This window comes from Lissotriton helveticus, chromosome 1_1 (assembly GCF_964261635.1).
Source record: "Lissotriton helveticus chromosome 1_1, aLisHel1.1, whole genome shotgun sequence".
Taxonomy (NCBI): Eukaryota; Metazoa; Chordata; class Amphibia; order Caudata; family Salamandridae; genus Lissotriton; species Lissotriton helveticus.
In genome coordinates this window covers 1631761299-1631905477 of record NC_136057.1, presented here as the reverse complement: position 1 = coordinate 1631905477, position 144179 = coordinate 1631761299, and positions in this window count along the sequence as shown.

Below are 144179 nucleotides of genomic sequence, written 5' to 3'. Positions count from 1 at the left end.
CTTAGGCTCCATACGAACAATAGCCTGAAATGGATGCACACATTGAATCAGAATAGTCTCATAGGTATTTAAATCCTTCAGTTCAGATGGAATACTCACCAACTCAAGATTATTATGTACAGCTCTAGCAGGCATTCTATTATCACTTAATTTATTATAACAATATTTACAAAGACGTTGATCAAAACCCAAATCAAAACAATTTTCTACCAACAAATAAGTTGCAAAATGTTTCCACTCACTATTATTTTCCTCTTCACTTTTTAAATATAAATCAACTAACCTCGTTTGATTTTTGTAATGAGTGCGTCGACAACACACACAAGGAAAATTTGGTTTTTCGCCTGCAATAACCTTAAACTTTGTTATTTCCTGTTCAAAATTTTCAGTATTAAAATTCCGGACATTTTCCACCACATTTCCATCTATTACTGTATCAGTTTCTGCACTGTCTTCTTCTGGACCAAAGTAACTAACCTCAATTTCTTCACAGATCTTCTTAACATCTAATTTAGATCCATGCAAAAGAGCACTATTTAACTGTTTGAGCTTAAGTGCTGGACTTTTTGTATAATACAACCGTCTCACTAATTTCCTCACTTCGGTATGATGCACTGCTAACATCCTGAAATGGTGAAAAACACTCTGGCATACTTTTTTAGAAAGACAAGCCAGAGAATGCTCTTGCAGACCTGTTTTTTCTCTCACTCTGCAAGGGTCTAATTCTTGCAACATTTTGACCTTTTGTTTAAGACTTTTCTTAGCATACTTACGTAAGAAATTGCGAAAGAAATCAATTGAATCCTGTCGTACACTGCAAATACTACTACAATTCCAAGTGTACACAGGAGCCTTAGGACGTCTCCCTAAACCTTCATCAGCTAACACCTCTTCTGTATTTCTAGGCACAATTTTCTCTTTTTCAATAGGACAACCGTCCTTCACCTCATATGCTCGACCACTGGTGTCCCTGCATGCAACAAATCATTACTTTGAAAGTAACTCTCTTCATTAAAAAATGGCTCACAACTTGAACTATGCATCCAATTTCCAGAAAAAAAATTACAAAACTTACTTCTATTTATTTGTCTTTTCCATTTACTCATAGCTTTTAAAACTTTGATTGCCTTATTCAGTGTATTTATTCTATTAATTACTAAAACAAATAACTGTTTTTTTGTCTCAAACGCGCGTTCAACAATATTCTCAATGTACTTTTTTTTCTTATAAAAAGCTGATTTCCTTTTAGAAATGTTTACATTTTTTAATAAATTCGAAACTACTCTATTATAAAACATACGCTTCCTGATTTCTGCAAACTGATTAGTATGTCTATTAATTTCTTCACTGCAGAGTTGGGAAACATTTTTCTTTTTTCTCGGATTTCTCCTTGTAGATACTGCCAAGTGTTTTTCCTTTCCCACATTATCCAAAAAATGTTTCCTTTGACATAATTTCTTTATAAAATCCTTGGTTGTCTTACCAGGAGCACTCTTCTTTTTGTTCGTCCTTTGTTGATTACGTAATTCTTCTAATTGTTTTCTCTTGGAATAGTATGTCTGTTTTTGTTTTTTCCTTTTTTCATTTTTGTTCGGCATGTTGATTTTTCTTTCTGTTCAAAATTATAATCTGTTGTGAATAAAGAAAAAAAATACTATAGACCTCTACTAACATATAACATACAAATTATAACCACTAAATAATGTAAACACTGGTTCACTTTATAAGTAAATATAAGGCATAGCAACAGTCTCTGAACAGAGTAGGAAATCATGTAGTGAGTGCTGTTTCTGACTTTATAGCAGTGCATTGGTGTGTCAACATTATAGACATATTTGCTGAGAATAATGTTTCAGGGTTAAGAACAGTACAGTGGTTTTCAGACGGTGTAGGGGGTCATAGTGGAAATAATGTTTCTGACCCTAATCTCTAACAAAAAGAAGGAGAGTTTCCCTTGAAGCAGTGCTAAGCAGAGGTTGTAATACCAAGCCTTACAATGTCACAAGTACATAAAACAGAAACACGTAGATAGTTAAAAATTCATTTATTTTGAATAAACTTAAAAACACAATAATAAATGTGACTAATCTAGATACCTAGTCTTAAAACACAATTAAAACAATACACCCAATTGCGACCTGCACAATTGAAAAGAAGGGACAGAACAAGTACAACATAAATTTGTTGAGTACAGTTTGTATATTCTGGCTCCGTTGTAGTAACACCGGTATTGTATTGCTATGGCATCAGCATATCAACTTTGGTGTTGGAGGCTTGAATTATACCAATCTATGCGTCAACGCGTTTCGGTGGGTTCTCCTTATAGTTACCACCTTTATCAAGACCAATAATTAGCTGTCACAACCAGGTGGTATATGCAATTGCCCTGTAATGAATTATATACAAACAATTAACTTCAGACTAATGCAAATACATTTATTACTTATCAATACATCCTAACATGTGTACTATTCAATGGTAACTGAGGACTCATATATAAACATCTAGACATATTAAGCATAAATCCTGTAATATACAAAACATGTCTAACTTATCTTTTGTTTTGTCCTTGTTATCAATTCTAAGAACTGTAATTGGGAAGACATCCATGTCAGTTACTTCTTTCGCCACAGTTACTAATCCTTAAGGTCTGAATCTAGTTACTCCCACACGGCATAAATCTATCACATAAAGTTTTTTATTTCAATTTGCACATGGGACTTCTACATCAATTATACAGTGAAACCTATAGACACAATGATGATGGTTATTCAATTGTAAAAGCACCCCATATTCGTAAATATCAATTGGGCAGATTGTCATCTATGGGACTGGGGAAGAGAGGGCTAACAAGCCTATCTCACTTACTGATTAAAGTGGAACACCCAGATTTCATAGTGGTATGCTGATTTAAAGGGATTAAGGAATTACTAGCTTACCCTAGGTTTTTGATGAGGATCACTTCTCTTGGTCAAGAATCTGTTTCTGATCCAAACAATGGTTTCTAGTCGAGGTTTAGATAATATGTTGTTGCCATTTGTCTAGCCTGCAGTGTCAGGATGATTGGGTTAATACACTTATAGAATGCGCCTTATCAATTACGTTCTATGGAGAGAAGGTCAGTACCTACCTGTTTAACTTTGTACGACTTATTATTTTATCCCACTTCAAATCAGTGATCCAATTAAATTGGTAAAAACTCTTTTATTGATCAGTATCTAGGCCACACATGTCTAGAAAGAAGGGAAGAAGAATACAAGAAACTGGTAAATGTGGTCTTATTTTTTGTAAGTTAGCCATGTTTCAGAAGATACTTGATATTCTTTAAGAAAGGATATACCATAAGCGATTTCCTTGCAGTCCCTGCTTCTTGCGATAATCAAGGGAGTGTGTTGGTTTATAAGCAGTGCCTCTTCCTTGGCCTTTTCTTTATTAAAACTGAAGGAAAGATATCCTAGAGTGAATGAAACCGAGAATCATTACGATAGTCGCTGCATTCCCGTACATTCACTCTTTTACTCTATTGGATTTAGGGCAGAACCGAGTTACTCGCTCACCTGGATGGTAGTGCGTAGTTCCACTTTCCAACAGTATTTCTTTAATGGCCTGTTGCGAAGACTACCTTAATTAAACAAACACAGGCGTCATTATAAAGATGTGGAGAGTTCTATGGGTTTTTGTTGAAAAAAGAAGAGTGAGGAGAAGTACTCCAATAAAATAAGGACAGGGCCATGTAGTTCACTCACCTGGTGAATATTGTATCGATCCGCTGTCTGTGGGGTTCCGCGTCGTATGTCGGGACACTCCATATTCCTCTTGGTTAAAAACTGCTAAGTCGCTGGTGATTGGTCAATGCAAGGTGCTTTGCACCAATCACGTAAGAGCCTACGTAGTCTGAATATGCTATATAGCGCCTTAAAAGCCTGGATGCTCATTGGGTCGGATTATCCAATCACATACAATTGCCTCAAAGTTATGCTATCCTGAGCAATTGTGTACATAATCCCTAATAACGAAAGTGTGTAACTTTCCTGATTATCGTACTATATAAAGCCACGACTCCTCTCTATGTTGCGCGCCTGAGTGGCTGCAGAGCCCTGCCCTTCGGCTGCGAGCTTGGCACCGCCACACCTTTGCTCCGCTTGTCCCTAGTTTAACTTAGACCTAGTCTATTAGAAGTTCATAGCAAGTCTCATAATCAGGAATTAGATCAGGCCCTCATTGATCTACATCTAGTTTCGGGACCAAGGTAGCAGTATATGTTCCAGGTCATAGATGTTAGGCAGAATCAGACGGGGCATGGCCTATCGCGGGTTATTGTTCTTTCTGAGATACTGCGCCCTAGGAGCTCGCAGCCGAAGGGCAGGGCTCTGCAGCCACTCAGGTGTGCAACATAGAGAGGAGTCGTGGCTTTATATAGTACGATAATCAGGAAAGTTACACACTTTCGTTATTAGGGATTATGTACACAATTGCTCAGGATAGCATACATCACGGGGGCGTGTTCAGCAAAAACGGACACCCGCGTGTATCCAATCTGAACTTAGCATCTAGCCGGTTGTTTACTATGCTGGAGACGGCAATCTTGCGGCGGACCAGATAGGAAACCGGCTTCCATAGACTTTGAGGCAATTGTATCTGATTGGATAATCCGACCCAATGAGCATCCAGGCTTTTAAGACGCTATATAGCATATTCAGACTACATAGGCTCTTGCGTGATTGGTACAAAGCACCTTGCATTGACCAATCACCAGCGACTTAGCAGGTTTTAACCAAGAGGAATATGGAGTGTCCCGACATACGACGCGGAACCCCACAGACAGCGGATCGATACAATATTCACCAGGTGAGTGAACTACATGGCCCTATCCTTATTTTATTGGAGTACTTCTCCTCTCTCTTCTTTTTTCAACAAAAACCCATAGAACTCTCCTCATCTTTATAATGACGCCTGTGTTTGTTTAATTAAGGTAGTCTTCGCAACAGGCCATTAAAGAAATACTGTTGAACAGTGGAACTACGCACTACCATCCAGGTGAGCGAGTAACTCGGTTCTGCCCTAACTCCAATAGAGTAAAAGAGTGAATGTACGGGAATGCAGCGACTATCGTAATGATTCTCGGTTTCATTCACTCTAGGATATCTTTCCTTCAGTTTTTATAAAGAAAAGGCCAAGGAAGAGGCACTGTTTATAAACCAACACACTCCCTTGATTATCGCAAGAAGCAGGGACTGCAAGGAAATCGCTTATGGTAAATCCATTCTTAAAGAATATCAAGTATCTTCTGAAACATAGCTAACTTACAAAAAATAAGGCCACATTTACCAGTTTCTTGTATTCTTCTTCCCTTCTTTCTAGACATGTGTGGCCTAGATACTGATCAATAAAAGAGTTTTTACCAATTTAATTGGATCACTGATTTGAAGTGGGATAAAATAATAAGTCGTACAAAGTTAAACAGGTTGGTACTGACCTTCTCTCCATAGAACGTAATTGATAAGGCACATTCTATAAGTGTATTAACCCAATCATCCTGACACTGCAGGCTAGACAACTGGCAACAACATATTATCTAAATCTCGACTAGAAACCATTGTTTGGATCAGAAACAGATTCTTGACCAAGAGAAGTGAACCTCATCAAAAGCCTAGGGTAAGCTAGTAATTCCTTAATCCCTTTAAATCAGCATACCACTATGAAATCTGGGTGTTCCACTTTAATCAGTAACTGAGATAGGCTTGTTTGTCATCTATGGGACTGGGGAAGAGAGGGCTATCTGCCCAATTGATATTCATGAATATGGGGTGCTTTTACAAGTGAATAACCGTCATCATTGTGTCTATAGGTTTCGCTGTATAATTGATGTAGAAGTCCCATGTGCAAATTGAAATAAAAAACTTTATGTGATAGATTTATGCCATGTGGGAGTAACTAGACTCAGACCTTAAAGATTAGTAACTGTGGCGAAAGAAGTAACAGACATGGATGTCTTCCCAATTACAGTTCTTAGAATTGATAACAAGGACAAAAGAAAAGATAAGTTAGACATGTTCTGTATATTACAGGATTTACGCTTAATATGTCTAGATGTTTATATATGAGTCCTCAGTTACCATTGAATAGTACACATGTTAGGATGTATTGATAAGTAATAAATGTATTTGCATTAGTCTGAAGTTAATTGTTTGTATATAATTCATTACAGGGCAATTGCATATACCCCCTGGTTGTGACAGCTAAATATTGGTCTTGATAAAGGTGTTAACTATAAGGAGAACCCACAGAAACGGGTTGACGCATAGATTGGTATAATTCAAGCCTCCAACACCAAAGTTGATATGCTGATGCCATAGCAATACAATACCGGTGTTACTACAACGGAGCCAGAATATACAAACTGCACTCAACAAATTTATGTTGTACTTGTTCTGTCCCTTCTTTTCAATTGTGCAGGTCGCAATTGGGTGTATTGTTTTAACTGTGTTTTAAGACTAGGGATCTAGATTAGTCAAATTTATTATTGTGTTTTTAAGTTTATTCAAAATAAATGAATTTTTAACTATCTACATGTTTTTATTTTATGTACTTGTGACATTGTAAGGCTTGGTATTACAACCTCTGCTTGGCACTGCTTCAAGGGAAACTCTCCTTCTTTTGGTTGCATAACCCTATTTCCCTTGGTCTCCTCAAGGGGTACCTCTCGACTTCTACCTAATCTCTAACACACTTCATCAAAACATTTATTCTCATTTTGATTAAACACATGAATGATCAATACTACAAGAAGACTGACTCGAAAAATGTTTTATTATAAATTATACATTTATTCGTCAAACATTTCATATTCCAATAAAACTTCCAACATGACTTCATTCGGTATTTCATTTTCATCATAAACAAAATTTTCATTTTCCAATTCAAAATCTTCTACCACTTCAACAAAAGCACTGTCCAAACTCTCATCAAAAAAATCTTCATTTCCAGTATCATTTTCCTCTGGAAAAAGTCCATCTTTCACTTCCTCTAATAAATCACTTGAGATGTCAAAATTCAAAGCAACGTTTTCTTGATGCTCTTCCATTGTACCAATAATATTATCTTGCTGGTCCTTCCAAAAAAACATAAAGACTTAATTATATCTTTTTCACAAATAGATAATTATAAACTACCTTTACCAATTTTATAAGTACATACATTACCATACTTTTAAACACATTAACTACACAAATTAATCTGCCACCTTCCTCTTTTTTTAAAACAGACTCACGTTGTGATCCTAGACACATAACACTATCCCTTGCAATTTATTTAACTAATTACTGCAGTCAAAGGGGGTCTTACTGTGAGTTTTGTTTAAGGGTTTTCTGGACTGTAGAACTGTTGAAAGACTTTATAATTTATTTCTAGGGATGGATTTTCTGAGTTTAGCACAATAAACTGGTGTTTAAACTGTGTACAGACTGAAGGTGGAACTTACAATGTACAAATGAAAATTCACTAAAAAGATGACTACTTGCCACAGAGACAGTTGCTTTTGCCTTTCAACAGCACACTCAGCATCTAAATTGCACAGCATGTACAAAATGTCATGCTAACCATGAGCAACCATATCATAATAAACCTCTGCAAATGCATATAAAAGGGTGCAGAGAGATGGTACAGGCACAGATATAGAGAGATGGTGCCGATGAAAAATGAAATAACGCAGGTAGACAGTAAACTGTTACATTCAGAGAATAGATGGTGCACTGCGGCAAGTAAAAGAACAGATGGAGCAGTTACAAAAAAAGAAGGTGCAGAGACACAGTGAGATGGTATGAGCAGAGAGACACATAGTGCAGGCAGAGACAGACATGGTAGATTGCATGTAACATGCTGGTCATGTGTCTAAGATCACACAGTGAGTCAAATTTGATTTTAAATTAATCTGGGTGTATAATTTACTTAGTTGATGTGTTTTAAAATCATATTTGGAAGACAATTAGGCTTCAGGATATGTACTGTTAGAGAATCTTAGGCAGCATGTTTGGCCTCTTAGTTGCCAAAAAGGCTCTATGTTGTGCAATTAAGATCCAGGGTGTGATGTTGAAATGAAAAAGGAATGTTATTTCTTGCTTACATGTATATGGTCTGTTTTTTGCCAGTAGAGACGGTGAGATGGTATGAAAACAGACACAGATAGTGCAAGCAGACTCAGACATGGTAGACACAGATGATAAAATGGTACAATAGAGAAAAAATGCTAGAAACAGACACTGAAATGTTACATTCAGAGGCTACATGAAGCACACTGAGGCGCAGATAGAGAAAACAGAGAGAAAACAGTAAAACCAGAGAGTGCGAAACTACAGATAGAGAGGGAAAATATTTATCATGGTAGGACTGCATAACACACACCAACAGCCATATCATAATAGGCCTCTGCAAATACACAAGAACGGGTGCAGACAGAAGGTACAGCCAGAGTTAGAGAGCTAATGCAGATTTAGCAAGAAATAATGCACGCAGACACTAAACTGTTACAGGCAGAGGATAGATGAAGCAGGACTGCAAAGAAAAGAACACATGGAGCAGTCCCATAAAAAAGATGGTGCCAAGAGACAGTAAAATAGTATGACAACATACATAAATAGTGCAAGCAGATACAGACATGGTACACATAAAAGATAAAATGGTACAACACAGAACAAATGGTGGAAACATTGAGAGACATTTTTCATATTATTTTAAGCTGCACAAAAATAGATCCCCTTTACAAATTAGCAGCTCACCTTTATAAATGGTTTTGAAGGTTCAAAACACTCTCAATTACACTCCAGATTCTTGGATTTGATCAGCAAACACTAAAAAAAACAAAAAAACTAATTTTATTACCATGTTACACACATCTTTAATACACAGCATAGAGCCTTTTTGGCAAGTAAGAGGCCTAACAGACATGCTGGCTAAGATTCTCTAGCAGTACATATCCTAAAGCCTAAATGACTTCAAGAAATGATTTTTTAACACATCAAGTAAGCAAATTATTTACCCAGATTCATTTAAAATCAAGCTTGACTCATAGTGTGATCTTAGACACATGACCAGGATGTTACATGTAATCTTTATGATATGTACTGCTAGAGAATCTTAGGGAGCATGTCTGTTAGGCCTCTTACTTGCCAAAAGGAATCACCATGGATATTTTGGCAACTGAGAGGCCTAACAGACATGCTGGCTAAGATTGTCTAGCAGTACATATCATAAAGCCTAACTGACTTCAAGAAATGATTTTTTAAAGACATCAAGTAAGCAAATTATTCACCCAGATTCATTTAAAATCAAGCTTGACTCACAGTGTGATGTTAGACACATGACCAGGATGTCACATGCAATCTTTATGATATGTACTGCTAGAGAATCTTAGGCCACTATAGGTGTGGCAGGGTATACTCAGACATGAGTCCCTTGCTCACTGCTCCATCAGGATTCAAGCAAGCCGGGCCGACGAGGCTGAAATGCCAGAAACCGGTCCCCGGTAGCTTGTCTCCTTTCTGGTGAAGAATTGGCTTGGTAGTTTGGTCTGCCCTGTTCCCATGATGCACTGGGCCAGGGACAGACTAATTTGCATATAGCCAGGTTCTGAGCTGGGATGGGGCAGTGAGCTAAATAACGGTGATGGATCAAGCCCTGATCTTTGGACTGGGTAAGAGTGGTCTGCTTAATTCAGACACTCTGTTCATCACCACCCCCTTTTCTGAATCGTTTTTGGCCACTATAGGTGTGGCAGGGTATACTCAGACATGAGTCCCTTGCTCACTGCTCCATCAGGATTCAAGCAAGCCGGGCCGACGAGGCTGAAATGCCAGAAACCGGTCCCCGGTAGCTTGTCTCCTTTCTGGTGAAGAATTGGCTTGGTAGTTTGGTCTGCCCTGTTCCCATGATGCACTGGGCCAGGGACAGACTAATTTGCATATAGCCAGGTTCTGAGCTGGGATGGGGCAGTGAGCTAAATAACGGTGATGGATCAAGCCCTGATCTTTGGACTGGGTAAGAGTGGTCTGCTTAATTCAGACACTCTGTTCATCACCACCCCCTTTTCTGAATCGTTTTTGGCCACTATAGGTGTGGCAGGGTATACTCAGACATGAGTCCCTTGCTCACTGCTCCATCAGGATTCAAGCAAGCCGGGCCGACGAGGCTGAAATGCCAGAAACCGGTCCCCGGTAGCTTGTCTCCTTTCTGGTGAAGAATTGGCTTGGTAGTTTGGTCTGCCCTGTTCCCATGATGCACTGGGCCAGGGACAGACTAATTTGCATATAGCCAGGTTCTGAGCTGGGATGGGGCAGTGAGCTAAATAACGGTGATGGATCAAGCCCTGATCTTTGGACTGGGTAAGAGTGGTCTGCTTAATTCAGACACTCTGTTCATCAATACCACCTTTTCTGAAGAGAATCTTAGGCAGCATGTCTGTTAGGCCTCTTACTTGCAAAAAGGAATCATCATGAATCTTTAGGCAACTAAGAGGCCTAACAGACATGCTGCCTAAGATTCTCTAGCAGTACATATCATAAAGCCTAACTGACTTCAAGAAATGTTTTTTTAACACATCAAGTAAGCAAGTTATTCACCCAGTTTCATTTAAAATCAAGCTTGACTCACAGTGTGATCTTAGGCAGATGACCAGAATGTTACATGTAATCTACCATGTCTTTAAAAAACATGTACTTTCATATTTTTAAAGACATCAACTAAGCATATTATTCACCCAGATCCATTTAAAATCAAGCTTGACTCACAGTGTGATCTTAGGCACATGACCAGGATGTTACATGTAATCTCCCATGTCTGTCTCTGCAAGCAGTATGTGTGTCTCTGATCATATTATTTCACTGTCTCTACAGGCCAAAAAGAGGCCACCTATATATAAGCGACACATAACATTTATTTCTCATTACATGTAACATCCTGCTCATGTGCCTAAGATCACACTGTGAGTGAAGCTTGATTCACCCATCAGTGTGATCTTAGGCAGATGACCAGGATGGTTTTTTTTATCCTGATTTTGCGCATGAATGTATAAGGAGTACAGAGGGGAATTTTAAGACCTCCACTTTTATTCCTTCACTCTCTTTTTCTTTACTTTGCCGGCCACATGGAGTATTCCTTTGGTGGATCTGTCGTGTTTAGTCCTCCTCTATCCTTTATCGTATTCAATAATTCTTAGCGAAAAGGAGCGAGCTGGCCAGCCTGGCCACTCGGCGGGAATTATTCCTGTCTGAATTATTGCCAACGCATTAATCATCGGACATATTGGTGTATTGTCAAATTTACCTTACATGTTGCTTGTGCAGTGGCTTTCCCATATTTCCCAAAAGTTAAATTTTTTGGAGGGTTTTCCCTTCCTATCTTGTTTATGAGTTGTTATTATGGAGTTTAGCCAATTCTCATGTAAAGGTGGTATTGGTTTAACCCAATTCAGACATATCTCTCTTCTTGCAAGAAGTATCAGTACAATTAATAGATGTTCTTGTTTTTTGGTTAGCCTCTCATCACTTACATTTAACTCAGTACATATCCCAAAAATAATTAATGTTGTACTTACTTTTAGATGAGTTCCCAATATCCGACATAGCATGTTACCTACTTCTTGCCTGAAGAGTTCCAAACGGGGGCAGCTTTGAAACATGTGTAGGTCATCTGCTTTTTCAAGCCCACACTTAGGGCAGGATTTTATACTTGCTCCTTTGAATTTTGACAGTTTTTTGGGTGTCCAGTATGCCCTGTGCAATGTAAATAAATGATTCCTCTTTAGGTGTGCTGGTTTAATAATGGACCAACATTCTCCACACGATTTCTGTCATAAGCTTTGAAGTTCAGGCTCTATAATGTCTTTCCTCCAAACTGATTTCGATATCGGAGCTTTATCATACCCTGCAGTAATTAAAGCCCAGTACCATTTTGAAATGTCTTTCTTCATTGGGGAGATTTTGATAATCTCTTTCTCTATTTCTGTGTTTCCTGTTTTTTCCTCCGTCAGAGAACCTGCCCAGCTTGTAAGTTGATAATATTTAAATTTTGACAGAGTTCCATTGGTAGTTTCTGTAAGATACTCCCAGGATTCTACTGAGTTCTCTATCATCAGTTGTCCCCGTTTGTCGATTCCTGCCGTTCTTAGTGGGGTTGCTAGGGCATCTTTTAAGCACTCAGGGGTGCCTGGAGAATCCCAGATAGGCGCCAAAGAACTGTAATAAGGGATATTTAGGATGGTTCTCATTTGATACCAGAGTTTCGCAGCATTTTTTAGTACCTTTAGTTTTATCTTTTTAAAGAATTTGGGGTGTCCGAATTTAAATAGGAAGTGTTCAGTTTTGTTTGTTAGTATTTGGAGAAATTGGGGATAGTGCTCATACTTTTTCACAAGCGATCTTGCATTCTTGAATTGGAAGGCTGTACAATATTCCACGATGTCTGGGCTGGCTATTTCCCGTTGTTCTTTTTTCCTTCTAATTTTATTCCAGGCAATCCTTGTTCCTTTTGAAGCCCAAATAAAGTTCGCAATTTCTCCCTGGATTTTCTTCAAGTAGTCTCTTTTGAACTCCAGTGGTATAACATTAAGGAGGTAGGTAAATTTGGGAAGGATCGACATTTTTACCAAGTTTGATCTTCCTATCATGTTTATAGGTAGCTTGTCCCATACCTTGAGCAATTTTTTGGTCTCAGTTGAAATCCTGTTGAGATTTAATTGGGGGATTTTTTCAAGATCTTTCACAATAGTTATACCTAAATATTGTATTTTATTCTTTGTGTATGGAGTATTCTGTTGTGAATTCCAACTCATTGACTCTGTTTTCGCTTCATTTGTCAAGTACCCCGATACTTTCCCTAACTCTCTGATTGCCTTGTTTATTGCTGAGGAGGAACTTTGATAGTTTTCTGTAAAGATCATTAGGTCATCCGCGTAAAGCGCCACCTTTTTGACCCAATCCTGATGTTTAAAGGGGGTTAATAACTCGTTGTTTCTAATTGTGTCTGCCAGAGGTTCAATGTACAGATTAAAAAGCAGGGGAGACAGCGGGCACCCTTGTCTCATTCCCCTTTGTATCGCAAAGTTATTGGTAAGACTTCCGTTGACCAGAATCTTCGCTCTTGGTTTTCTGTAAGTCTCGATTATCAAATAACTAAAATTTTGACCAAGATTGTATTTGCCAATAACTCTGTTTAAAAAAGACCAGTTGACCCGGTCAAATGCTTTGGCAGCATCAAAGGTTACTATTGTTAGTTTTTTTTTTCACTAGTTGCTATATCAATTGCAGCAAAGAATTCGTGTGTAATTTCGGATATTTGCCTCCCTTTTATGAATCCCTTTTGATCCAGGTGTATCAACTTTGGCATTACACGGACCAATCTCCCTGCTATTATTTGTGTAAAGATTTTATAATCACAGTTTAGCAGGGATATGGGCCTATATGACTCACAAACTGAGGGGTTTTTCCCTGGTTTTAAAATTATGCTGATAATAGCATCATTCCAGGAGTCCGGGGTTTTATAATTTTCCCTGTAGATTTTGTTTATTAATTTCGTTAATACGGGGGCTACAATTTCCCTTAAAGCTGAATAAAATTCATTTGGTAGGGCGTCAGGTCCGGCTGCTTTCCCTTTTTTCAAGTTTTTCAAGGCCGTTTTTACTTCTTCAGTTGTTATTTCTGCATTTAGTTCTTCGTTTTCTGACTCCGACAGCTTCGGTAGGTTTAGAGAATCAAAATACTTTCCTATTTCGTCCGAGGAGGAGGAGGAATCTTCCCTATACAGTTTAGAGAAGAAGTTTTCAAATTACTGCTTGATTTCAGATTCATCAGAGGTTACATCTGTTTCATTGCTCAGTTGTATACTGGCTATTTTGTTTCTGGTTTGGTCCGTTTTAGTTTTCCAAGCCAGTAGTTTTCCGCAACCCTCGCCATACTCATGATTGGCTAGTTTACTGGCCTCCCATTTCGCTTTCACTCTATCTTCTAGATAATCTGCCAGATTTCCTTTTAGTTCTTTTCTCTCCATCTCCAAAGTAGTTCTTGTTTCCAAATTTTGTTCTGCGTTAATCTGCACATCCAGTTGACTTATACTTTCTTCCTTTTCTCTAATCTCTTGTTTGATGTATTTTGATTTATGAGCCCCATGGCTTATAAGTTTACCTCTGATGACTGCTTTGTATGTGTCCCAGGGTATTTGATCTGAGGTGCCTACTCTATTATCTTCAAAGAAGTTGGTTGAGGTTATGCCCAGTTCTTCCCTTATTTTTGGGTCCAGAAAGAGAGTGCAGTCCACTGTCCATCTATATTGAGGTTTATTTATTTCTGATTGTACAGTTAGTTGCACTGCCGAATGATCGGACACACGTTCTGGCAAATGGTCTAGGTCTTTGATGTTGTTGTGCAGATTTTTGCTAATCAAGAAGTAGTCTATTCTGGACTTATGGCCTAGTTTTTTGTTATGTAGTGTAAAGGGGTGTTCCTTGTTTCCTTTCTCTTTCCACATGTCGATCAATTCCAGGTCTCTTTTATATATGCTTAGCCATTCTCTCATTTTTGGTAAGTTGAAATGTTTTCCTGGTGGGGATCTATCTAATTTAGGACCCATTATAATATTGAAATCGCCTCCCAAAATTATTGGATCAGATGATGTTGAAAATTCTGTATATAGATTTTGTAGGGGATTTGGATCATCAGTGTTTGGTCCATAGTATCCAGCTATAGTAAAGTTGTTGTCATGAATTTTTACTCTTGCTACGGCCCATCTGCCCTTGTTGTCTACTGCTTTATGAATGACTTTTACATTGAGCGATTTTTTAAAGAGTATTACGATACCTTTAACATTGCAATTTTGGTTGGTACAAACGTAAGTATCCACCCAGTTCAAAGATTTTATTATTTGTTCCCATTCAGCTTTCAGTAGATGAGTCTCTTGAAGAATGATCACTTCGTTATCTACTGATTTTAAATATTCAAAGATTCTCCTACATCTGCTTGGAGTTCTGAGTCCATTTACGTTCCATGATAAAATTTTAAATTCTTTCGTTATTTTAGTCATGGTTAATTAGTTCCGGTTCCATTATCTCTTGTCGTCCTCGTGTATTCCTTCTTACTTCATTATTGAGGATTATTTTTTCTATTTTTTCCCTAGTTTGCTCCCTACCCAGGGTGACTTTTTTGTTTGGTTTTGTATTTTTTCTGTGTTTATTTTTGCCCCCCCCACCCCCGAGGAAGCCTCCTTTCTCTCTTTTGGGCGGTATTGTTGGCCCTTTCGAGCTCCATTATTCATCTAATTGTTACGTTCCTATCTTAAATTTATGTTTTAGACCGTAGCTGTTCCTTTATCTGTTGTATGAAGTTTTCTAATTCGCTTGGTTCTCTTATGTTGTGCATTTTGTTCTGCCACATGATTCTCAGAGCGGCGGGGAATCTCATCTGGACCGTGGCTCCTAGGGCTTTTAGTTCTGCCATGTATTGTCCTAGTTCCCACTGCCTATCCTGAGTAGCTTTAGACATATCTGAGCGAATCCTGAAGGTCCAATTATCTTTCTTTAGTGAGCTGCTCTTTAAGCCTTCACTTAGGAGTTTTTCTTTTAGTGTGTATGTTTTGAAATGTATTAAAATTTTTCTTGGAGTCTTTCTGTCTCTGCTCTTTCTGAATGGGTCTTGGTGTACCCTTTTGTATGTCATCGCTCAGATTTATATCTTTAGACCAGGGGAAATATTCTTCAAGCAAGGAGATGATAAATTTCTTTATGTCTTGCCCTTCCAAGTTTTCTGGCACATTTAGAATCCTAAGGTTGTTTTTTTGTGCCTGATTTTCAAGTGACTCTAGTTTTTCCTTAATGGCTCTATCTGAATCTCTCAATTTCCTGATTTCGGATTGGTTAGAGTCTACTTTTTTGTTGAGGGACACCACCTCAGATTCCACCGCGGATACTCTGTCCCCTAAAGCATTCAACTTTTGGTCTAAGGTCTCGCAGTCTTCTTGAATCTTGGCCTGGTTGGACTCAGATACCATGAATTTCTCTCTCATCTCTCCCAAGACCTTCTCCATGAGGCTTTCCATGAGTTTCCCTGTCTGCTCGAGGAAGGTTTGTGGGGGGGGGCAGTTAGAGGCGCTTGTACCCGGTTCATTTGTGGTTAGCTGAGGAGGATTCTCTGGAACCTCTGATCTTTCACTCTGCGGGCATGCACTATTAGTCGTTTCTGTGCTCATTTTCGGAGGTTTGCTGCTCTGACTTTCAGGTTGTTCCTTAGTGTGGGGCGGTACGGTAGGAGAGCTTCTTTCTTCTAATCGCGGGGGTTGTTGCACTTTAAAGAAAGATCTCAGCGAGGGTGTGATTTTAAGTTTATGATCCTTGAAGTCAGTTAGGCTTTATGATATGTACTGCTAGAGAATCTTAGGCAGCATGTCTGTTAGGCCTCTTACTTGCCAAAAGGAATCACCATGAATCTTTAGGCAACTAAGAGGCCTAACAGACATGCTGCCTAAGATTCTCTAGCAGTACATATCATAAAGCCTAACTGACTTCAAGAAATGTTTTTTTAACACATCAAGTAAGCAAATTATTCACCCAGATTCATTTAAAATCAAGCTTGACTCACAGTGTGATCTTAGGCAGATGACCAGGATGTTACATGTAATCTACCATGTCTTTAAAAAACATGTACTTCCATATTTATAAAGACATCAACTAAGCAAATTATTCACCCAGATCCATTTAAAATCAAGCTTGACTCACAGTGTGATCTTAGGCACATGACCAGGATGTTACATGTAATCTACCATGTCTGTCTCTGCAAGCAGTATGTGTGTCTCTGATCATATTATTTCACTGTCTCTACAAGCCAAAAAGAGGCCACCTATATATAAGCAACACATAACATTTATCTCTCATTAAATGTAACATCCTGCTCATGTGCCTAAGATCACACTGTGAGTGAAGCTTGATTCACCCATCTGTGTGATCTTAAGCAGATGACCAGGATGTTACATGTAATCTACCATGTCTTTAAAAAACATGTAGTTACATATTTTTAAAGACATCAACTAAGCATATTATTCACCCAGATCTATTTTAAATAAAGCTTGACTCACAGTGTGATCTTAGGCACATGACCAGGATGTTACATGTAATCTACCATGTCTGTCTCTGCAAGCAGTATGTGTGCCTCTCATTATATTATTTCACTGTCTCTACAGGCCAAAAAGAGGCCACCTATATATAAGCAACACATAACATGTATTTCTCATTACATGTAACATCCTGCTCATGTGCCTAAGATCACACTGTGACTGAAGCTTGATTCACCCATCAGTGTGATCTTAGGTAGATGACCAGGATGTTACATGTAATCTACCATGTCTTTAAAAAACATGTACTTCCATATTTTTAAAGACATCAACTAAGCAAATTATTCACCCAGATTCATTTAAAATCAAGCTTGACTCACAGTGTGATCTTAGGCACATGACCAGGATGTTACATGTAATCTACCATGTCTTTAAAAAACATGTACTTCCATATTTTTAAAGACATCAACTAAGCATATTATTCACCCAGATCCATTTAAAATCAAGCTTGACTCACAGTGTGATCTTAGGCACATGACCAGGATGTTACATATAATCTACCATGTCTGTCTCTGCAAGCAGTATGTGTGTCCCTGATGATATTATTTCACTGTCTCTACAGGCCAAAAAGAGGCCACCTATATATAAGCAACACATAACATTTATTTCTCATTACATGTAACATCCTGCTTATGTGCCTAAGATCACACTGTGACTGAAGCTTGATTCACCCATCAGCGGGATCTTAGGCAGATGACCAGGATATTACATGTAATCTACCATGTCTTTAAAAAACATGTACTTCCATATTTTTAAAGACATCAACTAAGCATTTTATTCACCCAGATCCATTTAAAATCAAGCTTGACTCACAGTGTGATCTTAGGCACATGAACAGGATGTTACATGTAATCTACCATGTCTTTAAAAAACATGTACTTCCATATTTTTAAAGACATCAACTAAGCATATTATTCACCCAGATCCATTTAAAGTCAAGCTTGACTCACAGTGTGATCTTAGGCACATGACCAGGATGTTACATGTAATCTACCATGTCTTCAAAAAACATGTACTTCCATATTTTTAAAGACATCAACTAAGCATATTATTCACCCAGATCCATTTAAAATCAAGCTTGACTCACAGTGTGATCTTAGGCACATGACCAGGATGTGACGTGTAATTCACCATGTCTGTCTCTGCAAGCAGTATGTGTGTCTCTGATGATATTATTTCACTGTCTCTACAGGTCAAAAAGAGGCCACCTATATATAAGCAACACATAACATTTATTTCTCATTACATGTAACATCCTGCTCATGTGCCTAAGATCACACTGTGACTGAAGCTTGATTCACCCATCAGTGTGATCTTAGGCAGATGACCAGGATGTTACATGTAATCTACCATGTCTTTAAAAAACATGTACTTCCATATTTTTAAAGACATCAACTAAGCATTTTATTCACCCAGATCCATTTAAAATCAAGCTTGACTCACAGTGTGATCTTAGGCACATGACCAGGATGTTACATGTAATCTACCATGTCTTTAAAAAACATGTACTTCCATATATTTAAAGACATCAACTAAGCATATTATTCACCCAGATCCATTTAAAATCAAGCTTGACTCACAGTGTGATCTTAGGCACATGACCAGGATGTTACATGTAATCTACCATGTCTTCAAAAAACATGTACTTCCATATTTTTAAAGACATCAACTAAGCATATTATTCACCCAGATCCATTTAAAATCAAGCTTGACTCACAGTGTGATCTTAGGCACATGACCAGGATGCGACATGTAATTTACCATGTCTGTCTCTGCAAGCAGTATGTGTGTCTCTGATGATATTATTTCACTGTCTCTACAGGCCAAAAAGAGGCCACCTATATATAGGAAACACATAACATGTATTTCTCATTACATGTAACATCCTGCTCATGTGCCTAAGATCACACTGTGACTGAAGCTTGATTCACCCATCAGTGTGATCTTAGGCAGATGACCAGGATGTTACATGTAATCTACCATGTCTTTAAAAAATATATACTTCCATATTTTTAAAGACATCAACTAAGCATATTATTCACCCAGATCCATTTAAAATCAAGATTGACTCACAGTGTGATCTTAGGCACATGACCATGATGTTACATGTAATCTACCATGTCTTTAAAAAACATGTACTTCCATATTTTTAAAGACATCAACTAAGCATATTATTCACCCAGATCCATTTAAAATCAAGCTTGACTCACAGTGTGATTTTAGGCACATGACCAGGACGTTACATGTAATCTACCATGTCTGTCTCTGCAAGCAGTATGTGTGTCTCTGATGATAATATTTCACTGTCTCTACAGGCCAAAAAGAGGCCACCTATATATAAGCAACACATAACGTTTATTTCTCATTACATGTAACATCCTGCTCATTTGCCTAAGATCACACTGTGACTGAAGCTTGATTCACCCATCAGTGTGATCTTAGGCAGATGACCAGGATGTTACATGTAATCTACCATGTCTTCAAAAAACATGTACTTCCATATTTTTAAAGACATCAACTAAGCATATTATTCACCCAGATCCATTTAAAATCAAGCTTGACTCACAGTGTGATCTTAGGCACATGACCAGGACGTTACATGTAATCTACCATGTCTGTCTCTGCAAGCAGTATGTGTGTCTCTGATGATAATATTTCACTGTCTCTACAGGCCAAAAAGAGGCCACCTATATATAAGCAACACATAACGTTTATTTCTCATTACATGTAACATCCTGCTCATTTGCCTAAGATCACACTGTGACTGAAGCTTGATTCACCCATCAGTGTGATCTTAGGCAGATGACCAGGATGTTACATGTAATCTACCATGTCTTTAAAAAACATGTACTTCCATATTTTTAAAGACATCAACTATGCATATTATTCACCCAGATCCATTTAAAATCAAGCTTGACTCACAGTGTGATCTTAGGCACATGACCAGGATGTTACATGTAATCTACCATGTCTTTAAAAAACATGTACTTCCATATTTTTAAAGACATCAACTAAGCATATTATTCACCCAGATTCATTTAAAATCAAGCTTGAGTCACAATATGATCTTAGACACATGACCAGGATGTTACATGCAATCTTTATGATATGTACTGCTACAGAATCTTAGGCAGCATGTCAAAACAGGCCACCTATATATAAGCAAGACATAACATTAATTTCTCATTACATGTAACATTCTGGTCATGTGCCTAAGATCACACTGATGGGTGAATCAAGCTTGACTCACAGTGTGATCTTAGGCACATGACCAGGATGTTACATATAATCTACCATGTCTGTCTCTACAAGCAGTATGTGTGTCTCTGCTCATATTATTTCACTGTCTCTACTGGCCAAAAACAGCCCAGCTATATATAAGCATATATATATATATATACCAGACTATTTACCAGAAAACATTTTACATAGTAAATCGTTTTTGACACAAAGCACAGCCCATTTCAATGACAAAGCAAAGCAGAAACCTAACTCATTTTCAAAATACATTTCCAATATGCACCATTCTATTTTTAAACAGCATTACAAAAAAACATGACACACAATGCAAAAATATAAAAGCACAATATGCTTCTTAATCTTCCCCATACTGCATACAGCAGTGTATCTTCATTAAATGAATCCTACTTCAGATAACACACAGGCACAGACTAAGATGAGGCACAGGTACAGAATACCCTTTAAGCTAAAAGAGGCAAACTGTTAGAAGGCACAAGTGACATTATTAAAAATTATAAAAATATAATTTCTTATTTCAAACAGACACTCAGTGTAATCCTTGACCAAAATTTTAAAACCAGACTTTTTACCAGAAACCATTTTCCATAGTAAATCGTTTTTGACACAAAGCACAGCCCATTTCAATGACCACTACAAAGCAAAGCAGAAACCTAACTCATTTTCAAAATACATTTCCAATATGCACCATTCTATTTTTAAACAGCATTACAAAAAAACATGACACAAAATGCAAGAATAAAGAAGCACAATATGCTTCTTAATCTTCCCCATAGTGCATACAGCAGTCTATGTTTATAAAATAGTAATTACTCACTTTTAAAAATGCTTTGGGAGATGTAGAACAGTGTCAGTCACACTCAACAGATTTTCTTAAGCAGAATCTCTGAATAATGCTTCTTTCACTAGAGCCTCAGAATAATGGCACAGATTCTTTCTCATTTCAGAATCATATTCTTGTACATAACCAATCAAAATTCTTCCCACACAAATTCAAAACCAAACTGAACATTTTAATTGGTTGTACATTTGAACACTTTGAAACTCACATAGTATTCACCCATCCCCCAGTGCTCATTCACTCTGTTACCATGGTAACTCCCTCCTAACCCAGCACACAGTTCAGAAGTTCATCATACTATGTTGCAAAAGAATACAGCAAGGGTGTTTGACCTCTCAATGTACTAGCTAATCAAGTGCAATCTTTCTTTAAATGACTTTTTCTCAACCATTGAAATGACTTCTTTCAACAACAAAAAAGCATGCACCCTAATTTTCAGTGGAGATTTTTAAGAAAGCACCAATCATTTCTGGGTTTTCAAGTGCACTGAATCTCAACCACTTTTTTTTAATAATTCCTACTTTCAAACTGCCATTTCATTTCCACAACTCATCTGAATAGAAGCACATCTACCTTCAAGATGCCAAAAGTCTGGTTTGTGGGTCATAGTTATGTCTTCTGGAGTGAAAAATGTTCAAGCAACAGAGGGATTTACAACCTTGATTTACCAAATGTGGACATTGTATGGATTGGACAGAGAGGATTAAGAAGTCACCAATTGATACCATTGATAAAATCCTTTATGCATCTTCCACACCCTGACCTTATAATTGTGCACTGTGGTGGCAATGACTTGGGCACTTTGACTGGGGTAGGTCTGGAAATGCTTTTAAAGGACATCTTTGGGCAATTGATATCACTTTTTCCAAAAACTGCCTTGGTATTTTATAATATATGCCAAAGGCAAAAATGGAACTGGTCCAACCAATTTTGTCCACAGATTGAGAAAGCAAGGAAACATGTAAATAAATCTGTTTCTGCTTTCCTCAGAGACTATGGCATGGGTTCTATATACCACAACAACTTGCGTTTCAACATGCAAGGCATCACCGATGAGGGGAATAGAGTCTTCCTCTGTAACATAAGACTCTGCATCGGTACTTACTTGTAGGTACAAAAAACAACCAATTAACACAACAGCTCTTTTTAGAGCCAACTAACATCTAAACATTCAAACTTGTAATTTAACTCCATTTTTTAAATCTTTTTTTCTCACCGTGCACGCACCGTGCGCGCACCTCAAAACTTTTTTGCGAGGAGAAAACAAAAAAAAATTTCTTTTTGGCCTTGGGGATCCTTAATGGACCCCATGAGATAACCTAGGGGGTCAGGGAGTCTCCACCCTGCCCCCTTTCCACGATCTCCGCTATAGTTTTTAAAAAGTCTTGCAAATCGAGGTGCACGACCGGGTGCGCGTAACTCACAACGTTTTAGAAAAAATAAAATGTTTTTTGGGGGGCTTGGGGGTCCTTAATGGACCCCCTGAGAATACCCAGAGGGTCAGGTAGTGTCTACCAAGCATCCTTCTGACGTTTTGAAACTTTTATGTTAATCGAATTAGACGCCATTTTGAGACGGGGTGCGCGATCAGGTGCGCGCACCCCGCAACTTTTTAGAAAAAAAATTAAGTTTCGGCGCTTAGCCTTTGTCAATTGACAAAGGCTAAGCGCCGAAACGCGTCTTGTCTGTGCTGGGTTGCCAATAAAGAACTGTTGGCAGAACCCCCCCCCCCCGAGAGTGCTGTTTTCTTGTTCGTAATAGAACGCTGAGAAAATTTGGGAGCAGTGATTTTATCGGCGGGTACACCCCCGCTAAAAGAGCACCCGCTCGAGTGTGCAGAAGGCTGGTGGACTTTGGAGCAAATATATATATATATATATATATATATATATATATATATATATATATATATATATATATATATATATATATATATATATTCACTGAAAAAACCATAGGTTTCACAAATGTTATAGTTAGCTTGACATTTCACTCATACAAACCCATTGAAATTCCCCCGTTATAGTTAGTTCAGCTAACTATAATACGCGCACCCGCAATGCACTGCTGGTGACATCACAAATTACATCACACATGACATGGTCAGTGACATCACTCATGACATCACTGATGACATCTCCTATTTAGAAATATTGAAATTGTAATATTTGTTTTTTTTATTTTATATATTTTTTAATTAATATATATTTTATACTAGCTTACCCGTCGCGCTTTGCTGCGATCTCAGAAGAAAGGACATTTAAGGAAACTTGTTATGATAACATTCAATTTACATTGTGTCATTTTTATTGAAACTTATTCATTTTAATATGGAAATCATTTTAAAGTGTTGTTTTAATTCTGTTTATTTATTCGAGTGCTTGTGGATACACTGTATTTTTAGTTTTTCCGTCTGGTGCGTACACAAATAAATCAGAAGGTTTTCCGATGCGTGAGTTGGCCACATACAGTTGTCCATGTGAGAAGCACGGATTCTCCAAATGTAGTCCACACACTTGCAGCGATTGTCCTTGTGCTTTGTTGATGGTCATTGCAAAAGCGAGTCGCACTGGAAACTGTAAACGTTCAGTATTGGAAAGATTATGAGGGCCCTGGGTGGCCGGGGGGGCCGATATTTAAAAAAAAAAATTTTTTTTTTGCCAGAAACCTTTGCGGGAGTGTACTCAACAACTTCCCAAAGTTTCATGCCTATCGGATAAATGGTGTAGTAATGCATAAAGGACAAACGGACATACTTTGGTTTTTATATAAATATAGATAGCAGGCAATGATATCCTATGGAAGGAAATTTAAGTGATTGTAAGTAAGGTTAAAATTACTTTTAAGGATCAGTAGTGGGCTGAAAGATGCAGTACTGAGGTCTCTCCTGATAACAGGTGAGTAAATCGGAATTCATAGTTCAGCTAATTTTAGAGGGATTTTTTAAAGTTCCCAAACTCCACACTTTGAAGAATTTCCAAGTGAAACCAGTCAATGTTAGCCTATGGAAGGAAATTCAAGTTACTGTAAGTATGGTTAGAATTACTTTTCAGGATCAGTAGTGGGCTGAAACATGCAGCACTGAGGTCTCTCCTGATAACAAGTGAGTAAATCAGAATTCGTAGTTCGGCTGATTTTAGTGGGATTTTTTAAAGGTCCAAAACTCCACCCTTAGAAAAATGTCCAAGTGAAACCAGTCAATGTTAGCCTATGGAAGGAAATTCAAGTTACTGTAAGTATGGTTAGAATTACTTTTCAGGATCAGTAGTGGGCTGAAAGATGCAGCACTGAGGTCTCTCCTGATAACAGGTGAGTAAATCGGAATTCGTAATTCGGCTGAGTTTAGAGGAATTTCTTAAAGTTCCAAAACTCCACACTAAGAATTTCCTAGTAAAACCATTCAATGTTACCCTATGGAAGGAAATTCACTTAGCAGGTGAGTAGTTTTATCATTACTTTTTCTTACTCAATGGTGGATCCTAGATCCTGCACTGGTGCATCTCTTGTAAACAGTTGAAAGAATGCGTCCAAGTCATACAGGCGATTTTTAAGGAATATTTTAAGTTTGTGAAAATAGACACTTTTCAGGATCATTAGTAGTGGGCTGAAAGATGCAGCACTGGGTTTTCTCTCCTGATAACAGGTGAGTAAATTGGAATTCGTTGTTCGGATGATTTAATGGGGAATATTTTAAAGTTCCAAAACTCCACACACAGAAGGATTTCCAAGTTTAACCAGTCAATGTTAGCCTATGGAAGGAAATTCAAGTTACTGATAAGTATGGTTAGAATTAGTTTTGAGGATCAGTACTGGGCTCAAAGATGAAGCACTGAGATCTCTCCTGATAACAGGTGAGTAAATCGGAATTCGTATTTCGGCTGATTTTAGAGGGATTTTTTTAAATTCCAAAACTCAACACTTTGAAGAATTTCCAAGTGAAACCAGTCAATGTTAGCATATGGAAAGAAATTCAAGTTACTGTAAGTATGGTTAGAATTACTTTTCAGGATCAGTAGTGGGCTAATAAATGCAGCACTGGGTTCTCTCCTGATAACAGGCAATTACATCGGAATTCGTTGTTCAGATGATTTTAGGTGAATATTTTAAAGTTCCAAAACTCCACTCTTGGAAGAATTTCCAAGTGAAACCAGTCAATGTGAGCCTATGGAAGGAAATTCAAGTTACTGGTAAGTATGGTTAGAATTACTTTTGAGGATCAGTACTGGGCTCAAAGATGCAGCACTGAGGTCTCTGATAACAGGTGAGTAAATCGGATTTCGCACTACATCCAGTAAGTGCCACAGAGCTGCGTAGCAGAGAAATGTAAAAAGGGGCACAGCATGCACCACCTCTCTGCAACGCAGTGCAGTGGCTTTTCCTGGAAGCACCTGGTGGACTACTTGGCCCCCATGGTCCCTCAAGTTTGAAGTGGAATTGTTTCCCCTGCTTAAAACGCGCCACAGGGCGTGTTTGCACACATCACGTCAGGCTCCGTCCCCTCCCTTCACCACTGTCTAAACGCGCCCTTTCACTGTTCTCAGTTGAGCGATTAAGTCCCCTTCAATCCTAAGGATCCCTCGAGTCAAATTAGCCCACTAGGTACCTCCAGTAAGCACCACAGAGCTGCGTTGCAGAGAGGTGTAAAAAGGGGCGTGGCCGCTGAACACCTGTCTGCAACGCAGCTCGCTGGCGCATACTGGCGATACCTGTTGGGCTATTTGGCCCTCAGAGACCCTCAGTATTTAAAGAGAATTAATTCCCCAACTTAAAACGCACCACGGGGCGCGTTTGCACATTGATGAAGGAGGAGGGCGTGGCCTGAGGTGACATGTCTGCAAACACGCCCTGTGGCGCTTTTTAAGTTAGATAATTAATTCCTCTTTATTCCTGAGGTTCCCTGTGGACCAACTAGCCCATCAGGTACCTCCAGTATGCGCCAGGCAGCTGCGTTGCAGAGAGGTGTTAAGAGGCCACGCCCCTTTTTACAACACTCTGCAACGCAGCTCCGTGGTGCTTACTGAAGGTACCTGGTGGGCTAGTTGGCCCTAGGGGACCTCTGGATTGAAGAGGAATTAATTCCCCAATTTAAAACGAGCCACAGGGCGTGTTTGCACACACATCACCTCAAGACCCACCCCCTACATTCACCGCTGTGCAAACGCATCCTGTGGCGCGTTCTAAGTTGGGGTATTAAGTTCCCTTGAATACTGGGGGGTCCCTGGGGGCCAACTAGCCCACCAGGAACCTCAAGTATGCACCAGGGGGCTGCGTTGCAGAGAGGTGCAAAAAGGGGCGTGGCCTCTCTTTTTTTTTTTTTGAAGACCTTTATTGTTATTTCAGAGGTAAACCACAGCTTTGTGCCTACAACCCAATGTGTCAGGCCGGCAGCGACAGTACATAGATCAAGCATATACCCCGACTTTGGGCACAGTGTCAATTACGTACACAGCAAGTCGCCTACAACCCACTTGGGCCGGCCGCGTTAACTGTTATATAAAGCTGTAGAATGAAGCGTATTACCGCAAGCAAACTATCCGTTAGGTGCAGTTCGTACATTATTGAGGTCTAATTTTTACTTTTTGTCGCACTATAAACATTAACAACAACTCGGTACAGAACGAAGGAGGTCATTCCTATTCCTCTGTGAGTTCCCCGGTGGGGGTGTGTGACGGTCAGGGTCTCCGGATTCCAAGTTCGGCGTGGTGTGACTCTGAGCGGTAGAATGTGTGTGTGTGTGGTTGCACACCTTAGTGTATGGTCAGGCATGTGCTTCCCACTGGGGGAGGGGTGGGGGAGGGGCTATGTGTACAGTCTATGCCAGTCTCCTGGTATGGGGGCGATGCTCCTCCCTGAAATGCCCAAACATGTGCAATGCGCGAGGGTAGGAAGGAGGGGGGGAGGGGGGAGGGGGGAGGGGGAGAGGGAGGAGGGCGAGGGGGGGGTGGGGGGGAGGGAGGGAGGAGATTAGCTGGGCCAAACAACGCAGGTAATGGGTCACAGTTCCGTCTCTCGTGCGTACCAGGAACGATCTGGGGGCTACCCCATACGTCCCCCACGGTGGCTCTAGGAATCGCGCGTAGAGGAGCATTGCAGGCAACAAATCCCAGCCAGGTGCTTTCCAGTAGTCGAGTGGCTGGCGTGCCGTGTCCCGTCCTCACGACTGGGAGGAGGTGCCTTGCAGTCCATGGGGTTGCTCATCCTGCCCCGCTTCCTCCTGGTCTTCATTACCAGCTTCTGCTGCTGATTGGGCGCGGAGCAGATAGGCGGAGAGCGGGCCCCATAGATCCTTGGGACGCGATTTATGTGGCAGTAAGTCGGCATAATTGTGCAGCTGGTCTTGCCAGGTTGACATTGTTGCCAGCCATAATTTGAATTTGGGGGCGCGGCCCCGGCCCCATCTGCACACCACATGGCGTTTTACAAGTAGGAAGCCCATTGCAGTGAACTTCCGAAATCTGTTATTCGGTGCGGTGGGGAGCCCCAATAATGCAACCTTGGGACAGGCTTCTAATTCTATCCCTACCATTGTGGCCATGGCCTCCGTCACCTGCGCCCAGTACAACGCGACTGCCGGGCATGACCACGCTAAGTGCATAAAGTCCGCTCCTGCCTGTCCGCATCTGGCGCAACGATCATCTTCTCGAAGACCAAATCGGCACAGCTTGGCAGGAGTATAATAGAGGCGGTGTAGGAATTTATAGTGGATCAGTCTAAGGCGAGCATTTCCCGTTAACGAAACTGTATGGGAGCAGCTGTCCTCCCATTGTTCGTCTGAAAGGGGAGGATCCAGGTACCCGGCCCAGTCACGTCTTGCACGCAGTTCTGGGGGAGCGGAGGACGCATATGTGTAGTTGTAGAGCATGGAAACAACGTGTTTCGGGGTGTCCTGTTGTAGCAGTGCATGCAGGGGCGCAAAGGTCTCCGGCTCATCAGGGAACTCCAGTGTTACAGATTTTATATTCTGTCGGAGCCGCGTGTATAGGAATGTGTCCATAACAGAAGGCGTTTGCTCCCCGAAAAATTGAGCCTTTGTACGAAACTGGCCATTCACGTATAAGTCTCCCCATTCGTAAAGGGCCAGTTTGGAGAGCAGTTTAGGGCCTATTTCCTCTCGGGCAATGCTCACTCTAGGGTCAAATGCCAGAATCATTCCGGGGGAATACATGAGGGCCACCCCCATACGTTCCGCGATTCTACGCCAGGCGCGTACTGTACAATCTACCGTGGATGGGTCTCGATCCGTTACACTAACCTCCTTGTAAAGGTACCCCGACGGGTTTTTCTGGTATCATATATCCGTCCTCCACAGCAAGGTGCGCCATGAATGGCGGGGGGTGAAGCCAGTAGGAAGCAAAGTGGCCCTGTGCGCAGTCATAGTACAATCGGAAGTTCGGCACCTCAAATCCACCTTGATGGTAAGGTAACATGAGCGTCGTCAGTTTTAGCCGAGCTTGTTTTCCCCCCCATATAAGTCGGGAGAGCTGGGACTCCAGCGCCTTAAAGAAATGTGGGCCTGGACTATAGGGAATATTGGTGAAAAGGTACAGCAGCTTAGGGAGTATGACCATTTTGATCATGGAGACGCGCCCCGCCATGGACAGCGGAAGATGAATCCATTTCGTTATGCTGTCCGTTAATCTGTCAAGGACCGTACCGTAGTTCGCCCTGATCAGAGCTTCACGGTTTCTGGTCACGATGACTCCTAAGTACTTTATCTCGTCTTGTGCCCATACTAGCGGGTAGTCAAGGGGGAACTGGGGAGTGTTGTCGGTGAGGGGGAACAAGGCTGATTTGGACCAGTTGATTTGTACCCCCGCTATCGCTCCAAATTTGGTAACCTCGCGCAGTAGGGGATTGAGATTATCTCGCGGTTTATGAACGTATAAAGTCATGTCATCCGCGTATAAGGAGATGAGCAGTTGACGTTCCGGGTATATCAGGGACCTATGGTTATGGTGTTGGCGGAGTTTGGCAGCCAGGGGTTCGATTGCTATCGCAAATAATACTGGAGATAATGGGCAACCCTGCCGGGTTCCTCTATGTATCTCGAAGGGTGCGGAGCGGGACCCGTTTAGGAGTACCGAAGCCCGTGGTTTGGTGTACAAAAGTTTGATCCAATCCAAAAAGCTGAATAGAGTACCCATCCGTTCCAGTAACTCCAAGAGGTAGTCCCATTCCAGGGAATCGAATGCTTTGGTAGCATCTAAGAATATTGCAGCTGCTTCACAATTGGGATCTATATCTTGCATGACCGCCTGTAGGGTACGAAGATTGTGCGAAGTCGCACGATTCGGGACAAACCCCGCCTGATCCGGGAGGACCAGCCTCTCCATAAGAAGATTCAGGCGCGTCGCGAGTACTTTAGCTAGTATTTTAACGTCAGTATTTAAAAGTGACAGGGGTCGGTAGGAGTCACAAAGCTCCGGAGGTTTACCTGGCTTAAGCAGTGACGCTATCAGTGCCTCTCTCATACTGTCGGGCAGTGTTCCTTCCTCAAGAGCCGAGTAATACACCTGCTTCAGGATGGGGGCAAGTATATGGATGTAGGTTTTATAGAAATCTATCGGCAACCCATCCGATCCCGGAGATTTGCCAGATTTCATGGACATTATGGCATCCTTTATTTCATCTAGCTCAAGTTCGAGGTGTAAGAATTTCTGTTGCGTCGGGCCCAACCAAGCAATAGCCGTGTCATCAAGGTATGTATTAAGCTCCAGCGGCATTCGCCTCTGTGAGGAGTACAGTGCCTTGTAGTGGTTCGTGAGTACACGGAGCTGTCCCGGTAGGTCCCTCTGAGGCACCTGTTGGTCATCGCACAGAGAAGTAACGTAATTGCAATGTCTAGGGGGTTTTACAGCCGCGGCCAGGGCCCTTCCCGGCCTGTCTCCCTCGCCATATATGCGCGCCATGTAGGGTTTACCCCGGAATTGACTTTCTTTATCCGCCGCTTCCGAATATTCATTGATCTTCTCCCTGAGCTGAGCTCGTTTTTCATTTCCCATCGTGCCGCGAGTGACTTCCCTCTCAAGTGTGCGCAACTCGGACTCTAACTTGCGCAGCTCTCCCCGCAGGGATTTGAGTACTCCTCCTCCCTTGGAAATACACCAGCCTCTAACGGTGACTTTGAAAGCCTCCCAAACAGTAGTAAGGCTGCCAACGGAGTTAATATTACGGTCGAAGAAGTCCTGTATGTCCACTTCCAGTTCCGACTTAAAGGCTGAATCTGCGAGATGCGCGGGGTTTAGGCGCCAGCTTAAATAGGGGGAGACTTCATGGGGGACGCGCAGAGTTAGGAGGACCGGTGAGTGGTCCGAAAAAGTACGAGCCAGGTGAATGGTGTTAACTACCCAGGGTGTGAGGCCTACCGTAAGGAAGATGTAGTCTATGCGAGCCCAGGTAGAGTGAACTGCTGAATAGTGAGTACCTTGGCGCATGGTGGGTTGTGAGTGTCTCCAGGCGTCAACTAAGTGATGATCTTCCAGAATGCCCAGTAGGGAGCGTTGAGTGTTAGTGTAATGCGTCGATTGCGGGTGCGATCTGTCAAGAACAGGCTGTACGGCTGTATTGAAGTCCCCCCCAAGTATTACATGAGTTATGCCCAGTGTTTGAATTTTGCCCCACAACGTGAGTAGTGTAGACGGATCATCCATGTTCGGGCCATAATAGCATGCAATGAGCACTGTGTGAGAGTACAATTTCCCCCAGACCATGCAGTATCTCCCCCCACTGTCCATGTCTGTGCCCGCTGGGGTAAACCCCACCCCTCTACGAACGAGGATCGTGACCCCTCTAGCATAACTGGAGTAAGACGAAAAGACCCTGCATGAGGCCCATTTGGATGCGAAAAGAGGGGACCCATTTGGCAGTAGATGAGTCTCTTGTAGAAGAGCTATGGCCACTCCATGTCTGTCCAGGTACCCCAAAATCTGTCTTTTCTTTCTAGGGTTATTGAGCCCTCGCACATTCCATGACAACACCTGGAGCCGGAGCCCAGGTGGCGAATCAGTTACGTCCCCCATCCCCGCAATGATAAGTAAATGGAACCAGTAGGTGTAGCAACATGCATCGAACAAGTATCAGCAGAATGACAAATTAGGACAATACCCAGCCTTCCACCCTGGGGCCTCCCCCACTCGGGATACAACTCCAATTGACCAAAAACAGTGTAAGGAACTAGCCGACCTCTCGTTCCCCTCCACCCTCCGGCAACCCCAACAGGCCGGATCAACTTCCACCCCGCAACACTGAAATGTCCGCCTCCTACTAGAGTAGCAAGTGTACTGATAATCGTTGAGGCAGTGCATGCGTTCCACCCTCCCACTCCGGCTTCCCCAACTTGCCGGGCATTCAGAACCCACCCCCCCTCCCCCATCCCAAACAGAACCAAAATCAACATCAGAACTACAGCGACCCTGACCCCAGAAGGGGGAAAGGAGTTATGGGGATCGCCCATTGGAGGCGTAGTCTAAGGGCGCCAGACCTGCCCTCCACCTCCTTACTTGCACCCACCGGCATCTGGGACAAGTCCCAGGCTTCGGCAGTGGGACGGGGGTGGGTGACCCGGCACTTGTCAATGTTGTAGATCGGTGAGAGAAAAAATTGGAAGTGTTACCTCACCAGTAAGTGTTGCATCTAGTCCAGAGGAGGTCTGTTACCGGCGGCAGTACCTCGATGATTACAGGACCGTCTTGATTAGTCTTGTTGGGATAACGGAGATTGTGACCTTGACCGTCGCTCCTCCCTCTCTTCCCGGAGTCGCTCCTCCCTTTGCAGCTTTAGAAAATCCTCCACCTGTTGCGGGTTGGTGAAGAAGTGGTGAGTGCTACGGTGCGTGATCTTTAACTTTGCAGGATAAAGCATGGCATATGGGATTTCGTGGGTTTGCAGTTTCTTTTTGACGGCGGCAAATTTGCGTCTTGCATCTTGTACTGAGGGGGTAAAATCAGGAAAGAAGGACAGCGTTGTGTTGCCATAGGGTACTTTGCCCAGCTCTCTTGCGCGACGAAGAACTGCATCTCTGTCCCTGTAGTTCAGGAAGCGGGCGATGATAGGGCGCGGGGGCATCCCAAGAGGGGGAGGGGCAGCAAGTGATCTGTGTGCCCGTTCCACTATCAGATGCGGGGAGAAGGAATCTTTCCCGAACAGTTCCACCACCAGTTTTTCCATGAAGATCTCCATTTTTCCAGTGTTTGTTGTTTCCGCAAGGCCCAGGACGCGGATGTTATTGCGCCTGGACCTCGCTTCTAAATCTTCATTTTTATCCGCGATTATTTTGAGCAGTTTGTCCATTTGCGTAACCTGCCTGGTGGTCGCCGTCGCTCTATCCTCCAGCACAGAGATCCTGTCTTTGGTTTCTTTGATACGGGTGTCATGTTGTTCCAGTCTCGTCACCACACTATCCATTCGCGTGTTGATGGTGTCAATCTTGGCATCGATGGTCGACAAGCTCTGCCGCATTCCAAGCTGTTGTGTTTGCAATTACCGCTCTAAGTGTACTGGGGATGCTCAGACGTGAGTCCCAGGCACTCCACACCACTGGAATCAAGCTAGCCGGGCTGATGAGAGGTGTTACCTCGAAACCGGGCCGGTCCTCGGATGCTTGTTTCCGTTCTGGGAAGGACATGGCTATTGTAGTTCGGACTGGACTGTTCCCATGGGGCACAGGGTCAGCGCTGATTTGCATATCGCCATTGTCTAACCCAGGGTGGTGTGGAGTGGAAAAACGATGGATTTGGGCCCAGATCTTTGGACTGGGGTGAATGTGTGACATTGATCCACATTCTGTCCATCATTGTTGTGTTTGCAATTACCGCTCTAAGTGTACTGGGGATGCTCAGACGTGAGTCCCAGGCACTCCACACCACTGGAATCAAGCTAGCCGGGCTGATGAGAGGTGTTACCTCGAAACCGGGCCGGTCCTCGGATGCTTGTTTCTGTTCTGGGAAGGACATGGCTATTGTAGTTCGGACTGGACTGTTCCCATGGGACACAGGGTCAGCGCTGATTTGCATATCGCCATTGTCTAACCCAGGGTGGTGTGGAGTGGTAAAACGATGGATTTGGGCCCAGATCTTTGGACTGGGGTGAATGTGTGACATTGATCCACATTCTGTCCATCATTGTTGTGTTTGCAATTACCGCTCTAAGTGTACTGGGGATGCTCAGACGTGAGTCCCAGGCACTCCACACCACTGGAATCAAGCTAGCCGGGCTGATGAGAGGTGTTACCTCGAAACCGGGCCGGTCCTCGGATGCATGTTTCCGTTCTGGGAAGGACATGGCTATTGTAGTTCGGACTGGACTGTTCCCATGGGGCACAGGGTCAGCGCTGATTTGCATATCGCCATTGTCTAACCCAGGGTGGTGTGGAGTGGAAAAACGATGGATTTGGGCCCAGATCTTTGGACTGGGGTGAATGTGTGACATTGATCCACATTCTGTCCATCATTGTTGTGTTTGCAATTACCGCATTCCAAGCAGGAGCGTTTTCCAATCTTCGTCCGGGGGGGGCTGTGCGGGGGGGCTCCCCTCCACTTCCGACGACCTCCCGGCAGGTTTCTTGGACTCAAACGGTATCTTGGACTGTCTGGCATCGTTGCGACCCATTTCGCGCCTCGGGGTCCGGGTCGCCGCCAGCGAAGAAGCCGCCAGAGTTACAACTGAAGGAGATCCGACAGTGGTGGGCACAGACAGACACGCCGCGCAGTGTGCGGTCTTCTATTTAACCTTGTCGCCTGAGCTGGGTGTAGGGGCGCCGGTCACGCTTTGGCTTCCCGCGGTCCACTCATCCAGTCCTGTAGCGGGAGTAGCCGACCACAGGGGAAGTTGGATCGACAGATTATTCCCCCGGGAAAGGGGGTGCGTACACAGTGTCTGGGATCTTTCTGGAGCCAGGGATCCTCGCCCCCCACACAGGGAGCCCACTCCGCGAGCCAAGCAGGTCCACGTTGTTTAAGAGGCCCAGTGACTGCTCCCAGGGGACGGCCCTTCAATGTCTCATTTCTGCGCGCCTAGGCCAGACTTCCAGTATCCTCGTGGCCTCGCAGATCAGCCCCCTGTTCTGCCCACTCAGGCTGCAGTCATAGGCCCACACGCTGTCTCACCGCCAGGGCTCCTATACTATGAGGTGGAACAGAGAAGGAGCGAGTAGAGCAGTAGGCGAGGCTCCCTCGCAGCGCAGGCCCGCAGTGCAGACCAGGCCGATCTATGCCGCTCCTCCTCGCTGTCACGTCGCGCGTCGCCCCGATAGGCGCGCTGTGGTGTGCAAGCAGAGGGCCGCTTCGGATCTCCCCAGCCCAGACAGACCCAACGGAGCAAAATAGGCGCGAAATATAGGCGCTCAGTCCACCTCACCTCCGATATGTTCCGTTATGCCGTCCGAACCTTCCCGGCTGAGCGCAATGTACAGCGCTGACCTTGGCGGGAGCGGCGTTAGTTTCAAAGCAATGTTCACCTCACAGCACAGCGCCAGGGGTCTCGCCGCAGTAACTTCTCGGGCCGGCCTCAGGGGGAGGGGGGGGGGGGAAGGGACTCAGCCCCCGCGCCGTTTTCCGCCAGTCGCGTTGAGTGGGCCGCTGATCCCCGGACTTTCCCAGTGTGTGGGTCCGGCAGTGTGCAGTCCCTGCTCCGTCAGTCTCGCCCGCTCCAGAAGCGCCGGCTTCTCCCAAGGCAGCCGGGCACGCAAATTCAGCAATTGCCACACCGTTGTGTGCGGGATACTGCCGCGGAGCCGATGGTGAGGGTTCCAAGTCAATTTAATCGATCAGGATATTGTAGGATCGTGAAGAGTGCCAGGTCGGGCGGGAGCCTCACTCCAGTGCGGCCATCTTGGTTTGGCGCCACCTAGCGCCCCCAGGGGCGTGGCCTCTTTACACGTCTCTGCAACGCAGCCCCCTGGCGCATACTGGAGGTTCCTGGTGGGTTAGTTGGCCCCCAGGGACCCCCAGTATTCAAGGGGAATTAGTTCTCCCTCTGCAAACGCGCCAGGGGGCGCGTTTGCAGAGTGGTGCAGGGAGGGGGCGTGGCCTCCCCCCGATCCCGTTTTTTGTATTTCTTTTTTTTAAGAAGGGGGGCCACGTGGCCCCCCTCCTGTGGCTAATTCCAGGCCCCGGGGACCCATACCCCGGGGCATAGCCAATTGGCTGCTTTTTTTTAATGGAGGGGGCTGCATAGCCCCCCTCCTCAGGGCCCTTCAAGGGCCCGGGGATCCGATCCCCCAGGGCCGGCCATTTTTTTTGTGCATTTTTTTTACATTTTAACTGGAAGGAGGGACCGCATGGCCCCCCTCCCGGGCCACTGGTAGCCCCAGGGACCCCATCCACCGTCCCCAATCCCCCCATGGTCCCGCGGGCTTCCCGCCTCCCGTGGGAGCCAGCATTGCTTTTCCATATGGGGAGCAGCTAACATGCTGCTCCCCATATGGAAAAGCAATCTGCTTTGCTTCATTAAAGCGAGTGCAGGTTTCCCTGCTCTCGCTTCAATAAAGCAAAGCAGTTTACAATGGAAGGGTTGGCGCTGCGAGGCTCCAGTCCTGCCATTGCAAACAGCAGTGTCCCGGGCGTGGGCACCCTGGGACATTGCAGGAGCCGCCCCTGGGGTGTGGCGGTCTCCAGGGCCTCTACAAGGCTCCAGGAGGGGGTCGCGCGGCCCCCCTCCCACATGTGTTTCAAGCTCCGGGGGGTGGCAGTCCCCGGGGCTAGGGGAGCCTGAGAGCCCCCACCCAATTCTAAGAAGCCCCGGGGGTGGCGATCCCCAGGGCTGGGGGGGCCTGGGAGCTCCCCTATGTAATTTAAATAAGCCCCAGGGGGTGGCGGTCCCCGGGGCAGTGTGGGGGGATTGAAACCCCCATACTATTTTTTTACAAATGCCCCCGGGATTTTTTTTTTCATCAGCAGGATAAAACATTTTGGGCCTTGGGGGTCCTTGTGGGACCCGCTAAGCAGGTCTAGGGGGTCAGGGTGTTTCTACCCTGCCCCCTTTTCTTGTTTTTCATGTTTCTTTTTCTGTTTTCTTGTGCCTCGGTTCTACCAAGGCACAAGATGGCTGCCAACACTTCCTGGTTTGGAGTGTTAACAGCCAGTTGACAGCCAATTAACAAGCAGCTCGTGCTCGTAAGGGTACGCGTATAATCCTCGGACGGTACTTCGTCTCTAGATATATCTATGATTTTACTTTTGATTTTCTCAGGAACTACAGCACGGATTTACACCATTTAACAAAAAGAGACATCTGCGAACCAAACTCTACCTTTTTGCCAAATGTGATGTAATTCCATTCAGCAGTTCGGGCTGTAGTCCGTCTTAAAGGTCCCTATGGAAAACTGCATGGGGAAAACATGTTTTGGGACCCCCCTTTTATCTCTGTCCCGCTTCACGAATCACCCCCAAACTTTCAGGGAAGGACCGGAGCGGAGCAGGCCATCTTGGAGAATTTTGTGAAGCTTCGTCAACCGGCGCCAAGGTTATTCCAAATAGAATGTTGCGGATTTCCTATGGAAACTAGGTCCTAACTATAACTACCTACTGGCGACTGCCAGTAGGTACAAAAAAAAAAAAAAAATATATATATATATATATGAGGTTCTATGCAGTGCACTATGGGGGCATCGGTTATATTTAGCTCAGCTATCTATAAGTGCTGAATTTCACTGGTTTTGAATACGTGAAATCTGAGCCTAACTATATTGTTCCTGTAACCTTGTTTTTGTCAGTGAATTGCTAATGCTTTTTCAATTCTATTTCCTAATTATAATGTGCCTGTAACCTTTGGTTTTTAAGTGTATTTCTAGGGTTGTTTTTAAAGTCTATTTAATAACTATATCACCTCTGTAACGTTTTTTTTTCAGGTTAAAAAATAATATTTTTTAAATTACAATTGTGTGTTTTTAATCTATATCCTAACTATAACATTCCTGTAACATATGATTTTTTCTGTGAGTTTCTAAGGTTTTTTAAGGGTGGTTCTGAGGTCTTTTTAATACTTTTTAAATTTGGGAGTCATGAACCTGTTGTGATCTGTCACGAGGGGTGCAACTCCGCACAGATTTGGCAGTTCTGAAACAGATGTATAAACACTTCAAAAGTTTTGTGTAAGGTAAGTGGTTTAGTAATAAAAGTTAAAAAAGCAGTGTGATTATATAGGAAAAATATTTTAAAGGTCATTATGCATTTTCCAGAGTCGCTGTGCTGTCTCAACCAATGCGGGCAAGTGTTTCTGGAGTCGCACAAGAGTCACGACTCCAGCATTTTTTTAAAGCACTTAAATACAGCTATAGACAGTTTAAAGTTGTTCTATAAAATAAGTGGTTTACTAATAATACTGTTGACATAGATTAAAAATATTTAGATTCGTGTTTGAATATACTTTACAGGTCCACAATCACATCACAACATAATCGCGATGTCATCCAAAATCCTATGTGATCCATGAACAAATATATACGTTAGGTTGAAATACGTTTCAATCATTGCAAGACCAAGCTCACACTGATTTTGAGCAACCTTTAGGAGTGGTTGTTATTTTTGACACCTCTGTATCTTCTGTATTAATTTTGGTTTCGTTTGGTGTTTTAGTTTGGTTTTCGTTGAAAAAACAATGGCATCTGCTGCTTGAAATGACCCTCAAGAGAACCATAGTAGTTCATCTGAGGAAGATGTTAGGCTTAAGAAAGAAAGCAATTGCCTGGCAATTTTTCAGCATTCTTGAGGGGCAGAAAAAAAGTTTATGCAAAGAAGTTAACTTGCAAAATTTGCAACAAAGTCCTGTTGAGAGGTACAGACAGAAAGTACTCCTGTGGTCCTTCCAGCATGCTAAATCACGTGTAAACCATCCACTCTTAGTATTTAATTTGTGAGAACGAGAGACATGAGTGAGCAAGGAACATCACCTTCAGATTATACGCAACCAGGGAAGTCTTCAGCTTCTAAGATAACATCATACTTGCCTACTAGTATCCAAGAATTTGCAAGAGTTAGACAGTTTTACCTCAAATGCACACACATTCTAAGAATGGGGAAGCAGTCTGTTACTGCTCTGAAGGACATCATTAACACTCACAAGTGCCATACTTCTTCCAGATTTGTGCTTTTTCTTTATATGCACAGTGCTTTTGACTGTTATATGAAGAAACAAAACAAACACCAGAAAAGACCCCAAATTCTTAGAAAATATATAAAACTGGAAAAAACGTTTATTAAACTGTTCCTGTTAGATCCACCCATTCTGACAGGAGAAAGAAACATTCTATGTTATATTATGTTTGTAACAGTGTGTTTTGTCTGTAGGTGTGACAGTGAGTATATATTTCAGTTAGTGGGTATGTGAGTGAATGGATAAGAGAATGGTTGTGTCAGAAGCTGTATGGGTGAGTCATTGTATATGTGAGTGCCTGTATGAGTGAGTGACTGCATCTGTAAGTGGCTGTGTAGGTGAGTCAGTCAGTGTGTCAGTGGTGTGTGGGTGAGTGAGTATATGTTTGAGTGACTCTATGAGTGAGTTAATGGTGTATGAGTACCTGTATGGGTTAATGAGTGGATGTGTGACTTGCTGTATGAGTGGGTGTGTCACTGTCCATATGGTTGTATGCCTCGGTGTAAGAGTGTCTATATTGATGTGTGAGTGGGTGTGTCAGTGGATGCATAGGTGGCTGAATGGGTGTGCAAGAGACTGTATGGGTAACGTAGTTGGTGTGTGAGTATCTGTATGGGTGAATGACTGACTGTATGAGTGAGTGAGTGACTGTGTGACTCTGTATAGTTGAGTAAAGGGTGTGCAAGAAGATATATGGGGGAATGAGTGGGTGGATGAGTAACTGTATGGGTGAGTGAATGTGTATATGTGCACCTGTATCAGTGAGTGAGTGGCTGTGTCAGTGACTGTACAGATGAGTGACTGGGTGTGTTAGTGGCTGCATTAGTATGTGTGTGAGTGTGTCAGTGGCTATATAGGTGAGTGACTGGGTGTGTTAGTGGCTGCATTAGTATGTGTGTGAGTGTGTCAGTGGCTATATAGGTGAGTGACTGAGTGTGTGAGTGGCTGTATGTATTTGTGACTGGGTGTGTGATTGGCTATATAGGTGAGTGAGTGGGTGCATGATTTGGCCCAACACCTAGGGCAATCAACCTCTAATCTGAGGAACTGGGTTCGAGTCTCGGCAATGACGCTGAACATCCTGTGATTCTGGGCAAATCACCTAATCTCCCTGTGCCTACCAAAAAAATGAATGTGTCCTCATGTAATGCAACTAGTGCTATGTAAAGCGCTCTAATACCAGATTTGGGTCAAGTTTGCGCTATGTAAAAGTCTGCAAAAAAATAAAATGAGTAGCTATATGGGTTAGTGAATGTGTATGTGTGTACTCATGTGAGTGAGTGGCTATTTCAATGACTATATCAGTGAGTGGCTGGGTATGTGAGTGGCTTTATCATTGTGTACAGAGGGGTGTCAGCGGCTGTATAGGTGAGTGAGTGGGTATGTGAGCGACTGTATGAGTGGGTATATGAGTGGATACCTAGGTGAGTGAGTAGTTGTGTGAGTGTCTATATGAGTGAGTGCAAGGGTATGTGAAAAGGGTGGGTGTAGTTGGCGGAGTACTACTACGCGGAATTCCACGAAGCTGAACAAAAACTCTGTGAATTCCGCAACTTCGCTCCATCAGATTCCCAATTAGTAAAATAGAACTATCATATACTTTTGGTAAAATAACAAGTATCTCTGTCTTTACATGCTGAAATGCATATAGTCATTTTACAAAAGTAAAAATGTAAATTTAGCAAGCAGTGAGAGAGGTGATGATTTTAGGATCCTCCCTAACCGAGGGAGAGAACCAAGCAGATGCCTTGAAAACAAAGAGCACATCTTGCTGAACGATTCGGTGGTGGTCCCATCCTCTTAGGACCACCCCAAGCACAGTTATGGGTAAAAATACAATCCCAACCAAAGGCCCTGCAAAGCATTATGAGACAAGATTAGCAGTGGGTAGTGAATGTTATAGTATCCAATATCAAAAAAATTCTACAAATAGCTGCAGTTCAACTAGTCGTTACTAGGTGTCCCTCACAAGTCAAATGTAAAAGCATTGACATTATTACATCAAGCTGCAGTTCCACTAGTCGTTACTAGGTGTCCCTCACGAGTCAAATGCGAAAACATTGAAACCCTTTCATGAAGCTGCAGTTGCACTAGTGATTACTAGGTGTCCCTCACAAGTCAAATGCTTTTGCATTTGACTTTGAGGGACACTTTACCAACAGATAAATTACGCTGAAAAATGTCTCTACAGTTTTTGCAAACACGTAAAAAAAATTCTAATCCTGCAGTCCTAGATGCAGCTTTCTCCAATTAACCAAATTTTGCTTGTAGCTTCCCACTTACCAGTACAGTTACTCCCTGGTGTTCCATTTTGTCGGTAGCTGTAATTTCCAAAATGTCTTCTTTTTCGAGATTTAGTAATTGTTCATTAAAATTGGAGAAGTCTTGGAGTGTAGACAGTAAACAGACTATACATTTGCCTTCTTAAATAAAACTGAACATTAACTATGCTGTAGTGTTCTTAGAGGAGAAATGTTTGTTGATAAGTTGAAAGTACTTTTCCCCTCCTTTGTTAGAACTCCTACCCTAATGACCTTTAGAATATTTCTGTATTCAATGTCAGATGCTTAACACATATTCAGTTCCTTGTATACGATTTTTAGCCAAATGTTTACATTGGCAATACTTCCCAAAGAATTCCAGGCTTTATAATGTAGAGGTATTTGAGAAAACTACAACCCTTCCTTCGAAGCTGAGGACCTAAAAACAGCAGTTCATGTATTAGTTATCTCCAGAATTGTATGTATGTATTGCGATTTATATAGCGCACGTATCACCCGAAGGCATCAAGGCGCTTGCTTTGGGAACCCGTCCTGGCTTTTCCCTGTGAGATAACCCCTACTGGGTATCCCCAGGGTGAAAGCCAGGCATCCCGCCGCGGGAGGGCCGCCGTAGTGGAGATTAAGCAACTATTGCCCAGAGTTGCAGCGTAGGACCCCATGATTAGAATAGGCACCGAGGTGAGAATTATCGAGTCCGTGGACATTTTTGGGCTCAGGACCCTGCCGCGTCAGGAATTGAACCCTGGTCCCGGGCCAGACCTCTGCATCAGAGTCTGCTGCTCTAATCAGTGAGCCACACTCCTCCACTAGAATTAAACACAGCTGCTCAACCCTATTTGGCCTACCAAAGACCTCGACTGCCTCCCTAAAAGCTTGCCTCAACGCAGCAGCTAGACTCTTATGGAGAGGTGTGGCTCACTGGTTAGAGGCGGCAGACCTGTAAGCAGAGAACGGCCTGGGACCAGGGTTCAATTCCCGACGCGGCAGGGTCTTGGACCAGGGTCAACGGACTCGATAATTCTCGCCTCAGTGCCTACTCTAACCAGGGAACACACTCGGTAACTCTGGGTATTATGCTTGCCTCATCTCTACAACTGCCCCCCACAGACGCCGGGGATGCCTGGCTCCACCTTGGAGATACCCAGAAAGGGACCATCTCACAGGGAAAACCAGGACGGGTTCCCCAGCGGTCTACAGCGCCAGGACACTCGGGTAGAGTAACAGTGCGCTTTACAAGTATCCCACATTTACATTTACATTTATCAGACTCAAAAAAATATGACCACATCACACCACATCTGAAGGCCCTGAACTGGCTTCCTTTTGAAGCCAGAATCCAGCTCAAACTGGCCTGTATCCCGCACAAAGCACTATACACAATCTCCCCGGCATATCTTTCCCAGAAAATAATGGTAACTGGGGGAAACAGAAACCCTCAGTCCGCCAGAGACCATGTGCTCTAGCCACCCGCTTCTGTAAGGAAAAAACTTGTATCCGTGCCTTCTCTGGGGCTACACCAAGAATCTGGAACTTGCTACTGTCCTCCATCAGAAGAATACCTTCTCTGTCAATCTTTAAAAAGTAAGCTAAAACCTTCCTAATGAGCAAATTCCTCCCTTAACTCTCTTTTGCCGCACATACCGTCTTGTGTCATTGCATTTGTTCCTATGGAAAATTTCCTGTTCTGCTTGGTTGCCCTTTCCTTGTACCAATTTCTTACTCCTTCAAATGTATTGCTGGTTCTCTCTGCCATTTGCTGTCATATCCCCCCTCATATATATGTGCAGGTTTTCTCTATATATTGATGGCATGTCGCTCTGCTGATTATTGTATTATATTGATTATTGTATATAACCCTGTTTTTGTTTCCTAATGTAGTCAATTCCCTCTATCCCTATCCATGTGGGTGGCCCTTGCCAAACCAGTATACCACGTGTTATCCCTGTAAAGCACTCTGATACCCTAATGGGTCACGTTCTTTCTCAATAAAACCTCAAATAAATAAATAAAAATAGAAGTTTCTTGAAAACAAGCTGTCCTTTGATGAGGGGGGGAGTTTCAGTATTTCACCGAACACAATTAAATGCTTTTCTCAAAAACAGCACATCATACTCCATTTTAAAACCTGGTGCATTCTCAAGTGTACGAAGGCCAGCATTAAGTTTGAGACCATGTTCACCTCATCAATGATCAAAAGCTTCAGTTTCTTCAGCACTCTTGACAACTCATGACAAGCTTCACCATATAACGTTTGGTATTGCAATTTACTGTATGTTCAACTGGTAGTAGACGATGTAGAATAATCCCCTTAATGTTGTGTGCAGTCAATCCAGTGGGTACTGTTACTACATACAATACATTTGATTCTGTTGCCCTTTGTAGTAAGTGGTGGGAACTTTAATTAAAACTTTTACTGGTGCTAGCTTGACCACTGATGTATAACAGTATTGGCTCAAATGATGAGCATTTGCATTTTTTCTACTCGTTGAGGAATCCATACTCTCTTTTCTGTTTTACCTCTATAAAAAGTTCTTTTTGTTTGTCATTCAGTTGTTCAATTAAGTGTTCCAAATCAATACTTTCCTTTTTTGCTAATTCCATTGCCATTTCCACCTCATCCATGGTTCACGAGGATCTTGAATCATAAACTTAAGAGGGACCCTGAAATCTCAATAAGGAGGAAGAGAGCAGGGGGAAACACAGGTTAAAGAACAGAGTCTTCTTCCATAGAATTAAACTCTAGTGGGTAACTACTCCACACACAATAATTAGTTGTCCCGCAGATTATGAAACATTATAACATGATATCAATTCACATTTTATTAGTATCAAAAAATTAAATAAGGTAGACACTTAAAAACACATTAAAAATAGTTTGCTTTTTCAAGTGACAATGTAAACTGTACATAAACAGCGGCCCATGGTGGAAACACAAGGCAACATACACAACATTACATCTCTGACATTAACATGAAAAGAATTTTTAACAATAATAAACACCTAACAAAGACACCATATGCGATTATATAATAAACAACAATACAGAAACAAAGACTAGACTATAAAAACGCCTACGCGCATTTCAGAACAAAAAACAAACATATACGCAGTTCCTTCTTCAGGGCTAGAAAATAGTAGCAGGTTTTTCGAGGGCCATCTGCATACAATTGGAGCAACCACCGGATATGTGGTATCGCAAGCTCACAAGCATTTAATCACAATGTGAACCAATCGTGCATAGACACTAGGGGGTCCATTATGATGACGGGCGGTTCCGATCAGGGCATTAGGATGCGCCCGCCACACAGACACTAAGTCCTAGAGGCTAACTGTCTATAGTTGGACTAAAGGTAACCATCCCCGTCCGGGATTTTGAGGGGAACAGACAACCTGATGATCAAAGTGGCTGGGGCGCAGACTACAACTTTATAGGGCCCAAGTCCAAGCAGATAGATATAGTTAGGAGGGCGCAGGTCACAACCTCAATATACAGCTAGAGGTGCGAGGTCCTAGTCACCATATGCGAGCGGCCTCTCTGGTCCTGCCTTTCCGGTCCTGCCGTGGTGGAGGCCGCTACGGATCCCTACCATCTGTTTCTAGAGTGTCACACAGTAGTTTTACCTACCACATCCTACGAGATATCCCCCTTCCTGATCATCATCTTACTCATGGTTCATCTATGGCGATTAGGACCTCGCACCTCTAGCTGTATATTGTGGTTGTGACCGGCGCCCTCCTAACTCTATCTATCTGCTTGGACTTGGGCCCTATAAAGTTGTATCCTGCACCCAGCCACCTTGGTCATCAGGTTGTCTGTTCCCCTCAAAATCCCGGACGGGGAAGGTTACCTTTAGTCCAACTATCGACAGTAATACTCTAGGTCCTAGGGGTCCATTACGATGTCGGGCGGATTTCCTCCGCCAGGCTGGCGGTGGCCACCGCCAGCCTGGCGGAGGAAATCCGCCCGACACCTATTGCCCAATTCCCCCCTGCCGACATCTGTTGCCCAATTCCCCCCTGCCATATTAGCATGGCGGAGGGGACCGTGGCGGTGTGAAACACCGGCCGTCTTTTTTCCGCCCCGGTCGCTTTGCGGCCGGGCGGAAACTGATTAATATGGAGGCGGTGTCTGTTAGACATCGCTCGCCATATTACAATGGGCTTTTGCTGATGCTTTTCCGTGGCGGCATGCGGAGACTCCCTGCGGGGGCTCCTTGCGGGCCCCCTGGGAGTCCATGGCTTGGGGGGTGCACATGGGGGTACCTTAGGTACCCCCGCATTTCTAAGTGCAACATGGCAGGCACCGCACGGTGCCTGTCATGTCGCGCTTAGAAAAGCACCACTTGCACTTTTACCATTGCCGCGGGCGGAGATTTCTGCTCCGCCCGCCGCAATGGTACATATACAGGATGCGCCCGCCTGTGTGGCGGGCGCATCCTAATGCCCTGATCGGAACCCCCGCCCTTATGGCGGGCGGTCCCGGGTCCCAGTATGATGGCGGGCGGACTAAGTCCTCCCGTCATCATAATGGACCCCCTAGTGTCTACGCACGATTCGTTCACATTGTGATTAACGGCTTGTGAGCTTGCGATACCACATATCCGGTGGTTGCTCCAATTGTATGCAGATGGCCCTCTAAATACCTGCTACTATTTTCTCGCCCTGAAGAAGGAACTGAATATATGTTTGTTTTTTGTTCCGAAACGCGTGTAGGCGTTTTCATAGTTTAGCCTTTGTTTCTGTATTGTTGTTCATTATATTATCGCATATGGTGTCTTTGTTAGGTGTTTATTATTGTTAAAAATTATTTTCATGTTAATGTCAGAGAAGTAATGTTGTGTATGTTGCCTTGTGTTTCCACCATAGGCCGCTGTTTATGTACAGTTTACATTGTCACATGAAAAAGCAAACTATTTTTAATGTGTTTTAAGTGTTTACCTTATTTAATTTTTTGATACTAATAAAATGTGAATTGATATCATGTTATAATGTTTCATAATCTGCGGGACAACTAATTATTGTGTGTGGATTAGTTACCCACTAAAGTTTAATTCTATGGAGGAAGACTCTGTTCTTTAATCACGAGGAACTTGATTCATTGGTGCAGAACTTTGACTTCTTTAGGAACTTTCTTTGGCAATCTCAGCAGTAATAGTTTCTTCCTATTCAATCTCATCATTTAACATTTGCAAATAGTTTGTGAAGACTGAACACTAAATGCTGTCTTTCACAGAGATGAAGAATCTTCATAGCAGTCATACTCTCCAAGTAATTCCGAATTAGCATGCCAATGCTTGAAGAGTTGTAAAAGGTCCAAATCGAAAAACCCTCTTTTGTATGGAATTTGGCAACTACGTTTTCTGTGGTTATTTAAATTCCAACTACTGCATAGTTTGCTTCTTCTATGTTTTCTGTTACATTGTATCTATACCTGTAGTTTGAAGTACTTCATAAAGGAACATGTCTTCTAGATGTAGACTCCTTCTTGGATAGTACATGTCCAACATATTTTTCTTCACAATGTCTGTCAAGCACTGCTAGGTAGTGGATTTCTGGGAATGACTTTCAGACTTTATTTTGTGTACTTGCTAGGCCTAGACTTACCCAAAGTACTCCGCATTGACTTTGAGAACAAACTGGCCCAGCTCAACTGGCCACAGCACTCATAGGAGCCCATCTATTTATGGGAAATCATTTTCAAGCTGAAGCTGTAAAATTATTTTTTAGAATCTTTTCTACAGAAATCTCCTCCCACATCTCGTTCATCTCTGCCTTTTCAGATTTTGTAATGTATGACGTGACATACCGAGCAACTGCGATAGAGTTTTCTGCAAAAAAATTGTACATCAATATTTGCATTCCAAATCTTGAGAATCACAGGGTCATAGTCATTAATGTACCTGGACTCCTCTGTTCTCAGGTTGTATGTGTTTTTAGGAAATTTCCTTGTCAGTGTATGCCTGGCCGCAGACAAAAGCTGTTTACTCTTCCTTGAGAAATCACAGGTTGTGGGAATCCAAATTGACATCTTGTTTAAACTTTTCCTTTGTATTTGTGTTTTCATCGACAGTGCTTCCCACATCTATGAGTTTGAAAGCGTAGAACATTTTGTCTAAAGCTCTTTTCATCACCATATTTTGGGATAGTGAATGTCACATAATGCTCTATGAAATACAAGAAAGACTCATTGCTGTCCGTTCCAAATGTTGGTGCATCTTGTATCCATAACTGCATGTGAATATGAGAAGCACCTCTTGCTTGGTACTCTTTTTTGCCAAAAGAAATCAGTTACTAAGCCAAGAGGAGGATTTCTTTTGTTGCAGGTAAAATACATCACAGCTTGAAATCTGCTGTTAAAATATCTGCAAACATTAGCGGGAACAAAGGAGGAAAGTTCTCCAGCTATCTTCATTTTGATGTCTTTAATGTTAGAGTTTGCTTCTCTAAAAAATTCAAGCAGGTAACACCAGGCGTACTCAGCGCAACTGAGTGTCAGAAACCAAGTAGGCACACCTAGATTTCTCAACATATATTTCAGTTCTCCATGACGACAATCCCAATACTCATTGTTGCCACATTGGCACGCCATCAAGTTAATCAAGTTGTATTCTAACTTTTCATCCTTGCCATCAACTTTCTCAACAAAGTCCTTTGCAGAGAGATTTTGAAGGTTAAATCCTGTCTTTAGTGCATGGTTCACAGCATATGAAAGTCCAGACCAGTCACTCTCAAACAGAAGATGGAATATGTAGGAAATGCAGTGCCGAAATCTTGGATCATCTGAGTTTAATCTGGTTGATTGGTATTCAGCTGCTGGTATCTATATGCAGTGGTCATCATAGCGGCCACCTGCTCCAATGGGAAACAGTTGTAGAAAACCAATATCCCCTAAACTTTTCTCCCACTCACTAATGGGAGCTCCTTTTGTTTGTTTCATCGGAAAGATATCTATACCATCACAGATTACTTCTCAAGAATGCAGGGGATGGATGATTTAGTGTTCATAAATCTCTCCGTATCTGGATTGATAGACTTTTTCAATCTGTCTACTTGGTGGTAAGGTTTCGTCCTCCATATATGTTACATTTCGAACAACATCAACATTTTTATAATAAATAATATTTTGGACCAGGTATACTGTGGCTTTTTTAACTTTACTAACAACCATTAACTATTGCCAGATCTTTTTATTCTTGGTAAGCACACCATTTACCAGAACGATTATTGGTTCATCAATATCTCTCTCCAGCCCTACAGTTTCAACATTTTAAAAACAAAAGTTAAGTAGACAACTCAGTTGGTGGCAGCTTCTATACAAATTGTAGCCTGAAATGGTGTACACATTGCATAAGAATTGGTTCATACACATTTAAATCTTGTTATTCTTGTGGAATAGATACTAATTCTAGCTTATTATGTATTGCTTTAGCTGGCATTTCGTTATCCTCAAACTTATTATAGCAGTACTTTCATATAATTTGCCGTCTGAACAACTCAAAGCATTCTTCATAAAATAAATAAACAGAAAATTATTGCCACTTATCTCTGTTCTCCTGTTCAGTTTTGGAGACTACAACTACATTGTAAATTTGGCTTTTGTAGTGAGTAACTCAACAACAAATACAAGCACAGTTTGGTTTTTCAGAAGAAACTGTGTTAAACTTACTAATTTCATTAGAAAATTTATGAACACTAATACCTGTGTACTGTTTCTCTACACCTACACATATCAACTCCTCAATTTCCCTACACTCCTGTTAAGGAACAAAGAAACAAAACTAAACATCTTCACAAACTCTTTCATCCTCTGCTACTGTACCATGCAAAGGAGAGTTATTCATTTCTTTTAAATATAGGGCAGGAGTAGCACAGAAATGGGGAGCTTCAGAACCGCCCACGGCATCCATGTGGAGTAGGAACATTGATTTGTTAATGTTCACGGAGAGGGCGGTATATGTGCTTAGGACCTGTCCCCGTAAATGGAACAAGGTATGGTCCGCTTGGAATGTGTACAGAGTTGAATTGTGTGATCCCTTACCAGAGGATGACGATGTAAGCTCGGACGAAGATGAGGAAGATGTCTAGGAGATATGGGTGGGTAAAACAGCTCAGTAGTAACGTTAAGTGCAACACCATGAATGTGATTTGGCACGTGATTTAATCACAGTATGCGAAGATATTAATCAGTGAACAGAAACAGATAACAGCTAAGTGTGGGTATCTATCTTGAACACAGTTTTGAGTTATGGTTGATGACACAGACAAAATAAAGTTAAAAAAGCTAAGACCTGACAGTAGCTACAATCATATTGGAAGAGGGTGTAGGAGGAATGGTGGAACATGCGCCGCCGGACCCCAGGGTTGTCGGCCACACGGCTGTGTACTACTGAACAGTGTTCGCCATGAATGTGTTTGTAGAGGCCGGCCCAAGGGGGTTGTAGGCCCTGATATGCATCTATCACTTATGCGCATACATTCCATAAAGGTCTTTTAAAAAAAAAAATATATATATAGGGCAGGAGTTTCGACATAGTAAGGCTTCCTTACTAAATGTCGTATTTTGAAGTAGTGAACAGCTAACGTTCTGAAGTGATGAAAGCTGCTAGGCACTCTTTCTTTAATATTCATGCCAGTGAATGTGCCTGTACATTTGCACACTTCCTTACTTTGCATAGATCTAATACTTGCAAAAAACCTTTTTTTTTTTTTTAGACTTCTGCATGGAAACATACGTAGAAAAGGTCTCAATCAATATATCAATTGATTCCTGCTGAACACTGCAAATACTGCTACAGATCAATTTGTACACAGACCTGTCTTCGCCTTTTTGTACCTCTTCAGCATTCCTTGAAACCCAAAATGGGAGTACCATCCTTCCCCTCATAATATCGACCAGTTGTTTCAACGGCATGCACTAATGTGTTCTCTTGGAAGTGGCTTTTTTCATTAAAGAAAGGCTCAGTACTCGAAGTATGCTTCCATTCACCACTGAAACCTTTACAACAATTACTTCTATTCCCAAGTCTTTTCCTTTGGCTTCTTCTCATAGACAACACTGTTTTATCCAGTGTTCTCATTCTGCTCAGAATCAAAATAAATGGCTCCCTCTACAGGGCAAATGCCTTATCAACTGTAGCCTTAACATGTTCCTTTTGTTTACCTCCTTCTTTTCTACTTTTACACTGCTTCATATTTTTTTGGGAGATTGTGAATTACCCTACTATGAAACATTCTGTCTCTAATTTCCTAAAACTATCTCCTCCTCCTGAAACTATATGTCTTCCTATACAAGTTTCTTTCTCTGAATTTCGTGCCATTTTTTTCCTTTCTTAGCTGATTTGAAAGTTTGCATTTTATTTACATGCTTTTGCTCAGTTTGCAGTTTTCTACATACTATTTTAAGAAACTTTTTTGATTCCTAACTAGCTTTTCTCTTTCTACATTCTCTCCATTTACCCTTTTTGTTTCTCAGTTTTGAGGAGATAGTATCCTTTGCTTTTTTTCGTTTTTTATGGCATTGTAATTATATTTGTTGTTAGTGGAAGTACATGTCTGCAAAGAGAAAAAAACAAATTAGCAAATTTATTTTTCTTTACATACTATTATATTGCATTTTTAAAGCATTTAACTGATAGCGTAAACAGTTATATTGAAATAGTATAGCCACTCTAACTCTATTATTTTTTCTGTTTACATCTTGGTGTCTCTGCCTGAGTCAGCGTATCCATCAGTGTATGTGTGTTATACTACCGTATGCATCAGTGTGATCCTGGCTGTCTAACCATTAGTGTGTATAAGAGAGTTTCACTGAATGCATAAATTATGGGTGTGATAGTGTATAGAGAAGTGTGTGACTGAATTTGTCAGTGTATGCATGCGTATGTCTCAGAGTATAACTGTCTATCCTTGAGTCACTAACTGTGTGTGTTAGTGTGTGCAGAAGTGTGTCCCTGTATGCGTTCACGATGTGCTAGTATTTGAGGACATATCTGAGTCAGTGTATCAGTCTGTCTGTTGGTGTGTAATTGGATGTCTAAGTAACCATATCACTATTTCACTGGCTGTTTTAGTAGCTCTATAGGTCTCTAAAATCGTATGAAAGTGACTGTATGCCTAGCTTACTGGCTATGTTAGTGACTGTTTGGGTATGTACCTGTCTGTACAATTGACTTTTACTGATGGATACATTAGTGGTATGTCAGTATGTGATTGAATGTCTAAGTGCCTCAGCTGCTTTCTAAGTAGGTGTGTAAGTGCCTCTATACTTTGGTAAATATGTGTGTGACTTGCAGTATGGGTGGGAGAGTGCATGCATAACTGAGCATATGTCTCTGTTAGTACGCATCAAACTCACAACAACTTCAAAGTGCATGTCTTATGTTATAAGTACATCATGCATTTTCCCTACCTAACGCCTACTCTACAGGTGACTTATATGTAGTAGGAAGTGAGTTTTAGGTTTGCCAAGGAATTTTAAATGGCAAGTTGACTTAGCAGTAAAACTGCACACACAGGCTCTGGATTATGAGCAGCCGCGGTCCGTGCAGGTAACAGCGGTGTATCAGTGGGGCCGGGTAAGGGGGATTTTGCATAGTCCCTCAAAATCCCCCCTTACCCGGCCTCACCACCCCACCACTGTTACCTGCATGGACTGCGGCTGATTACGAGGACCAACACATGTTAAAAGAGAATTGGAGTACTTATGTGAGTCAGTGCATCAGTCTAAGTCGGTGTGTCACTGGTTTTCTAAGTAAATGTATTGCTATTTCACAGACTTTCTTAGTAACTCTATCGATTTGTAAAATTGAATTCAAGTGGGTGTATGGAAAGCTTACTGGCATTGTTAGTAAGTATTAGGGAAGGTCAGTGTTTATAGAACTGGCTCTGTTGCGGCTTGATAAAAAAGTTGTGTGTCAATGTGTGAGTGAATGTCTCACGGCCTCTCCCATCTGGTAATGGCTCAATGAGTAGCTGTGTGAGTGTCCAACTGGGTCTGTAAGTGTGTGCATAAGTGTCTGAGTGGGTCTATCAGTAGGTGTATGAGCCTCTGAGTGGGTCTGGGACTAGGTGCATGAGTCTCTGAATGGGTCTGTGAGTGGGAACGTGAGTGTCTAAGTGAGTCTGTGAGTGGGTATGCAAGTCCACTCTGCCAGGACCCTTTAGACTTTTGGGGCTGGATCTGCCATACTGGAACTTTTATTACGGAGCCTCCAGATGGGATTCCCTGTGAGATACTCATGCTCTTGTTGAGACAAACTTTGTACGTATCTGCTTATACCAATGATATAGATCGCTGTGACTTCTATTTTTTCACTGGAACCCCAGACAGTGGTCATTTGTAGTGATCTGATTTATATTCCTCCGTGTCATGACTTCTATATGACCATTACTTATGACTTACTTTGCCCTGAAGAAGTTCTTTTGTAAAGAACGAAACACTTTGGCTAATGTCTGACTGCATGTCTTACTATCAAGTATAAAGGAAACGTAAAGGACTGCCGTATTTGACTTTGGACTTCTTTCCTGGTGCACCTTTTATTGTTTTAGAATTTCTTGTCTGGATCCCAGTGGAGCCCTACTGCGACGGACTTCGGTAGTTTTGTGCACAGGACTCTTACTTGTATTGAATAGGGATAGCGGTGCTGAACTAAGGGTCAGCCGCAGTTTTTGGAGTTTAAATGTTCAAAATGAGTACAATGCTCAGTTAAACTATGATTAACATTTCGGGGTGATTTGCCAAGTGGGGGCCAAGAAAAGGGAGGCGTCCCAAAATGCTTTTTCCCAATGCAATTTCCCATAAGGAATTTGAACACGACTACAGTCTGAACAGCTGGACAGAATTATACCCGATTTGGCAGAATGGTAGCTCTTTGTTCAGAAAGAGCCCTTTGTGTTAATTGGTGTAAATCTGTTAAGTAGTTCTGGAGATATTAAAGGAAAACCAAATTTGTAGATATAGACGAGCAAATCATGCTGATCTTGTGCAGAGATCTGATTGGCTGCTTACACTTCAACCAGGAACAAACTAAAACATTAAAAAAGAGAAAGGGGCATAGTTGGAATCCCCTGACCCCTAGGCCTGCTGGTGGGGTCCCCACAAAAAACAAGGGCAGTCTACCATGCTTGTTTGAACATTGACCCCCCGGTGGGCCAGGCCTTGGGGGCTCATTTTTATACATCAATTGGGGGGGTCACATGCAGCTTCCTTCTCCATTGCTGATATAGGTCCAGGGACTGTCAGGAAAAATGTAAAATGGAGAAGATTGTGGCCCCTCTCCATAGGACATTATTGGCCCCATGGCCACCTACTCCCTGTAGCAAGGCCAATTGAATCATATTTGAAGGAGAGGAGTCGTGCGACCTGCTCAAGGGCCATTTACGGCCTGGGGACCATAATGTCCCTCCAGCCAGTCCGAATAATGAAAAAAGGGAAGTGTGGTGGCCTGGCCCTCCTCCAGGATCATTTACTGCCCTGGGGACCACCATCTCCCCATGGTCAGGATGAATAATGAGGAAGGTGGATGTGTGCCATTCGGTCCCCTTCCTGGAGCTATTAATGGCCCTGGGGACTGCCACCCCCCAGAGACCGCCACCCCCAGAGTCAGCTCCCTATGTCATAGGATGCCCACCTCTGGGACATAGCTGTTTCTTTTACTTGGCAGGAGCTTTAACAGCTGCTGCCGAGGGAAGCAAACTGTAAGTCCGCTCTCAGTGAGCAAGAACAGGAAAACTGCTCCGGCCAGCTGGGAGTGTACTTTTCATCCATTTTCGTATCCATTGTAAAGTGGGCAGGAAAACAGATGAAAGGATTGCTCCCACATGCAGGGAGTAGCATTTTTGACTGCAAAGCAAACTCCAGCTGAAGTCGGGGAGCCTGCAGGACCTGCAGGGGCATTGGGGTTCCTCGGCGGTCCCTAACGCTACAGACTGGGTGCCCTGGATGGGCTCCAGGGCACTCTACATGAAAAGGCTGGGCTCCGGGGATGCGGTCCCCAGGGCCAAAATCAGCCCAGGGAGGGGGGCCACCCCTCCCCTTGTTTGATTTTGTGAGCAGAGTCATGGTTCTCCCTTTTAATTACCATGAGTATGTAAATACCCAAAATCATCTGCAAGCTCTTCTCATTTTGCCTCACCCTGTTTTCCTTGGTAGTATGGAAAGGGTCTGCAAATGCCCAGAATCATCAGCAAGGTCTGCCCTTTTGGTCCCGCCCTGTTTTACTTAGTAGTATGGGAAGGTCTTCCTGACTTTTCCCACATTGATGGACAGCTTAGCAAAAGGACAATTTTCCTGATAATTTTAGTGACAAGTTTATGATGCAGAGGAATTGTAAGGAAATCTCCACAAAACAGGAAGAACTTGCTTCATATATTTAGGCGGTAGTACCCTTGTTTGGTGGAGATTCCACTCTTTGTAGTCTTGTCCTGTTCTCTAGACAATGTTATCAGAGATTTGTGAATCAAGGTGCTCACACATTGCTGAAATTACATTCACACAAGGTCACTGGAGACATTTCCTTGTGGTCCATTATGCAGCTGTAGTGTAGAATATGCACTAGTTGTTACGTAGCGAGGTAGCACTCACTAATCAACCTGTGACAAGCTTACCCCTCTTGTTAACCAAGTTTTGGAATAGGGCACCTATCCAGTAGTCTGGAAAAGAGTATCTATCTGGCCAATTCTCAAAAAGCCAACCCTGGACCCTACTGAAGGATGTGGGGGTTGAGAACACTGCCTTAGCCCTGCTCTCCTTTTTTCTAGAAGCGAGGGAGCAGAGTCTGTATTGGGATGGTCTACAATTGGATAGTTTTCATTTCCCATGTGGGATCCCACAGGGATCAGCCCTATCCCCGACAATGTTTAACATCTACATCACTCCGTTGGCCAGACTTATCAAGAGGCATGGATCTGCATTGGTCTCTTATGCTGACGACTCTCAGCTTGTGATCTCTATACTCAATCAGCCGTTGGCCACAGCAGCCAGGTTCCATGCATGTCTCACTGAGATAATGACCTGGATGAACCACAGCTTCCTGAGAATCAACACCAATAAAACAGAAGTGCTAGAGTTTGGCCAGTGCCGATCCCCGTGGAATGACTCCTGGTGGCCGGCTGAGGCTGGGGAATGTCCGTTCACTGACTCTAAGGACAGGAATCTCGGAGTCAACTTCGATGACGAGCTGAAATTTTCCACCCAAGTAAACAGTCTCACCGCCTCTTGCTTCTTTTTATTAAAAACATTGAGAAAATGTTTTCCTTTCATCTCACAAGAATTGCAAAAGTCTGTGGTGGTGTCTCTTTTTTTGTCCAAACTGGACTACTGCAATGCCTTTTTTTGGGTGTTGAGAAAACCCAGATGAAAAAACTGCAGTCCTTACAGAACGCTGCAGCAAGATTACTTTTAAACATAGCTAAAGGACAACCAACCTCGGCAGGCATTAAGTCACTGCACTGGCTTCCCATCCAGCAGCGCGTAGAGTATAAGGATTTATGCCTGGTACACTAGGCACTTTACGGTGGTGGTGCCGAGGACATCCAAAAGATATTCATGCCCTACACCCCCTCTCGAGCTCTTAGATCCACACATTTGGGTCTTATCCCGGATTGCTAAGATTAGACGGGCTAGATGGGTGGCAGGACTTTGTCGAACTGTGTGGCAAAGCTATGGAACAAAATGCCAATGGCCATGAGATGTCAGTCTAAACACCAGCTCTTTAGGAAGGATTTGAAAACATGGCTGTTTACTTCCACCTAGCCCTCCTGGTAATACCACATACACTAGCACCATGCCGCCATGTTAATCGAGCGCTCTACAAACATATATCCTATCCTATCCTAGTATAACGTAATCCAGTTTGGTATACGTATTTTCTGCAACGCTGTGGACTCTTGTTAGATAAAGGGGCAGGTGAGGTTCTTTTACGGCCCATTCACTCACACAGGTACGGACACGCCCACACAGGCACTCAGACAACCACTCAAACACCCATTTTGCCACTCTCACATACACTCACAGACCCACACAGTCACTTACACACCCACACAGCCACTCACACACCCACAAAACCACTAACATACTCACTCACAAACCCATACTGCTACTCACACAGCCACTCACACACCCATATAACTCACAAATCCACTCACAGATCTACACAACTATTCACACACCCATACAACCACTCACACACCCACTTACAGACCCACAAAACCCCTAAAACAACCATTTGCATATCCACTCACACACCCCCACAAGCAGCTACACACCCACGTACACACTCATAGAACTGATCACACACCCACTCACACCCCCATACAACCACTCACACACCCACTCACATACCCACATAGCTACTCAGACACCTGCTCACACACCCATACAACCTCTCACACCCATACAACCACTCACACACCAATAGAACCACCCATACACCCACTCACATATACATACAACCTGTCACCAACCCATTCATAGACCACTACAACCACTAATATACCCACTGACAAACCTTTACAGCCACTCACACACCCAGTGACAGATCCATACAGCAACTTACACACCCACGCACCCCCTCACACACCCATGTAGAAACTCCGACACACACTGATACAAACACTCACAAAGCCACTCAGATGACATAGAAATAGTATCACTGTTTAGTAGTACAGATGAAAAGTAATTTAATTTATGCAGTAGGTTAGTATATACCTTTAAGTCTCAGGAACATTTACATAACACACTCACTGGATGATGTCATCAGTGATGTCACTGACCATGTAAGTGACAGTGGTAAATCCGTAAGCGAGATTATAATAATCCAAATGTCCTGCACAATGATGGGCCTGGTGCAGCATAGGGCATGTTTGTATGTCCAGTGGGCTTGTGTTTGTAGGTTCTTGACTGGAGTTATAATCCACGACATCAGATAGTAACTTTGGTCTGCAGGAAAAAAAGGTCATATTAGTGTCATATTAGTTAAGAGTCATGACAATGGATAGCACAACATTCATTTCCACTCTGTTCTGTGCCCTGCTTGACTCATACACCTTGCTTACAGTAATAGATATTCTATTACATAAAGAGACATACACTCAAGTAGGAATTGGAAATGACAGAAACTGAGCTACACATACAGCTGTTCTGCCCTCTAAGATTCACTTCCTATTTGCCGTCTGGGTAGTACCAATGCCATGCAGTTGCTGAATTCTCACCAGTGAGGAGAGTCAATTTGTCATTGAGTAGACACATGTCTCACATTCATCTATTGTACCTCTTAATGGCTACTAATGTCATTCATGAACTGATACATGTTTGATTTGACAACATGTAACAGGAGCAGGCAATGTGTGTTACTTCAGTCACACATATTTTGCATTGAGAATTAGAGTAAATATTGTTCAATGTGCTCAGCCATTGGATATATAGTGATTGGATATAAATGTGGGACTTGGTACTATGTGCATGGCAGTGCATAGTGTCTACTATGGTGACAGTAAACCAGGGGTCATAGTTATGAGTCAATTTTCACTGTACAGTGCAACTGGTCGACTAACTACACTACAGGGCCTCGTGTCTTGTGGACAGTATAGGCTATATCTTCCACATGATTCAGTGTACAGGGTTCTGTAGCTACACAGGCAGAACCAGTGCAGCATTGCTCCAAGACGCTCACATTATTTCCGTGAGAACTGTATTGTTGACTATCATGGGAGATGTAGTTTGTGCATGATGCTGAACCTTGATGCACAGTCAGGTGCCTTGGATGAATGCTCTAGTGGTTTCTGTACAAATAAAAATATTGTGCACATAGTATGTGATGTGTGTATGTGATGAGTGAAATAAAGTTGCATTCTGCAGCTGATCCTATGAGGTTCATGTATGATCATATATCTCAGTTTCACATGTCTGGGATATATCCTCATGCTTCCTGGCCATGGGATTTACATGTGAAGCACATACTAGACCCAGCGATTGCCTTGCTTCAACAGGGTATTTGAAAGCATCAGTATAATCAGTATATTGCATTTGTGAGGGTGTTTTACACTAATAAATGCACACACAGGGCCTAATGTAGCATGTATTCCCACTGGGCAGCAATGGATGTGAAATGGCTGAGCTGACCTGACCTGCATCCAAAGCGAATTTGTGGATTGTGCCTTTCAGCTGATATACAGCACATTCATGGTTTGTCCACATTCGCAATAGCACATGATATTGACCAGTGCTACCACCGCCACTCCCCATAGCACCATTGTGCATGTGTGTCAGCTTAATGTCCTCACATGATGACATGCTTTAAGGGACACATTCCAGCAATAATAAACACCATCTGTGCGATTCCCCCCTTCTATGTGTCACGAGGAATGCTGGAAACATAGTTATTAGACATGACAAAGAGACATGAGATTCTGTATCTTCATTTCACATCCCCCTGTGAGGGCCACTATTTGCACACTGTCCCAGGGTCCCTGAAACTAGGTTATGTGTAAATGTGTGAATTAATCGTTGGTGTTAGATGGTACAGGCCATCGCAAGGCACATGGTGGACATCCTTAATGTAGGATGAATGCATGCTGCACTTTGGTGTGGTTTGCCACTTTTTGTGTGTTAAATATGTCAGTGGAATGCTCTAGGGATGGGCTTATCACACAACTAGTAGTTCTAGTTGCTGAGTAAATTATTCTTTGTACTGGTATCAAAATCTACCCCCTGACTCATAACCATGCCCGAAGTGTCTGTGATGGCTTTTCTCAGTCTTGCCTACAGACAGCTGTCTGTTGGGTGATAGACATTTTGGGGCATATTTACAAGGGTTGCGCTAAAGGAACATCACTTTTTATGAGGTTCCTGTAACATAATGCCCTACTCTATATTTACAGAGTGGTGTTCATCCACTTTTTGTGGCTTAACGCTGCTTTGTAAATATGGTGCCCTTTCACACAGGTATCTGCATGAAAGGAGTGTGCAATGGGAGTTGCTGCGGGCATTCCGCCGCAAAACCCATTGCTTTTTGATACTGCCCCAGACTTACAAGGATGTGCAAATCTGAGACAGCGCCAAAAACTGAAGCCATGCAAGAGCGGGCATTAGAATGGCGATACCAGGAGAAATTCTTGTATTTCTCCTCATTTTTGCTTTTCTTTGTGTGCTGCATTCACAAAATACTCTAAGTGATTGTTTATACGCAGGAAGTGTTTCTTCCTGCACATAAACAATCATTAAATAATGACTACTTGCTGATTCTATGTGTGCTGCAGCACACATAAAAGTAACAAATCACCATTATTGATTGTTTATGTGCATGAAGGGACATCTTCCTGCACAGAAATGATCATTCCCTGCAACACGGCCACGCTTGCACTATGGTGCAAGAGTGCCTGAATTGGTGCTAGGCAGCTAAATTATGGACCAGCGTTAAGGAAAACACAGGGGTGCACTGTATTGTTGTAAATACGGCGCATCCATGCAATTTTGGAAATGTCGGAGCGCGGCGCTGCCAAATTTGGGGCAGGTAGTAACATTTCCTTGTACATATGCCCCTTTGTGTAGAATATCAATGCTAAGGGGCATATTTGCAAGGAGTAAACACCACCGGTGCATCCCTTTTTGACGCTACAGTGGTTTATTTTAGCATCATATTTACAACATGTTGCTGGAGCCCCTTAGTATCACTTTTCCACTGCTAGCGCCATTCAGGGCCAGATGATTATTCTACCCCGCTTGCATTTCTTCAGTTGTTTTCAGGCTAAAGGAATGCTTTCAGAGCGTGATGAGCTGCCATAAAGCCTCATGAATGGACTGGCGGCCCAATTCTACTTGAGGCCTCCTGCAATGGGGTTGGATGATTTTAACATTTGTGCCAGGGATGATTTTGGTTTCCGTAGCATCTTGCAAAGATAAGATCCACTAGAGAAAAAACAAAGTAAAATCTCTATTTCTTGAACCCACGCATCCATCTCTCCTAATCTTGCTTCAATTGACCCGGCAAGGACCAGCCCCAAACCGGGAACCAAGAAAATTTTATTTTAAATCACTACAGGACACTATTAAGGGAAACATGAACTCCACAATGACCTATTAAGGCAGACATGAAAAGATGTAGCACTGAAGTTGTCCCTCCTGTCTGATTAACATTGAAAGAATACATGGGTCTTACAGTCTTATGCCATCAATCCACATCAATGTCTCAACCCCAGAAGGGCAAGCATGTTGTTACAGCTCTTAGTCTAGGCCACAGGGTACCAACGTTGCAGCAGGTGTACTGTCACCAGGGCCTATGGATGTGATTGTGAGGAGTTCCACTCAACCAGGACCCAGGGTCAGACTGGGATTGAAATAAAAGCATCGATATGTGAATCAGAGTTGCTAAAAAAAGGAGTAATTTTTAAGATTGGGGCAGTTTTGAACTTTCAAAGACACGCTGTATAAGTGTATTTACAAGGTGAGGAATCCTTCATGGACATGAACTTGCTGTGGATACTTTTTTTGTTTGGCTTTTTTTATATACGGAAATCAACTGTAAAAACCTACCCAATAGACCATAAAATATAGTCTTAAAAACTGCAACAAACAGGCCCATATATTGACCCATCACCCCTGCCTGCTGGGCACTGCCTGATTGCCATATAGGGCAGTCCGAGCCCGTGGCTGCTTTTTACTACAGAACAAGAGTTGGAAGGTCAATTTCCTTCTTTGCATTAAGGATCATGCCAACCTTGCTTTGCCTGTGCTCCTTATTGTTACAGAAAATTGCCTTCCGAGCATTTCCCAGCTTTGTACAAAAATCCATGGGTTGCGCTTTCTTTGCGAGGAGTACTGGGCTAACATCCCTCTTCAAAAGCAGCTCCCGTACCTTGGTGAACCGGTGAATACTGCACTGAGTGCGTTCTCATTCCAACGAAAGGCCTGAAGTTTGAAGGATGAGAGCGCAAATTATGGAAATTAAATTTAAAAAAACGAATGATGGAAGCGATCCAGGAATGCCTAATTAGCATGTTAAAAAGGCGCCCCATGGCCCAGAACGGACTACGGCTGCCTTTTCCCTCGCGCTCCCATTCATCGCTTCAGCACATCGTACACAGCCGCCATCTCGTGTCGCATTTGATAGCAGATGTGCCCGCGTCCCATCGGGGTAGTTAGAACCGTATCACTTACTCTGGGGGACTCGCAGGAGGGGATTATGCTGCCTACATTTAGTGCCGGCCTCCCCTAAGGCCTTTCGGATTAGTGTGTAATGCAGAAGCTTTGCAGAAAGCTGGCTCGGTGAGAACCTAACCCCTTTTCATCCGTTCTTTTGAAAAAGCAATAATAGTTTGCTATTCGGGTTTATTTTTGCATCATTAGCGGGCCGCTTTCCTCTTCTAGGCTCCTTTATCTCCAACTGGCTCAACCTCCCTTGAATTTTACCCCTTCATATTTTAGCACCAGGGATGAATTGGAGGATTCATGGGTAATCGTAACTTCCCTTCCTTCCCCTACTACAGAAGTCTGAGGGCTATACAGGGCAGCAAAATAAACTCAATTGTAGGTTCCTGCAGCGCTCGTAGTCCATTTCCGTGTTCACGACAAGTGCAAATAATCTACAAACTCAGAAGGCAATGAACCATATGCATATTTATATTGTGAGATACAATTCACAGACTTTAACAACCTTTTCAGTTGCTTATTCCTGTATTTGGGTGTTAAACCAGTAGAAATTAATTGAAACCTTTTCTCGGTGTTAACATATGTTAAAGTGACAAAACAGTGAAATAACACTATCACAAAATGTGCTGCATTGTGCACACAATTTTCCATTTATTATCACAATTTAGTCCACTTCACTGCATTGTTTTGCCCTCCACTGTCACATCATTCCAATGGCCCTGCTACAGATTACACACCACTGTATTGCAGTGCTTCATCCCACTGAGCTTTCCAATCACCTGACTTGTGCATTTGGATTTTATTTGGCCTGTTTCGAACATGCAGAGCCTGAGATCAGTATTTCCACCAAAGACTGATCTGTTTCTCCTGACAGAAGACCTGCTTATGGAGATACAAAGAAACTACCCCAGCACAAAATGAGGGTTTGGAGGATGAGTACAGTGTAGGGGGAAGAAGCTGGGTTTGCAGGCAGAACAAGTGGATTTGCCAGCTGGGTTCCACACCAGAAGGGTTAAATGAAGGAAGTGTTTCTGATGGCGGCGCATCCTCTGTTCCTTTCAGAAGAGCAATAGTGAGTGAGCTTGCTGGACCTGAATGGAAAGAAGCTTCCGAGTTCTAGGAAAGCAGCAAAAGAAGGCTTAGCCTATGCCTTCTGCATTTTCTTTTTGTCTCAAGTCTCATCAAATTGCTGCTGCCATTTTTCTGTAGCTCACTGTACATCTTGAAACTGCTTACCAGATACAGAGGGGGACCTCCCCGAACTTTTGATGATGGGTGAGATTTTGCCAAAAGTTCGAGACGGGTGATCAGTCAGCAGAGAAATGAAGAATGCTCTTCCTAGAGACCCAAGATAATACTGGAGCACTGGAGAGCTTCTCTTATTTACTCCCTTGAGATGAGATTGGATGTAGCTTTCCCACCGCCCTATTTTCTTCCTTATCTGCCTCTGCCTCTTGCTCTTGGTCAAAAGGTTGATGAGGAAACATAAGTTCCAGTCTCTAAAAATGAGTGAGTACCTGTGAAAGGGCCAGGCCCAATCATTTTGGACCTGTTCTAGAAACACACTCCGATGGTTCTTTAGCAGCATGAAAGAGTTAAGGGGAAGAAACTCATTATTATTGCCAATCAATTAAGCAAGGAATCCTATGGACACATAGTAATCAAAACAACTACGTAAGTTTGGATAATTTCTTACAAAGCCCAAAATAATTGCACATAAAGACACCTCAAGACGAGAGTGTAAAAGTACAGTGGGATTAGCATAAAGCTGAATCTGAACATCCAATTGAGACAATGTAACATAAACAAAACAATTAGTTAAAACAACAGGATGCAGAGGCTTAGGAAGCATGAGTCCAAGTTTCCCTGCATTGATAGTTGATGGATAAAAAGCATTATTCTATCCCTACACTAACACCAAAATGACATCCCTACTTAAGCATCTGCAGGAAAAGAATACAAGGGTGTCAGCATGAGGAGTCTTCCTAAGAAGTCTCTCCACCATCCATGGTTCATGTAGCATGAAGCTACCAGGAGCGTCCTTGCTCTAAGATACTCTCTCTCTCATGAAGGCAAAGAAGAATTGGGCACTTTACCTACTCCTAACGGCACATTGTTACAGGTGTCTCTCCCAAGATTCACTTCGGGTCATGCCATCTGCTCTGGGTATAATCCGAAAGGTAGTTTTCGAAGGGAAAATGGTGTTCTTCTCTCGCAACAATGTGTCCTTGGTTCCCAGGCCTTCTTATGTGTGAAGCACAACAACATTGACATGATTGTAACTTCTTCTCTCCTTGCCTGACTAGTACAAACAAATTATTCTAGCTAAGGAGAGTGCTTCTTTCACCTGCAACACAAAACGTGAGAAAGAATAAATTCCACAGCGCACACGAAATTCAGCTATTAATTTAAAGCAAGAGTTTCCATGGAACTGCATTTCAGGCCTATTTAGCTAACATAAGAAAGCATCATATAAGCTATTCTAATTTGCATGAAAGGAAGGCACTTTCAATTAATGCATTTACCTACATTTAAATTGACACAACTAGATAAACATTTGCAGTACATGAATAATTTTCAGTTCACAACACAAGCTTTTCATGTTAATGTTTTCTGCTAGTAACATTCACTTTCTGTGTTAATTTTCCATGTTACTTTTCAATGGCCTAAACACATCACGTTTCAAGTTAATGCATTTCAATTCTAACATGTCATGTAAACAAAACAAAGGGTTATATGCAGATGCACCCTAAGCATGTGATTTTAATGCACCCCTACAATTTAATATGTGATTTCCGATACATCACCTGTTGGACACTCTCAAGGTGGCCCATCTGGCAGTACTAAAAGAACAGCGTATAGGTCACTGGTTCATTTGACAGTAACAGAGTGTCCAACAAGCCAGTCCAACAATGGTGCCTGTGGTCTCAACATCTAATCCCCTGCACAAATTAAGCACCAATGTCAAGATGGAGTTTGCCATTGATTATTGATACATTACAGTGACTCATTTTTAGAAGGATGTTTGCCCTTTTGTGATAGGAAATCTTAGGCACTCATTTTAGCACGCCATCAATTTTGGCATGTAATTTATATCCCAAAAGTTTCTCTGCTATTTTTCCTCCTTCTAATTTGCACTCAATTACCAAGCATATTTGTGGACATCTGTAACCTGGTGTCCTGTCTTACCTATTTGGTTAAAGATGATGTGTTAAAAAGTAAAAGTTAGAGTCTCATATTTAAAAAAGAAACAATATTATTTCAGTCTCCTGATTATGAGTCAGCACATTTTTCCTGGAGTGTTGGTGCCTCTTCCACGTGACCCTGCAAGCAATGCTGGGATCATAAGGACCCACGCCCCAGCACAATTGTTACACACATGAGCGTTTATACCACCCCTTCTGGCCACTGCTCAATAGATCGGAGTAAATCAAAGTAGAGGGAAGTAGCATCCAATTCCAAACCTCGGGGTCGATTAGGATTGCGGTGAATCCGCATCCTCCGGGCCGGCGGAAGCCACCACCGGCTCAGAGGATGCGGATTCACCGCTGCGGTAAATGAAAAGACCCCCCGCCACATTAGGATGGCTGGGGGGGTCATCGGCGGACGGGAAGACCGTCCGCCGCTTTTCCACCGCGGTCGCCTTCCGACCGTGGCGGAAAAGCTCTAATATGGTGGCGGTGTCTATCAGACACTGCCAGCCATATTAGGATGAGCTTCAGGACATGCCTTTCCGTGGCGGTAATGCCGCCACAGAAAGGCATACGGTCTTTTTTTGGGGGGCCCGTTGCGGGCCCCCAGGATGAAGGGGGTGGGGGGTGCACATGAGGGGTACCTATGGTACCCCCCTGCATTTGCATGCACAATGCGGCAGGCACCGCACGGTGCCTGCCGCTTTGTGCATGCAAATGCACAGCATGCATATTTAACTTTGCGGCGGGTTCTGCTTAAGGCATCACCCGCTGCAACGTTAAATATACGGGATGTGACCGCCAGGTTGGTGGTCACATTCTAATTCCATCGGAAGGACCGCTGCTGCCCCTGCGGATGGTCCCTCCACCTCGGGGGCCATCTTATAGGCGCCATAGACTTGATGAGTGAGATTCCCTGTACTCATGGTCCATGGATTGCCTCTGTCCGGCTATTGTAATGTCCATTGCACAGGTTTCATGCATCTCCTAAGCTGTGTTGTCAGAGGAACAATTAGAGGTATTGGTGGTTTTTCAGTAAATTAACGAAAATTAATGCAAAGTATCATCTCACAGAAAACCTGACAAATCCAGGATTGTGGAACCCCTTGGGGCTAGCTGCTCCATCCTGGAGTTTTGTGAACATCACAAATTTCCATAACAACACCACAGTACCTGATGGCGCTGCCCACACCAAGGGCATGAGCACTTAGGCTGCCCACAATCCAATATCACCTGGGTGCCCTTGATAACATGTACTTACATTTAACTTATAATTACAATAGTGAAATTTTACATTTTGTTTTAAACAAAGAAGAACACGCCTGTGCCCTACATGTTCTATCTAATCTTCTAAATGCTCTGACATGTTGATAGTTTATCTCAAGAAGCAGCTCTGGATAGACACATTTTCAACATTCCCTTTATGATTCCATGATTCCAAGGAGTCTGTTTGCCGTAGTGAGCTTACGCTAGAGAGAATCTCTCATTTTATCACTGCACAGTGTGTACAATAGCTTTCTTTGTGTTCCTTTCTGGAACACGGAGTTTTAGGAATTTACGATTTGTCAATCTTTGGTATTATGGAAAAATGTCAATAATGCCACATTAGGAGATGTGTACTGCAACCCTGGTCAGTGATTGTTGCACGCTTTTAAGGGATATGTGTTAAGATGACAAAAGTCATGTGTAAAGTATCATTGCCAGGTCCTTTATCCAAAAAAGAGCACCAGGTGCGGATGAAACAGTTTAAAAAATATTGAGGAGAATCTTTTCTGAGATTCGCTCTCTTCTTGAAAGACAGATTCAAAGTGGGGGGAAATTATCCATTTGAGGTTGGGGTGCCACATGCCCCAGCACAAAGGGCGCTCGAATAGCCAAAAGGGATACATCAGTCCATCTACAATACACACAAAGCTGTTTTGAGGACCTTTAGGCAGAAACAAGTTCTCTCACAAAAACGGTTAACACATCTTCTATGTTCAAACTACAGTCTTCAAAATGACAAAAGTATACTGGGGCCCTCACGGGTAGTGTTGCAGCTTTGGTTCTACTTGCATTAGACCATGCTTCGGTGATCCTTAATGTTCGTTCTTTACTACAAAAATTGCTATGGGTTTAGCAAAACAATATATACAAAGGCACCCTTTAAAACATTACATAAAAATCTTAAAACTATACTGTTGGACAGGCCTCGTGGCTGGGCCGTCCCCCCTCCGCACAACGGGGCCCGGACCCCGGCTCTCCCTGAATCCCCAGCAAGGGCCACCCCGGCAACCCCCCGAGGCAACCCACAACCCGTCCACAACGGGACGCCAGCTCCTGAACCCTCCCGTACCGGCTGGCCCTGGTCCCCGTCAGCACCATGGCCCCGGCCCAGCCGCCATCTTTGGACACTACAGCACGAGGCCGCATGGCCTCGACTCGACCCCAACCCTGGGCCTGGCACGGCCCCGACATCGAGGCACCAACCTCTACACAGGAGGTAAAGAGACCACTTGGCAGGTCAATGAAAGAAGAAGGCGTCAACGGCTCTCCTCCGCCAGGTGTCGATCACCCCCGGCCTCCCTGGGCGCTGGCTCCAACCCCCTGCTGGGTGTCGGGACCCCCTCATTCCGGACCTCCCGACCTCAAGGCGCGAGGGTCCGGACATCAAAGGGATCCAGACCTATAACTGGGGAAGCCCCAGACCAGGAGGGCAGTTGTATCCTGGAGTCGAGAGACACCGAGAAGAACTCATCCTTGACGGACTGCTGGCGCTGCCGCAGCCCTGCCCTGTGAACCCTTCGTCTTGGCCTGCTGGCGCTGCCGCGGCCCACCCTCGTGAAACCATCATCTTGGCCTGCAGGCGCTGCCGCGGCCCTCTGCAACGTGAACTACCATCTTGGCCTGCTGGCGCTGCCGCGGCCCTCTGCAACGTGGACTACCACCTTGGCCTGCTGGCGCTGCCGCGGCCCTCTGGCCCTTGAACCATCGCCTTAGCCTGCTGGCGCTGCCGCGGCCCTCTGTACTTGAACCATCGCCTTGGCCTGCTGGCTCTGCCGCGGCCCCTTCGTTGTCGACCTTCATCTTAGCCGGCTGGCGCTGCCGCGGCCCGACCTTGCAGACTCCTAAGCTCGAGGATTGTGAGCTTCTCTCTTACCACCCTCTGTACCGACCCGGTACCAAGACTGTCCCGCTACCCCTTTCCCTACAGAGACTAGAATTGAGAGGACCCTCGAGTCCTGAATCTCCTGTACCGCTGATAACCTTGCCGCAAGAACCCTATATAAAGAGTGTCGATCTCATCCTGGTGTGGTGTCTATCTGTGGGGAGGGTAGTGACTTGTCTGTACGATCGCCGGAGACGGCCCTCATCGGAGGCCTCTCCCCCAGTATTCGGCCGACCCTCTGGGTCCCCGTCTAACATATACTCAATCAATTTGAACATTAGCAAAGTTAATCTTGTCTCGGCATTGCCTGCTTTGGTGGGTGTAGCAGTGTCTTTATTGCAGTGTGGTGACCCCTCTCTTCCTTCAAAGGCTATTGTATTGTTTTATGGTACTTGTATAGTGTTTACTTCCCCTATAATAGGTGCAGAAGTGCTTATCCATATAGGTAGCACACCATACTATATGGATGTGTGGTTGGAAAAGTGTTGTCTTTTTTGGAGCTTGTATGAAATGTTTCAATGTTGTGCCTGATGACAACTGAGGCACGGTGTTATGGGAGGGAGAGCTTAGAAGTGTGATGGATGAGGTGTGTGAGAGACCGATAAGCATTTTTCTAATTCATGTTATCCTTACAGTTCTGATGAACCCTACAGGTCACATTTTTGCATTCATAGTTTATCTTTTATGTTCATGATCCAATTTCCTCCGCTCGCTGTGGCAAGATGTCATCCATTCTGATCTTATGGATCCATAAAATGGGGGATTCTGAGATGACTGAATAGAATGTGGTACAGGAAACCTCCTTTACATGGTTATCTTTATGAGGTATCAATGAAACGAAACTACCAAGGAGGATTGCTTTATCAACATCATTTTTTGATTATGAGATTTGAGCTCTCAAAGTATGTGACTGTTTGGAATCTGCTGGTTGGACTCTGTTGAGAGTCCACCGAATGACGAGCAGTTTGTTGAAGAAATTACAGAGACTATCCATTAAATCCTTTGAGGCAATGGCCAAGTTCTGTGATGTTGTGGTTTACCCAGGGTGCCTATTGTATTTAAGATATCACTAGGTATATTTTTTTGTGTCATAATTTTTTATTGGAGTTCAAAGATAGGCAATTTCATAGGTTACAAAACAATATAATAAATATAAATCAGTATGTGACAAATTTTATACAACTGTAATATATTAAGGAAGAGGAAAAAAGGAGGGAAAGGGGAAAAAGGAGAAGGGAAAAAGCTATATATAGGGAGGGAAAGAAAAGAGAATTCGAATTTCAGGAATCGCAAAGAAAGGGGGTCCATACCTGCTGGAATATTTGTTCTTGGTCTTGTATCCTATAAATTACCTTTTCATAGGATGCTGTCTGGATCATCGCAACCATCCAGTCCTCTTTGGAGGGAGGGCTAGGTGATTGCCACAGCCTTAAAACACAAAGTTTAGCTGCAGTAAGTGCAGTGTGTAAGAGTCGACTTGGAGGTCGTGAAATAGAAGGAAAGCTTCTAAAGTCATGTAGCAGAATAGTGGCAGGTGTGAAAGGGAGTGAAAGAGGAATAGTTTCTAGTAGTGTAGATCCTATTTGCTGCCAAAATTTTTTATAAAAGGACATTCAAAAATTATATGCAGGAGGTCACAATTAGCTTCAGAGCATCTCCAACACCTAGAATGCGATGATAATCCAGCTCGTTGCAACTTTAAGGGAGTCCAATGCCAATCATGTAAAGTTTTAAAAACACAGAACTTCATCCGTGCTTCACGAGTGCCCTTATCCAGGGCTTCCAATATGTCTGGCCAGGTATCTTCATCTATGGTGATATGAAGCCATTCCTGCCATTTATCACAGAGAGTAGCAAGAAGTGATCACTAGGTATATTAGTGCTGATTGAATAATATTCAGATGAGACGCTATTTGACAGCTCTTTTCAAGGTGATGTACTACCTCACCGATGACGTGATGTACTACCTTACCGATGGATATACACTAATTTGTTTGCTCGCTCAGTTCCTGCACCACTTTATTTTTGTGACACATCATGTCTGCCTCTCTTTGAAATTTGATGTTACGCACAGTTCCGCAAGGAGACACTGATTGTGGAAAGTGCAACAAGGTAATTTAAAACAGCTTGTATCATGTGCTTAAACAATTAATTTATATTTGCCATCCTAGTTAGTTCTTTAATGAGCGCACTCAAAATTACTTTCGCAAGGACGGTTGTTAGGGCCTCATGAGGGACATTGTCACAATTGTGCTTTGAATTAATTTCTGAGTCCTGCGGCACATTACATTTTAAAACCGTTGTCCATAAACCTAGAATATTGTTAGAATATGATATGAGCACAAAATCGAGTATTACCTTTAATTTTTAGCTTTGTTTGGTAACTGGCGATTCCGTTTGCACTTGTGTCCACGTATTGATGATTTCTAGACCCAACAGCTGGTTAAAAGTAGTCAGGTTGAAAATAATGAGATCGTCCCAACAGTTTAAAATTTTCAATTGATAAAGAAGGGAGGTGGTAGAGTATAGCACAGCCGATCCCCTTTCCTCCTTCTCTAAGTGCATAGACTAATGTTTAAGCACACAAGAATTAAGAGAAATGTATCATCATTGGGAGTGCTTCTTGTGCAATGACCGCAAGTCCACCACCTTTCCCGCTGATCTGATTAACCAGTCTGGACTTGGTGTTCTGAAAGTGTAGCGCAGTCTATGTCTCACCACATTTCTGTTAGAAACAGAATCTGAATTTGATAGTTCGCTATTAAATAATGAGCGGTCTCCTTTTGACTGTGGATTTTGCATTTGTGGGAATTGGGGGGTCTAGTATACGTATATGAACGCTGAATTTAACCCATCTTAATGGTGTTTCATGGCACAAATGCAGTAGGTCTTTTACTCTGTTGTAGGTTACAATTGTCCCAATTCAATGATCTTGCGCCTAGAAAGTTGTTTTTGTAGACAAATTTGCATTGAAGTTGAGGGTTTAAAATGACCCGTGGGCAGGGGTGGGAGCAGTGGCGCTTGTCTGGGTGTTTAATTTTAGCTACATTGGGAGTAATTCATTCTTGGACTGAAATGCATACAGCATCCATTGAATGATATACACTGATACCTTATTGTCTATTGTCTTATTGAAAATAGCAATGCATGTGGTGATGGCTTGCCATGTATTGGGGTCTTTATCCAGAACACGTAGACGGTTTGTGAAGATGTAAAAGTTATTGGTAGTGCTGGCAATTACCTTCATCTGTCCACATGAGCAGGCCTGCTCTCGTCATATTATATTCTGACTGAGTTACCATGTTTATTTAGCGTGATTGTGGCCGTCAAAGGGTATGCTATAATTACACCAGAGATTTTACTTGATGGAAATTTAGGGCCCGATTCACAGAACTAACTTTAGACAAAATTCTAAACTTACTACCATTTTGGTATTCACAGAAGGCACTTACTCATTTTGGTAGTCACAGAAGGCTCTTACTCATCAATGAGTAAGTGCCTTCTGTGAATACCAAAATGAGTAAGGGCCTTTTGTGAATACCAAAATGAGTAAGTTACTCATTTTGGCATTCACAGAAGGCACTTACTCATCAATGCCTCAAAAACATATCTGTAGACTCAACAATGACATACTGTGGGCCGAATGCACCCAGGAGTGGCAAATTATGCATCTACAGTAGGACGCCCATGCCTGGGAAAACTACTAGAACTATTTGGCCTTGATGGGGTGAGGAACTTTACTCCCAGCATCATCAGCAGGCCAGACCAAGGTGATACTGACATAAGTACCTGCAATATGGATAATATACACAGCCAATACAGTTATTTTTCAAGCATTCTCATGATCCAGGTTCTCAGGTGCTCCACTAAGATCCAAACTTTTGCAATCAAATAACCCGACTATCACAGGATATACCGGTAACCTTTGTGTACTTCTCGTCCACAGGGATGCCCTCACCATTACACCCCAGGACATGGCCACCTTCAGGAACTAACAGAACTAGCCTATTGTGACAGAGGATCCCCAATCGGCTCTCATCTATGTCTGTGACCCCAAAAGTGAGCCATCATATTAGATAATGATTACCACAGGAGATTTGTATTTTATCAAATTGGATATAGTAAAATGAGAACCCCAAAACATGGCTCCCATTACAAGACTTCCACAGTCTATTCTACATAACTATTGATAAACCACCCCACACTGGTATGTGAACTGGAGATCCCCCCACCAAAACCCCCTCCATCATAACACTACACACACTGTAGACATCTGGGATCTTCATGACACACTGGCAGCAAATGTAACAAACCTTGAATTTATACAGGAAATTTGCAGATCCATGGTTTAACACTGTGCCCTTATGTATATGGGCACACTAGGCATATAACCCCCTTTCAAGGTGGCCAACACTCAAGTACAAAAACAACAATTGATGGACAGAATGCAGAACAATGTCATACATTCACCCCAGTACAGAGATCTGGGCCTAAATCCATCGTTTTTTTGCACTCCACACCACCCCAGGTCAGACATGGCCATATGCAAATCAGCCTTGACCCTGTGCCTCATGGAAACAGTCCAGCCCGAACTGCCAAGCCATGTCTTCCCTGGACCGGAATCAAGCATCCAAGGACCGGTTTCTGGCTATCAGCCGTCATCAGCCTGGATAGCTTGACTCCAGTGGTGTGGAGAGCATGGGACTCACGTCTGAGCATACCCATCCCACTCGGGGTGACAAATGCAAAAACAACAATTGATGGACAGAATGCAGAACAATGTCATACATTCACCCCAGTACAGAGATCTGGGCCTAAATCCATCGTTTTTTTGCACTCCACACCACCCCAGGTCAGACATGGCCATATGCAAATCAGCCTTGACCCTGTGCCTCATGGGAACAGTCCAGCCCGAACTGCCAAGCCATGTCTTCCCTGGACCGGAATCAAGCATCCAAGGACCGGTTTCTGGCTATCAGCGGTCATCAGCCTGGATAGCTTGACTCCAGTGGTGTGGAGAGCATGGGACTCACGTCTGAGCATACCCATCCCACTCGGGGTGACAAATGCAAAAACAACAATTGATGGACAGAATGCAGAACAATGTCATACATTCACCCCAGTACAGAGATCTGGGCCTAAATCCATCGTTTTTGTGCACTCCACACCACCCCAGGTCAGACATGGCCATATGCAAATCAGCCTTGACCCTGTGCCTCATGGGAACAGTCCAGCCCGAACTGCCAAGCCATGTCTTCCCTGGACCGGAATCAAGCATCCAAGGACCGGTTTCTGGCTATCAGCGGTCATCAGCCTGGATAGCTTGACTCCAGTGGTGTGGAGAGCATGGGACTCACGTCTGAGCATACCCATCCCACTCGGGGTGACAAATGCAAAAACAACAATTGATGGACAGAATGCAGAACAATGTCATACATTCACCCCAGTACAGAGATCTGGGCCTAAATCCATCGTTTTTGTGCACTCCACACCACCCCAGGTCAGACATGGCCATATGCAAATCAGCCTTGACCCTGTGCCTCATGGGAACAGTCCAGCCCGAACTGCCAAGCCATGCCTTCCCTGGACCGGAATCAAGCATCCAAGGACCGGTTTCTGGCTATCAGCCGTCATCAGCCTGGATAGCTTGACTCCAGTGGTGTGGAGAGCATGGGACTCACATATGAGCATACCCATCTCACTCGGGGTGACAAATGCAAAAACAACAATTTATGGACAGAATGCAGAACAATGTCATACATTCACCCCAGTACAGAGATCTGGGCCTAAATCCATCGTTTTTTTGCACTCCACACCACCCCAGGTCAGACATGGCCATATGCAAATCAGCCTTGACCCTGTGCCTCATGGGAACAGTCCAGCCCGAACTGCCAAGCCATGTCTTCCCTGGACCGGATTCAAGCATCCAAGGACCGGTTTCTGGCTATCAGCCGTCATCAGCCTGGATAGCTTGACTCCAGTGGTGTGGAGAGAATGGGACTCACGTCTGAGCATACCCATTCCACACGGGGTGACAAATGCAAAAACAACAATTGATGGACAACACTAAATTGTAAACATCATAGGCAGGGGTCCGTGGCGACAGGATGCGCCTGCTGAATCAGATGTCTCACACCTGGGAGATCGCGGTCCAAATAACTGGACTTCCGCTCATGCTGCAGTTACATTTGGGCAAGAGGTACGTAGGGTAGGTCACGTCATCGGACTCGGGAAAAGCCAAGTAACTGCAAGATATTATGACCGGACCGCCTCGGCCTGCCCTAGCCTCCTGGCATTGTGCTTTAACTACCTGTCCTTCACTTACCTTCCCCAGATACGTCCACCATGAATCAGATGTGGTAACCGGCACTCGACCCAAAGCTCAATTCTTCCTTGACTGTAGGGTAAGGCTTGATCCCTACCCTTACCATGGTCATTTTTCTATCATTTTTTCAACTTTCAGGCGCATGTGTGTGTATATGTGTGTTTATATCTGGTTTTATTTCCAAACTATAGAGTGCTTCACCTGCTATAATAAGGGCACGTCACCCCATTTAAACACACCATGGGAGCTAGACATTACACCTAAGCATGTTATTCACAACATATCTATGCCTAAGAAAAAACCTGTGTTAGATGATCATAGGCCGTGTTCGTAACCTGTGAAAGAGACAGGCGAATATCACCGACTCCTTTTTAATCGAAGCACCTGATAAAGGGCTCTCGTCCTATAGATTGCGCTTCAGTCACTTAGGAAGCGCTACTGCCAATGTTGTTTTAAAAATTGCACTTTACTGCTCTTGAAACACTGTTTTTAATATTATTCGTGATTAATGTGTTTTTAAAAATTGGTCTTACCTCAAACTTGCTGGCGCACTTCCCCAGTCCACCACTGATTATCCTCAGATTGAGTGGGGGGAAGCCTGGACACACTCACCGGAAGTGATTACTACTTCCGGTCGGCATTTGGAACACAGGTTAGCAGCGCAGTTGCTACTCTCCCCCTCTCCATAAAAGATTCTTGCCAGTCGCTACCTGCAGCGGACGCGCTGAAGACAGGCGAATCTCACGGACTCCTTTTTAATCAAAGCACCTGGTAAAGGGCTCCCGACCTATAGATTGCGCTGCAGTCACGTAGGAAGCACTACTACCAATGTTGTCTTAAAAATTGCACTTTACTGCTGTTGAAACACTGTTTTTAATATTATTTGTGATTACTGTGTTTTTAAAAATTGGTCTTACCTCAATCTTGTAGGCGCACTTTCCCGGTCCACCACTGATTAACCGCAGATTGAGTGGAGGGAAGCCGGACGCACCCACTGGAAGTGATTACTACTTCCGGTTGGCAATTCGCACACGGGTTAGCAGCCCAGTTGCTCCTCTCCTCCTCTCCATGAAAGATTCATGCCAGTCGCTACACGCAGAGGACGCGCTGGAGACAAGTAATCTCAATGACTCCTTTTTAATCGAAGCACCTGGTAAAGGGCTCCCGACCTATAGATTGCGCTGCAGTCACTTAGAAAGTGCTACTGTCAATTTTTTTTTCAAAAATTGCACTTTACTGCTGTTGAAACACTGTTTTTAATATTATTCGTGATTACTGTGTTTCTAAAAATTGGTCTTACCTCAAAATTGCTGGCGCACTTCCCTGGTCCAACACTGATTACCCGCAGATTGAGTGGAGGGAAGCCTGGACGCACCCACCGGAGGTGATTACTACTTCCCTTCGGCAATTCGCACACGGGTTAGCAGCCCAGTTGCTCATCTCCCCCTCTCCATAAAAGATTCATGCCAGTCGCTACGTTCAGCGGACGAGCGCAGCGGGTGCGTGCAGCGGGCGCTGCTGGCACACCAAAGGCACGCCTAAGGCAAGCCTGTCTGTGCCAGTCTGCGCCTGTACAGGCCCCAGGGCCACGAACTCTGGCTCAACCCCCTCAGTAAAGCCCGACACAACGATAACTTACTCCAGTACCCAGCTAAAAACATTCATCTTGCTACTAATACACCTACCTGTCCCCGTCCCCACACTTGCACATAAGCAACCAATTCAACCTACAGCTGTTCTATTTGTCCCTTCAAGCTGAACACCCACAATAAATCAAGAGTCACCCTGACCCAACCTCTGTATACATATCAGGACGACATACAGTTAATGCTCAAAAAATTCCAGCTCACTACCCAAACATAAATATAAAACTGCAGACTTCCTAATAGACCAACATTTAGACATTCTATTTATAACAGAAACCTGGGGAGACCCTTTATCTGGCCCAGACTTTTGCACCACAATAACAGAAGGGTACTGCGTATTTAGGCAGGACAGAATGATAAAAAATACTTTGGACTTGCAATAATACATCAAAACAAATATCTTGTCAGGAGGGAGACAATCCCCACCACGACATGCAAAGCTGTAACGTTACCTTTAAAGCTTAACCACTCACAATCATTTAAAGGAACCCTCATGTACCGTCCCCCAGGCCCCCAAGTGGAATTCCTCTCTGCCCTGGGTAACCTATTGGAACCTTTAGGAGGAGAAGTGGATTTCACTATCTTGGGTGATTTCAACTTCCATCTGGAAACTATCGATGACAACGACACCTTCAGCCTTATCACAGAACTAGAGGCAGTCGAGCTCCACCAGTTGCTAACTAGCCCCACTCACACAGCCGGTCACACGCTCAACGGGCTCTTCACAAACAACAGGAAACTATCATTAACAAAAACCATGCCCCTGACCTGGACTGACCACTGGGCAGTCATCTTCAGCATTTAGGCAAATAAAACCCCACCCCACATACTCCTACGCCACCCAGTCAATTCAAAACTTTGAGCCGCTTAGACCAGCAGCTCCTCAAAACACATCTGTCATCCTCTAATTACGAGCCCACACCAGACCCATACTCACCTCCCCCAACTACTCAGAATGGCTCAACAATGCCTTCAATGTCTTAGTACCACTGAAAAACATTTAAAAAAATAGAACCGCCCCTTCGGCCCCCTGGTTCTCCGACTCCCTCAGACTTGAAAAACAACGCTGTAGGAACCTCAAGAGATGTTGACGTAGAGATTTTATTATCACAGATTCCACTAAACTACTCTTTCAAGTAGTCACTAAACTATCAGGAACCATAGCAAACCCCCCACCAGCACCCACCCAAGATCTGTGCAATGCCTTAGCCAGCGCCTTCCAAGACAAAGTTAGCAAAATATATGTCAACTTCGCCGCGCAACCCAAAACTGACTACTCGACGACCACTCTTGACAACGACGAAAACTCTACCTCTTTGTCGAATTTTAGTCAAGTTTCACCAAAACAGATCAAGGACCTCATCCTAACCATCAAATCAGGTTCCCCAACCGACCCTCGTCCAGCCACGGTCTCAAAACTGATTCCCGATCTACTAGCCCCAAATCTTACAGGCATCTGCAATGCCATGTTCAACACCAGCATCTATCCTGCCACATGGAAAAAGGCGATAATCAAACCACTGTTGAAGAAACAGCACCTTGACTCTCTAGACCCAAAAATTACAGACCTATCACAAGCCTCCCTTTCCCAGCAAAAAACTTTGAGAAATTAATGAACGTTCAACTAGCTCAATATATCAAAGAAAATAACCTCCTGGATGAGACACAATTCGGCTTCAGGAAAGGCCATGGAACAGAAACGACCCTCAACAAAGCAGCAGACGAAATCAGAACAATTCTAGACCAAGGTGGGGTCGCAGTGTTAGTGCTGCTGGACCAATCTGCGGCCTTTGACATGGTCGATCACGCTACCCTGATCGGTCATATCTTAAAATGGGCATAAAACTAAAGGCAAAGAACTACTAGCCTCATTTCTGTCTAACTGCACACAACTACTGAGTCTCGGAGATTACAAGTCCTCTCCATTCACCCTCCCGTGTGGTGTGCCACAAGAATCATCCTTGAGTCCGACGACTATGTGTCAGACCGGGCCAAGATCATCAAGGCCCATGGGATGGGACTTACATCATACGCCGACAACACTCAGCTGGTGCTCGCAATTAACAATGATGGAGGAGCAATTGCAGCCGGCTTCCAAGATGGAATGCTTGCTATCAGCTCCCGGATGGCTAACAATTGCTTAAAGTTAAACTCCGACCAAACAGAGGTTATCATTTTCGGCAAGCTGCATCTGGTATGGTCCCCTACTTGGTGGCCAACGGAACTGGGACCGCATCGTATCGAAAGTAAGAAATCTAGGGGTCATTTTTGATGACAAACTGACTTTTTCATTACATGCTAATACCACTATCTCATCATATTTCTACACTCTCAGAATGATCAAAAACTCCTACCCTTTCTCCCATCAAGTGCAGGAAAAACCCTGGTCAGCACCCTATTAATGTCTAAAATCAACTACTGCAACGGCCTGCTCAGCAACGCTCAGAAAAAGATCACCAACAAACTGCAGATGGTGCAGGATGCAGCTGCTAGATTAATAACAGGCACCCCCAAGTATCAATCAATCTCATCGGTAGTTCAAAAACTTCACTGGCTATCAATAACAATCCGCATTAAATTCAAGGCTCTCCGCACCGCCTTCAAGGCCTTTCACAATACTGGACATGACTTCTTGAAAAAGGCCTTCTGTGTTTACACGCCTAACAGAACCTTACATTCTACAACGGCCAACCTCTTGACGGTCCCTCACACAAAAAAAGTTTCCGGGGGTGACAAAATGATTCATTGTCGCCATTGCCAAATTATGGAACACACTCCCTCAGCATATTAAATACTGCCCAACCCTACCCGCTTTCAGAAAACTGATAAAAACCTGGCTTTTCAACCAATAAGCACCACACCACTGACTAGATCCTCTTCACAGTCCTCAGCACCGAGACACCCAAGGGTATTTGCGCGCTCTACAAATTGCTTAAATAAATAAAATAAATAGATATAAAACAGAATTTGATTATACTTGCTTTTTTCCATTTTATTTTTCAGGTTAAATTGGAACCCCATTTGGGGTACATTATGGAGGTACCCACTTGATTTATTAATAGATTTGCGCAATAAACCTCCTGTCTTTAATGCTGCATGGTAATCACTCAATACTATATAATACACACGTGACTCAGATTAAGAGTAGGGATACTTTTGTGGTCCTGAATAAATGCCACGGATACCCCCTGGACTATCAAGGCATGAAACATGTTGCCCTACACATACCAAAAGATTGCTATTCTTCCCTAATTAGGACACTCTGCCCATACTCTTTTTATCCATACCAAAGGGACCACTTAATAAATTTGTCTTAGGGTACCCCTGAGGTATTTCTAACCACTATTAGCACCCACACCCCACACACTCGCACTCACCATCATGGCTATATCAAAAGATCTCCGCCAAAGAGCCCTCTTGTGAGGCCTGTGGGGTATTGCAACACGGAAACAATGAGGAGCAAAGCCCAATGATAAAGTATGACACTCTGACGGATGAGTGAGGGCACCATTTCCTTTCAGGGAAGCCGCCATCACCCTCCAACCCGTTAGTACTATTTAACATTTTTCTATTGAACAGCTACACTCCAACGTCTTGTTGTTGAGTCTTGGAAGCGTGGGTACTGGACGTCTTAACAAGCTCCCTGTCCCCCCTCTTTTGTGATAATAAATATGTTTATATACATGGTTACGTTTATATATAAATATTTACACATAATTATTAGGAAAGATACATTAAAAAAATTATTTGAAAGTTATTGTTTTTTAATCTATTTATAGTTAAAATACTATAGGAAATAATTTTTAATTTAAAATATACCATAAACACAAATTTGATGTACATGATAAAGTCAATTATATATTATACTACTAAAAATGTAATATATAATAAGTGTAAGTGAAGCTGAACATTTAAGCATTTGTAAAAGAAAGGATTAAATAAAGATATTTTATAATTAAATTTAATGTTTGGCTTTTATGGGTAGTACAAGATTTTATGATACTGGGCTGGGTAGTGTAGAGGGGTAGTATTGGGTTTTTACGGTTAACCCCTTCCATGCTCATGACGAGCTCAGTTCGTCATGCAGTACACTGCTCGTGTGCTCATGACGAGCTGAGCTCGTCATGAACAATGGGAATCAATGAGTGCCAGCGCTGAGGGGGAAATGCTGTAGCATTGATGGTGTTAACGGGTTAGTAGTGGGGGTTGTAAAGAGATTTCAGAGTTCAATGTCGGTAGGTCGTTGCTGTTTTTTTTAAGGTTCGAATCGGGTTTTGCAGATGGGTAGCAATGGATTTGTTAGGGCTCACAAATAGGATTATAATTTTATTAAGAAACACATATTATTAATTAAATAAATGAAATATAGTTAAAAAAATATTCAAATTGAATTCAGTATTAGTTTATTATTTATTTTAAAATGCATTTTAAAATCAGTTTAAATATTATATCTATGTACATTTATACGGTACAAAAGGGGGTGGTGATGGACGGAGCATCCGAACCAATCAAACACTCACACCCAGTCAAAAGATCTGGGTTTAATCCATCACCGTTCTTTAGCCCACTCTGCCACCCCAGATCAGACATGGCTATATGCAAATCAATCTGACCCTGTGCCTCATGGGAACAGTCCAGCCCGAACTGCCAAGCCATGCCTTCTCTGGACCGGAAACAAGCTTCCGAGGACCGGTTTCTGGCATTACAGCCTTCTTCAGCCCGGCTTGCTTGAATCCAGTGGCAAAGTGAGCAAGGGACTCACGTCTGAGCATACCCTGCCACACTTATGGTGGCCAAAAGCGGTACAAAAGGGGGTGGTGATGGACGGAGCATCGGAACCAATCAAACACTCACACCCAGTCATAAGATCTGGGTTTAATCCATCACCGTTCTTTAGCCCACTCTGCCACCCCAGATCAGACATGGCTATATGCAAATCAGTCTGACCCTGTGCCTCATGGAAACAGTCCAGCCCGAACTGCCAAGCCATGCCTTCTCTGGACCGGAAACAAGCTTCCGAGGACCGGTTTCTGGCATTACAGCCTTCTTCAGCCCGGCTTGCTTGAATCCAGTGGCAAAGTGAGCAAGGGACTCACGTCTGAGCATACCCTGCCACACTTATGGTGGCCAAAAGCGGTACAAAAGGGGGTGGTGATGGACGGAGCATCCGAACCAATCAAACACTCACACCCAGTCAAAAGATCTGGGTTTAATCCATCACCGTTCTTTAGCCCACTCTGCCACCCCAGATCAGACATGGCTATATGCAAATCAGTCTGACCCTGTGCCTCATGGGAACAGTCCAGCCCGAACTGCCAAGCCATGCCTTCTCTGGACTGGAAACAAGCTTCTGAGGACCGGTTTCTGGCATTACAGCCTTCTTCAGCCCGGCTTGCTTGAATCCAGTGGCAAAGTGAGCAAGGGACTCACGTCTGAGCATACCCTGCCACACTTATGGTGGCCAAAAGCGGTACAAAAGGGGGTGGTGATGGACGGAGCATCCGAACCAATCAAACACTCACACCCAGTCAAATGATCTGGGTTTAATCCATCACCGTTCTTTAGCCCACTCTGCCACCCCAGATCAGACATGGCTATATGCAAATCAGTCTGACCCTGTGCCTCATGGGAACAGTCCAGCCCGAACTGCCAAGCCATGCCTTCGCTGGACCGGAAACAAGCTTCCGAGGACTGGTTTCTGGCATTACAGCCTTCTTCAGCCCGGCTTGCTTGAATCCAGTGGCAAAGTGAGCAAGGGACTCACGTCTGAGCATACCCTGCCACACTTATGGTGGCCAAAAGCGGTACAAAAGGGGGACTGTTCCCATAGGGCACAGGGTCAGACTGATTTGCATATAGCCATGTCTGAACTGGGGTGGCTGAGTGAACTAAAGAATGGTGATGGATTAAACCCAGATCAGTTGACTGGGGGTGAGTGTTTGATTTGTTCAAACGCTCCGTCCATCATCCCCTTTTGTATCGCTTTGTTCGCCCTAGGTGTGGCAGGGTGTGCTCAGACGTGAGTCCCTTGTTCACTTGGCCACTGGATTCAAGATAGCCTGGCTGATGAGGATTATGAATCCGAAACCGGTCCCAGGATGCTTGTTTCCGGTCCAGGGAAGACATGGCTTGGCAGTTCGGGCTGGACTGTTCCCATAAGGCACAGGGTCAGACTGATTTGCATATAGCCATGTCTGAACTGGGGTGGCTGAGTGAACTAAAGAATGGTGATGGATTAAACCCAGATCAGTTGACTGGGGGTGAGTGTTTGATTTGTTCAAACGCTCCGTCCATCATCCCCTTTTGTATCGCTATGTACATTTATATGCACATGTGCAAAATGTAAAACAATTTACTGAAAAAAAACAAATGTTATAGGAACGTGATGGGTGGGTAAAAATGACAGTTAAAATGCACTATTGTAAACTAACAAAACCACTAAATTTCACTAGTTATAAATATCTCAACTAACTGTAACTCGTGCCACAGCTGTGCATAGGTATTTTATCAACTATGTCATTTCAGATGTTTCTGTGGTGTTATCAACAAGGTCAAAGAACTTGTCATGAGTGATGTAATATGTGAGGTAATTAAACAGTGCGTGGCAAGAATGTGAGTTATAGTTACTTTAGGGCACAGGGTATAGTCATTGGTGCATGATGTTGGGAGCAAGGCCTTCCCATACACAAATGGCTATGCAACAAAATAGAGGGTACCATTTTAAGTAAGGCAGGCCTACTGGCTTTGTTAGAAGTATCAGAATACCGAAAAATAAAAAGCAGGCCTATTGTCAAGGGGTCAGCACATTAACATAGCAAATCTGAATGATTGGCTTCATCTATAAATCAGCACAATAATTTATTAATTAGTATAGTTCCATGTACTTACATGGCAATGATTAATAATCCCCACTGGCACATAATAAAGCATTTTTCTTCAAACAACCATAAACATGTGTTAATTTGTTTTAACATTCTCTGAGCCACAAAATGCAGCCATAGAATTAATCACAAGAGATGTTCACACTCCAGCTTAACACCATCCAGTAGCAGCTCGAAGTCCTTTTAAAAATATTATGAATTCAATGACCCAGTAGATTTACTGTAATTTAGTTGAACATTTTCCTGGAGGGCTGCTGTGCTCTCTGCAGCAATCCACAACATTGGAAAAAAACTGCTTTGGGATGCCCCAGCCCCTTCTAGGAACACCACCAGCATCAAAAAATATTTTTCAAAAAAGCTCTTACAGGGCATTATGGGGCACTCCCCAGCTGGAGTAGTGAATGTGAAATGAGTGGCCGTTTTGTTCATTTCACATTTACTGCTTTATATTTATAATTTATTTGGGGAAAGGGTCCACCTCCCTGAACCTCCTTTTGTGGGCCCTGAGGACCCCCATCCTGAGGCTGAACGTTTTTTAATGGGTAGAGGAGCATGTGTCAAATCTATGACAAAATATTGAATGCAAAAATATCTACATACAAAAATATCGCAAAAAAATATCGATTACAACAATATCGAAATCCTATCTCTAACAAGGTAAGTACAAAAATATCGGAAAAAATATATAGATGTCAAAAATATCGTTTTTGAAAAATATCGTTTTTTTTAATTAAAAAAACTGTAATATTAATAAAATAATACTTATAAATGTAATAAACATAGTTACAAATATATCATAATATTTAACATTAATAAATTATGTAATAAAAACAAATATTAATAAAGATATAATACATAGTATATACTTCATTAATAATAACTCTAAAACATTATTTTAATAATTTATAAATAAATGAAAATATAATAAACTACAAATAAATGTATGTACATAGAATATTAATATAAATAACTATTAATAAAAATGTACAACAAATTTAAAAAAGTAAGTAAATGTTGGATAGCGTAGGGGTAAAAATTACTATTCCCACTCCAAAGAGTGCAACAGTAGGGAAAGTGTTGGATAGCGTAGGGGTAACAATTACTATTCCCACTCCAGAGAGTGCAACAGTAGTGAAAGTGTTGGATAGCGTAGGGATAACAATTACTATTCCAACTCCAGAGAGTGCAACAGTAGGGAAAGTGTTGGATAGCGTAGGGGTAATAATTACTATTCCAACTCCAGAGAGTGCAACAGTAGGGAATGTGTTGGATTGCGTAGGGGTAACAAGTACTATTCCCACTCCAGAGAGTGCAACAGTAGGGAAAGTGTTGGATAGCGTAGGGGTAACAATTACTATTCCCACTCCACAGAGTGCAACAGTAGGGAAAGTGTTGGATAGCGTAGGGGGAACAATTACTATTCCCACTCCAGAGAGTGCAACAGTAGGGAAAGTGTTGGATAGCGTAGGGGTAACAATTACTATTCCAACTCCAGAGAGTGCAACAGTAGGGAAAGTGTTGGATAGCGTAGGGATAACAATTACTATTCCAACTCCAGAGAGTGCAACAGTAGGGAAAGTGTTGGATAGCGTAGGGGTAACAATTACTATTCCCACTCCAGAGAGTGCAACAGTAGGGAAAGTGTTGGATAGCGTAGGGGTAACAATTACAATTCCCACTCCAGAGAGTGCAACAGTAGGGAAAGTGTTGGATAGCGTAGGGGTAAAAATTACTATTCCCACTCCAGAGAATGCAACAGTAGGGAAAGTGTTATATAGCGTAGGGGTAACAATTACTATTCCAACTTCAGAGAGTGCAACAGTAGGGAAAGTGTTGGATAGCGTGGGGGTAACAATTACTATTCCAACTTCAGAGAGTGCAACAGTAGGGAAAGTGTTGGATAGCGTGGGGGTAACAATTACTATTCCAACTCCAGAGAGTGCAACAGTAGGGAAAGTGTTGGATAGCGTAGGGATAACAATTACTATTCCAACTCCAAAGAGTGCACCAGTAGGGAAAGTGTTGGATAGCGTAGAGGTAACAATTACTATTCCCACTCCAGAGAGTGCAACAGTAGGGAAAGTGTTGGATAGCGTAGGGGTAACAATTACTATTCCAACTCCAGAGAGTGCAACAGTAGGGAAAGTGTTGGATAGCGTAGGGGTAAAAATTACTATTCCAACTCCAGAGAGTGCAACAGTAGGGAAAGTGTTGGATAGCGTAGGGGTAACAATTACTATTCCCACTCCAGAGAGTGCAACAGTAGGGAAAGTGTTGGATAGCGTAGGGGTAAAAATTAATATTCCAACTCCAGAGAGTGCAACAGTAGGGAAAGTGTTGGATAGCGTAGGGGTAAAAATAACTATTCCCACTCCAGAGAGTGCAACAGTAGGGAAAGTGTTGGATAGCGTAGGGGTAAAAATTACTATTCCCACTCCAAAGAGTGGAACAGTAGGGAAAGTGTTGGATAGCGTAGAGGTAAAAATAACATACTTATAAATAAAAAACAATTTTTAAATAATAAAAAATGTAACTATTAAATAAATATAAACCATTTACAAATACCAATACATACTTACAATAAATATTTAACTAAAAATATTAATAAAAAATACCATTTAATAATATGTAATTACCAATTAATAATTAATAAACAATTATATAATTAACTAAATAATTAATTGAAAAACATTATTACTTAATTGCATTTAAATTACTTCCCACCCTATTCTCCTATAAACCCACAACCCGCTACAGAACATAATTATCAATTAATCAATGAATACAATTTAATTACCAAATAATTTACATTAATTACCAATTAATTAAAATCAATTTATAATTCCTTCTAATTATTAATTAATTTAGTATAATTAAATTACTTCCCACCCTATTTCCCTATAAACCCACAACCCGCTACAGAACATAATTATCAATTAATCAATTATTTAAAATTAATTACCAATTAATTAAAATTAATTTAAAATTCCTATTAATTAATAATTAATATAATATAATTAAATTACTTCCCACCCTATTCCCCTATAAACCCAAAACCCACTACAGTACTAAAATACAAAAATTAATTAAATTACATAAAAATAAATTAAAAACATAATAAACACATAATAATATACACAAAAATAATATAAAAATCGATATTAGTAACATCGAAATTATTAACATCGATATTACTAACATCGATATTTAAAACATCGATATTAATAATTTCGATATTAATATCTATCGATATTACTTACCTTCTATATTAGGTCCCTTCGATATTTAAACATCGATATTATTGTATATCGATATTTAAATTTCGATATTTTGTCTGCATACCGCATGTGTCAGCTCCTCATAACTTTTTATGGCCCTCGGACGCCATCCCTGGAGCAGATCACTTTTTTTCTTTTTGTTTAATGGGGTGTGGGCGTGTGGTGCCCACTCCCAAGCCTTATCATGATCCCACAACCCGATCCTCCCGGGCCTAATTGTAATTTTTAATTTGGGTAGGATGGTGTCGTTTTCGCCCTCTCATCTTTTAAGACCCCTGCGACCCCATCTGCAGGAGGGCAATTTATTTTTAATTTGTTTTAGCTGGGCGTGGGACCCCCCCATCCTAGTCATCCAGTGGCCCCAAGGACCCCAGTCCCCAGGGTCCAATGGCATCAGCATCCCAGGGACTCCATACTCCTGGGACATTGCTGTTTGGACAGGGAGAACTTCAACTCCCTACCTGTGCTCTTGCGGGCAGAGTACACAGCTTTGCACCTGCCAGGCAGGAGCAGACAAAAGCGGCTCCAGCAAGACAGAGGCAAACAAATGCAGCTGCCTCCCGTCACACCCTGGTTGGGTGAAAGCAGGGGAATCTGAGGAGCTGCGGGGGACCAGGTGATCCCCGCATCCCGAGATCTGTAATTGCTCTGGGACCAAGGCACCCAAAGCAACTGGAAATGGCTTTGGTCCCAGGTGATGGGGTCTTCGGGTACACATTATGGCTCAGGGAGGGGAGGCCAAATGACCCCACTCCGTAAGAAAACAAAAAAATAAATCAGTCCCTATATTGGGGTCCCTGAGGCTTTAAAATGGCATTAAGAGGGGAGCAATGCATCCCCCCTCCCCATTAAAGTGGAATCGGCCCGCTGGCCTCCCAGTCCCTGGTCCATCTCGGGAGCTTATCTTTTTCTAGAGGCGACTGTGGATCTACAGATCCTCCACAAATCTGTGGTAACATTAAAAAAGGGGAAACATTGTTTTTGACCTCAGGTGTCCACCAGGCATAAGGGCCAGGGTATCTCCACCCTGTCTCTTTATATGTTTTTTATTCCTTCTGCCAGAAAGGAGATCAAGTCCCTGGGTCCTAAAATGACCACCACATCTTTGAAGATGAGGTCTTAACAATCAGGTTTGCGGATATGCCACAGAGTGACATATATTTATATGGACTAAGTTCTAACTTTCTACTAAATCTGGTTTAATTCGATTCAGCCGTATTTGAAGTATCGCTGTTCAATTTTCCTATGGTACTGGGAAAAACATATTTAGGGACGCCCCTTTTTTCCTGGCACACACTTGACAGATCACCCTGAAACTTTCCAGGAGAAAGCAGAGGACAATGAAACTTTTTTCTGCAAAGATTCATGAAGATTCATCAAAGTAATGACCAAACAAACAAATGTATTTCCTATGGAAACATGGATGTGACTATAAATACCCAGTGGCAACCACCACTGTGTAATAAGTATATATGTGTGTGGATGTTTTTCAGACTAGCCACTCTGTAGTTATAGTTAGGGTGGCCAGAGATAGGGATTTTTAAAATTTGTGTCCCTTGACAACTTTGCACCCGTTTGACAAATGTACCCAAACTTTGCAGACCTGCTGTCTGTCCCGTTTCATTTTTGGAGTACTGAAGGATGTGCATAGTTTTGCCAAGAGGGTGCAAATAAAAAGGGGTCCTAAAACGGGCTTGAAATCCCGTGTTTTTAAAACAGACATTTGCATTTCGTGTAGCGTGTAAACCGTTAGCTGAATGTTTGTGAAATTTGGCAGTATTACATTGTAGGTGGTGTAAATAATTCTGTGAAGGTAAAGCAGACAAATAAAGTAAAGTAAAGTCCACATTTGTAAAGCGCACAATCACCCGTAAGGGTCTCTAGGCGCAGGGGGCCGTCGGGAAGATTAAGCGAGCTATTGCCCAGAGTCACATGGTGCTGAGCTAACCTGCCGCCGGAGCCGGGGATCGAACCGTGGTCCCCAGATTCCAGCGTCAGTCGCCCTGGCCGCGGCGCCACATGTTAAGTTATAAGGTATTTTTTTAGCTATATTTGTGGCTGCTGTAGTACTGCGGTACAATCTCAGTACATAGCCATGACAGGGGATTATCGGAGTGGCAAATGTGTACTTTTCCAAAACTTGAAGGCAGCTATGTTTTATATTACAGTTTCAGTGTGTTTTGCAATACACCTTAACAATGTGAATTAAAAAAAGTTGAGCTATGTAATTGTAATGAGGTTAGTATAGTGGTGATATGTAGGCAATAATGTTTTGAAACGTACAAATGTTTTTTTTTCAAATTACAGAGTAATGCAGTACTTTTGCGTTGTTCTATGGAGAGTACCACAAAAAGTTTTTTTTTTTTTTTTTAAATAACCAATATATATTCATATTTACTTTTGCTTCTCTTAGGTTGGCTCCAGGAAAAGCCTGTTATTAGAAGTGTCTACTTTAAGTTTAGTGGGAGTTGGCGAATGTTATTAATGAAGATATTATTAAGCGCGGGGATGCCCAAGGGTAACCAGGCGCGGTATAAAACTCCTTAATAATAATAATAATAATAATAATAATAATAATTATTGTCAGTTGCTGTAAAATGTACAACATTTGAACAATATAGGTAAGGTTTGAAAAACATAACGTTGCAGTGATATATGGAAAACAAGGTGTGATCTCTTAGGAATCAAGACACGTTTTGTACATATGTCTGCATGTTTTTTCATACTTTCCCGCATTTTGTACTGAGTACTTCCATTTTATCCTTTGGCAAATATTAAAATATAGAAAATGGGTGGGAGGAAATAATAAAGTCATTAAAGATTTGAAAGTGGTTTTTCATGTTTATTTCAATTCATACACCAGTGAGGTGACCAAATCATTGCTCCACAATGAATAATTAGAAAATGGGGATGCTCACAACTTAAAAGAGATGACATGAGAGGTAGAATGTTGTTCCACTGTAAACCTTTTTCAGTCACCCATGTAATCTCAACATTGCCATACCTAAATTACCCCCAATTCCTCCTTTCTTGGCATACCCTGTAGCCCAACTGATTTAACTGTGTCCAATTATACACACAAATCATCTTGTTTGAAGACTACAAAACACCTCAATAAAATACTGACTGAAAGTAGCAAAGGTAAAACATGAATGTACTGGGCTAGAACTCTGGCCAATGACATTGTGTGTAACATATTACACTTATGAAAGAAACAAGGTCAGTGGTTATATGTGAGATTGTGCTGACAACATAGCCCAAACAGTACTAGAGAAGCACATTCATTCCCAAAAAGACTAGACTGAACACTTGAAACACAGTGCCCATTAGCTATAGTAATTTCACCAAAGTTTAAGGTCATATGACCATGTAAACCAATCGACTGTAGTATTACAGTGGTAACCCAGTAAGCATTCTGTTGTTGAAAACTGATGTTAAACACAGACTAACTTTTATCACATGAGAAAAATACTCAATAATATTGTTTGTTATGCATAACATTTATTTATTTATTTTGTTTATTTTAACGACTTGTAGAGCGCCTGGTGACCCAAAGGCATCCCCGCGCTGTAATGATTTTGATATCCAGATGAGATGGAGGAGAAAAAAGAGAAGGGGGGGACGGTATTTCGGAAATAGAAGTGTTTTCAATTTTTTTCTAAAAATAAGATAGTTGGGTTCCAGTCTGAGGGTACGGGGGAGTGAGTTCCATCCGGTGGGGGCTTTCACAGAGAAGCGTCGGCCTCCAGTGCGTGTATTTTTAATTTTGGGGATGTTGGCTAGATGTTCATTCTCGGACCGCAGGGATCTGGGAGCTATATAAGGAGTTACCAGGTCGCTGAGAATCGGAGGGCCAGCTCCATTAATCAGTTTGTAAGCCGTGCACATGGCTTTGAATTCCACCCTTTGACCCACCGGGAGCCAGTGCAGGGCTTTGATGGCAGGTTTAGCTGACACTCTGGAGGGAAGGTTCATGAGTAGTCGGGCTGCAGCGTTCTGTGTTCGCTGTATTTTAGCCAATGTGGCCTCTGGGGCACCCAGGTAAACCATGTTGCTGTAGTCCAACCGTGACAGTATTAGCCCTTGGACTAGAAGTTTTCTGGAGGTGGGCGGGAGTAGGGGAAGAATCTTGCGGGTGGTGCGCATAAGCCCAAAACAGGTTCCTGCAGTTTTGGCCGCTTGTGTTTTCATTGAGAGCTTGGGTTCTAGCCAGACTCCTAGGGTCTTAATTTCTTTTTTCGGGGTGGGAATTTCCCCGAACACATCCAGCCGTAGATTTTCGTAAGGCAATTTGCCAAATTGTTTGGGTGGTCGTCTAGTTGGGATAGGGAGACGACCAGCTGTGTGTCATCCGCGTAACTCACTATTTTGATGCCGAAGGGTGTCACCACGTCTTCAAGGGGGGCCATATAAGCATTAAAAAGCGTAGGGCTTAGAGATGATCCCTGGGGGACCCCGCTCGTGAGGGGGAGGGTGGACGAGTGGTGATTGCTGTCCCATACCTGGAACGTGCGCCCGGCAAGGAAGGACTCTATCCACCTGAGCGCCATCCCGGTGAGCCCTGCTGCCGCCAGCCGTTGGAGGAGGACACGATGGTTGACTGTGTCGAAGGCTGCACTAAGATCCAGGAGGATCACTGCCACTGACCCTCCTGAATCCAAAATGCGCCTTGCCTCCTCGATAACGGCCAGAAGGGCGGTATCAGTGCCATGACCCGGGCGAAACCCAGTTTGGGATTGCCGTAAGATGTTATTTGCCTCGAGAAACTGAGACAATTGTCCGTTGACCAATTTCTCGGCTACCTTGCTGATGCCAGGGAGGAGTGAGATTGGCCGGTAGTTTGCCATGTCTGCTGGGTCTAGCTGGGTTTTTTTAAGGAGTGCTTTCACGACTGCGCTCTTCCAGCTATCGGGGACAGATCCTTGGGCAAGCGAGCTGTTAATAAGCTCTGTGATCGTGGGAACTATGACAGGGGCTACGGTTTTGAGGAGTCTAATTGGTGCGGGATCCAGAGGTGATCCGCTTTTCATTTTGGCCAAGGTTGCATCTACCTCGTTGCAGGTTACTGCCCTAAATGTAGCTAGTTGGGGGCGCATGCTGCTTCCTGCTTGGCTGGAGGGTGATTCATTGTCCGTGTGACTAGAGGGACAGGGGGGGGAAGGGATGTTAAGATTCGGGCAATTTTGTCATTAAAATAGGTGGCTAATTTGTTGCTTCGGTCAACAGGGGGGGCGTTGGAGGAAGGAGTGGTTGGTACTTTCAGTAGCTCTTTTACGATTAGGAAGGATTCCCTAGCTAAGTTGGTAGATTCTCTTATCCGGGTGTCGTAATGGGAGGCTTTAGAGCGCTTAATGGAGGCTTTGTATAATCTAACTGAGTTCTGGTAGGCTTCCTTGCTGGCGTGCTGCCAGTCTTTCCTCCATAGCCGCTCGGCTTTCTTGCATTTTTACGTAGTAACCGAAGTTCCGGGGTATACCACGGGGCGGAACCTGGTTTCCCGTTTTTGTCCTCCCGGGTTCTAAATGGGAGTACGGAATCCAGGGAGGTAGTAATCCACTCTCTGAATTTACTATCGGCGATAGCCGGGTCTTCTGCATGGGCAGGGGTAGTTGACTCTAGGGTCCTGGCCCAGTCTTCGGTGGGGAGCTTGGACCAGGCCCTGTCCCTGGTGTAAGTGGGAGGTTTTTGAGATTTCCTGAAAGGTCCTAATAGTTGGAAGGAGACTAAAAAGTGGTCCGTCCAGGGGAGGGGGAGGGACTCGCTGAATTGCATGGTGGGGGTGCTTGTAAACACCGGGTCCAGCAAGTGACCTTTGTTGTGTGTAGCTCCGGAGTTTAGGAGGTGGAGGTCGAGAGCCGCCAGATCGGTGATCAAGTCGGCTGCCCCAGTATCTAAAGGGTCATCGAAATGAATGTTCAGGTCTCCTAGTATCATGAAGTTGGTGATGGAGTGGGCCTGTGTTGCTACTGTGTCCAGGAGAGCACTAGAAAAAGAACCAGGGTGACCGGGGGGGCGGTACAGTAGGATGCCTGTGAGAGAGTTAGTCGGGTCTAACTTAATTGTGAACTGTAGGTTTTCCGAGTCGGCAACCTGCGCGTCGTTGTATTTGCAGGGGAGATAGTCCCGGTGAATAATGGCGACCCCACCACCTCTGCCTAAAGGGCGAGGTAGGGACTGAATGAGGAAGCCCGGAGGGGTAGCTAGAACCATGTCTGACGCCGAGTGTGGGGAAAGCCACGTTTCCGTCAAAAATAGAACGTCGATCTCATGGTCTTCTATAAGATGGTTAATAAGCGTCGCATGTTTAAGGAGAGAACGACAGTTCAGAGAAGCAAGTTTGAGGGCTGAGGGTTTGTAGGGTTGAATAGGGAGTTTGAGTAGGACTGGGTGGCAGTAAGTGCAGCTGATAAATGGTCCCTCTAGATCATGAACATACTCACAAGAGGAGGCGATGGTGGGTCTGAGACTTAGGAGGTCCCGCCGTGAGTAGGTTACCTTAGGGGCAGTTTTATCTGACAGGGGTTCTGGCCCTAGGCCCGGCCGTGCGCAGACGGGCGCAGACGGGCTTGCCTTAGGCGTGCCTTCGGCACGCAAGCGGCGCTCCCGCTGCGCTCGTCCGCTGCGCTGGTATGGCCGGCACATTTGTAATGAGTGTTATGGGCGTGGCCTCGCAGTGGGCGTGGCTCCGCCTTGGGCCCGCGTTGGCGGTGTGGGCGTTTTCCCCTGTGTCAGCGCTGGAAGTCGCTGTGTCAGGGGGGGTCTGGGAGGGTTGCTTTAGCGCGTACAAGTCGGCGCTTCAGTGCAGGTAAGCTCAATGCTTTTTAGATCAACCACAGAGAAAATGACAGTTTTTAAAATCAATTTGCTGCTTTAGCGCGTGAGAAGTCAGCGCTTCAGTGCAGGTATACTAAAAGCTTTTTAGATCAAACACAGAGAAAAATGACAGTTTTCAAAATCCCTTTGCTGCTTTAGCGCGTGAGAGTCAGCGCTTCAGTGCTGATATGCACATTAGTGAGCAATCAGAGTACATGAGGTAGCAATCGGTGCGTCACAAAGAGAAAGTGAACTGGGTGCAGGTTATAAGGTGTACAAGATACAAGTAATAATATAATATAGATAAAACATTGTCTAAACATTAACAGAGGCAAAAACACTGTCTCTAACACAAGAGGTAGTGGATACACATAGTGTGAACCCAAATAAAGAGGTAGCAGACTGATTTGGATATAACACACATTGCTATTGCATTATAATTACACTTAGGCTACAAAAATAGCCAATTACTACCAGACTTCTGCAAATGGAATTTACATTAATTGGATTACTCTACTAGAACTGTAGTTCATGTAAAGCTTGTAGATACACTTGTTTGTTCAATGCTGTTCTATTGTTAGGAAGAGAATAATACTATTTACGTGGATTAAACCTAAGTACAACTAAAGTGCCAGAATATTTATGTAAATTAACATGTTAGATGTACAGTTTGACTTATACTTCACAGCAATTATTACTCGTACTACTGTTTTTCTAAAGAAAATTACAACCAAAGTTACCACAGTGCCTTCAATATATCAGATATTTTTAAAAATGAAAATGTACTCGAAATGTATTAGAGATAAAGTACCCACACCTCCCAAAGGACAAAGTGAACAGTCCAAATAGGTAAATGGTAAGAATAGCATTTCATGTTTGCAAAGACACAAGTTTGCGCTGATATGCATGTGTATGTAAAAAGAAAAAACAGGGGATGTGGCCAACCATCATAGTCGTGTGGACATGATACACAGAGGCTCTGGCCTATACTCTGCTGGCCCTTCGCTATTTGCCCTGATAACCCACTCGATCCCACCTATATATCACAGCAGGCATTAAAGGATACCCTGAAGGTGCAGGTGTAACAAAATTTGCCGACTACAGCCCATTCGTTTTTCCCTTGCAGCCCCTCTGGCATGTCAGCAACATGGTGGTGAGCGGAGTGAGATCTCTGCTACAACTGAGAGGAAGTGGCCTCTAGAACCACCTACCCCCGGGGAACCCTCCCATCAGCGATGTAGGCTACCAACGATATTAGGGGTGAAAGGCGTTACTCGCCCGGGGACACGATCAGAACAATGCCTGACTTCAACATGGTGACCAGGGCGCGGCGACTCTCGAGCACTTTAGTGGCCATGACCTATACCTGCACACAGCTCCCCCCCAGGTGCAGCAAGGTGAAAGAGAACTATCAAGTGCATGCCCCCAGGCATCCTATATGTATAGAAGCTAACATATCCTATTTGTGTAAAAGCTAAGATCCTGCTACAGCCAGATACTTTGTGGTTACCACTTCAGAATAATTTAAGCTCCTCGATCCCAGGATACAAGTCAGGCCTGGCACACGTCATTTAACCCAGATGCCCTCTTACGGAAGCCTAAGTATATAGCATCTACCCCCAGAGCGACTCTACAGACACGACCACTATGAGCTTCTGCTCACAACTAGCACGATTTCAATGAGCCTTGGATACGGGGATTCCATGGCTGACGTGGAGGTCCTCCACAACAGGTGCACTGGTAACCCTGGGCCTCAAGCAGGGCTCCCATACGTCTTTTCCCTTGGCTGTGAACACTATCTCCTGGAATAACGAAGGCCTTAACTCCCCTGCAAAACACCTCAAGCTCTGAAAATATGTCTTAGACAAAAGCTTTGATGTAAAGCACTGCAGGAAACTCATCTCAAGAGTTGTGAAGACCATAGACTGAAACACAAACCATACCCACTGATATTGCCAGCAGGTACAAAACACAATTGGGTGGGCTTGCTTTTCCACTCATCATTGAAATTCCAAATTATTAACCTTAACTATGACAAGAAGGGAATAATACTCTCGGTTAATGGCTCCCTCATAGGACAAACTTGCCCCAAACTCGGGTCAAGTGGATTTCCTTTTATTTTTTCTCTCCCAACTGGGGGGTTTTGCAGAAGGGCAGATTATAGTGCTTGAATATTTCAGTCTGATCTGGGAATCTGACCTAGAGAATATTTATCCCCACAAGACACACACAGTTACTTTTACGAAGTCTATGAAAGAAGAGTTGAGCCACCTTGGTTTACTTGATTCTTGGAGGATGCTTCTCCCAACGACACAAGACTATACCTTCTTCTCTCATTCATAGCATACATACTCCAGACTCAATCATATTTTTGTCAGCCAAGCTTTACAACATTCCATTAAAGCCTCCAATATCCACTCCATCACAATCTCAGACTATACCCTGATAGAAGTCACCCTAGAATGGCAGGCTCAGAAGCCCTCCTATTGGATATGGTTTTTCTTGAACCCTTTTACACATAGCGTCCTAAAAAGACGCAAAATCCGTAAAACTGTCTGGGACTACTTCCAAAAGAATGACCCCCAAAACAGTAACCACTCCACGACCTGGGACACCTCTAAGGCTGTAATGAGAGGGGAATGTATTTCACACACCACCACATTCACACAACAGAAATCTCGAGAGCGATTGGAATAGGAGAAAACTCCTTCAGGATGAACAGGCCCATAAAGACACTCCCACTTTGACCCTTCAACGAAAAGTGATTGTGCTAAGGGGGAAACTTAATGCTAAATACATCAACAGAGCAGAATTTCCTTTACTGTGCCTTAAGCAAGCCATATATGAATTAGGTAACAAGTAAAGCATTCAGCTAGCCAGCCAGCCAGCTTTAAGCCAGACAAGAAAAGGAATAGATAGGTCCAATTAAAGGGGCTGATAGGTAACAGGTCCAAATGGAAGAGAGGATTGCTAGTGTATTCTGAAGTTTTTACAAAACCCTTTCCACATCCAACACTTTAAACAACCCTAAACAGCGTGAATATCTCACAGAAGGGAACCTACTGAGCATCTCACCCACCCAACAAGAACTCCTATAGAGGCACCCATTAATAGGGGAAAGGTCAAAGGGTGAGAGACTCACTCTAAGATACATAAATTCCCCGGACCTGACAGGTTTAATGCTCAGTTCTTTAAAACATTCTGTTCTGTCCCTGTGCCGCATCTGACTACCCTTTACAATGATATTGGTGGGACACAAGCTGTAACCCCTTCCACGAGTAAAGCCCTAATATCAGTTATCCCAAAACCTGGAAAATAGCCTGGTAAATTCACATCTTACCGGCTGATTACATTGCTCAACCTTGACATGAAGCTGTACACTAAATTATTAGCCAACCGGTTCGAAGATGTACTGCTGGAATTGATCCATTTAGATCAATCAGGCTTCATCAAAGGATGCCAGACCCATGACAATATCAGAAGCTTGATTCACTTAATGGAGAAAGAAACCAATAAACGGATACCTACTGTTCTCTTGGTGTGAAAAGCCAAGAAAGCATTCGACTGGGTGACTTGGACCTTTCTCATTCTGAGACTCCACCATTTTGGGTTCAAAGACCAATTCATAGCAATGATCCTGCCAGCTATGACCAAATGCATTCTGTGGTCTTAGTGAACTAGATCCCTTCTGACCTTCTCCTACTGGACCAGGTCAAAAGGCAGGGGTGTCCTCTTTCACCCCTCTTATTTGCCCTTAGCATTGAACCCCTAGAGGCAAGAATATGGGCTTCCCTCTCATCTAAGGAGTACTTTTTGGGTTCATAAGCCATAAGACTTCCATATTTGCGGATGATTTCCTACTAACCTCCACTTCCCTCCGAACATTATTATCGGCCCTGCAAACAGAACATTTAGCATATGAGACCTTTTGCAGTTTTCAAGGTTTATTTGAATAAATCCTTGTTACTTAACCTCACTGTTCGAGCATGGAGATGGTGTGGATAGCTTCCTCCACCACTTTCATTGGGTTAAGAAGGAAATTACTCGATAAGGCAAAAGGATTTTTTCTAAGATAGCAACATTTATAAAGCAGATTATCCTCCTCTCTTAAGACAATTGAAACAAGATATTAAGAAATGGGCTCTGTTGTATTTGACTTGGATGGGTCACATTAAAGCAATGAAGATGACAGTGTTACAGAAATGTTTTTACATCTTCCAAGGTCTCCCTGTTGATGTGGAGCGGGAATTTCAATCTACTCTCTGCTCCATGCTCACTGCCTTTATCTGGCAAAACCAAGGCTCCAGACTACCACATAAAGTCTTGTCCCTTTCTAAAGAGGCAGGTGGATTGGCACTTCCAATGTTTCCCCTATGCCACCAGGTGGCACAATTATTAGTAATAACGAAATGGTTTCTGAAGGTGGCAACAAACACTACCTACACATAGACAGGACGGTCACAGGATGAACAATCTAGGATGTCCTATGGAAACACAAATCAGACCGCCCACTGAATGCCTATCTAAGTACTTTGACTAGAACTGTGCTTAAAACCTGAAATGGGGCAACCCAATTGCATGGCCTGACAACTTTCCGCTCACCACACCCCCCTATAAACTACAATAAGGCTTTTGTGCCTGCTTAACACCAGGGGCAATGGGGGGCTGCTTAACCATCTTTGACCTTTTCCATGGGTGGGAAATAATAACTTTCATCAACTGTCAGTGTAACTTTAACATACTGGCCATGGAGCACTGGGTAATGCAACCTGAGGTAAGACAAGCAGACACTGGAGAACTACTTTCCATAGACAAATGTGTGGGGTCCCAAGCTTGAATTTCCTTTCTTTACGCATTCTTGACCTACCTCCACTGCTTGCACTACCACTCCTAGATAAATTACCCTCTTGGACCAGATCTTAGGGAAGTCAATCAACCCAGAACAATGATGGAAACTTGTGAGTGATAGTCCTAGATTCAATTGCTCCATGGGGCTTAGAGACGACCACTACAAAATGCTCTATGATTGGTATTTGTATCCATCAAAACTTCACAAAATATACCCAGATACCTCAGATATACGTTGGAGAGGATGTGGGCTTTTGGCCGACTTCCTCCATATCTAATGGGATTGCCTTGCCATACGACCTTATTGGAATGAGATTTTAGCACAGATGAAAGAGATCTTGGGCTTCTTTCTACCCCACACAATGGAATTTGTCCTCCTAAGGCTGCGTGAAAAATCCCTTCAGAATCAAACAGTACCCGATCGCTCCATCATGTGGCTAGTCTTAGGAGAGGCTAAGATGACAGAGGCAGCAGCCTGGAAGAAGCCCACAGCCCCTTTGATGTCGCCATGGCAGGTTCAACTCTGGCAGAGCCTCATGACAGATATACTTACTGACTGCCAGAAAAATTTCATATACATCTGGGATCCCTTGGTGAGATTCTTGTCCAATGGCCTACCTCTCTTTTCCTGTCCCACAAATACGACCTACATCCCTGCTCTTGTGGAGATATCCCTGGTGCTGAACCCCAGGCAAGTTCTCTCACACCATCGTAGCACACTCACTTCCACCAATGACACGTTAGCCTAAATTCTAATCACTCTGTACAAGCATGTAGTTTTGTTAAATTGTTCCCTTTGTTGAAGGATGTTGGGGGGAGGGGGATTCTATTGGGCACTCATGATTTCATTTGTGTAATGCTCTATGATATTGATGTAATGTAAACATCTTGTTAGTCTACCTCTTTGTATGGCACTGTATTTTACGTTGGCATCTGTGTTGCAGAGGGTTTCTTATGCTTCATCAATTTGTACTGCCATATTTCTGTGCCAGAAAATTGATAAAGAAAGCTTGAGGGGAAAAAAAGAAAAAACTGAAATTATAGTATGTCTAACAAACGCAACTACAAAAACAAAGAGATGAACTGTTCTGTGTTGTACAGTCGTACAAGCAAGGAGACTATTCGAAATATTATCTGTTAACTGTTTAAAAATAGAGTACTTGGCAATTCACTAGAAAGTAATCCCACTTGCAAAAAACATACAGCAAACCAATATTTTTACTTGATTGTGGAAAAGCCTTTGCTGTCAAAAGAATATTATTTATTTTAACAATACATCTTATGAAAATACTTACACATTTAATTTTGGCTAATTAATTATATACGATAGCCAAAACAAATTGACTTGGTTAAAGTTATCTAACATATTTGGAGGCTTGTGGAGACACGTCCAATAGTGACCCATACTTCCACGAAGAAGGCTACCATACATATACTAATTGGTTCCTATCTGTAAACAGTCAAGGACTTTGCTTTGACGCTATAGTTGGCTCTGTTGTTGGCTTAGAAAAAAAGCAAAAAATGTTACGGAGCACTCAAAATAGGATTTTGAGGGAAAAGCAACTAAACATCCTCTCTACCAATAGAATTGCACTTCAATATGCAAGATTGAGACAAAATCGATGTAAAAATTACAAAACTTTATTGCTATTTAAAAAAAAAATTGCAATGTAAAATTAAACTTTTGCAAACATTGAACAACTGCCCATTTTAAATTATTATACAGCTGCAAGGCCATAGTTTAGGCTGCCTTCAAAATAATATATGTAATTCTACTTTTTATTACATTAGAATGTGATCAACTCATCATTCCAGTATATCAAAACTAGTAAGAACGTCATACTTTGCTAAAGGGCCTGCAACACAAACGCGAGCTAATAAATGATGCTCCATTACACTCTAATTCTGAGGAGGTCCTATCAATTACAAAATATATACAATCAAAATACTTTGGTGGTGTGTCTCCAAATATTTTATATCCAGAAAGTACGACAGACAATCCAAATATGGACTTGAAACAATAAGATTTGGATATTTTGATATTCCCCAAACAAATTCAGAAATTTCAAATAAAGTGTTCATTTGCTGTAGATGTACACATTATGGAAAACAAATAAAATATAGATAAAGTAGAAAGAGTAGCTTGGAGGAAATGTGTTATTTATCTCTATTGCATGTGATGCGAACTGGAACAAGATTTAATAACATAATAGCTAAAGATTTCATTAAAAAAATGGAAAACAATTTTGAAAACCTGGACTATAACTTAATAAGTATCATGGCATGTCATTGAGGCACAAATGAATACTAGTTCCAAAGACATGGAAAAATAATGTATGTTGAGGAATTTGGGACCACCAACTTGGTTTCTGGCTTTAAGCTGTGCCGAATATTTATGGGATGATTTATACACTTTTCTTCTTTAAGCTAACTATAATTTGGCAGATGTAGCTGTGAAAATACCAGAGGAATTATAGGCCAGATGTTTGATCCTGAGTGTTTGTGACTCGCATTTTGCATTTTCTTTGCTACTCGCAAATTGCGAGTCACAAAGACTGATGCAGTGTCTGAGACACTGTTTGTGATTGCCAAATAAGTTGCAAAGGACATGCCTCGTTAATATTCATAAATCAGGACACATTTTGTAACCCATTGGGAATGGTCAACACTCACAAGGATGGTGGCCTGCTCGGGTCAGTAGACCACATGTCTGTGACTGCTTTTTCAATAACACAGTTTTTTTTAAATGCAGCCTGTTTTCTTTAAAGGAAAACAGACAGCATTTAAAAATAAAAAATAAAAGTTTCAGTTTCATTTTTTAAGAGCAGGCTGTGGTCCATGAAAAAACATTTTTGCTGCCAATCACAAAGGGGAAGGGACCTCTTCTCATTTGCATCTGGCTTACCACCAAATTGAAATTGGCAGTGCAAAAACAACCTTACATTCTCCTGCGACTCGCTATTAGGAATGGACACCCTTGGAAATCTCCTTCCTTATATTGTCTTGCAAAACCTATGTTGTGAGTTGGTAATGGGTTACCTACTCACAAAATAGGTTTGGTACATGCTAGACCCTTTTTAGTGGTCGCAAATGGGCCAATTTCCAGTTTGTGACAGCTAAAAGCGGTAGCACCTCTGGCACTATGTGCTTTATAGCCAGCAAAAATTTACAGATTTATTTAACACAAATTCCAAACTACGCTTCAGTTCCTAACAAAGTAAAAATAAATATAAACCCAAGGAGAGGTTATTGATTTTGTTTGCCATTCATATGCAGTTATGGATAAAAACTGCACCAAAATTTGAATATGACTCTGATTAATCTGTTCTTCAGTTTACTGAACAATATGTTACTAGTGACATCCCAAAGAAAGTAGCACTAAATTGTTTGAACAAGTTATTACATTTCAAACTCAAAATGCGGAAAATACTGTTTACGAAAACTTTTAAACAGATCAAAGCGGTATACTAAATGTCGTTTTTGTTTCCCAAAACCAATTTTCAAAAAAGAAATGTGAATAATCTTATGTCTCCTGTTGTTAAAGGAAAGTTCTCATAAACACATACAATTTAAAAAGACACAGATCACAGAGGATCAATGACTTCAACCCTTTAATAATGCATATGTGGAATGCTAATAATGATTTAGCTTTCAAATGCTATTTCGTAGAGTGGTTAGCAGTTATTAGGCATGTTTAAGTTCTTCAAAATTGTATGTTGAATCTTGGGCTATTACATGGCTCAGTTTAGGGTAAGTGTCGTCACAAAGAAGAGTTTTAAAAGATTTGTCAGAAATGTAATATCTTACCCACTTTGGTCCAGAAAACAAGTACATTGTCAAAACAAATTTTATAAAGACATACTACCCTAACAGAAGCCATTTGTTCTAAGACATCACTATATAAAGTAGCTCAATTTTACACTTACAAAAATAGTATTGTTGAGGATGTTCATACTGGACATTTTCATTTGCAAGGAACAGACAGCTGCTTTATACGTTATTCGAATGCTACACTTATTAATTACTGCTAACTTACATATGATAATCCTACCTACAAAGACTTTTATTTTTGGTCACTTTTACAGTTTCTAAACCATGGAGAAAAGAGTAAGAGTTGATTGGAAAATGTACATCTTATTAGAAAGCTTTTTATAACTACAAAACCCAATATCACAAACCAGAGTTTAAAATTTATGTTGGCATGCTGGACCAAGAAAGTTTAGATGAAAAACAAATCCAATTGGAAATATTGTACGATACTGCAAGTGCCAATACATTTTCTAATATAACTCCTGTACACCTACTTGGGTGCCATATATCGTAAATGAAGTAACGATTGCTATTGGTTAGGTTGAACTTGCTGTGGGCAAAATGTGTAAGTACGGTGAAAGTTTTGACTACATCTGAGCACAATGAAATAGTGATCAACGTGCAATATTTAAAGAAATTAAAACAAATGCTTATCATAAACTACAGCATGAACATGGTTTATGTATATGTTCTGAATGTCAGTCTATATTAAAATATATATAAGGCCAAGCAGGAACATGTAAAAGTTTCCCTACAAAAGTTCTAACTGCTTACCTTCAAAAAGTTACAAATTCAAACTTACCTTGTGTTGTCACTGCACCATCTAAATTATCTGCACATAATATTAAATGAATAGCATTACACTGACTAAGTATCTGCAGCGCAGACTGGCCTTCTACCGTCCGGCCCGCTCCTTGCGGTCGGAATCTTTGTTCCTTGCCGTGGTGCCCCGTGTGAGGAAGGCTCGCATCGGGGGTCGTTCTTTCAGCTTTAAGGTCCCCCAGTTGTGGAACTCTTTGCCCCTTGCTCTACGCAGCATTCCGAGCCTGCTCCTGTTCAGGAAAAACCTGAAGACCTGGCTTTTTAATCTTTAGGCTATTTTTCTTTTCACCTCACTTTTTGTTTTTTTTTGTCTGTTCTCTGTTATGTTTTTTTAACTGCTGAGCCGCCCTCTGAAAGCGCCGGGACACTCTTGTTGAGTAGCCGTGCGCTATATAAATAAAATCATAACATAACATAACATAACATACTATTGCTACCAGTGGAACACAATAATAAACTGGAGTATTTCAAAATAATAGTGATACATCCCAAGAACTTCGAATAATTAAAAAAACGACACATTTTGTTTATAGAAAAGGTTAGCATGGCTTCCAACTTGACGGTGGCTTTTGTTCACTTGTATATGGTAGAAATACTGAAAGCAGCACATAAAAATCTGTTTGGTGGTAAACATATCAATATTTTTGGCAAGCTACTTTAGCTTACTCTAGTTAAAGGCGACCTATTGTTTTTTAAAACTGTGACAGCTAAAAAAAACTAGAAACTCCTTAGGAAGTATAGGTAATATTATTATCTGGTTACAGTTTTCATACAGTGAGCTTACACAAAATATTAGAAAAGTAGATGATGAAGAATATGGCAATAGTTTAAAACATATACGGCTAGGAATTATTACAGAGAGTACAAAAGAAATTCTTTTGACAAGAAGCATATCCACTTTATTCCGATATTTCGAAACAACATGAGAAGTTATGCAGTCCCTTCTTTTGAAAGCACTGCTTGTTGTTTGTTTGATGCGGGCCCTAAAAGAATGCAATGATTTAAATGTGGACATGTTATCAATGGAAAATTCCACAAAATGTACATTTACCTTGCAAAGAATCTTTTGAAAGTCATCAAGCAAATCTTTCTATTACAAAAACCACATCCACAAAATAATTGAACATGGAGAACTCTGTGTCACAAACAGCTAGAATAGAAAAAGAGTTATGTCTGTGCAAAAATAGCTGTTTTATTTTACAATGCAATCTGGATGTAGCACAAGGACTTGTGAATGAAGCTACGGGACATATAGGGCGGTTTATACATTACAAAGTAATAATGAAATTGAATTTCTTATTGTCCAATTTGACAATATTAAGGACCCCAAAGACATTGCGAGAGCAACTGCAAGACTTTTATTAATGAAAGACATATATTTGTCATGAACAATTTCTTTTATATTTAGCTTATGCTGTTTCAATACATAAATCTCAAAGTTTAAGCTTGGGTTATGCGTTCATTAAGATTGGCTCAACAGTTTTTATAGAGTGTATGGCATGTTTTGCTTTATTCCGTGTGAAAACGTTACAAGGACTATATATTAGAGATGTTTTGATATCAAAACTAAGGCTAACCCTTCTTGTATATGCAAATATAATCTTTTGAGACAGATATATATTCCATATTTTGGATAATACCCAGTGGTGTGTAAACCTAAAATACATATGAAAAGGAAAGAAAGCTTTAGAACTAATTAGGTTATAGAATGTTCATCCATGTAAAAAAAAGCAGAAGAAAGAACACGACCTTGGCATTTTCAGGCTTTCAGTTTAGTAACACAAATGGTATTAACTGCTATAGTAATGTGATTGTTAATTTGCTTTGATATTTACCTTTAGTGAAAGACTTACTTTTGGAAAAAACAGATAAGACTTTTTGTAAGACTGTCACTAACTTATACTCCCTACTTCAGTTGAACAAACAATTATGCCAATCTGAAAGTGGTGTCAGAGATATAGTAGATGTTTGTACAGGAACTCTTTTTAAATAAATGATAAACAGAATGTCTAGGAATTTTGTAAGCTATTGTTGAAATAGTAGCAAATGAGAGTTTACCACATCTAAATCGTTTTGCTCTAAGCTAGTACTGGGAACATGAATGTTTCTAGAGCTTGAATGCTTTCTCAACAGTCAGAAAATTTGAAAGATTTGTATGCCTTTCCTATTTCTGATTGTAAATCAATACCATTTAAAAAACCAATGTATGATGTGCACTCAAGCTTTTATTCAAACTGTGGATGCTAGGTTGTCTTAACACTTTCACTAACTATGGTGAATAAGAATTGATGTGTAATGATACAAAGAAGTGCTCTAGATAATTTAATAAATGTACATTGTAATTACAGATTTCACTGCTGCTCAAATTTCCATATCTGGATGCACTTTCACTTGTCCTGAAATTACTTTCCATCTTAGACAAAACACTATTTATCGTAATTACACCATATATTTAAGAAACAATGCAGGATGGACTGAATGTCATGACACTAAGTTAACCTTTAAACATAGATGGCAAAACAATGTAATGAGCTGCTACTTTCTGATACTAACTCCAAAATATTATTTGTAGGTAAAGAAAACTCAACATTTGTGAAATATGGATTTGACATACATCAGACTACCTACAAGTTTCAGTTTATTTTAATTATGATTATGGAACTCAGAAGAGGTCCACAAAAAATCACACAATTACATTCATGTAAATGAGATAATATTCTAATTTACAATGAATTACTCATAGTAAAATATTCCACCCCAACGTAAGTTCTGAAAATCTTAGATTATTTAACAAAATTACAACAGGCAGCAGCATGTTATACAGAACAAAGTATAAAATGTCTTTCAAGCCGTCAGTGCAAGAATGAAAAAATTATATATAAAGATTAAAAAAAATGATATCCCACAGAATTACAATAAAACAATATACATGACTAATACATAAAAAGTAAAAAATGCCCAAATAGGGAACTCAAACAGCCTTTACAACATGCAATCTAGTGCAGCTTAATATAATTTAAATTGCACTTTAAAAAGTAAAAAATTCTGTTACAAAATATTTCATTTGGAGGAGCATAAAGTGATTGTAGTACTGCTGATAGATAAGTGCAAACATGTTGGCCTCAGCCATTTCCACCAGCATAATAACAAAGCAGAGCAAAAGATTAGAACGTGATTAATATCTTGGAGCCCATTTTTACACGGGTTACAGATCGCTGATGAACCATACCATTTAGCTGGGGGGGAGGGGGATCTAAATGGAGCATGCCCTGCCTCAGCAGAATCCAAAAACGGTGGCCTCCATGGGGCAGATTTCACTAAATATAAGCATGTGCTTTGTTTATGAAACATGAATAAATACAACATTTCAATATTTCAGTTTCTTCCTCCAAAGCATACATATAATTTTACTTTTAGATACATCGATCTTTAAGTAATGTGCCTCAGCAAATTTTTGGAGTGGCTGCAGACGACTATTTAGACCCTTGATGGTTAAACCAAAAATGATTGTCGTCTGCATGAAGTAGGCACACAACCTGCCTTCCCCCAACTATTGGGGCAATGCCCTCACTTTGTGCTAAATGAACAGGGTGGTCTGAAATATATAAAGAGAAGATCAAGGCCGCAAGCACCCTTGTTTTTACCCATTTAGGATTGGGATTGCTTGCGATAAGCTCCTATCCCTACCCAATAAAACTCTACACCAAGTATCAGTATGAAAGGCATGAAGTAACTCTACAAGGGTACTGGGCATACCCAAATTTAAAAGCTTACTCCACAGCAAAGAACAGTATACTTTATCAAATGCTGTGGAGAAGTCACTAAAAACTGTGTATACCATTCCCCTTCTAACTTTGATGTATTTTTAATTTATTACCTGAAGGGCAGTCATGTTATCAATCATTCCATGTTTCCTCCTTAACCTAGTTTGCTCTATAGATATGATTTTATGGAATTCTGCCCATTCACTAATCTGGGTCAGCAGGCATTTAGCAAAGACCTTACCCACAGCATCAAGGGGAACTCTAATTCTCCCCTTCCATGAAGGGGGAACCATTTTTCTTTCATAATAGCATTTAAAACCCGGGCCAAGATTTTTACTCCAAAGAGGATCATTTTGTTTTATAACAGTAATTGGTATTTCATCGGGCCCATCGCCGCCGAAGTATGCATTTCCTAATTACAATTTCTGTTTAAAGCCTTATGTATTGTTCATAAGGCACCACATAACTCAGGACTGGAGGGAATTAGACATCTCTTCCAACAATATATCCCCACTAGACAACTACGCTCCGCCAATAAAAATCGACTAGTCGTCCTCAGGTACGGGAGAGTGAGATGGGGAGGAAGAGCTTTTGTGCTAGCAGGTTCCAAGCTTTGGAAAACACTTGATCTATTTATTTATTTTTTGGAGCTACATTTTCATAAGGCCTTGAAGACTTGACTTTTTGCTTTGTATATTGGCCATTATTTTGGTCTTTTGCTCCTGTCAGATAGTCGATCCGCTTCAGCGCCTTGACGCCTTTGCGTATTTGTTCACGCTATATAAGTTGGTCATTCATTCTTTTTTAAATTTCTTTTTCACCGGGCAGTTCATACGGAGCAAGATCTTCCTTTACTATAAAATGATTTATGCCACCTTCATTTGCTGTATAGAGCCCCTGAATAAACTGACCCATTTGAGTTCTTCTGCAGCAACAGGAATGGATCTAGCTCTTGAGTCAGTACTGCTTCTGGTCTAGAATAGACTGAATGCAAAAGTAAAGTGAGCACCAGTTTTAATGTATCCCCCAAATAACACATATCCAGTTCTTCATGTACAACTGAAGTTGGCACGCTATTCTGGAGAGACAGCAACCTGCGCAGGAACCTTTTCTCACATATTTGTAATTCAGGGCATCATGTATAACCCCACACCCGCACCATAAGAGGCAACTTGGACTGGTCTTGTTTTATATATTGTAAGTGCGACGTCCATGAGCATAGGCCTTAACTTTGCAGCAAACTTAAATAAAGAGGCAATTGCCTGTTCAGATTGGGTCACTCTGCAGTCCCTCAATTGCTTCCAGGTAATCTTGCTATCGAATGAGATTCCTAAATAAGTAAACGTAGATACAGATATCACTGCTGAACCATCAATGACAAAGGGTGCGATCCTACTCTGTGGGCAACCACAGACCATGGCAAAGGATTTAGACTTGTGAGTCAACAGGCCCAGGTCAGACATAAGGGACACAAAGGAATTTAAAGGTTTCTGAAGAGCTTGTCTTGTTCTGGCCATTAGAAAGCAATCATCCACCTACATAAGTACAGGTAGAGGGCGGTTCTCTATCTGTGGTGGATCAGCTCGGCACTTCTCAAATGGTCATTGGTGTAAAAGCTAAAACAAAAAGGTGACAACAAACACCTCTGCCTGACTTCCCCTTCTAATCTTTATATAGGGAGCGCACACACCTCCTGGGCCAAATTGGACAGTCACCTCAATGTTTTTGTGTAGCTGAGCAAGTAAATGAACCATCTTTGAATTGGCACCCTTAGCCACTAACATATTCTAAAACCTGCCCCTTATGATATTATCGAACACTTAATTGAGGTCCATAACTGCCAAGTAAAGGCGACTGCATTTAGTATTAACATATTTACTCATTATTAGATTAAGGTTAAGGCCAGGGACCGGTCTACCATCCCTAAACCTTGTCTAAAGCCATACTGTACAGATGTTAGTATACCCTACTCATTGGCCCATGTTTCTAGGTGGTTTAACAACACTCTGCCCAGGACTTTGGCTGGTGAGTCTATTAAAGATATAGGCCAGTAGTAGTGTGGGCCCCTCCGATCTCCCTTTTAAAAAATAAGAAAAATAATTACCCTTGACAGGACCGTAGTAGTAAACCCTGGTCAACACGTACACCTCAACGGGGGCCCAAAGTGACAAATTACTCTTAAATAGGTCTATAGGACCTCCATCCGGCCCTGGTTCTTTGTTACTCGGGCATCTGTTCAGAGCTGAAATAACATCCTTTACAGTAATTAATTTTTTTTCGAGCCTTCCTGATGACATATGTCCCTTGCAAGGATACTTGCACTAAGAGATGTTTCTATCAAGTCATACTTTTTAGAGAAATAATCAACCCAGGTAGGATCTGCAATGGTTACTTCTGTACAACCAGTGGAAGTGTTGGAAAAGAAAGGTGCATTTACAACCTGCCAGAATTGTGAGGAGTCTTTACTGGAGTATGCAATAGTAAGTTGTTCCCATGCCTCTCTCCTGATCTCTGTGAGATAGCCTCTTATTAGAGCTTTCCTTCTACTCCCAATTTCTTCTATGACCCTCAGGATGATTGTAAGGGCTTTGATGAGATTACTATAGGTGTGTGAGCAATTTAGGTCAAACCATTTTTTATGCTTATGGAGAGGTTGCCTTTTAGGGGGCTTGAGGTGTTCAGACACCTTGCTGCAAATTGCCAAAAATACTGCCAGAAAAAGCCTTGAGTCAGATTTGGCATCAAGGCAGTTCTCAAACTGCTCCTTCTGCATTGCCATAAACTGGCCTAGGAGAGCATTAGTGTCCACATCCTGCCATTTCAGGCGTGCTCTCCCATTCCTTGAATATTCTATCTGAGCTACTGTGTTACATAAAGTGACTGGCGGAACTAAGCTAAAATTTAAAATCAATAGATTATAGTCGCTAAAGGTATTTCTGCAATCTGAATCTCACAGACCATGCTTTCCCAGGCTATAGGTAAGATGATGAAATCAATCATGGACTCATTCCCTCAGCCCTTAAAAGGCACTTGATTGAAAGCTACCTTCAGTGCAAGGGCTATGGCAAGCATTAAATCATGAACTTTTAATAATCTATTGATTGTAGTGCCACATGGATTGTGTGCAAAATGGGAGTGATCACAATAGTCAACATCAACTCCACCACAAACACGATCACAAACAATATGGCACAATATTAAGTTAAAATCACCCTCCCCAGCAGAATAATATAATAATCATCAAGATCTAGTAACAAATCATACAGAGTATTGGCTAATGAATCAATAATCTGTACATCATGAGTCACAAAGTTGTTGTGATAAACATTTGTAGGAACTATTGTTGGTGCCCCTGTCATGGAAAAGCAAATAATCTGAAAGTGGTCCGAATCCAAAATAGTTTTTGTATCTTGGCACCCAGTGTGATACTATTTAAGGTTCAACTACCCCCGCTATTGTACCCAGAAGAGGAAGGGACTGCAGGGGTAAACAATGAAAGAAACCCATTACATTTATAATTGATTGAGACCAAGTCACCTGAAGACAGACGATTTGTTGTAAATTAATGTTACCCAGGTATCATTGTCTAACTTGTTACTACGGCCACAACATTCCAGCAAAGGAAATTCAGATTGGGTGTCAAAGTTCTATTATTAACTGCTGGAATATCAAAAGTACAAGTAAAAAGAGCATTGGATCCAAAGGTGGCAGAATTAGTTGGAGATACTTTTTCGATTGTGAGATCAGATATACATGTGAGAGTGGATGCAGATGCAATTCGTGCAAAATTCCCCAGCTCAGCTGTCAGCCAGCTCTAGGTGTGAGCGGTTACCGATATGCTTGAGCCAAGGCAATCAGTCAGCTTAGATACAACAAATCTTTTAGCCTTTAGAGTGATTACATTATAACAGTTGGTAATAGTCTCCATAGGTGTACCAATTTGTATGTCACGGGATAGTCAGTCAACCTCTTCCAGAGCTTCACAATGGCTTGAAGTAGGGATAGCATGGTACCTAGGATGTCTTGAGTACCCAACTTGATGGAAAGATGACTTCGCAGGTCTCATCCTTTAGAAGAAACCCAGTGGAACGAAAAGTATCCCATGTGGTAGTACACGGACTATCCAAAATAAAGCATACAAGTCTAATATCCCAGAAGTTCACAACAAAACTGTCACCAGCATCATCCTTTTTGCTTGTGCCGATAGATTGTTTCTGTGTACCCCAAATATGTTGTAAGCCAAGACAGAGCTACTAACACATTCAAGGGTAGAGCTTCACCAAAATATCACTTTGTTCTTCAGTTGAATATGTGTCTCCTGTTGTTATGGCCGCAGAGGTGGAAGATTTGTTTAGAAATAAAACATATTGGGTACACTCCAGAGGAAGATGAAAGGCCTGAAAGTTCCGTCTGCTATCAGGCAGCCCTTCAAAAACAGAGTTCCCCACATTATCAGCCACACCGGAGCTAGTTATACTATGTGTTCTGCTCCTGGGGCTGGGCTGTGTAGCGGTGCTTTGATTGTTCGAACTTGCCTGTTTAGGACCATTACTATCTACAGAGGCCCTGTTCAAGGCCATTTCCAAAAGAATGTAAGTTAAAAGTTAGTGATAATAACCAGGTCTTTATTATACTGAACTTGAAAATAGATCTAACAAGAACTTTTTTATGTTTTTTTTGTTTAGTTTTTTCTCCATAAAGTATAGGCCAACAGGACCAACGATAATACAAGCAAAAAAACAAACCCAACATGGCACCAAAAAACCTTGCCCCCAAATAAATCCTATGGGTGTTACAGAGGACAGCTCTGAGCAATGACAAGCTCATGAAGAATGTTCAAGTCACTTTCCCCTGCGACAATAACTGTTTGACAGTATAGACAATAAGTCACAGACTCCTCAAAGGGCTCTGCAATGTTGCGCTCCTGACAAAGCCGATTGACTGTCACTTGCAAGCCAGGAGTTGGAATGGTGGGTGGGCCAGAAGTACGAGGTTGTGTTCGTACTTCAGTGGCTATGCAGGATGCAAAAAGATCAGCTTCAGGTGTAACATCCTCAAGTCCAGCAGAGGTATCTTCCTCCAGTTGGGCTAAATTTAACTCGCACCTCTTTTCTGCCTGCACCAAACAGCTGGAATGCATGATGCACAGGCGATTCCTCATTCTGGTTGTCCCTAAAGAGTACTGCGGCCCTGTTCGATATGAGATGGCCATCTGAAACGAACAATAAGTCACCTGGGTATCCACTTTCTACTCCCCAAGTGGAATACCGGAAAATTGCAAAACCACCAACTCCTTTAGTTGTTTCTGGCGCTCCAACTCCTGCTCCTCCATAGCAATGGCTTCCACTTGCCCCTCCAATGCATGCGGAGCAGCAGCAGCAGTAGCAGCAGGTTGACTTTCCTTAGCCATGTCAGGAAAATATCCACCAACAAAGCAGATGCAGGCCTGATTGACTTCTGAACAGGTCAAAAGAACATAAGTGAGCCAAAATAGAAACCAACTTTCTATTGGCGGGGAAAAATATTTTAGCCTATCAGAATCTTTTGTACTATGGCGGAGTACAGTGGCACTCCCGAAATAGTATGTAAAGAATCAATGTGGACTGGCCCACTGTGTTCAATTTACTTGGTCACTTGTGGCTGTTGGCCTGATGGCAGGACTCAATTAGTCTTGTTAATAAACCTCTCACACACCAACCTGGTTGGTGTCATGCTTCATCATCGGGGTCCAACCAGGCAGCCGAGTGCCGCCTGGTTTTGCTTCCACGCCTGACTACAGCGGAGCAGGTGTCATGCAACAGTGTGATGTGGATGAAGGTGGATGATCAAATATACTTCTGGGGATCCTTACCTACTAATTTATTCTTGGCAGCCCAGGGTATTTTAGTTAAAATATGTGATGCAACTACTAATAGCCAAGGTTATTGCTATGAGTTGACTGTGTGTTGGCGGTCTACATGTTTCAGTCCCTTTGAAGATTGGGCGGGACTTTCGTCAGGACCAGGAAGTGAAGTGAGTGGCAAAAGGTGTGCCACGGGTGATTATCTCCTACACACGCGCTAAGGTGTGTGGAAAAGTGAAGTTAAAAAGGGTGTCTGTATACTTACAGACACTGGCTGCTTTGCGAGAAAAAATCTTCGCTGTAACATTCGGTTCCAGAAAATCGGGTATCTCAGTAAACAGAGGTATAAAACTCAAAATATAACCCTTGAAGAACGTAAGGCGGTAAGGAACTTGGAAAACAGAGACTCCCTTGTCATCCGAGAGGCTGACAAGGGAGGAAACATAGTACTGATGAATCCCAGTGATTATACAGGTGAGATTGACAGACAACTTGGGTATACTAGTACGTATACCAAGTTGAGAAACAATCCAATCAAAGAGACGAAGGTGAGAATACTTGATCATCTTAAGATTTGGAAAGAACAGTGTTTAATCTCAGACACAGAGATGAAAAATCTTTTTAATGATTAACCTACATATCCCTGTATATACTGCCTACCTAAGGTACATAAGAAAAGTGACTTTCCTCCAGGAAGGTCCATTATAGCTGGCATTGGATCCCCAACTGAAAAAATATCAGAATACATCGATCTTTTTTGCAGTCACTTGTTATTAATCTATCTACATATATACGGGTCACGGGGGATGTCCTAAATAAGATTGGAAATGTGGACTGGGTGGAGGGACACCTCCTAGTAATGCTAGACGTATGGATGTTATATACGAGCATACCCTGTGACAAAGAATTACAAGCTGTATGTCATTTCTTGGACAGTAGACCCATTGAGACTTATGCACACTCAAATATGCTGATTGCAATGATATAAGTGGTACTTGAGAACAACATATTCCTGCATAATGGGGAGTGGTATCGCCAAATAAAGGGTGTGGCCATGGGGGCAAAATTTTCGCCCTCATTGGCCAACCTATACATGGGCTACTTTGAATTGATACATATATGGAGAAAATGCCCGGTGAATTTAACAGAGAACATTCTTTATCTGGGTAGATATATAGACGACCTATTAATGTTTTGGACAGGCAGTAGGGACGAGTTGGACATGGTCTTTGAACATCTCAATGATAACCCCTTCAATTTAAAGTTTACAAAAGAACAGAGTGTGTCGAAAATTAATTTTTTGGACATTACTATTGTGGTTAAAAAAGACAAATTACACACTGTTCCCAATAGAAAGGAAACCGCGTGTAATTCAGTGCTACACGCGCAGAGTGCCCACCCTATCTCACAAATCAAGGCAATCCCCTTTGGGGAAATGTTAAGAACTAAAAGGAACTGCAGTAATATAGATAGAGTGGATGCAGAATTAGAATCAGTAGAAAAGAGATTCCTATCTAGGGGCTATAACAAAGAAATGGTAACCAGTGCAAGAAATAGAATAGATAAAATCAATAGAGACTCGCTGCTGAAATATAAACAACATAAACTTTCTCAAAAGAAGAAGAACATAAGATTTATAACACCATACAGTACAGTGAGTACAGATTTGTATAAAATATTAAACAAACACTGGCATTTATTATTGGAGGATACTAGTCTGCATGCCAAAGTGGGAATGAAGCCGACTATTACTTTCAGTAGAGGCAAAACTCTGAGACAGGAATTAAGTCCAAGCCATCTTCCCCCAAAGAGAGTACAGAACTGGATGCCTACAACGCCGAAAGGGTTCTTCAGATGTGGCAGTTGTTGTATATGTTGCTTTGCACTGAACAGAACAATCAATTTTCAATATAACAGTCAGAAGCAATACACTATTCACCAATTCATTAACTGTAATACGACACACACAGTGTATTGCATTAAATGTATATGTGACTGGATATACATTGGAAGCTCAATAAGGCCTTTGAAAGAAAGGATACAGGAGCATATTCGCGCCATACGTAACAACAATATGCAATATCCTTTTGCAGTACATTTTAATGCAACACACCAACAGAATGAACTACACAGGATTAGATTCCATGGAATCGATGTGGCAATGACAGGAAATAGGGGAGGTAACCGTGAGCGTAAATTACGCCAGCTCGAAAGCAAATGGATCATCTCTTTGAGAGCTGTAGAGAAGGGGGCTGACATTGACAAAGACATGTATGAATTTCTGTGATAAATGATGAGTTTGCATTAATTCTGTGGAGATAATCAAGGCATGCCCTGGGATAAATCTAAAGAGTCTTGATCTGGGGTTGCATCTGTTCATTGGACAATGTGACATACAATATGTCTTCTTAGAACATGTATGACAAGCTGGTGGTATTAGTTTTGTTTGCTTGAAAAATAATATGATTGTAAAATGAATTTGAAATAATGAATGCATAAGTAGAAATAATTAACAAATTGAATGGTGATGTATGAATCTAAATACTAATTAATCAATACTTGTTGTTTTACAAAGAGAGTGACAACCAAGTGCGATCACCTGAAACATGTATTTTAAATAACGCTTTAAAATTGGTTCACATCGTTTTAGGGAATGACTAAGATGCAGGCATAGATATATGGTGGGTACGATATTAGAACTAGTTACATTTTAAATTGAGACTCCTCAAAATGGCCGCGACGCTATCACAGAATTTAATATTAGACCTTCGAATTGGTCCGTCGTCGCCCTTTACATGAACAAAGGGGAGGTGAAACTGAGAGGGCCTTGGAAGGGAAACGCGGAAGGAGGCTACCTTTTCCGTAATGGCGGTAAGTTTGAAAACTAGAACTCTGTAGGATCGGGTCCTTAAACACTTAGGATATTGAAATTTGCGCAAAGCCAAAAAGTGGGGATTAACTTGTACTAGAATCCTTTGTCACCTAATGGTTGAAAAAGGAAATACGCCATTGAAAAGATTTGTCGTATCGCATAGTTCGGATACAGTACTAATACCATACTGACAATGACGGATCGGAGCATGTACTATGTGTATTGCGAGGAGGGATATTTTGATTTTGAGCCTAATACAGAATAGTTGGACCTAGCCTATTTTCGTATTTGAGATTTTTCAGATATATTATATCATATTGTTTTAACTATGGATGTGAATCAGACAAACAGTAGTATAGTATTTTTAAATAATGGCATTACGATGTTAGTGGACTTACGAGCGTGGTATTAAAATCACAGCTGGTATAATTGTTTGACATGTATATATTTGGACTGGAATGACAAAAAAATAGAGTTGTCCACATGGTTAATGAAACTTATGGTAGCATTCTGTTGATACTATAGGTGGAACTTATCAAGGCTCCAAACAGCGGGTCTAAACTTTGAAACATAATACGTGGATGAATAAAATAAGGAACCCAAAACTGAGAGGCTTGGAGGTAAGCCTTGGATCAATTAATGTCTAAACAATAATAATTTAAGTGACTTGCTAGCTACATACTGGCTGCAATGGTAATACTACGTCCATATATTTTTATAGGAACAATGACCAAAGATCTTCATTGATTATTGATTTGTAAAACACATGCTGCTCACCTAAAAAGCATTTGGTAAGTGCGATCATAGAGTTCTCATTATAAATATTAGTTTTAAATAGCTTGCGTTAATTGGCATTTTGTCAATAGTAAGTTTCGAATCAACTGAATACGTGGTTTTAATCAATACACAGTGGGTGTTTGGGAACAGTTGATATCATGGTGAAGGTGGTCGCACTAAGTGGGTGTGCCCTCAGCACATGGATTAATAGCAAACTGATTAGAAAATAGGAGTGAAAATCAAAATCAGTATGAGATGCACACTTAAACCTTGTTGGTGGTGGTGGCATGATACACATATGTGGATTAGACATTTTTTAAGATGTAATGAAGAATAGAAGGTGGCCCATAATATTTAAATCTGATATGGTGCTATGTCTTGTGTGATAATTACAGCCTTGAAAAAGCCCGCGGAGGGTGAAACGCGCATCGGCTGTGACGGATGTGACAAGAAAAATATTAATAAAAGAACACTGAATATCAATGAACACTGTGCATTTCTATTTTGGATCAAAAGAACAATTGAGATATTGGATTGACTTGGCTGGATGCCCATTGGATAATAGTGACTAAAAAGGATGTGCCCTGGTGGTTGTTTGTAAATTGTATATGACACTCTGCCTCACCCAGAGTGGGTAGGGGATCGTAGATTGGTGCTATAAGGTGGATGAGCACTACATCGGGTTTGCACTCCAAAAGAGTTTGTGCTATAGCAAATCTGCCACTTGTGTATTATCATTCTAATATGTATTCATGAATATTTCAAAATGGTAGAACTGTACCATCCCTTTACTTTCATAGTACTGCTAATCATATATTTCTGCTACTGTCTAATGGTTGTTACAGCACATCTATTCTACACTAGAATAACAACTGTTCAATAAATTCTTATTGAAACGCCCAGACTGTTTATTCTGTGTATCTCTGACAAACTAAGTGAGCACGGATGACCTAGCGAAAAGTAGTATATTGTTTCCACGATCCTGGGGGAACAGGGTTGTCATGTTCTGAGGTTGCCAGAAACGATTCTTTTCCCGATAAGAGGAGATTCTAGTGGCAATGTGAGCTGGCTAAAACAAACAGGCTAACTTATCCAGTGGGGGTGCTCGGAACCAGTCTGCCACCAATCGCACAGTTTATGTTATCCGAACGTGCAGCTCCTGCATAGGGTATATAGAAACTACACAACATAACTACGTTTCCAACTCTAACCTATGCAACAGCTGGTGAAGTGTTGAAAAACATATATAACAATTAATAGAATTAATTTTTATAAAAAAATAACATTAAATTAATATACAAAATATCATTAAAATATTCATAAATAAAAAAGAAAGATATTAACCAATTTTTATAAACCAACAAAAAGTCAAGCTTTACTTAAACAAATTACTTACAAAAAATAACCAAGTTAACATTTACCAATTCAAAACTACTAAAAAATATGTATAGTAAAACCCCTTCCCGCCCTATTCACCTAGGCTCCCAACTATCTGCAAAAAAATGAAATATAAAAAAAAAAAAAAAATAGAGCTAGCATAAAAATACAAAATAAATGATTAAAAAAATTAACAGATTAAAATCAAGCAAACGATTTAATTCAAATGATGAGTCAATCATCATAATTAATGTAATGATCCAATGAAAATAAAAAATAATTTACAAAAATATCCATTAAACTATTTAGCAAGTAAATAATGTACATAAATAATGATCTAACTAAACAATCAAAATAAAAATTAACAGTTTTCATAAAAGATAAATTACATTTAACAATAAAATAGATGGTAACATATTTTAATAACCCTATTAAATAAAACTGTAAAAATGTTTTAAAAAATACATGATTATTTCACCCCTCCTCCACTTCGAACCTAACAACCTACCAATATTTAAACAAACTCAAAAACACTAAATGACTAAAACAATAGAATTTCAAAACAAATGAATTATAGAACAATAACATTAATAACTAAATACCAATTCACAAAAAATATAAAATTCTATATTTAACAAGATATGAAACATTTGAAAACAAAATATTGCTACCTGCAATATTATGTCTCAAGTGATTCTTGTCATCACAATATTTTTTCTTGATATTTATGTCAGACAACATTTTTTAACACATTATTAATGTTGGACACCACATTAAACTGGAATATACGGGACCGACCACCAGAGGTGTGGCGGTCCCACCACGGTAATTAGGATGCCACCGCCGGGGGCGCTAGGTGGCGCACTAGCAGATGGCCACTCTATAGCGAGCTCCTGCCGCCTGGCGTAAATAATCCTATTAATTATCCTTAAACTGGCCCGACTGGTGTAACCTGGCACCCTCAATCAATAGCTGGCACTGCGCTGCACCTGTGGACCGAGTTTCGCGCACTTTGCTGGCTCGCTTACCCGGAAACCGGCGAAGGAAGACAGCCCCGCCGGACAGCAGTACTCTGGGTGCTGCGAGGTCGGCCGCGGTGGCTACTTTACACCGAGGCTGCAGCGCGGCTGGCTGGGCCGCACTGACCATACTCCCGGCCCGAGATTGCAGGGGCGGCGCTTGACTGCCTGTGGCGCTACCTCCGACGACTGCCAGACGCCGAGGGGAGGCTGGTGGAGAGCTGCTTCCCTTGTGTGGTGGGAGCTGGAGGCGCAGCGGGCCCTTGCTGAGGTTGCTGGCCCGCATCGGCGTGATGTACGGGATCTGCACCTTGGAGCCAGTGGCGCTGATATAACGGGCCTCTGGACAACGCCTTGGATACCACGAGGAGGGGGTGAGTGAGCTCCTGTGCTCGCCGCAGGCTTCATGCTCCGGGCTTGCCGTGGGTCACGCTAAGACCACATCCCATGCAGCGGTGCTGTTTGCCCAGCGAGTACCTTGGGGGAGTATTATTCTCCCCCCACCCATCTTTGAATCCGAGGGTAGCGTCGCGGAGGCGCGACCCACCGTGGCGGCCTGCTGATCAAGCCCGGCCCATTGCGACACTAGGTGGAAGGAGCGAGACCCTTGGTGCCATTTTGAATCCTGGGTTGCAACATCCCTGTGTGGCGAGGCAGTGCACCCTGGATGGTATAGGGCACAAGTGGTGCTTTCTATCCCTGACTACTGCGACCTTCGAGAGCTTGCAGGCATTCTTAAGTACCCAGAGTGAGGGAGTGGCGGCAGCTTGGCGTGGAGGTCTTGACTTCTGCAGAGGCTAGTGGTGTGCTCAGTCCCCTGATTCCATCCCTCCCTGATCTCTGCGAATAACCCCGCTAAACTTGAGCGCTGTTGGAGGGCATGCACAGAGATCACTGTCATACCCGTTTGGCAAAATTGGCAAGCCGGACACGGGCCAACCCAAGATTACTTTTGAGGCTGCTAAAAAAACTCCCCGTCCTAGCCAAGGTGATCGGGAACAGCCGGGACGAGCTGTGGATGGAGCAGCGGCGCCCGTCCTGACCTCCAAAATACAGGACATCCTCAGAGAGGTTCGGCAAGGATTTGCCACTATTGTGGATAAAGTGGACAGGCTAACCTCTCGGAAGGACGCCATTGCCCACAAGTTAGATGGGCATGATAGGAGGATTAAAGAAGCAGAAAGGCGCATCTCTGATTCTAAGGACGTCACTACCGCTCATACGTCCCAACTGTCTCGTATGGAAAAACTGCTACGCTCCATTGCAGCGAAGAACGAGGACTTGGAAGCGCGCAGCCAGCGCAATAACATTCGCCTTATTGGTATTCCAGAGTCGACCAACACTGGACGTATGGAGGACTATGTAGAGAAGTTGCTCCTGGAGGCCGTGGGGACCGACGCTTTTTCTGCCCAATTTATTGTCGAGCGGGCTCACCGCTCGCTTGCACCCCGGCCTAAACCCGGAGACACTCCACGTCCGATAATAGCGCGTCCTCTGAACTACAGAGAAAGAGATGTGGCATTGCGGGCGGCGCGCAGCGGGCGGGAGCTGGTCTATAATGGAGTCACTTTTTCCATATATCCGGATTTCACTCCTATGGTGCAGGAGAAACGCCATAAGTTCTTGGACGTCAAGGCTAAACTGCGAAAAGCACAGGTGGACTACGCACTTCTGTACCCGGCGCAACTGCGGGTCACTCACCAGGGGAAGCAGCGATTCTTTACGAAGCCACAGCAAGTGGAGGACTTTTTGAAACATCTGAAAAGATCGGCTAGACTTGAGGCGGATGCTGATGATCCTCGAGATCCCCCACTTGCTGACACCGATATGGAACACTAGTAAGACCCATGCACTCTGTAACTTTGGGCGGGGAGTGATTTTGAGCTTGAACTGTACTATGAGCAGACATGCGAACTTCTCAGATTCTGGAGGACTGAAGTGAGATGTGCTTTACTCGGGATGTGTGTGATGGGTGGGCTAATTCCACGGTCCTTCTGATATGAAGTCCTCTGTTATTAGAATACTTGTTCCCCGTCTACCTGAGAATCTTTACAGGGATGTTCCGATGATGATGACCCCCTTTGCGCTTTCTATGTGGGGGTGCCTTGACTGCCCAGTGGGTGCCAAGTTATTTAACGCCTGGCACCTCTGTCTGCCTACTTGGGGCCTCGGCTTCTGGCTGGCAAGACAGGGGTGAGGTTGTGTTGCTACCTGAGACGGCCCCCTAAGGGCATTACCCTGATTTGGCCCACTACATGAGATTAGTGAGCCCCAAACCGTGGTTGTTCTATTTGTTGGGGGGGTGGGGGGATTGTGGGGGGGAGGGTGTAGGGTACTGGCATGATTGGGCTGCTTCAGTGGGTGAGGGGGAGGAGGGAATTGAGAGTATGTGAATGTTGTACTGTATGATTGGAGGTGTTACTCTGTATACTTTTGGTTTTCAAGACTGCACTTATTCTACATTGCACACGGTGACTTTCCCTTTGATCCTACATGCCGCACTTTCGTCTGGTTAGGCTTGCTCAGATTTATCTCTAACATGCACAATGGCTCATAAGGGGACACCATTCAACGTTCTTACATGGAATGTCTGGGGGTTGGGGGATCCACGCAAGAGGCGACAGATCCTTGCTTATTTGGACAGACACCCCATCCATATTGCGATGTTACAGGAAACCCATCTTAACCCATTGCGGGCCCCTACCTTTGCTTTCCGCTGGTCCATGCACAGAGTTTTTTCTTCTATTCTACCTATGCCGGGGGCACTGCCATACTGATCAAGCATAATGTGCCTTTTGCTGTGGTAGGCTCCTTCAGTGACGTACAGGGGAGGTTTTGCCTCACATGGGGACGAGTAGGCCTCAACTCGGTGACGCTAGTATGCTGTTATGGCCCCAACACAGACTCCCCCTGACTTTTTCTCTTCTCTATGGGATAAAATAAGTGAAATTGGCTCTACCAATATCATTTGGGGGGATTTTAATGTCACCTATGACCCAGCTACTGATAGATCTAATCCCGCGCCGCACCACCGCACCAAAGCAGTCGCTGCGCTCCATGACATCATCTCTGATAACTCTCTGTTAGATGCTTGGCGACACCTCTATCCACACAGACGCAAGGGCACACACTTTACAGCTCATGCCGCCTCTTGGGCGCGCCTGGACTTCTGGCTTTTATCTCGGGGTCTGGGCCCTCTGGTCACGGCAACGCGACACTTAGCCAGGACATATTCCGATCACGCGCCAGTCTTGCTCACTCTCTCCCCCTCGACCGTTGAGCGCATGGCGGCTGAATGCGCGTATACTACTCGATGAGGTTTTTCGAGTGGAACTGGAGGATGAGATTAGAGAATTCTTTGAGGTCAACAAGGGATCCGTGCGGAGCGTGGAAACAATTTGGAAAGCATTCAAAGTTACCGTTAGGGGGTGTGCATATCTAAGGGAGCGGGAGTTTTAAAGAGTATCACTTCCTCCCTTCGAAGACTAGACGTAGAACTACGTAGACTTGACACTCTCCTAGCTAGCCGCCCAGACGGTGACACTCAGAGCAAATTTAGGGAGATACTGGCGGAATACATGGCAGAAGCGGATAGGGAGGTACGCTTTCGTGGCAAACACTGGGTGGCGCGTATATATGGAGAAGGGAGCGCCTTGGCAAAGCTCTTGCTGATGTGCTTAGAAAACCGCGGCACTCCAATTATATAATTGACCTGGAACGATCAGATGGCACGCAATGCTGGGATACTGCCACCATCCTAGATGAGTTCACTAATCACTACGCCAACCTGTATGCCAGTGTTGGTCAGCGGGATCTTGACCTAGATTCCTACCTAAGTGACGTAGCCTTAGGTTGGCTTAGCGATGCGGACCGAGAATTCTTAAGTGCCCCATTCGAACTTGATGAGGTCCGGGATGCCATTATGGGCATGCAATCTGGGAAAGCCACTGGCCTGGACGGCATCCCTATAGAATTTTATAAAACCTACATTGACCTGTTGGCACCTATCCTACGAGAAGTCTTCGAAGAATCTCTTGAAGTAGGGATCCTTCCGCCATTGATGAGAGAAGCGCTCATTATCTCCCTCCTGAAACCCGACAAACCCTCTCACATGTGTGGCTCCTTTCGCCCACTTTCCTTGCTCAATTGCGACGCTAAGATACTGGCAAAACTCATAGCCAACAGGTTGACCTTACTACTCGATTGCTTAACACTACCCGATCAATCTGGGTTTGTCCCGGGACGATCCACGTCTCATAACTTACGTATGCTTTTCACCGTCCTGGACACTGTCTCCCCTGATCTACCTTTAGCGGCGGTCTTTCTCGATGCCACCAAGGCGTTCGATTCTGTTGAATGGGACTATCTATTTGGAGTCATGCAACGGATGGGCTTCCCCCCTATATTTATTTCATGGATTAAGCTCCTATATTGTTATCCGGGCGCCAGAGTATTGATCAATGGTCATATGCCCACGTCTATCCCAATTGCCTGGGGCACCAGGCAGGGCTGCCCCCTGTCGCCTCTCTTATTTGCGTTGGTCACTGAACCGCTGGCGGCTAGACTACGGCAACAGCATAATGATATGGCTCTGAGATGCCAGCTGCGGCAGATCCTTGTCTTAATGTATGCCGATGACATAACGCAATTTCAATTTCAATTTCAAAAAGCTTTATTCGAATTGTAAAAACAAATTCATAAAAGCATACAATTAAAAATTCACAGTTAAAATTTTTACAATTCCAAAATTAATTAAACTACCACATTGTCATTTCATCATTAAGATACAGAATTAAAAACAAGAAGTTTCATGCTTTGTTATCATGACCATATAAAATTATTTAAATTGAGCCAGTAAAAGCCCACAAAATAAAACATATTCGGGCACCATTTTAGGCCTGCATCGTGTTTCTGTACCTGATAACAGCTCTCAATAGGGAGGATACAACAAAGATAGTACCTTCATTATCTAATGATCTTAGTTTGTTGTAAGCCCCTCTACATGACCTCAAAAAAACAAAGTAGAGGTTTCAAGATTTTTTGCCTCGGAGCACTATAAAAGGCACAGAAGAAGGTACAGTGAATATTAGACTGGTAGGAGACGTTGTCACAAGGGCAAAGTCGCTTTTCTTTACACCAGTCATTACATTGTGGGAAGGTTATTAACCTATAAAAGGTTTCCAGCCTAAAACGAGTCAAAAGCATACGAGAGAAGGGGGGTTGTTCTATCAGGAGGTACAATTGAACACCCTTGTTAGGAGTAACCAAATCGTGAGCCATGACCGTCTTCTTATACCTCTCTTCCCGCCATCTTTTGCTTTCCAAATGTGCCAGTAGGTGTTTTTTGAGAGCAGATCTTGAGATGTTTACCATGCTTTCAGGGTTAGTAAAACATTGGGAGAGACCAGTTTCTTCCAGCAAGGCTTTAACATATGAGAGCCATTTAATATTAGTGGCTCCATCCATTGCTAGGCATTCCATTAAGATCTTTCTATTCAGAGGGGTCTCTTGGTTTACCCATACATTGTGCCATAGCAATACTGGTGATAGCTTGATAATATCAGTGACATATGGCATGGCTACTTCCATGTGTATCACATATGTTGCCGTGCTCTTGGGGGTTGCCAGTAAATAGCGTCAGAAACGATTCTCGACGCGTTGGATGGTTTCCACCTGCTCAATCCCCCAGAGCCCAGCCCCATATGTCCCTGTAGAAATGCATTTAGCCTTAAAAATCTGGAGTAGTTCTTTGACTGGCCTCCCGCCTAATCTCTTAGCAAAGTTCACCAGAGCTCCGGTGGCTTTTGTGAAAGCTAGAGCCCAAGCAGCCACAGCGGGTTGCCAAGAACCCTTCCTCTCAAAGTGGACTCCAAGGTAACAGAATCTATCAGTGAGTTCGACCGCTCTGCCTTCCAAGGTTATTGGACAAGGTAATCTTCGGGTCTTGGGTCCACACGGCATGGTATAGGTTTTAGAAACATTCACGTGTAGGCCCTTACTTTTCATATAGTCCGAGAATTTGGACACCGCCTTTTGTAGGCCTACCCTCGTCTGGGACATGATCGCCGCGTCATCCGTGTAGAGCAGTATGGGGATGGGAGTTCCGTTTGCTGTGGGATAGTCATAATAAACCTCGCTCAAAATTGTGCCAACCGTGTTAATATAGAGCGTAAAGAGCAGGGGAGCAAGAATGCACCCCTGTCTAACTCCTCTATGGATTTTTAACATATCGGAACACTCTCCCTTTCTACCAAATCTCACACAGGCACCAGCCCCATGGTACATTTCCTTGATGAAAGTAAGTATTTGGTTGTCCAGGCCGATGTCCGCTAATGTCTGCCAAAGCGTTCCATGGTCGACGCAATCAAATGCGGAACTTAGATCCACATAAGTAACGAACAGGTTTCTCCTTTTCGCATGGATGTACTTGGCTGTAATTATACCCAGGTTAAGTCCCTGCTCGATGGTCCCTTTACCTGTCCTGAACCCATATTGCAGGTCGGACACGATTTCGTGTTCCTCCAACCACTCTTGCATGCGGTTAAGAATGATCCTGCCTGCGATCTTCATTAAGCCATCAATATAACGCTTTATGTTCGCGATCCCAGCTCTAACCTCAATACGCTCCTCCGAGAGTTTGTTGTCTTTGGCGGTATTTCTGGAGTCCAGATTAATTGGGGAAAGTCATGCCTCTTCCCCCTTACGAGCTCGACGCTGCGTTTCCCCTTGAATTACCCACTCGAATGGTGTGATGACGAGTTCCGCTACCTGGGGATTGGCATTACTCGGAATAAAGAAGAACTTATTAGGCTTAATTATGGTGTTGCACTCACCCGTATCACCGACAAGATATCCCATTGGATAAGGCTCCCGCTGTCGCTAGCTGGCCGTGCCTCTTTGATCAAAATGGTCATACTTCCTCAACTACTCTACCTTTTCCTTAACATTCCGTACTATCCAGGACGCCACTTTTTTGCATTGTTAAAAAGCGAGTTGATTAGGTTGGTGTGGGGGGGAAGCAGGCTCGACTACAGTGGTCGATGCTCACCAGACCTTATGCTGCGGGTGGCTTTGCCTACTGGACCTGGAATTGTATTACATTAGCGCGCAGGCCCATTATCTATACCATTGGGTGCGACACCACCGATTTATGGTGCATATAGCAGCTGAACATTGGCTCGCGCACCCGATTCCAATAGAAGGGGTACTGTTTGCAGAAATCCCAACCCGAGAGCACACTCAGAATACTGTGAACCCAACGATCACTGCGTGGCGCCGCATTGCGACACTACTGGGAGCGGATTCTCTATATTCTCCGTTTTTGCCACTGGCCTATCACCCCTGCTACTGCAGGAGACGATCTTTCATAAACTTAAGGAGAGAGCTGCTCTCCTCACCTGGGGGACACTGTACAAAGATGGTCAATTCCGAACCCTTGACTGCCTCTTTAGAAATCTTACCCGCACGCCGCTGGACAGCTTCCTATATCTACGTCTTCGACAGGGAATCCGAGCCCTGCATGTTGCTTTCCCAGCAGAACCCCCCACACTTGCACCCCTCCACTTGCTCCTGCAACGCGAAACGCCTACAAAATTAGTTTCATTATTGTACCGTGCTATTCAAGAGCACCAGGTGAAACCGGCTCCGCACGCCCGGAAGCGATGGAGTGAGGAACTAGGAGTTGAGATCACTGTTGACCAATGGAAGTTTTGTTGTCTACAGACTGAGCGCGTATCGGCTAGTAGCAGACTGCGCATTATACACTATAAATACCTCCACAGGTTATATTACACACTGGCTAAAATGCACCGGTTTCGATTGCGGGAAACAGACGCCTGTGATAGGTGCCATGCGACCAATGCAGACATGTTGCACTTAGCTTGGAGCTGTCCGGAGGTCTGGACCTTCTGGGAGGAGGTCTTTGAGGCTCTGCATCACATGACTGAGACACAATTAGACGCAACCCCGCTAGTAGCACTACTTTGTTATGTCATCTCGTAAATACATAGCATTAGCGTTATTAATGGCTAAAAGACGAGTGGCCTGTCGTTGGGGCAGAGGGCGTGCGCCCAAATTTAAGGAATGGCTGGATGACAGGACCTATTGTCAGGAACATATATCCAATTATGCTGAATTGCTGCCTACTTCATCTAGACCTCGAGACATTTGGTCACCTTTAACAGCTTATCTCTCTGCCAGGGCTGCGGACACTGGAACGGCGAGCTTGACTGATTGCCCCTCGTAATGATCCCACCCTTTCCACGTGACACAACTGTGCTACTCCACGTGCGTAGATAAGCCTAAGTGCCAAAAAGCATGGACGCTGCTCTTGTTGAAATTGGTTGTTGACCTCCTGAGGTGAGTGGGTGCCCTCCTGTCCTAGGGCCCGGTGGATTTTTCCCCCTCCCCTCCCCCCTCCTGTCCTCCCATCCCCCCTCCCACCCCCTCTTCCCACAGGCTTATCCATGGATGATTCCATATGTATGCTGGACGGACAGACTTTGTCTGAGGATGCCTTACATACTGACAATCTGTGACACCCAGAGAATGTGCATGTAAGCTTAGTGCCAGCTTTTGTTTTATTGTTGCATGTTACATTGCAGTGACCCTTCACTGATTACCTGACGTGGCCGGCCCGTAGTGGTTGTAGGCGGCTTGCTGTGTATCACGATGTCCGCTTTTCCTGCTTACTTTTTTTTTTTTTTTTTTTTTTTATAAACAGTTTTATTTGGCTTTTTTTAGCATTGTTACAATACATTCAGATATTGACATCATTTATTTAATCGTTTACATTGAAGGGTGCTCACTGCTCAGATTTATAGTTTAGAGTCTTATTCGTTAACACCTTCTCCGGTCCATAAATTCTCGCTAAAACAGTTCGTAACCTATTACATAACATTGTGCATCACTGGTCTGAGAGTTATTCTTATAATAGTTATTCACATCATCTAATCATTACGTACAGTCCTCACGGTTCTTTCATTATTACTAATCATGGCCTTACCACATACCCAATGTACTTTCACTTTCATTCTACGGACTTGCGTCCGGGTTTGGCATGTCTTGTGGGGGTTCACATATGTTACCGCGGTACATATTCCATTTCTCCCATATCCGGGACCATTTTTTCTGGCATCCCCTTTTCATATATACTGCCTTCTCCGCTACCATTGCTGCGTCCATATCATTTCCCCATTGCGTTCTTGAGGGTGTAGCGGTAGATCCCCATGTCCTAGCAATGTTTCGTTTTGCTAAGGTCATGCCCAGTGTGGCCCATGTTTGCAATCCACGGTTAAGGTCCGTAGGTGACCATATATTCAGTAGACAGCACCTTGGTTCTGGTGCTAGTTCTACTTCACTCGCTTCCGATATCTCTGACATGATGGATCTCCAGTATGTTTGTATGGAAGGACACTCCCATATCGTGTGATAGTATGTACCCCTCATTCCACAGCCTCGTAGATAGTCTGGCTGCGGTATGCGTCCTAGTTTGTACAGAAGTGTGCGTGTATAGTACACCCTGTGTAGCACTTTTAGTTGTACAAGTTTCAACCGGGATGGTATGGATGCGTCTCTAGCCGAACCCAACGCATATAGCCAATCCTCATCGTCTATATCTCCCAGTTCCACCTCCCATTTGCTTCGGAGTATCACCATGGGGTCTGGGAGATTATTGATGAGCTTACGATATGTAAGCGAGATTGCTTTTTTGTCCAGGTGGTCAGTAAGGAGTCGGTCTTCCAGTGGGGAGGAGTCCGCTAGTGTGGTCCCTGGGGGAATGGCGCCCTGTAGGGCATGTCTGATTTGTGTATAGCGGTATAGTTCGGTGTCCGCCATTCCGTATTTGTCTTTCAGGGCCTCAAACGTGATAATTGCTCCCTGATGCCACATGTCCCCAATTTTAGAAATGCCTATTAGGTCCCATTGTCTGAAGCCTTTAGTGTTTGCTAGGGTGCCAAGGCGCCGTGTGTCCCATAATGGGGTAGCCAGAGTAAAGACTCCCTCCCATCCCAGTGCTCTTTGGGCTGTATGCCATATCCTAATTGTGTGTGCCGTCGCACCAGTGAGAGTATGTCGACGTTTGTTGGTATAGAGGGCTTTCAGTAGTTTGTCAGGGGGGAGTATGGCTCTGTCTAGGCAGTATGCCGGATCATTCTGTGGGGCATGTAGCCAGTGGTTAACGGTCGTCAGTTGTGAGGCCCAATAATATAGTTTGACACTCGGGAGTGCTATCCCTCCGTCGTACCAGCTACGGATGAGTTTGGAATGTGCAATGCGTGCCGGCTTACCATCCCATAGCAGAGAGGAGATTTCAGCATCTATTGCTTTAAAGTAGGTTAACGGGATCGGAAATGGGGTGTTTTGTAATGCGTATAGGAATTTGGGGAGGGAAAGCATTTTGAAGAGTGCTGCTCTTCCTAATAGTGTCAGTGGGAGGGAGCGCCAGTGTTTCACATCAGATTTAAGCCTTTGTAGTGGTTTAAGTAGATTTTCTGTCATAAAGACAGACTGTTGCGGTGTAGCGTATATCCCGAGGTATCGGAATCCCCTAGTCGCTATCTGTAGTGTGCATGTAGGGGGTAGTGTGGGTGTTTGTCCGCGGAGTACGTATAACAGTGATTTTGCCCAATTAATTGTGTATCCTGATATTTCCCTGTGTTCCTCCAGGATGTCTAACAGGGTTGATAGGGACGTGGTCGGGGACATTATATAAATTAGTACGTCATCGGCGTAGAGAGAGATACGGTCTTCCCACCCCGGTTCCCATGTGATTCCACGGATTCGCGGTTCCGTTCTTATTTTCACAGCCAGCGGTTCTAGCACGAGTGCGAACAGGAGCGGGGACAATGGGCATCCTTGTCTTGTGCCGTGACTTAATGTGAATGAACGTGAAATGTGTCCATTAGCCACTACCTGCGCCAGGGGGCTAGTGTACAATAGCTTTACCCAACCACAAAACTTGGGCCCAAATCCCATTTTCCGAAGTACCGCAAAAAGGAAGGGCCATTCCACTAGATCAAATGCCATTGTTGCGTCTAAGGACAGAATGGCCGCCCCCTCATTTAGCATCGGAATACGGTGTAGTACGCCATTAAGGCGTCGGAAGTTGAGGGAGGTATTTCTCCCGGGCATGAACCCCGATTGATCCGGGTGTATCAATGTCATGAGGTGTGGTTGTAGGCGTAGCGCCAAAAGTTTCGCCAGAATTTTGGCATCTGCGTTCATCAGGGAGATGGGTCTGTAGGAGGACGGTAGGTCTTTCGGTTTGCCTGGTTTGTGTATGGCCACAATAGTGGCTAAGCATTGTTCTTCTGTCAGACTACCTCTCGCGAGACAGTCATCGTACATGGGAAGCATGTGGGGAAGGAGATGTTTTGCCATTGTTTTATATAGTTCTACCGGCAGACCGTTGGGCCCCAGTGCTTTGCCCGTGTGTAATGCCGTCAGTGCTTTTCCTAATTCGTCCACCGTCACGTCATCTTCCAGTGTTTGTGCGTCCTCTGGGGGCAGGGTGGCAAGTGGTATGTCATTGAGAAATTGCTCGCAGGCGTCTTCTGTTACGCTGCCTCGTGCTGTGTATACCTGGTCATAGTGTGTGGCTAATTCCTCGACTATTCTCTGTGGGGAGGTAGTGTGCGTCCCATTGGCCAGTGTCAGTTGGGCTATCCATCTGTCTGCTCTCTCTTTTTTTTCCAGCCACGTGAGCATTTTCCCCGTTTTATCCCCCAGCTCATAAATCCTATGCATGGTGTCAGTGTGTCTTTCTTTGGCCATCTCTTCCGCGTATGCTCGATATGCGTGTGAAGTTAGGGCGAGTGTGTGTGTCGTGGCGTCTGTAGGGGCTGCTGTATTCGCCGACTCTGCCAGAAGGACCGCAGATTCTAGCCGTTCTATGGTCTCCCTTTGTTCCTTTTTGTGCCTTGTAATAGAGGAAATGGCCTGTCCTCTGAGAACAGTTTTAAATGCTTCCCACAATATGGAGGGTGAGTTTACTGATGATTGGTTTTCTTCAAAGTAGTGCATAGTTGTAGTGTCCAGGGCTTTTGCAATTTTGGGGTTCTTCAGATACCCTGGGTAAATTGGGTAGATTCTTTGACGCCTAGTGGGGTGTGTGGTATAGGTGAGATGGATTGGAGAGTGATCTGATATCCCTCTTGGTAGGTGGTCTAGGGATGTTACCGTTTCCGGGGGTATGTCTAAGGTAAGGATGTAATCTATGCGGGAGAGACTGTTGTGTGCTCCAGAATGAAATGTGTAGCTACGTTCAGTACCATGTTTAGTCCGCCACATATCTACAAGCCCTATTGCGTCCTGAAATTCTTTGAAGAGGTAGCTCGATCTGGTCGGATCCCGGGGAGGTTGGCGGTCTATGCCTGTGTCAAGTACCGCGTTAAAGTCCCCCCCGATGATTAGGCGTCCCTCCGGTAGTTTCAGTAGTAGTGTCCCCAGATCCTGAAGTGTCCCTTGGTGTAATGAAGGGGGAATATAGACCGTCAGAATGTTGTACATCCTTCCCTCCCATTGACATGTGATCCCCGCAAAGCGCCCTTGGTCATCCGCCCATGTGTGTTTGATTAGTAATGGTGCCTTTTTACTCACTAATATGCCGACTCCCCGGGATCCGGAGGAAAACTCCGCATGGACGGCCATTTTGAAACCCCAGCGATTCATGGCTTGGCTGGCGTTTCCTGTGAGGTGTGTTTCTTGTAGGAGGATAAGCGTGGGGGCCTTTCGCTTTAGGTATTGTAGGACCAATCCCCGTTTAATTTTATGCCCCAGGCCGTTCACATTCCAGGAAATAATCGATAGTTGTGGGGATGTCACTCTGTCTAATTGGTGGTTTACGCCCGACAAGTTATCATCCCCCATCGTGATCAGTATAAAAGGGTGTTCGGAGTGATGCGGCGAGTGTGTGTGACTGGGCCAGTGATAGGCCGCCATCCAGTGAATTGCCCCACGCCTCTAAACTCTGCGCCAATGGTTGTATGAAGTGTATGAATGTAATGCTGAAAACATTTTGCAGGCTGGCCTCATCCGAGGCCGTATTTCTGAGTACATGAGTAAGAGCCATATCGGGTCTATCTTGTATGTGTGCTACGGCTAGCCAAGCCAAAAACCTAGAACATAAACAGAACAAACACATTACGTGTAACTTCCCTGCCCCCCTCCCTGCCTCCCTGCCCGGTGGATAAAGAACTTTCCACCCCCCTAACTGAGCAGAGTGCTTAGTGTCCCAACTGAAGATCATTGTTCGTGGGGGTGAGACATCTGTAGTCTTCCTTGAGTCTCTCTCATCGCAAATCATATGCAAAGTTCGGTAGATCAGGGTTTCTTACCTGCTCAACGCCTACGATTCAGGTCTGAGTCTTACCCTATTCGCCAACATCAGGAATGAGCAGATAGTCTTCCTACCATTGGCAGTGTCTTTGCCATATCTGAGGGTAAGAGTGCAGTGCACAGCCTAGACCCTCCGAGTCCAAGTCGGTCTTCCCGAAGATGGCTGTTGCATAGGCAGCAAAGCGGCGCCTACTCATTCATTGTCAGCATTCATCTGTGGGCTCCTTCCACCGTTGTTCCGGCGTGGGTCACGATGCTTTGGTCCTTTAGCTGGTCTCCAACCCTCCAGCCAATCCTGTGCGTCTTGTGGTGATTCAAAAAACCATGTTTTGCCTTCTGATTCAACACGAAGCTTTGCCGGGAAGAGCATCGAGTACTTAAGTTCTCGGGCTCGTAGTTCTTTCTTTACATCAGTGAAACTCCTCCTTTGCTGAGCCACGGCCGCCGTGTAGTCGGGGTAGAAGTTAATGTCCGAGTTGTCAATCCTGATTGGCGGGTGCATTCGGGCGGCTTGTAAAATGGCGTCCCGGTCCCTAAAGTTGAAAATGCGCGCCAAAATGGGGCGGGGTGTAGCCCCCAGTTTGGCCTTTCCTCCTGGTACGCGGTGAGCCCTTTCTACCGAGAAATAATTTGATAGCCCTCTGGGTTTGAGCTGTTTTTGGATAAGGTCCTCAACATATAAGTCCAGGGCTGGTCCACCTTCAGATTCTGGTACGCCAATCAGGCGGATGTTATTGCGCCGGGAGCGCCCTTCCTGGTCATCCAGTTTGGCTCTGAGCGCGGTGTTGTCGTGTTCTAGTCGCGAGACCCTGCGTTGTAGGTCTGACGTGTCCCCAACGAGTCCCGTGGTAGTTTTCTCCACTTCTCCGAGGCGATCCGACATTTTCGCCAAGTCAGCCCTTATCAGTGACACGTCAGTTCTTGGGACGTCCGGCGGGTCCTTAATGTAAGCGAATTTGTCCAGCTTTAGGGTCTGCTGGCCCAGTGTCCCCCTCCCACTCATACTGTTGTTGACAGGACGTTTCCCTTAGAGCGGGGACGGTGGATGTCCGAGGTTGGATCTGGGCTCGGTGGAGTGGTGGGGCTAGCGCGTGATTTTCGGCCAGTCAGGCTCTCTTTTGGTTCTGGTATGCAGGGAGTGGCAGAGTTGGTGCGTGAGGGAATGGTAGGTCGATGTAACGCTGTAGGTCCAGAGCGCGTTGGCCAGAGAGCGTCGGTTTGATTGTGCAGGGTAGCCCCAGGCGGTCTACTGTTAGGGTTGCGTGATCCACACGCCTTAATATGCCAGGAATCTGGTCGGGTGCTGGCTGTTGAAGGCAGGCACCCACACCCTCGCCGGTGCTATTTCAGGTAACCGCTGCGGTTATCTGGGGGGCCCGGGTGCTGCAGGCGGCCGCAGCTCGCAGCTTGAGGTCGCGGCCGCTCACGATCTTCCCTGCCTTCCGGGCCACCAATACGCTGGTCGTCTCTGATGAGGGACCGGGGGGCCAGGCGGGGGTTCCGCCGATGGTAGGTGGGCCGCTGTTGCGCCTTCGGATCGCGGCGCGTCCGGGAGCAGCTACGCGTCCGGACGCTGCGCCAAGTGTCCGCCCGGTCGGCCCGGCACTTACCCCAGTCCCCGGCTTCTGGCGCGAGATTAGGCCTCAGTGCTGATCTCGACGTATCTCCGTCAGTTTTTCACTCTCCGAGACGAGAGTCGGCTTTTTATGGACCGGAGGCTTAGCGCAGGCAGGCGATGCAGATTAGAGGTTGCGGAAATACGGATCAGTGTCCGGATAGTTCACAGGAGAGCTCGTCAGCTACAGAGCTCCGTTAGTGTGCGGCCATCTTGGCTGGTTCTTTCCTGCTTACTTTGATTTATTTTATATTGACGGCAGCCGGCCACTCAGTGGATGTAGGCTGAATCCCTGTGTTTGTTGTGTTATTAATAAACCTTTTAAAAAAATAATAATAATTAGTATGCCACCGCCACAGTGGCGGTGGCATCCCACATATATTGCATTGTGCCGGGCGGTGCTGTAAACAGCACCCGCCACAGTGCAATATGTGCATGTTGTGCATTGGCATGCACCACGTGACAGCCACCGCACCATGCCTGCCACCTTGTGTATTCCAATGTTGGGGGGGTGCCCCCAACGGGCCCCCAAAGTGAACTCCGCATGACTTTCCATGGGAAAGTCTCCACCATGGAAGGGCCCTGAAAATGGCACATCCTAATATGGATGGCGGTGCTTGCAAGGCATCACCACCATATTGAAGGCCTTTTCCGCCTAACCGGGAATCCGACCGGCAAAAAGCGGCGGACGGTCTTTTCATCCGCCACGGTGCCCCTCGCCATGCTAATATGGCAGGGTGAAAAAATGGCATTAGGCGGGCGGATCTCCACCGCTGGGCCAGCAGTGGCCATCGCTGGCCCGGCTGTGGCCATCCACCCGCTATGCTTAAAGGCCCCTATGTCTTGAAATGCGACATCTGCCAGAAGATGAAAGGTGCTACCATAGCACGCACAGTGCAGACACCATTGTTTAATAACTGACAAACCACTAGCGTGTGTCTACCTGGACCACTGCAACCCCTTAAAAAGAGATGGGGCTAAAAGGTATATCATGGTAGCAATGGATTCAAGCTTGAGGTTCCTATGGGTGTGGCCCCAGCGCTCGGCTGATGCTCATACTGTTATAAAAGATTTGTGAGTCTTCATAGGGACAAACGCAATGGCACATTACATTCTGACAAGGGCCCTGCGTTTAGCTCTTGGGCTTACAATGAGGCCATGCAAAGATTGTGTGTAACATTGTGGTACTCCTCTCTGTACCGTCCCCAGGGAAATTCGGTCGTGGAGAGGAAAAACCAAGACTTAAAGCAGTCTTTAACAGCTGGAGTATTAGGCACGGGTAAGAGCTGGGTTATACATCTTTATGGAGTACAGCGGGCTCTTAACAATATGCCAAGAAGTTCTTTAATGGGGGGGTCACCACATATGAGGTCCTATTTGGGACAAGAATGTAGATACCTGATCTTGAGTGTGAAGGCACAGTGGCGGATGAAAAACCTTTTGATCATTTGGCTGTTTTACACGATCTAAATGAATCCAGTACACAACAAAGGAATGTCCACTTGAAGCAGACTGCCACTGGGGAAGTCAAAAGGTCTTGGTTGAGCGGCTGCACTCCTTCCCTTTATGCATTACTCTAGTTCATCAACTCAATTATTAGAATGCGAGCGAAACAGTAGCCGTGGAGCGCCTCTTCACGGCTCAATATGAAAATAATTCCAAATGGGGCACAACACTTCTGCACCCTGCTGTCGCACTGCGAATGAGGAAATCTTTCCTCCATCCTGTTTTTCATCCAACGATTCATCGTTTTTATCTGTTTAACTCTGTTTGTCCAAAATCTTTACTCATACTTCTGCTTTAGTATTACACCACTGCGGAGACAACATGTTTGCACTATGACTTTTTATTCAACATTTTCAAGTGTCTGACGTTGCCAATCCAGGCTTTTACGATGACATGTGAAGTCAAACATGTTCTCAAAATTGATCTTTAAACGTGAGCATGTCCCAATGCATTTCAAATCTTTTTGATTCTTCGTCAGGGGTTAACTACAAGTAAAAAATTAGGAAACAATTCAGCTAGCGATTCAATCATAGTTTCAGTGCAACAAAACATCAAGCTCATTTCTCTAATTCCAACCACACCCAAACCCAGCAACAAACCGGTCGATATTTACCCTAAAAAAAGAACCTCCCTGTTTATTCATATCCACCCCAACTTTCAAAAAATACATCCCCAATTATATTAACCTGTCTAGTGTCACAACTCTCTCCCATTAAAACAGTATCCCAAAAACTACGAGCGACCCTTCTCTCCCAATTACCTTGTCTGCGCCAAGTTTGGCAACATGCTTCATTTCACTCGCTTGTCACAGAAATGTTTGTTGTTACTCCCTCCCGCTCGTAGCATTTTTAAAGATGAAGCTTTTCCCACCTGTTTACAATCAAGTCGTGATTCGCTCCACCCCCCTCATTTGAAACGTATCCCTGTGCCAAAAGAACTAAATCTCCCATTGTGCATTACGATAAATATCTAACAACAAAACCTTTCAAGAAAAATACGTCCCCGTGAATTCAACAGATATAAGACACCAACGTAAGACCGTGTCAAAACGAATCGAAAAAATTATGAATCAGTGTTAAAACAACATAATAGGATCAATAAAGTGTATCCAAGCAGCAAAGTCAGTTACTTCCTCAGTTCGATACCAGAATGGTGAATCATACGTTTGAAACTTTACACTTTCAGTGTTGTTTTGCTTATATCTCTGTAGTGATGCTTTCTTTGAATTTAAACTTGAAACCTTGGGGTGCAAGCTCTTGAGGCGATAAATTGCGAAGCAAAAAGTCTGGGGAAGTCAAATCAGTCACGGAAAGACCTGTCTGGATCCCAAGAGTCAGGCAACGATCACCAACACAGGAATCCACGTTGAATCGACCTGCGATACTACATCGCAAGGCACCCACACAGATTCACACTAAGATTACAAATTTGAGGCTCACCGACTGTATCTCATGCATTCCATTATGGATGCAGAGCGCTTCATCTCAAGGTCCAAGTGCCTTTAATCCTACTTCGGCAACAGGTCAGTCAGCGCTCTCTCATGCTACTACCCCTTTCATCATCAATTGTCTTCACGTTGCTAAGGAATGATGCACGCTCCTGCGCGTCTTCTGCCGTCATCTTTGATTGCTACAAGGTCGGAGCTCCAGTTGTTTCCTAGCTAAGCGTTACGCATCTTGCGTGATGCCATCTTGTGACATGGCTACTCCCTCATTGGGAATTCATCACACAGATCGACTTTCTGTAAAGAAGAGATAATCCAGGAAGCCGAGGTCATTAGTTGTAAGTTGATCTTTATTTTAGTTTAGAATATAAATTGGAGAACCCCGAGTTTAGAATATAAATTGGAGAACCCCACCAGGAGCGGTATGACATCTGCTCAGCCCGAACTTCAACTGACATTCAACACACCATTCGAACATTCATGCAATCAACATTCATACACACGCGCACAGGCTGAGCAGCACTCTACATCTTCTCCCTTGTTAACAAAGAAAAGATGACTCTTCACAATATAATTATAAGATGTTACTATACAAAGTATTAAGCAAATATAAAAATATAATTAAGAACATTTATATATTCAATAGAATTAAAATCAAGTGAAGAGGTGGAGTGAAATCCTTAAACTGTAAATTACGGTAAAACCATTTTCAGAACATGCAAAAAGGATGTTGAAACAACACAACCCCTCTTCCCCCTTTTAAGGAGACAATAAGTGAGCTAAAAGGGGAGTACGCAGAAGGAAGAGATACAAAGAAATGAGAAGAAAAAATGAAAGCAAACGGTGCAAAGATCACTAGAAGAGAAAAAGATGAGAAGAAGAGTGAAAAATATGTGCAGCAAAGAAGGCACAAAGACACAGCAGAGAAAAAGTTAACACAGCAAGAACCACCAAGACACACTGATTGGCCAGACCAGAGCGAAGGAAGCTTGAATGTTGAAAAAGAAAAACAAGTGCAGGATAGAGGAAACAAGACTTAGTAGAGTGGTTAAAATGTAAGGTGAAACATACACAAAAATTGTGGAAGAAACACAAGTAAAAGTAAAACATGAAGAGAAAGGCATCAAGTCTCCACACGTCTTTAAATAAGACCCATATATATATATAGCTAGAGAAAGCTTAGTGTGGATAATGACGCACTTAAAAAGGAACTTGACCCTTTTTTTTTTTTTAAAAAGAGACCCACACGTCTTATAAAAAGACCCACATAAATATATAGCTAAAAAGCTTGGTGTGGATATAAAGTACTGAAGAATGCATTTGCATTTTTAAAGAGACCACACGTCTTAAAGTAAGACCCATATGCATATAGCTTAAAAGCTTAGTGTGGTTTACAGTGTACAGTAGAAGGAACCACACGTCTTAAAATAAGACCTATATAAATAACTTAAAAAGTTGGTGTGGTGGAATGCATTTGCATTTTTTTTTTCAAAACATTAGAATTTTTTTTTTTTTTAATTCTTCCTCAAAAGAGACTGCATTTGAACCTGACGCACTGCTGCTGAAGAAAATGTAAAACTCCCTTCTGCCTGCTGCTGAAGTAAAAGGAACACTCTTTTCTTCACTAAAAAGAGCAGGTCAGGAGAAAGCAGAAAATAAACAGTTGTACTCCGGTTCAGAGTCACTCGTTCAGTTTTCTTGTCATCATGCCGGTCAGTGAAAGGGTTGTTGCACCAGAGCACTCACAAGGTGGCAGGACGGTGTTGACAAGCAGCTGGCGCTTTATAGTTGCAGGTGATCGGTCTCGAAGGAATTGGTATGCCGAAAAACCAGTAGTGCGCCCCTTAAAGTTTAATTTTAGCCGCTTTCAAAAATACACTTCACTGCCCTCGAGAAACTCTTTATCGGCAATAAGAGTTTTGTTTCAAACTTTTACAGCTTTAAAGTTCAGATAAACGCTGCTATGAAAATAACTGGCACTTACTTCTAGGGCGACCGGTGAGAGGTCACTGGTGGGGTTCTGGGTGCCAGTACTTTGTTGGAGGTTTCCTTTTCAGTTTGGATCCTTTTCTTAAGGTTTCACTTTTCGTTCCGTTTCCTTTTTTTTTAAATGTCTTGTAAATTTGCACGGAGGTCCGTTTCTGAAGCGTCGCCAAATGTAAAGAAGAGATAATCCAGGAAGCCGAGGTCATTAGTTGTAAGTTGATCTTTATTTTAGTTTAGAATATAAATTGGAGAACCCCGAGTTTAGAATATAAATTGGAGAACCCCACCAGGAGCGGTATGACATCTGCTCAGCCCGAACTTCAACTGACATTCAACACACCATTCGAACATTCATGCAATCAACATTCATACACACGCGCACAGGCTGAGCAGCACTCTACACTTTCCCCATTTTAAATTCTTCAGAAGAAGAACATCTCTGCCTTCAACGTGACAATAAGAGGTATTTTCCCCAGTGCTCGCTCATGTTGATGAGCACAACGTTACTGCTTCTCCAGTCCTTCTGCTGCCTTTTAAGAAGCCGTACATGCTACCTCCATCACTTTCACCAATTATTTTTTTCTCGTGCTTGTTTGCGCTGATGGGCACAGCATAACTGAAATTAACATGCACCTCCTAATTCAGCACAACTTTGGTACTACCACAAAACTGTTTGCATTGTTTCTCAATCCATGTTCCCAGTGTCAGTTTATGCTAGGTGACCAGCCCAATTCACACCCGATCTTCCCTCACACAACTCTTTATACTGCACAGCCCTTCCATCGTTTGGCTCATCCCTCCCTCCTCTAACATGGCTTCTTGGTATTTGTGGAACTAGTCTCCTCCTCAGACATTCCTACCTGCGGGGGAGTTGAGCCTGTACTCGAATGGGGGGAGTGGAGAGAGTATTTCAAGAACTATATCTCCAGGTTTGATGACGATAAAGACTTTACTGATGAAAAAAATTGAAAATGTACTTACATTGTTTGAGTGCTGGAGTTATCAAAGTATACTATAGCATAAATAAGAAAGTTAGAGGGGAGGATTAAGGTGATATATTTGCTAATGCTATAGACAACCTTAATGCTTACCATAAACCACTGTCTGTGCTGCTGTGGATAGATACAAGTTTTTCCACAGGAAACAGGGCAAGGAGGAGTCAATTGATAATTATGTCTCCGCATTGAAAAATCTAGCCATTAATTGTCGTTTTAGAAATTTGCATGACAAATTTATCAGGGACCAGATTGTCATGCAGGGCTCTTACACTAATATCCAGGACAGTTTGTGGTCCAAGGGTGAATCCCCTTTACAAACCGTTATGGATATTGCTAGGAGGGCAGAACTCACTGATCGTTGTGCCAAAGCCATTCTTTCTGAGATCAAAGAAAAGAAAGAGGATGGTACTGTGGCCAGGGTGGATGGATCTAACTGCCAGATTCATCAAAGACCCGTTTTGCGAGTCTTTAATAGCGATTCATAAGGAATCGCTATTAAGGACTTGCAAAACGGGATTCATGTAGGAATTGCAAAAAATATTGCGATTCCTACATGTTCCTTATTTGCGATTAGCAAATTGCTAATCGCAAATAAGGAATAACTCCCCATGCATTCCTATGGGCCTACAGGCCCATAGGAATGCATGGGGAGTTATTCCTTATTTGCGATTAGCAATTTGCTAATCGCAAATAAGGATGCGATTTCAAGGGTGCAGGGGTGTCCAAAGGACACCCTGTAGCACCCCTGAAATGTGAATTTACACTGATGTTGTGCACACACATGTCCAAAGGACATGTGTGTGTGTAACATGCAACTTAGAAAAATGCATTTAAATGCATTTTTCAAGGTTTTCGCTATTTACCACGAGGTTTGACTTCGTGGTAAATAGCGGTCCTAAATTGAGAATTCGCAATTTTTAAATGTTTCATGAATAGCATTTAAGGAATCTCTAATAGAGATTCCTTAAATGCTAATCCTCGCAAATTTGCGAATTCTTTATTAGCGATTTTTGCATTTGGGATGATGAATCCCAAATGCAAAAATTGCACTCGCAAAGGGCCAGATTCTCAGAATCTGGCCCTTTTGCGAGCGCATTTCGCTTGATGAATCTGGCTGTAAATCTTTTACCAAACAGAGCATGAGAAACATGTGGTTCAACACATGCTACCAGTAGAATGCAAAGCAGCAATAAGTGGTGTTGTACATATGTGGTAGCTCCACCCATTTGGCTAATGATAAGAAGTGCCCAGATAGAAATGTTAAATGCTCCTTTTGTGGTACTAACAGGCATTTTCAAAAAGTATGGCAGAGAAAATCATCAGGCTCAGTTAAACTGGTCGAGGTGGATGAGGATTCAAACGATAACATGTCCGATGATGACGAAGTGAACATGTATGTCCTCATCATCAAAGACAAGTGTGTCTTGCAAATTAATGATGCCCACACCACCAAAACCAAGAAACCAAGAAACCAGTTTGCGACATGTCCATTAGGGAAGTAGACATAAGCATATTTGCAGACTCTGTATCCCCTTACACCATAGTCAACAGTAAAGTTTGGGAGGAAACGTTTGTGCCACACCTAGGGAAACAGTTGGAAAACATTCACAGGGGATCCCATAGAGGTGTGTGCTTTCAGAAAACTCAGTTTTTCCTTCAAGGGAAGGGAGCCCATAGGTCTACTATACATATTGTCTGTAGGCCCCTCTGTTTTGGGACGGATGGATCAGAGCAGCCTGGGAAATATACTTGATCCCAGTAGATCCGATCCAGTCCTGGTCATCCAAAATGAGTAATACCGCAAGGGCGTATTAAACAGGTTCCCTAAAGTTCCTCTGGTAGGTTTGGTGCCTTGAATGGTTATAAGCACAAAATGCGTGTTAAGTCTAATGCCATCCCTGTTGTGCACAAAGTTCAAAATGTACCCTATGCAGTAAAAGAAGAGGTCAGAATCCAACTGGATAAACTACTTCAGGATGGTATCATTAAGCAAGTAGAAGCCTCAGAGTGGGTGGCTCCATTGGTCGTGGCCAAATGGCTCAACGGAAAACTGAGACTATGCGTAAACTTACGCGACCTTAATGATAACATTGTGATTGAGCAATTCCCTCTCCAAAGAATAAACGAACTGTTGGCACTCATCAAAGGGATAAAATGGTTTTCTACTATATACCTTAAATCCGCTTAACACCAGGTGCCCCGCACCACAATGGCAAGAACCTCACCACATTCATACCCCATTTGGATGCTATTGGTTCACAAGGGCACCTTTCGGATTGGCCTCTGCCGCTGCTATGATTCAGAGGTTGATGCACCACATTTTCATGGGGGTGATAGACATTTTAATGTTCCACGATGACATTCTTGTGATGGGAAGAACAATACAGGAGCATGACATGACCAGGTCCTCGGTATCTTTGATGCCAAAGGTTTAACGGCTGAGCATAACAAAAGTAAATTTACATGCACAAAAGGAAACTACATTGGACACAAGATTACAGGTGATGGTATCAGGCCCAAGAAAGAATTGCTGGATGCCATTCTAGGTACACTTGTACCGTGTAACAAAGAAGGGTTATGTTCTTTTCTTGGCCATGTCAAATTTTATGCTCAATTTATTAAGGATTTCTTATGTAAAACTTATGAACTAAGGCAATTGCTCAAGCTAAAGAATAAGTTTGTGTGGACTGATACATGTCAAGACTCATTTTGTACCTTAAAGAAAGAAATGCGTTCCGCTTTACCATTGCATGACTTTGACCCATGTTAGAAAACATCATCACGACTGATGCCAGTTGCAAGGGTCTGGGTGCGGTTCTTACCCAAAAGGACGCCAAAGGGGCAGAGTGTACCATTGATTTTGCTTCACATTCTTTGACCCCAACAGAAGAAAAATACCCTGTCATTGAGCGTGAGGCACTAGCATGCGTTTAGGGGCTTGAACATTTCCGCCAGTTTGTCTGGTGAAAAAGGTTACCCTACCCAGCGACCACAAACCGCTGACAATGGTGTTTACTACGAGAGGCTTGGATGTAGCTTCTCAACTGTCTGTTTGCCTATTTGATCTCAATTATGTGGTCCAGTATGCACCCGGTGTCAAAAATGTGGATGCTGACTTCCTGAGCCAAATGCCTGATTGTAATTTGGATCCAGGTAGCCATGATGATGTAGAAGAGTTATGCATTGCCAATATACATGAAGAGTTACACAGGGTTTCAATGAAAGAAGGGATGCATGAGCAAAACAAAGACTCTGTTGTATGCAAGGTGTTAGATATGCTGTCCAGGAGTTGGTCCGGTAAAAGTAAAATGCTACATTCACTATGCCCTTTTTGGGAAGTCAAACATGAATTTTCGGAAGAACATGGATTTCTGTTGAGAGGTCGGTTGTCCCTCCCCCCAACCTTAGAAAGAAAATACTTGAAATTTGCCAAGAAGGGCATTTGGGCATTGGAAAGACCAAGAGCAGAGTTAAAAACTGGTATTGGTGGCCGGGTATAAGCAGAGCCATTGAAAGAGTAGTCAGAGACTGCGCTTTATGTCTCAATTCTGACAAAACCCAAGTCACTTTCAGACCTCCCCTACAACCCATCACATGTCCCACCATGCCTTGGGAAATAATTGGGGTGGACATTATGGAACCCATTCTTGAACAGGGTGACCAAATGTACACGATTGTCCTCATCGACCATTACTCCAAGAGGCCAGAGATAAGGTTTGTCACCAAGCCCGACACCCACAGTGTCATCAGTTTCCTTGATGATGTTTTCACCCTTGAAGGCCTACCCAAGGGCATAATTAGCTAGAATGGACCCCAATTTACCTCAGACATGTTCAAGACCTATCTTGACAGAAACAAGATAGGCTATAAAACCACCTCAGTCTACCATCCCACGGGCAACGGTGCCGTTGAACGCTTCAACAGGGTCATCAAGGGCATTATCCAATTAGCCAACAATAACAGGCTGGTGTGGAGACAGGAAATCCTTAAAACACTCTGGGCCTATCATATTACACCATGCAGCAGTACTGGCCACAGCCCCTTTGAACTCATGAGAGGTAGAACACCCTTGTCAAAGGACAATGTAGGTTGGTTGATGGCTGCAAAAAGAGGTCATTGGTCGGCCGACCAGGTGAAGAGTAAGTTGGTAGAGGCGTAATCCAATTGCAAGGACCGTTATGACAAAAAACACGGTTGCAGGCCTGTCAAATTAAACACTGGAGACATTGTCAGAGTTAAGAGGAGCGGACACACAAGCAAGGGGATGAACAAATTCTCCCAACCCTTATCTGTGCACAAGGTATTTTGTATCGCAGCACTCCTTAGTGATGGTAAGGTGTGGCATTGTTCTGCACTCTCTTTATGCAAACAAACCCCTGTAGAACTTGCTAGGTCTGATCTAGGCAGTCCCTTCCGGGAAAACCACTTCAACACTGATTCGCGCACCCCTACCCGGGGTAGAGCACTTAGTGATGTGTCAGATGAGGAAGTTGACTACGATTCTACACCTACCAATAGTGAGGTACAGGCCTCATCCTCACAGTCCAGTGCTACTCCCATGCAAGTGACTCCTTGTCCCAGAAGAACAAGTAGAATAGGGAAAAGGTTGGTGTCTCCGTTGAAACTCTCGGAATATGTTTGCGAATAGTACTTGCATGCAACTCATTACTGTTCTATGCTCATGCAATGTATTATATGTTACCAGTATAATATATCTCTCTCTCTCCCCTTTCTCCCTTTTCCCTAAAGGGGAAGATGTGTAGCGATCTGTGGGGCATATTATCAAGAACAGCGTTAAAATTATCACCGCTTTAGCGGCAGGAAACTGCTGCTAAAGTGGCACTAATGGGCTTGATAACATGCCCTTGTGAATTCCCATAGAAGCCCAGGTTCTGGTGTGAACCTGGGCTTCTATGGGAATTCACAAGGGAATATTATCAAGCCCATTATCGCTGCTTTAGAGGCAGCCGCCAAAGCGGCGATAATTTTAACGCCGTTCTTGATAATATGCCTCTGTATACTTATGTCCGTCAACAGACACCGTATGTATCGCATTCGCTGTCACCAGCTGTCAGTTTTAGAATGTTGACAAATGACAGTTGGTGGCTGTAGCTCCATAGATCCGCACTTCCACGAGGCCTGTGTTGCTGTTTCTGAAATATAGAAGCTCATCATCCAACTTTGTGCGAGCATTCTTTCCGTACACTTCTGTACAAGGTAAAGAGTGCTACAACAACTGTGCACTATACAAATAAAAGAAAACACAAAATATCTTGACTGTCACTTTTCAGTTTGCGTGCGACATTAGTAGTTGTGGCATTTTAATTCCACCTGTTCATCTTCGAAAATTAACCCATCAAGCCTTGAGCAATATAGCTGTTTCTCAGTGCAGTAAGTAGGCCTGAGGCAAGTGGGCGGTTTACAGGTAATGTGATAATAATTTTGAGGCTTGCTGTGAATGTGATCCGTAGGAACGCTCGGAGTGCAGAATGTGACTTGAATAGACGCGAGTGAATTCTCTCAGCCGAGAAGGATGCGGTTTGGTTGCCATGGATACCGCTGAGGCCTAGTATGTTTCGTGGTTGCTATGGTTGCCAGAAGTTACAGGGGAGTTTTATTCGAATGAATTCCGAGTGAGAGGAAGGTGCAACAGAGATCATAGCGGGAAATCTGACAACAACTATTACTGCAACGCCTTTGGCTTCCGTTGCTTTACTGTCGTGAAGACCGGAAAAGCGCAATTAGCGGCAAGGGACTGCTACAATTAGCTGGATTAGACCGTTCCCACCCTTCAAATTATCTAAAGTTTATTATTTACGATCAAAAAGTCCAGCAAGTACTCCATCACTTTTATTCTAGAAAAACGCTTAAAGACCGAAACTGCAGATTTACTAACCTCTATAAAGTTGAGATCTTATTTCGATATTGCTCAAAAATTCAGTGTTGACATTTCTCGATAGATTTCTCAGTATATACACCCATTTGCCTCCTCGGATCAAGCAACAAAAGGAAAAGTTTCTATTAGTAGCTGTGAATGCCGAAAAAGGACAGGAGTAAAGTATTAGGGATCTGAGACAATGAAGTAAAAGTGCAGTGCTCTACACAATAGGTTAAACCTACAT